Raw genomic sequence first — 142,958 nt, 5'->3', positions numbered from 1 at the left:
AACTGAGAGGGAGGTGTCCCCTGAGGAGGCCGCACACCAGGGAGCAGGCAGAGGCCACTGGGAGACTCCAGGCAACCTGGACTTTGTCCCCAGCCTGGCTCCTGTCCCGCCTGCCCTGCCCCTTGGTTTCTCCTACTCAGGGTCTTGCCCCTCCCTTCCCATAATGCCCAGGAATGCAGGTGGGGTCCCCACCCCCACCTGTCCCTTCTTGTAGACAGCAGAGCCCTGCCTGCAACCCACCCCATTCTCCAGGGCCGCCCCCACTACTGCTGTTTTTTTTGCCTCCAGGGTTATGTCTGCAATCCACTACTGCTGGAAGCCATTTTCTTCCATTGTGTTGCCCTTGTGGTTATTACTGTTGCCATTGCTTGTTGGATAGAACAGAGAGCAGTAGGAGAGGGGAAGACAGAGGGGGAGAAAAAGATAGACACCTGCAGACCTGCTTCACCGCTTATGAAGCGACCCCTGCAGGTGGGGAGCCGGGGGCTCGAACCGGGATCCTTTGCACTATGTGTGCTTAACCTGGTGCGATACCACCCAGCTCTCTGCTACTTTGCTTTTTAAAACTTTAGTGCAGAGGAGATAGCATAATGGTTATGCAGAAAGATCTTCAGGGGGAGTCAAGCAGTAAAGTGGGCTAAGTGCAGGTGGCACAAAGCACAAGGACCGGAGGAAGGATCCCGGTTCGAGCCCCCGGCTCCCCACCTGCAGGGGAGTCACTTCACAGGTGGTGAAGCAGGTCTGCAGGTGTCTGTCTTTCTCTCCCCCTCTCTGTCTTCCCCTCCTCTCTCGATTTCTCTCTGTCCTATCCAACAACGATGACACCAACAATAATAACTACAACAATAAAAAGACAACAATCACAACAAAAGGGAAAATTAATTTTTTTTTAAAGATAATTACAATTTTTTTTTAAAAAAAAAAAAGCTCTTCAGGCCTGTGGCACCAGAAGTTCTAGGTTCAAATACCAGTACCACCAGAAGCCTGAGCAGAGCTCTGGTAAAATAATAATAATAATAATAGAAAGTTTATTGCATATGAGGAAGAGTTTCACATGAGAAAGCGGGACATGCCAGAGCCCCCATTCTAGCACGTGCAGTGCCGGGGATCAAACTCAGAACCTTAGGCTTGCAAGTCTCATGCTCTACCAGATGAGCTCTGCCCTTAGGCACAACCTACTTTTGTTTCTGGGTTTAGCATTTTTATTTATTTATTTAAATATTTATTTCCTTTTTGTTGCCCTTGTTTTTTTTGTTGTAGTTATTGTATTATTGTAGTTGTTGTAGTTGATGTCGCTGTTGGATAGGACAGAGAGAAATGGAGAGAGGAGGGGAAGACGGGGAGAGAAAGACACTTGCAGACCTACTTGACTGTCTGTGACGCGACTCCCCTACAGGTGAGGACTCGGGGGCTCAAACTGGGATCTTACACTGGTCCTTGCGCTTGGTGCTAGTGCACTTAACCCGCTGCGCTACCGCCCAACTCCCAGCATTTTTATTTTAAAATACTGGTTTTCCCCAGCTGCTGCTTCCTGTCTCTGTGTGTGCCCCTCCTCACCCCAAGGAAACCAGGCTCAGTGCCTGGGCCTCTCCTTTCTCCGGTGCCAACCGGGTGTGAGCTGGGGTCACAGTCCAGACTGCAGCCGTGGACTCCAGCCCGCCACCTGGTCCGCACGCTGTTCCCTGATACAGCTTCCTGGTCCAGAAAGTATGGTCTGCTTGGCTGACTTTCTCCCTTGCTCCATCCAGCTCCTCAGCAAGCCCTGCCTGCCTGTCTGCCCATCTGTCTGGAACTTCTCTCTCCCCCCAACCTCCTCAGCCACAGGCCTGTCTTCCTGGTTCAGGCCACAGCGGTATGTCCCTGCCAAGAACTCTGTCCTGCCCTTGGCTTCCACCCAATACGCAGAACGAACCTGTTAGAAAAGTAGGTCAGATTTAATCTGGCCCTTCTCAGAGTCCACAGTGGGTTTCCTCCTCCTCACCCAAAACAGGCTGAGCAACGGTGCCCCCTCTTAGAGCTCTCCCAGTGCTGTCACTCATCTGGAAGGGCACCTGCTTGTACTGAGCCCCAGCACACCACGTGAAAGCACTCCGCTCCAGGGGTTGCTTGGTGCCTTGGTGTCTTCCCCTCTTCCTTTATACCTGAAAAAAAAAAATCAACCTGGGGGAGTCGGGCGGTGGCGCAGTGGGTTAAGTGCACGTGGCGCGAAGCGCAGGGACCAGCGTAAGGATCCCGGTTCGAGCCCCCAGCTCCCCGCCTGCAGGGGAGTCGCTTCACAGGCGGTGAAGCAGGTCTGCAGGTGTCTGTCTTTCTCTCCCCCTCTCTGTCTTCCCCTCCTCTCTCCATTTCTCTCTGTCCTATCCAACAACAAAGCAACGTCAACAATGGCAATAATAACCACAACGAGGCTGCAACAACTAGGGCAACAAAAAGGGGAAAAAATGGCCTCCAGGAGCGGTGGATTCGTGGTGCAGGCACCGAGCCCCCCAATAACCCTGGAGGAAAAAATAAATAAATAAATAAATAAATAAATAAATAATCAGAGGGGAGTCAGGCGGTAACACAGCAGGTTAAGCTACGTAGTGCAAAGCGCAAGGACCCCAGCTCGCCACCTGCAGGAGAGTCACTTCACAGGTGGTGAAGCAGGTCTGCAGGTGTCTGTTTCTCTCCTCTCTGTCTTCCCCTCCTCTCTCCATCTCTCTGTCCTATCCAACAATTATGACATCAATAACACAACAATAATAACTACAACAATAAAACAAGGGCAACGAAAGGAAATAAATATTTTTTAATTATAAAAAAATAATCAAAATCCTGCCATTCCCACCATAGCACCTGTTTGTCTCAGAGCCAGTCTGTGCCTGTCTGGGGAGCAGTTGAATTCCCCCTCTGTTCCCCTTACTCCTGCAACCCCACCTAGGACCCCCCCATGTGCACCTGCCACACTTTCTGTCCAGATGTCAGTGGGGGCTGGAAGCGGCTGCTCGTGACAGCTGATGAGAGCCTCTGGCCGCATTTCCCCCGCCTGGCTTTCAAATTTCCAACATGAGTAGCTCATCCTGTCAAAGCCCCCCGACACCCTACACACACACACACACACACACACACACAGTGGCTGAACTGACACCGGCCATCCTGGGGAGCCTGAGAACCACAGCTCGGATGGTAGCAACCTGGACTGGTATGTTGTGGTCTTCTCATATTTTTTTGTTAATATTTATTTATTTACTTACTTATTTATTTATTTATTTATTTATGAGAAAGACAGGAGGAGAGAGAAAGAACCAGACATCACTCTAGTACATGTGCTTTCAGGGACTGAACTCGGGACCTCATGCTCAAGAGTTTAGTGCTTTATCCACTGCACCACCTCCTGGACCACCCATCTGCTGTTTTTTCAAAAACGGAGATGGGGTGGAAGTAAAGATGGGAGTGGTTGCTGCTGGCAGAACATCAGACATGAGACTCCCAGCCAGATTCTGGTACTGCATGTACTGAGCTGTGGTGCTGTCCCTCCCTCTCTCTCTCTCTCTACCCCCACCTTTCTCTCTCTCCCCCCCACCTCCCTCTCTCTCTCTCTTTTCCCACCTCTCTCTCTTTCTCTCTCATCTTGTGAAATAAATATTTTCCAAAATCCCTCCCACAGCCCAGGAGACAGTGCAGTAACTAAAACATTGTTGGACTTTCTCACACAAAGTTCCAGGTTCAATCTCTGGCATCGCATGTACCCTATTGGTGCTCTGACTCTCTCTCTGATTAATGAATAAATGAATCTTTTAAAAAATATTTTGTATTTTTAAATGTTATTGGATAGAGACAGAGAGAAATCAAGAGGGAAAGTGGAGATCAAGAGAGAAAGAGACACTTCACCATTCATGAAGCATTCCCCCTGCAGGTGAGAGCCAGGGGGCTTGGACCCAGGTCCTTGTGCACTGTAATGTGTGCACTTAACCTCGATTGCTATCACCCAGCTCCCTTTTCCTTCTGAGTAAATAAATCTTTTGGTTTTTTTTTTGCCTCCAGGGTTATTTCTGGGACTCAGTGCCTGAACTATGAATCCACTGCTCCTGGTGGCCGTCTTTTCCCATTGTTGTTGTTGCTGGATACGACAGAGAGAAATGAAGAGAGGAGGGGGAGGTAGAGAGATGGAGAGAAAGACACCAGCAGATCTGCTTCACTGCAGGTGGAAAGCCAGGGGCTCAGACCAGGATCCTTACAACGGTCCTTGCGCTTTGCACCACTTGTGCTTAACCCGCTGCGCTACCGCCCAACTCCCACTCCTGGATTTCTATAGCCAGACCAAATGATTTGGTTCTGCTTGGACTGAAGCAAGACCTGACAATAATCTGAACTCCCCTGCTCGGATTCTAGATTGCTTTCTTTAAAAATTATTTGTTGGAAGGGGCCAGACAATAGTGCAGCAGATTAAGCGCACATGTCACCAAGCGCAAGGACCTGTGTAAGGATCCAGGTTCAAGTCCCAGCTCCCCACCTGCAGGGGAGTCGCTTCACAGGCGGTGAAGCAGGTCTGCAGGTGTCTATCTTTCTCTCCCCCTCTCTGTCTTGCCCTCCTCTCTCCATTTCTCTCTGTCCTACCCAACAACGAACAACATCAACAATGGCAATAATAATAACCACAATGAGGCTACAACAACAAGGGCAACAAAAGGGGAAAAATGGCCTCCAGGAGCAGCGGATTCGCAGTGCAGGAACGGAGCCCCAGCAGTAACCCTGGAGGCAAAGCAAATAAATAAATAAATAATGTGGCTACAAGACAACCTGGAAAGAATGGAGATAGGCAGAGCCAAGAAGAAATAAAATATTTAAGAAACATATTTATTTGTGCCGGGTAGTGACACAGCTGGTTGAGTGCACTTTACCAGGTTTAAACCCCAGTCCCCTCTTGCAAGGGGAAAGTTTCACCAGCAGTGAAGCAGTGCTGCAGGTGTCTCTGCTTCTCTCTCCCTCTTGGTTTCTTGTTACCAAATAAATAAACAGAAGCACCACACCATCATGCATGGAGTTCTTCTGTGAAGCCACGGATGAAGCCCAAGGCCTCGTGCATATACGGAACACACGCTCTACCACTGAGCCATGTCCCTGACCACCAGATCACTTTCTTTTCCTTCTCCTTCTTCTCCTTTTTTAAAAACTTTATTTATTTCGGGAGTCGGGTGGTAGTGCAGTGGATTAAGCACATGTGGCTCGAAGCACAAGGACCGGAGTAAGGATCCCGGTTCGAGCCCCCAGCTCCCCACCTGAAGAGGAGTCACTTCACAGGCAGTGAAGCAGGTCTGCAGGTGTCTATCTTTCTTTTTTTTATAAAGTTTTTTTAATATTTGTTTTCCCTTTTGTTGCCCTTGTTTTTTTATTCTTGCTGTAGTTATTGTTGTTGTTACTGATGTCATTGTTCTTAGATAGGACAGAGAGAAATGGAGAGAGGAGGGGAAGACAGAGAAGGGGAGAGAAAGACAGACACCTGCAGACCTGCTTCACCACCTGTGAAGCAACTCCCCTGCAGGTGGGGAGCCGGGGGCTCAAACCGGGATCCTTATGCCAGTCTTTGAGCTTTGTGCCACGTGCCTTTAACCCGTTGCACTACCGCCCAACTCCCTGGTGTCTATCTTTCTCTCCCCCTCTCTGTCTCCCCTCCTCTCTAGATTTCTCTCTGTCCTATCCAAAGACAGCAACAACAACAACAATAATAACTACAACAATGATAAAATAACAAGGGCAACAAAAGGGGAAAAAATGGTCTCCAGGAGCAGTGGATTCGTGGTGCAGGCACCAAGCCCCAGCAATAACCCTGGAGGCAAAAAAAAAAAAAAAAACACCTTTATTTTTACTGAGAGAAGCACAGGGAGAGAAAGCGAGAGAGGGAAAGAGAGAAACTAGAGCCTTGCTCAAGGTCTGGTTATGGTGGTGCTGGGAACTGAACTTGGGATCTCAGAGCCTCAGGCATGAAAGTCTTTTGCAGAACCAGTATGTTGTCTTTCCAGCTCTAAACATTGCACCAGGTTGAAGGTAGGTTGTGCAAGCCTCCAGTTAACACAAGTTCTGGAATTAGATTTCTTTAAATAAAATTACAACAACAAAGGTCTAGCTAAAATGGGTGATTAACATTTCTTTCTCTTGCTAACCACAACTGCTTGATCAAGTGCAGGAAGGCACCAAAAGGAAGAAAGGCCTAGATAATAGATGGGAAAGGTTTGCTACCATGTAAATATTTACATGAAAAATGCAAACAGTGTAGAAATTGAACACAAAGTGAAAACTTCCTGTCAGCCTCCTTCCCAGAAGTAGAGCGACTGGCTTCCAGCTCTCCAGATCTTTCTATACATGTGTGCGAGAAATGTTTTCACTTCAGGGAGAGGGTGCTGCAGAAAGTATGAGTAAGCTTTAATTCTTTCTTTGGGGAATTTACTATCTTTCTCTCATAACTAAAATTTGGACACTTTCATGCTAGAACTTTACTTTTTTTTTTAACATTTTATTTATTTATTTATTTATTTTTAGTTTAAGGAGAGACATATAGAAAAGCAGAAGTGGAATGGAAACACCAGAGTACTGATCAGCTCTTGTTTGTGATGGTGCTGGGGACTGAACCTGTGATCTTGGAAATTCAGGCATGAAAGTCTTTTTTTAAAAAAATATTTTATTTATTTTATTTTTGAGAGAAATACAGAGAGAGAGAGACACAGAGCGGAACACCAGAGCACCGCTCAGCTCTGGCTTGTGGTGGTGCGGAGGATTGAACCTGGGACTTAGGAGCCTCCAGGCATTAGAGTCTGTTTGCATAACCATTTTGCTGTCTCCCCTGCCCATGAAAGTCTTTTTGTAGAACTATTATGCTGTCTCCCCAGCCCTTTTTTTAGTCATATTTTCTACTTTTTTTTAATTCCCTTTTGTTGCCCTTGTTGTTTTATTGTTATAGTTATTCTTGTTGTCATTGTTGGACAGAGAGAAATGGAGAGAAGAGGGGAAGACAGAGAGGGGGAGAGAAAGACAGACACCTGCAGACCTGCTTCACCGCCTGTGAAGTGATTTCCCTGAAGGTGGGGAGCTGGGGGCTCAAACTGGGATCCTTACACTGGTCCGTGTGCTTTGCACCATGTGCGCTTAACCTACTGTGCTACCGCCTGACTCCCCGTACTTTCTACTTTAACTGCTGCATAGAATTCCATTGTGTGGGTACAAGTGCAGAGGAATATTTTTAAAAGATCTATTCACTTTTTTTATTCATGTGATGCCAGGGTTTGTACCTGTGACTTCATACCCTAGAGTCCCACCCCACCCTGTCCACTGCAGAGGAATATTTATCCCAAGATGTATTTAATGATATTATAAGCACAGCTGCAAAGAGAGAGATGGTATACCGAGGAGTCAGTTTCATCACACTCTCATTATGTAACTACTGTCTGCACTCTATAAGGTTTTCACCTTTTGGTCCTGTAACCTGACACTTTTACCCACTTCCCTCCTGTTGGGTCCCCCACATGACTGGGTCTGGGAGAGTTAGATGACAAAACTCACAGCCCCAGTGTTAGACCACAATGTCACTTTTCAGACTCTCCAGTTGCTTTTTTGTAATTTAAAGATACATTGAAACATCACTTTGTGTTCTTGGTCTTGGGACCTCCTCATGCATGCATGATTTCACCACTCCCTGGCCAACTTTTAATTTATTTATTTTTATTAGTGATTTAATATTGGTTTACCAAATTATAAGATAATGGGCGTACAACTCCATACTGTTTCCACCACCAGAGTTCTGTGTCCCCCATTCCCTCCATCGGAAACTGCAGTGGTTCTCCTAAGGTTACAGATATGGGTTGACAATGATTTATTTTTATTTTATTTTATTAATAATTTATTTCTTTATTGGGGAATTAATGTTTTACATTCAACAGTAAATACAATAGTTTGTACATGCATAACATTCCCCAGATTCCCATTTAACAATACAACCCCCACTAAGTCATTCATCATCTTTCATGGACCTGTAATCTCCCCACCCACCCACCCACCCCAGAGTCTTTTACTTTGGTGCAATACGCCAATACCATTTCAGGTTCTACTTGTATTTTCTTTTCTGATCTTGTTTTTCAACTTCGGCCTGAGAGTGAGATCATCCCATATTCATTCTTCTGTTTCTGACTTATTTCACTCAACATTTTTTCAAGGTCCATCCAAGATCGGCTGAAAACGGTGAAGTCACCATTTTTTACAGCTGAGTAGTATTCCATTGTGTATATATACCACAACTTGCTCAGCCACTCATCTGTTGTTGGACACCTGGGTTGCTTCCAGGTTTTGGCTATTACAAATTGTGCTGCCAAGAACATATGTGTACACAGATCTTTTTGGATGGGTGTGTTGGGTTCCTTAGGATATATCCCCAGGAGAGGAATTGAGGATCATAGGGTAGGTCCATTTCTAGCCTTCTGAGAGTTCTCCAGACTGTTCTCCACAGAGGCTGGACCCATTGACATTCCCACCAGCAGTGCAGGAGGGTTCCTTTGACCCCACACCCTCTCCAGCATTTGCTGCTGTTACCTTTTCTGATGTATGACATTCTCACAGGAGTGAAGTGATATCTAATTGTTGTCTTGATTTGCATTTCTCTGACAATCAGAGACTTAGAGCATTTTTTCATGTGTTTCTCAGCCTTTTGGATCTCTTCTGTGGTGAATATTCTGTCCAAGTCCTCCCCCCATTTTTGGATGGGGTTATTTGTTGTCTTGTTGTTGACTCTGGCAAGCTCTTTATATATGTTGGTTATTAAACTCTTATCTGATGTATGGCATGTAAAGATCGTCTCCCATTCTGTGAGAGGTCTCTTGGTTTGGGTAGTGGTTTCTTTTGCTGTGAAGAAGCTTTTTTTTTTTTTAATATTTATTTTATTTATTTATTCCCTTTTGTTGCCCTTGTTGTTTTATTGTTGTAGTTATTATTGTTGTTGTCGTTGTTGGATAGGACAGAGAGAAATGGAGAGGAGGGGAAGACAGAGAGGAGGAGAGAAAGATAGACACCTGCAGACCTGCTTCACCGCCTGTGAAGCGACTCCCCTGCAGGTGGGGAGCCGGGGTTCAAACCGGGATTCTTATGCAGGTCCTTGTGCTTTGCGCCACCTGCGCTTAACCCGCTGCGCTACAGCCCGACTCCCATGAAGAAGCTTTTTAATTTGATGTAGTCCCATAGGTTTATACTTGCCTTAGTCTTCTTTGTAATTGGATTCGTTTCATTGAAAATGTCTTTTAAAATTTATGCGGAAAAAAGTTCTGACAATATTTTCCTCTAAGTATTTGATAGTTTGTGGTCTAACATCCAAGTCCTTGATCCACTTGGAATTTACTTTTGTATTTGGTGAAATACAGTGATTCAGTTTCATTCTTTTGCATGTTTCGACCCATTGTTACCAACACCATTTGTTGAAGAGACTCTGCTTTCCCCATGTAATAGTCTGGGCCCCTTTGTCAAAGATTAGATGTCCATATGTGTGGGGTCTCATTTCTGGGCTCTCAATTCTATTCCACTGGTCAGTGTGTCTATTCATATTCCAGTACCAAGCAGTTTTGATGACAATGGCCCTATAATACAGTTTGAGATCTAGGAGTGTGATGCCTCCGGTTCTGTTCTTTTTACTCAAGATTGTTTTGGCAATTCTAGGTCTTTTCTGGTTCCAGATAAACATTTGTAGCATTTTTTCTGTTCTCCTAAAAAATGTGCTTGGGATCTTGATGGGGATAGCATTAAATTTGTAGATGGCTCTGGGTAGTATATTCATTTTGATGATGTTAATTCTTCCAACCCATGAACATGGAATATCTTTCCACTTCTTTGTGTCTTTTTCGATTTCTTTGAGTAGTGACTCATAATTTTCAGTATACAAGTCTTTCACTTCTTTAGCTAGGTTTACTCCTAGATATGTTATTGTTTTTGTTGCTATAGTAAAAGGAACTGATTTCTGGACTTCAGTTTCTTCTAACTTAGTGTTTGCATAGAGGAATGCCACTGACTTTTGAATGTTAATTTTATAGCCTGACACCTTACTGTATTGCCTGATGATTTCCAAAACTTCTTCCTTAGGTTTTTCCATGTATACTATCATGTCATCTGCAAATAAGGAGAGTTTGACTTCTTCTCTTCCAATCTCTATGCCTTTAATTCCTTGCTCCTGCCTGATTGCTATGGCAAGAACTTCCAACACTATGTTGAATAGTAATGGTGATAGTGGGCAGTCCTGTCTAGTACCTGATCTGAGGGGAAATGCTTCCAGTTTTTCACCATTGAGTATGATGTTGGCTGTACGTTTGCTATATATAGACTCCACTATTTTCAGGAATTTTCCATCTTTTCCCATTTTTTGTAGTGTTTTGATCATAAAGGGATGTTGTATTTTGTCAAAGGCTTTCTCTGCATCTATTGATATGACCATGTGGTTTTTGGTCTTGCTTTTGTTGATGTGGTGGATCACATTGATTGATTTACATATATTAAACCAACCTTGCATGCCTTGGATAAACCCCACTTGGTCATAATGAACAATCTTTTTGATATACTGCTGTATCTGGTTGGCTAGAATTTTGCTCAATATTTTCGCATCTATGTTCATCAGAGATATTGGTCTGTAGTTTTCTTTTTTGGTTGTGTCCCTGTCTGCTTTTGGTATCAGGGTGATGTTGGCTTCATAGAAGCTGGCAGGGAGTATTCCAGTGTCTTCAATCTTCTGGAAGACTTTTAAAAGTAGAGGTATTAGTTCTTCTTTGAAGGTTTTGTAGAATTCATTTGTAAAACCATCTGGTCCAGGACTTTTATTTTTGGGAAGATTTTTGATAACTGTTTCAATTTCATTAGCTGTGATGGGCCTGTTCATGTTATCCACTTCCTCTTTACTTAGTTTTGGAAGTTGGTAGGTATCTAGGAAATCATCCATTTCTTCCAGGTTCTCTAGCTTGGTGGCATATAGCTGTTCAAAGAAGCCTCGCATGATATGTTGAATTTCTGCAGTGTCTGTTGTGATATCTCCTCTTTCATTTACTATCTGATTTATTTGGGTCTTCTCTCTTTTTTGTTTTGTGAGTCTGGCTAAAGGTTTGTCGATTTTGTTTACTCTTTCAAAGAAGCAACATTTACTTTCATTGATCTTTTGTATGGTTTTCCTATTCTCAATGTTATTTATTTCTGCCCTAACTTTAGTGATTTCTGTCCTTTTGGTTGCTTTAGGATTCCTTTGTTGTTCTTCTTCTAGGTCTTTAAGATGTGCAATCAGGCTGTTTATTTGTGCTTTTTCTTGTTTCCTAATGTGTGCTTGTATAGCTATGAACTTCCCTCTTAGGACTGCTTTAGCTGTGTCCCAAATATTTTGATAGCTTGTGTCTTCATTTTCATTGAACTCTCAAAACATTTTGATTTCTTCCTTGATTTTCTCTTTGACCCAGAAGTTGTTAAGAAGTGTACTGTTGAGCTTCCACATTTTGGCACTGTTACTAATCTTTTGTTGATTGTTAAGTGTTAGTTTAATTCTAAACTTTGGTCTGAGAAGATGCTTAGGATGATTTCAATGCTCTCGAATTGGCTGATGCTGTCTTTGTGGCCTAACATATGGTCTATCCTTGAGAATGACCCATGTGGATTTGAGTAAAATGTGTATTCCAGTTTCTTGGGATGAATGACTCTGAAAATGTCCAATAGTTCTAGTTTATCTATCTCTTCATTTAGCTCCCTTATGTCTTTACTGATTTTCTTCCTGGATGATCTGTCAAGTTGAGATAGTGGGGTGTTGAAGTCCCCTACTATGACTGTGTTACTGTTAATATATTGCTGTAGCTCTTTCAGTAGAAGTTTGATGTATTTAGATGGCTTCTCATTGGGTGCATAGATATTAATAATTGTTAAGTCCTCTTGATTGACTGATCCTCTGAGCATTAAGTAGTGTCCATCCCTATCTTTTTAAATCTTATCTATTTTAAAGTCTATCATGTCAGATATGAGAATAGCTATTCCTGCCCCTTTTTGTGGGCCATTGGCTTGTATGATAGTTTTCCATCCTTTCACTTTAAGTCTGTGTTTGTCTTGTTGCGTTAGGTGAGTTTCCTGTAGACAACATATTGTTGGGTTGTGTTTTCTGATCCATCTTCCTACTCTGTGTCTTTTAATAGGTGAATTCAGGCCATTGACATTTATTGATATCAAAGATTGAAGATCTTTTAATGCCATTCTTGTAGAGTTTTAGAGCGTTTTGATATATGTCCTATTTGTGGTGGTCTGACTGTTTATAGGAGACCTTTCAGAACTTCTTTCAGGGCAGGCTTGGTGATGGTTGCTTCCTTCAACTGTTGCTTGTCTGAGAAGGTTTTGATGCTTCCATCTAGTCTGAATGACAGTCTAGCAGGATATAGTATTCTTGGCTGAAAGCCTTTCTCATTGAGCACTCGATAGATATCTTGCCATTCTCTTCTGGCCTGTAGTGTTTGTATGGAGAAGTCTGCTGCTAATCTTATGGGTTTTCCTTTGTAGGTGACTCTTTGTTTTTCTCTTGCAGCCTTGAGGATCCTTTCTTTATCCTTATTCCTTTCCATTCTAAGTATGACATGTCTTGGTGTCTTTAGGTCTGGGTTAATTCTGTTTGGGACCCTCTGGGATTCTTGAATCTTTATGTCTTTGATGTTGTCTAGACTAGAGAAATTTTCAGCTATTATGGCCTGGAGAATGCTTTCTTCCTCTCCTTCTCTTTCTTCCTCTGGTAAGCCAATAATGCGTATATTGTTTCTTTTGAAGTCATCCCATAGGACTCTGTTGTTCTTTTCAGCATCTCTTAATCTCTTTTTGAGATCTACTACTTCTTTTTTAGTTGTCTCTAATTCATCCTCAGTCTTGCTAATTCTGTCTTCAGCCTCATAGATTCTATTCTCTCTGCCCTCTACTGCTTTTTGGAGTTCATCTATTTTGTTGCCCTGCTGTGATACTGTTTTAGCTTGTTCAGCTAGTTGCATTCTTAGCTCAGCAATTTCAGCTTTCAGCTCTCTAATAACCATGAGATAATTAGAATTTTCTTCCATATTCTCATTTGTTGTTCCTGCATTTCTGATTACAATTTTTTCAAATTCTTTACTCACTCGTGTTATTATTTCCTTAGCTAATGTTTGGATGTTGAACTCGTTGTTTTGTGCTTCACCCTCTGGAGGACTTTTAGCTGGACTCTTGTCCTGGTTCGAGTCTCCAATATTTTTTCTTGTTGTTTTAACCATTTTATATATTATGTTATGAGTTCCCTTTATCAGTACTTTTCAAATTATTGATCACTATTGCCTGGATTGACTTGTGTCTAAGTAAGTTAATTAAAAGGGTTTACAGTGGTGGAAGTTAACAGTTTTTTCAATCCCTGAGTTGGAGCTCAGTGGTTTAAAAGTCTCCTTTTTTTTTTTCTTCCCTGTAGGCTATGGGAGCCTGAGGGCTTTTAAACTATCGATAGGCTTCTTAGCTTAATCACTGACCCCCTGGATGCAGCACGCCAAGCCTGCTGGCAACAATTCACGGAAAGTCTGAACTTCACCCACTCAAGTAGGAAGGCCTGGAAGCTTCTTCACAGTCTGGGTGCCGGTAGCCAACCCTCTCCCGTCTCCCATCTTCCCGTATCTCCAAACTCAGTGGCCAGTCACCTAACTCAAATTGGATGTGCTAAGATCGACCCAGTCTGGAAAAGAGAAATTTCCCATGAGTGGTCATCCCACTTCCGTTTATCTTGTCCATCTCCAAAACTCTCTCCCTTTACACTGTCTGAACTGGAAGACGCTTTGAAGAGGGTTAAACCGGGAACGGCTGCTGGCTATGATAACATCACCCCAGAACTCATTCTTAACTTGGGCCCCACGGCAAAGAAGTGGCTCACTACATTCCTGTCCCACATCTTGGAATCTGAATCTATGCCCAAAATTTGGCGTCGTGCCAAGATAATAGCAGTTTTGAAACCAAAGAAAGACCCAACACTGGCCGCCAGCTATAGACCAATTTCTCTCCTCTCAGTGTGTTACAAACTCCTTGAGAGGCTGCTTCTGTCACGTATTTCTCCTCTTACAGAGATATTCCTATCACCCGCCCAAGCTGGTTTCCGCCCAGGAAGATCTACCTGCGAACAAGCCCTGGCCCTCTCAACTTACATTGAAAATGGATTCCAGAAGAATTTAAAGACGGGTGCTGTCTTTGTTGATCTCACAGCAGCCTATGACACGGTCTGGCACCGTGGTCTCCTAGTCAAGATCTCAAGATGCCTGCCTCCATGGGTGGCCAACACTATATCGTTTCTTCTCCAAAACAGAAGATTCTGGGTGCATCTGGGTGACAAGTCTAGCAGATGGAGACTTGTCTCAAGTGGCCTCCCCCAGGGCTCTGTTCTGGCTCCTACGCTATTTAATATTTATATCAATGACCTCCCAGAAACTTCTTCAAGGAAGTTCATCTACGCCGATGACATCTGCTGTGCAACTCAGGCATCCAAGTTTGACATCCTCGAGGAAACACTCACGAAAGACATGTCTCTGATATCTGATTACTGTAAAAAATGGCGACTAATCCCTAGCACTGCAAAAACGGTATCATCTGTTTTCCATTTACACCATGCCTCAGCCTCAAGTGAGCTTAATGTGCAGCTTGACGATGCGAGAATCCGGCATGAAGCCCAGCCAGTCTATCTTGGTGTTACTCTCGATTGCACCCTGTCATTTCACGATCATCTCATAAAAACTGCAGCAAAGGTGGGTGCGAGGAATAACATCATTACAAGACTGGCCAGCTCCTCATGGAGCCCTTGTTGTTTTTTATCGTTGTTGTAGTTATTGTTGTTGTTGATGTCATTACTGTTAGATAAGACAGAGAGAAATGGAGAGAGGAGGGGAAGACAGAGGGGGAGAGAAAGACACCTGCAGACCTGCTTCACCGCCTGTGACGCGACTTCCCTTCAGGTGGGGAGCCGGGGGCTCGAATCGGGATCCTCACGCCGGTCCTTACGCTTCATGCCACATAGGGCTCTACTTATTGAACCACCTCGCTGGCTACTAGATATCCAGATTTTAAAAAAAAATTTTAATAATTTATTTATTCCCTTTTGTTGCCTTTGTTGTTTTATTGTTGTATTTATTATTGTTGTCATTAGATAGGACAGAGAGAAATGGAGAGAGGAAGGGAAGACAGAGAGGTGGAGAGAAAGACACCTGCAGACCTGCTTCACCGCTTGTGAAGTGACTTCCCTGCAGGTGGTGATCCCGGGGCTTGAACCGGGATCTTTAAGCTAGTCCTTGTGCTTTGCGCCATCTGCACTTAACCCACGGTGCTATCCTCCGACTCCCTCTCCCTCTCCCTCTCATTAATGAATAAGTAAGTCTTTAAAAGAGCAGATTTGGGAATAGGGCAGTGGCTCAGCGAGTTAAGCGCACGTGGCGCAAAGTGCAAGGACCGGCTTAAGGATCCTGGTTCGAGCCCCCGGCTCCCCACCTGCAGGGGAGTCGCTTCACAATTGGTGAAGCAGGTCTGCAGGTGTTTTTCTCTCCCCCTCTGTCTTCCCCTCCCCTCTCCATTTCTCTCTGTCCTATCCAACAACAACTACATCAATAACAACAACAATAGCCACAACAATGTTAAACGACAAAGGCAGCAAAAGGGGAAAAAAAACAGACTTGAATTCTATAGATGTCCCTAAAATATGAGGACTTGGGTTTGAACCCCTGCTCCCCACCTTCTCCTAAAGAACAGTAAAGCAGATCTGCTCTGCAGGTGTCTATCTTTCTCTTTTTCTCTTCCTATCTCCCACTTCGTTCTCAATTTCTCTCTGTCCTATCAAATAAAAAAATAGGAAAAAAAAAAAAAAGGCTTCTGGGAGCAGTGGATTCATAGTGCCTCGTAATTCTTCTTCTTCTAGCGTTTGCCCTTCTTCGGTAGCCAGTCAACAGCATCAGGTTGAGCCTGATGTCAAGTTTCGAGACCTCCTTTGAATCTGGAGAGGTGGCAGTCGTTGACTATGTGGGTCATAGTCTGTCTGGAGCCGCAGGGGCAGTTCGGGTCGTCTCTGGCTCCCCAGCGATGGAACATAGCGGCGCACCGGCCATGGCCTGTTCGATAGCGATTGAGGAGGGCCCGATCATAACGTGTCAGGTCAAAGCCGGGTTGACGCTCACAGGGGTCTGTGATGAGGTGTTCGGGATGCATTGGATCGACCTTCTCGTGGTGCATCCCGTGAGTACCCATTCATTGGTGAAACTGACGATCCTTCCTAGCCGACTGAATCCACATGGATCCCAGTCACTTTCAAAGCCAGCAACAAGCAGCTTCTGCCAGCTTTCAAGCTGTGCCTAGTTGAGCCCAGGGAAAGCCCCAGTGTCAAATATGTGTATTTTCTTTTTTTTTTTTTCTTTTTTATTTAAGAAAGGATTAATTAACAAAACCATAGGGTAGGAGGGGTACAACCCCACACAATTCCCACCGCCCAATTTCCATATCCCACCCCCTCCCCCGATAGCTTTCCCATTCTCTATCCCTCTGGGAGCATGGACCCAGGGTCATTGTGGGTTGCAGAAGGTAGAAGGTCTGGCTTCTGTAATTGCTTCCCCGCTGAACATGGGCGTTGACTGGTCGGTCCATACTCCCAGTCTGCCTCTCTCTTTCCCTAGTAGGGTGGGTCTCTGGGGAAGCTGAGCTCCAGGACACATTGGTGGGGTCTTCAATCCAGGGAAGTCTGGCCGGCATCCTGATGACACCTGGAACCTGGTGACTGAAAAAAGAGTTAACATACAAAGCCAAACAAATTGTTGAGCAATCATGGACCCAAAGCTTGGAAAAGTGGAGAGGAAGTATTAGGGAGGCACTCACTGCAAACTCTAGCAAAGTCTACTTCTGCTTTCTTACTTTGGTGCCATACTCCAAACTCAGTCAATTTCTGCTTTGCGTTTCTAATTCTTTTTTTTTTTTTTTACATGCATAACATTCCCCAGATTCCCATTTAACAATACAACCCCCACTATTTCATTCATCATTTTTCATGGACCTGTATTCTCCCCACCCACCCACCCACCCCAGAGTCTTTTACTTTGGTGTGATACTCCAATTCCATTTCAGGTTCTACTTGTGTTTTCTTTTCTAATCTTGTTTTTCAACTTCGGCCTGAGAGTGAGATCATCCCGTATTCATCCTTCTGTTTCTGACTTATTTCACTCAACATGATTTTTTCAAGGTCCATCCAAGATCGGCTGAAAACGGTGAAGTCACCATTTTTTACAGCTGAGTAGTATTCCATTGTGTATATATACCACAACTTGCTCAGCCACTCATCTGTTGTTGGACACCTGGGTTGCTTCCAGGTTTTGGCTATTACAAATTGTGCTGCCAAGAACATATGTGTACACAGATCTTTTTGGATGGCTGTTTTGGGTTCCTTAGGATATATCCCCAGGAGGGGAATTGCAGGGTCATAGGGTAGGTCCATTTCTAGCCTTCTGAGAGTTCTCCAAACTGTTCTCCACAGAGGTTGGACCAATTGACATTCCCACCAGCAGTGCAGGAGGGTTCCTTTGACCCCACACCCTCTCCAGCATTTGCTGCTGTTACCTTTTCTGATGTGTGACATTCTCACAGGAGTGAAGTGATATCTCATTGTTGTCTTGATTTGCATTTCTCTGACAATCAGAGACTTGGAGCATTTTTTCATGTGTTTCTCGGCCTTTTGGATCTCTTCTGTGGTGAATATTCTGTCCAAGTCCTCCCCCCATTTTTGGATGGGGTTATTTGTTGTCTTGTTGTTGAGTCTGGCAAGCTCTTTATATATGTTGGTTATTAAACTCTTATCTGATGTATGGCATGTAAAGATCTTCTCCCATTCTGTGAGGGGTCTCTTGATTTGGGTAGTGGTTTCTTTTGCTGTGAAGAAGCTTTTTAATTTGATGTAGTCCCATAGGTTTATACTTGCCTTAGTCTTCCTTGTAATTGGATTCGTTTCATTGAAAATGTCTTTAAAATTTATGCAGAAAAAAGTTCTGCCAATATTTTCCTCTAAGTATCTGATAGTTTCTGGTCTAACATCCAAGTCCTTGATCCACTTGGAATTTACTTTTGTATTTGGTGAAATACAGTGATTCAGTTTCATTCTTCTGCATGTTTCCACCCATTGTTTCCAACACCATTTGTTGAAGAGACTCTGCTTTCCCCATATAATAGTCTGGGCCCCTTTGTCAAAGATTAGATGTCCATACGTGTGGGGCCTCATTTCTGGGCTCTCAATTCTATTCCACTGGTCAGTGTGTCTGTTCATGTTCCAGTACCAAGCAGTTTTGATGACAATGGCCCTATAATACAGTTTGAGATCTGGCAGTGTGATGCCTCCGGTTCTGTTCTTTTTTCTCAAGATCGTTTTGGCAATTCTAGGTCTTTTCTGGTTCCAGATAAACATTTGTAGCATTTTTTCTATTCTCCTAAAAAATGTGCTTGGGATCTTGATGGGGATAGCATTAAATTTGTAGATGGCTCTGGGTAATATATTCATTTTGATGATGTTAATTCTTCCAACCCATGAACATGGAATATCTTTCCACTTCTTTGTGTCTTTTTCAATTTCTTTGAGTAGTGACTCATAATTTTCAGTATACAAGTCTTTCACTTCTTTGGTTAGGTTTATTCCTAGATATTTTATAGTTTTTGTTGCTATAGAAAAAGGAACTGATTTCTGGATTTCAATTTCTTCTAACTTAGTGTTTGCATAGAGGAATGCCACTGACTTTTGAATGTTAATTTTATAGCCTGACACATTACTGTATTGCCTGATGATTTCCAAAAGCTTCTTGCTGGATTCCTTAGGTTTTTCCATGTATACTATCATGTCATCTGCAAATAAGGAGAGTTTGACTTCTTCTCTTCCAATCTGTATGCCTTTAATTCCTTGCTCCTGCCTGATTGCTATGGCAAGAACTTCCAACACTATGTTGAATAGTAATGGTGATAGTGGGCAGCCCTGTCTAGTACCTGATCTGAGGGGAAATGCTTCCAGTTTTTCACCATTGAGTATGATGTTGGCTGTACGTTTGCTATATATAGACTCCACTATCTTCAGGAATTTTCCATCTATTCCTATTTTTTGTAGTGTTTTGATCATAAAGGGATGTTGTATTTTGTCAAAGGCTTTCTCTGCATCTATTGATATGACCATGTGGTTTTTGGTCTTGCTTTTGTTGATGTGGTGGATCACATTGATTGACTTACGTATATTAAACCAACCTTGCATGCCTGGGATAAACCCCACTTGGTCATGATGAACAATTTTTTTGATATACTGCTGTATCCGGTTGGCTAGAATTTTGTTCAATATTTTCGCATCTATGTTCATCAGAGATATTGGTCTGTAGTTTTCTTTTTTGGTTGTGTCCCTGTCTGCTTTTGGTATCAGGGTGATGTTGGCTTCATAGAAGCTGGCAGGGAGTATTCCAGTGTCTTCAATCTTCTGGAAGACTTTTAAAAGTAGAGGTATTAGTTCTTCTTTGAAAGTTTTGTAGAATTCATTTGTAAAACCATCTGGTCCAGGACTTTTATTTTTGGGAAGATTTTTGATAACTGTTTCAATTTCATTAGCTGTGATGGGCCTGTTCATGTTATCCACTTCCTCTTTACTTAGTTTTGGAAGTTGGTAGGTATCTAGGAAATCATTCATTTCTTCCAGGTTCTCTAGCTTGGTGGCATATAGTTGTTCATAGAAGCCTCGCATGATATGTTGAATTTCTGCAGTGTCTGTTGTGATTTCTCCTCTTTCATTTACTATCCGATTTATTTGGGTCTTCTCCCTTTTTTGTTTTGTGAGTCTGGCTAAAGGTTTGTCGATTTTGTTTACTCTTTCGAAGAACCAACATTTACTTTCATTGATCTTTTGTATGGTTTTCCTATTCTCAATGTTATTTATTTCTGCCCTAACTTTAGTAATTTCTGTCCTTCTGGTTGCTTTAGGATTCCTTTGTTGTTCTTCTTCTAGGTCTTTGAGATGTGCAATCAGGCTGTTTATTTGTGCCTTTTCTTGTTTCCTAATGTGTGCTTGTATAGCTATGAACTTCCCTCTTAGGACTGCTTTAGCTGTGTCCCAAATATTTTGATAGCTTGTGTCTTCATTTTCATTGAACTCTCGAAACATTTTGATTTCTTCCTTGATTTCCTCTTTGACCCAGAAGTTGTTAAGAAGTGTACTGTTGAGCTTCCACATTTTGGCACTGTTACTAATCTTTTGTTGATTGTTAAATGTTAGTTTAATTCCACTGTGGTCTGAGAAGATGCTTGGGATGATTTCAGTGCTCTTGAATAGGCTGATGCTGTCTTTGAGGCCTAACGTATGGTCTATCCTTGAGAATGATCCATGTGGATTTGAGTAAAATGTGTATTCCAGTTTCTTGGGATGAATGACTCTGAAAATGTCCAATAGTTCTAGTTTATCTATCTCTTCATTTAGCTCCCTTATGTCTTTACTGATTTTCTGCCTGGATGATCTGTCAAGTTGAGATAGTGGGGTGTTGAAGTCCCCTACTATGATTGTGTTACTGTTAATATATTGTTGTAGCTCTTTCAGTAGAAGTTTGATGTATTTAGATGGCTTCTCATTGGGTGCATAGATATTAATAATTGTTAAGTCCTCTTGATTGACTGATCCTCTGAGCATTAAGTAGTGTCCATTCCTATCTTTTTTAATCTTATCTATTTTAAAGTCTATCATGTCAGATATGAGAATAGCTGTTCCTGCCCTTTTTTGTGGGCCATTGGCTTGAATGATGGTTTTCCATCCTTTCACTTTAAGTCTGTGTTTGTCTTGTTGAGTTAGGTGAGTTTCCTGTAGACAACATATTGTTGGGTTGTGTTTTCTGATCCATCTTCCTACTCTGTGTCTTTTAATAGGTGAATTCAGGCCATTGACATTTATTGATATCAAAGATTGAAGATATTTTAACGCCATTCTTGTAGAGTTTTAGAGTGTTTTGATATATGTCCTATTTGTGGTGGTCTGACTGTTTATAGGAGACCTTTCAGAACTTCTTTCAGGGCAGGCTTGGTGATGGTTGCTTCCTTCAACTGTTGCTTGTCTGAGAAGGTTTTGATGCTTCCATCTAGTCTGAATGACAGTCTAGCAGGATATAGTATTCTTGGCTGAAAGCCTTTCTCATTGAGCACTCGATAGATATCTTGCCATTCTCTTCTGGCCTGTAGTGTTTGTATGGAGAAGTCTGCTGCTAATCTTATGGGTTTTCCTTTGTAGGTGACTCTTTGTTTTTCTCTTGCAGCCTTGAGGATCCTTTCTTTATCCTTATTCCTTTCCAATCTAAGTATGACATGTCTTGGTGTCTTTAGGTCTGGGTTAATTCTGTTTGGGACCCTCTGGGCTTCTTGAATCTTTATGTCTTTGATGTTGTCTAGACTAGAGAAATTTTCAGCTATTATGGCCTGGAGAACGCTTTCTTCCTCCCCTTCTCTTTCTTCCTCTGGTAAGCCAATAATGCGTATATTGTTTCTTTTGAAGTCATCCCATAGGACTCTGTTGTTGTTTTCAGCATCTCTTAATCCTTTTTTGAGATCTCTTACTTCTTTTTTAGTTGTCTCTAATTCATCCTCAGTCTTGCTAATTCTGTCTTCAGCCTCATTGATTCTGTTCTCTCTGCCCTCTACTGTTTTCTGGAGTTCATCTATTTTGTTGCCCTGCTGTGATACTGTTTTAGCTTGTTCAGCTAGTTGCCTTCTTAGCTCAGCGATTTCAGCTTTCAGCTCTCTAATAACCATGAGATAATTAGAATTTTCTTCCATATTCTCATTTGTTGTTCCTGCATTTCTGATTACAATTTTTTCAAATTCTTTACTCACTCCTGTTATTATTTCCTTAGCTAATGTTTGGATGTTGAACTCGTTGTTTTGTGCTTCACCCTCTGGAGGACTTTTAGCTGGACTCTTGTCCTGGTTCGAGTCTCCAATATTTTTTCTTGTTGTTTTAACCATTTTAAATAAGTTAACAGTTTTTTCAATCCCTGAGTTGGAGTTCAGTGGTGTAAAAGCCTTTTTTTTTTCCCCTGTAGGCTATGGGAGCCTGAGGGCTTTTAAACTATCAATAGGCTTCTTAGCTTAATCACTGACTCCTGACCAAGAGATAAAGCAGGGTGTGGCAGAGATAATCCAGTGGTTATGCAAAGAGACTTTCACAGCCCCTCAGCTATGCCACCGAGGTATAGGTCTTCTGAGTTTCCTGGTTAGATCTCTGTACCCTGGTGTCCCTCCCTGTTGCTGCTCCAGATTCTGAGGGTAGTAGCAATGGAGACTCAGAGTTGCACTTGGTGAGTCTCTGGGGAGTCCTTTCCTCCCTTCAGCTGTCCCCTTGTTGGTGGAGCAGACTGAAGGTGGTGTCTCCACTGACAAACTGTCGAACTGTTAGCAGTCACTTAATCTCTCCTTAGGCCCCTCTCTCCTCTCTGTCACCAGCCACGCGTGTTTGTACTCACGGGTGATTTACTGGGTTTCTGTGGTCATTCTAGTCCTGTTGTGTTTCGGTCCGGGTGGTCTCCTTTGGTATTCCTAGTTGATCCGGGAGAGGAGAGGAGAGGAGAGAAAGCAATCTGCTGCTCGTAGCTCCGCCTCCGGAAGTCGAATAGTATTTTCTATTATAAGAATAGCTGTGCTTCTCAAAAGTCTTAGAAGGAACCAGACCTACTTCATCATGTCCTTGCTGGGCTCTAGGGCTCAGCTTCCAGATCTTCTCACCACTTGCCAGTGAGCTGATGCCCAGCATCCTCTACGGTGTTCGGCTGGTATTTGTGCACAGGTAGTGGATATCCCTGTCCTCGTGGAATTTACGTTTTGATTGACAGCAAGACAAAAGATGAAGAAAATAGCAGTCTGATAAAAAAAGCAATGAGAGAACTAAGCAAGAAGAAGAGGGAAAAATATTGAAAGGAACTTGGTTTAGGTAGGTGGTGGTGGTGGTGGTGGTGGTGGTAGGGGGCATATTTTAAAGCTGAAGCTTAGGGAAGTGGAAAGAACCAGCTGTGAGAAGAGAGAAGAGGTGTGGGAGGGGAAGTGAGGATGGGTGGCCATGTGACCAGCTGTAGGAACTGAAACAACAGGGTGTTTGGCGAGCACTGAGCAAGAAGCATAGCGAGATGAAGGCCAGCGGTGTGTAGGGAAGAGTCAGCCTGGCCTTGGAGGCCTGGTGAAGGGATTCACAGTGGATTTTATTTATTTATTAATGAGGAAGACAGGAGGAGAGAGGAAGAACCAGACATCACTCTGGCACATATGTTGCCGGGGATCAAACTCAGGACCTCATGATTGAGAGTACAAAGCCTTATCACTGTGCCACCTCCCGGACCACTTACAGTGGATTTTTTTATATATATTTATTTTATTTATTTATTATTCCCTTTTGTTGCCCTTGTTGTTTTATTGTTGTAGTTATTATTGTTGTTGTCATTGTTGGATAGGACAGAGAGAAATGGAGACAGGAGGGGAAGACAGAGAGGAGGAGAGAAAGATAGACACCTGCAGACCTGCTTCACCGCCTGTGAAGCGACTCCCCTGCAGGTGGGGAGCCGGGGTTCGAACCGGGATCCTTATGCCGGTCCTTGTGCTTTGCGCCACCTGCGCTTAACCCGCTGCGCTATAGCCCGACTCCCAGTGGATTTTTTTTTTAACTTTTAAAATATTTATTTTTCCTTTTGTTGCCCTTGTTGTTTAACATTGTTGTGGTTATTATTATTGTTGTTATTGATGTCATTGTTGGATAGAACAGAGAGAAATGGAGAGAGGAGGGGAAGACAGATAGGGGGAGAGAAAGACAGACACCTGTAGACCTGCTTCACCACTTGTGAAGCAAGTCCCTTGCAGGAAAATGATTTGTTTGTTTTTACCACAGCACTGCTTAGCTCTGGCTTATGGTGGCATATAGGATTGAACCTGGGACTTTGGAGCCTCACGCATGAGAGTCTCTTTGCATGACCATTATGCTGTCTACCCCTGCCCTTCACAGTGGATTTTAATGTGATTGTAATGAGGGGGGTCAGAGTCAGCCTTGCGTTGGAGGCCTGGTGAAGGGATTCACAGTGGATTTTATTTATATATTTTTAATATTTACTTGTTTATTCCCTTTTGTTGCCCTTGTTTTATTGTTGTAGTCGTTGGTGGATAAGAAACGGAGAGAGGAGGGGAAGACAGAGAAGGAGAGAGAAAGACAGACACCTGCAGACCTGCTTCAGCAGAATCTTGTCTTTGCAGAGTTCACGGGAGCCAGCCTTGGCGCAAGCCAATGAGCAATTACTCGCACGTAGCCCTGTACCAACTGGACTTTTGTTGATATGAAAATGTGAAGTGTCTTCAAGGTTGATGGTGCTTTCCACTTCTCCACCAACCATTTAACCCCCCTCCCCCAACGTAGGGTTTCATTCTCTCAGGAACTCGCATCTGTGGCCTGTGAAACACCCAGCCAATTAGTGGCTTTGAAGCTCCTTCACCATGAGCAGTACTTGTCTACCAAGTTCCTTGGTGACTGGACTAGGTGGAGTGGAAGAGCCAAGAGCAGGTGTAGAACGTTGGACAGATTTCATCTGCTCAACATCAGGACTGTCGGCTCTATACTTTTGCCTTCCTGCCACAGAACTTGTACGGCCAAGAGAACTAACACTTAATTGTCAGTGATTACACTGATGGGCCTTATGAGGCTTAATTTCAGTTCCTTTATCCAGTACCTTTCTCTGAAGCTCCATCTGAATAAAGAATGCAATCACTGAACACCGACAATGTAACTCAGTTGTTATGCTCAACAGCCTCTTAAATATTCAGATGCTGAAGGTAAAATGAAAAAGGATCTTTATTCTTACTGCAACTTTTAAAAACAATTTTATTTTCCCTTTTGTTGCCCTTGTTGTTCATTGTTGTAGCTATTGTTGTTAACTTGTTAGATAGGACAGTGAGACATGGAGAGAGGAGGACAGAAGGGGGAGAGAAAGACAGACATCTGCAGACCTGCTTCACGGTTTGTGAAGTGACTCCCCTGCAGGGGGGAGAGCTGGGGGCTCCAACCAGGATCCTTTTGCCAGTCCTTGCACTTCGCGCCACATGCGCTTAACCCCCTGCTACCGCCCGACTCCCCAACTTTCTTTTTAAAATGAATTATTTTGCATTGGATTCTAATGTGACTGTAATGAGGGGGTTTAAAGAGAGAGCAGAGCATCACACTGTCACATGGTGCTGGGGACTGAACCCAGGATCTCTGGCATACAAGACATACACTACTGCTGAGACTGTTCAAAATATAGGTAACCTGGAGAAATCCCAGGGCTTTCTGGCTTGTGAAGACATGACAGCAGGAATCTAGCAGACCTCAGCAGACAAGGAATGTGCCCGCACCTTCAACTTGTGCTTTCAGATTTTCTGAAGTGAATAATGCATCAATCCTGACTCCTGGTGACTTAGAAGCAATGACAGTGCCTCAAGGTATCATTTGTTTAGCTAACAGCAGCCATTGCACCTGCTTATATAATCATCTCAGTGAACTTTGCACTTGATTTTTCTTACTAGTGAATTAATACCGGTTTACAAAATTACAAGATAACAGGGGTACAATTCCACACCATTCCCCGCAACAGAGTTCTTTGTCCCCATTTCCTCCATTGGAAACTGCGTAAGTTCTCCCAAGATGGCATATATGGACTGATTATTGTTTCTGTAACTATCTGTCCATCTATCTATATTTATGCTCATTTTTTTTTAATGGTCCTGCTTTCTTTTCTTTTTTTTTTTTAAAACATTTGTTTATTTAATTTATTCCCTTTTTGTTACCCTTGTTTTATTGTTGTAGTTGTTGATGTCGTCATTTTTGTTGGATAGGACAGAGAAATGGAGAGAGAAGGGGAAGACAGGGGGAGAGAAAGACAGACACCTGCAGACCTGCTTCACTGCCTGTGAAGTGACTCCCCTGCAGGTGGGGAGCCGGGGGCTCGAACCCGGATCCTTTTGCAGGTCCCTTGCGCTTTACACCATGTGTGCTTAACCCGCTGCGCTACCACCCGACTCCCTTTTTTTTCCTTTCTAAGTCACACATACAAAGATTACCACTTCCAAATGACTTTCCTTTTTTCTTCTTCTCTTTACGGATCCTGATGGGATTGGGGTTCAGAGTCCTCTAGTCATCTTCCCCTAGCATTTCTCCCTCTCTGGGGGTGTATGAACCAAAAAAAAAGTTATTTTTTCCTGCCTCCAGGATTATCCCTGGGGTTTTATTGAATAGGACAGAGAAACTGAGAGGGGAAGGCAAGACAAGAAGTGAAGACAGACACCTGCAGACCTGCTTCACCACTTACGAAGCGACCCCCCTGCAGGTGGGGAGGGGGGACGCTGTACTGTGTGTGCTCAAGCCGGCGCGCCACGGCCTGATGCCCCCCCAAACTCCTTATGGGGTGCAGAAGGAGGTGTAATTGCTTCTCTGCTGGACATGAGCATTGGCAGGTCGATCCATATCCTTAGGCACTCGATTTTCTTTTTTTATTAATTTTTAAAAAATTATCTTTATACTTATTGGATAGAGACAGCCAGAAATTGAGAGGAGGGGGAGAGAGACACCTGCAGACCTGCTTCACCACTCACAAAGCTTTTCCCCTGCAGGTGGGGACCAGGGGCTTGAACCCGGGTCCTTTTTGCACTGTAATGTGTGCGCTCAGCCAGGTGCGCATGCATTCGGTTTCTGTCTGCTTTGCATACACACAAACCCAGTTGAACTCGTTTGCAAATTTAAAAAATGCAATCTTCCCCCCCCCCAAAAAAAAAGGGGAATTCCATCTGCCCACGACAACATGACTTCTTTAAACTCGGTGGGGTGAAGTCGCATATAAAAGCTGTCGCAGTCCTCCCCGATTCTGGCTGAAATAGGAAGGAAGTCCGACCGCCTTTGGTTGAGTGGCGCTTATCGGGGCTGAGAGTCAATCTTGGAGGCCGGGCTGTGCCGGCGGCTGCAGGGACCGAGAACCGGGCCCACCCCGTCCGCACGCGGGGCGGATCCGAGCGATCGGTCGCAGCCAGGAGCGCCGACTTGGAGGAGAGGCCGGACCTGCCTCCCCGGCGGACAGCTTGGAGGAAGCAAAAAAGCTTTTCCCGGACCCTCCGCGAGGGACCCGCGCTTTCTCCCTCCGCTGCCCGCACGTGCGGGCTCGTCGCCTCCGGAAGCGACGCGGGGGCGACACGAGGCCCACCGCCCGTCCACGTGGCCGCCGCGGGCCAGAGTCTGGGGAGGGAGGGCAACCCGGCCCCGGGTCCGAGGCCCAGCGTGGCGGCCTGACTCCGTCCACCCTCAAGTCAGCCCTGGCGGCAGAATCCCCGTCCACAAAAGCCCCCGCCCAGAAGACCGTGGCAGCAAAGGGGCCGGGGGCGGAAGTCGGCAAACGGGCGGCCCCCTCTCGCGAGAGCGCGGACAGGAAGCGGGGGTGGGAGAGCACGCGGACGCAGCCAATCAGAGCGCGGGAAGCGCGTGATGGACAGAGCCAGCCGCCGCGCGCCCCGCCCCTGCGGAGCCCGGCCGCCGCCCGCCGCTGGTCCCCGCCCGCTCTCTTCCCGGCTGAGGTGGCGGCTGACTCCCCGCTCGCCGCTCCGTCCGCCGCCGCGCCCCCAGGACCCCCCGCGCCGTCTCCTTCTTCGGGCTCCCGTCGTCTGCCGCCATGAATGAGGAGTACGACGTGATCGTGCTGGGCACCGGCCTGACGGTCAGCGGGCGGCGGGGAGAGGCCGGGGGCGGCGGGTCGGGTGTCCGCGCCGCAGGGCCGCGGCCGCGGGGCCCCCAGGAGGCCGGGGAGGGGGCGCTTCCGGGCGGTGCGGTCGGCGGCGAGGCGCTCGGGCTCCGGCACCGCGGCCCCATTGTCCCCGCGGGGGCAGCGAGCAGGACGCTGCAGAGAGCCGGGCGGGGGACAGCGGGAAAGAGAAAAATAAAATAAATACATCCGCACAGATACACCCGCGCGTATCTATATATATGTGCGTGTGCGCGCGTGTATTTTTATTTTTGTTTATTTACTTGTCCGCTTTCCCCGGCGCCCTGCGCAGCTCTGGCTCTCGGCGGTGCGGGGGATCGAACCTGAGACCCGGTGGGGCCTCAGGCAGGAGCGTCTCCTCCGCGCCCCCCCGTAAATGTTTACACGCGTGTAGGCGCGTGTATGGGACGGGTGCGTGTGCGCGCAGACGCAGGACGGACGGACGGACGGACCGACCGACCCACCAGCGGCGTCGTTGGTACTTGGCGGTGCGGGGGTGGGGGGGGCTGTCTCAGACCCGCAACCTGCTGGGGCTCTTTCCCAGCCACGGGAGGTGCCTGCTTGCTTTATCTTATTTTATCTCATTAAACTAGTTGATGGATTTCTTTATTCCCTTTCGCTGCTCTTGTTTTCCTGTTGTAGTCGTGGCTGTCGTCGTCGTTGGCTAGATGAGAGGAAGGGGGAGAGGAAGGAAGACAGAGGGGGAGAGAAAGACAGACATGAGATGGGGAATCCTGGCGATGGGGGAGCCAGGCGGTGGCACGCCCCCGTTAAGCTCAAGGATCTGGGTTCGAGCCCCTAGTCCCCGCCTGCAGGGGGGATGCATCCGGAGCCACGAAGCAGGTCTGCAGGTGCCTTTCTCCCTCCTCTATCTCCCCGTCCTCGTCCCCTCAGTTTCTCTTTCCTGTCAAACAAAATAGAAAGGGGGGGAAAGAAGGGGAGGGGGGGGAGGAAACGGCTGCCGGGAGAGGTGGGTTTGTAGTGCTGGCACCAAGCCCCCGCGACAACCCTGGTGGCAATTAAAAAAGAAAGAAAGAAAGAAGAAAATCCTGCTGTGAACCTGGTGAGCCCTGTGTGCTTGGCCCTCATAGCCTCGAGCCATTCGCTGTCACCAGCCACTTGGGGTCCGTCCAGCTGCGGTGCAGCCTCTCAGGGCCAGAATTCTGCAGCTGACACTTTAAAAGAGCTGTTTGAGATGTCTCTAGACCAGAGATTTTTTGTTTTTAAAAAGAACCCGAAGCTGCTTTTTATTTTATTGTTATTTTTCATTTTTAAAAACTATTTTGTTTTTAGTGAAAGAGGGATACAGAGAGAAAGATAAACACAGAGAGCTCCCAGAGCGCTGCTCAGCTCTGGCTTATGGTGGCGCTGGGGACTGAACCTGGGATTCTGGAGCCTCAGGCCTGAAAGTCTTTTGCAGAACCTTTATGCTGTCTCCCCAGCCCGACCAGAAGTTTTTGTACTTGAGTCCATTGGGCTGTAGTTGTAAGGGTAAAGCAAAGAATTCGCACTTTCCCGTCTTGTTTCCTACTCCTCGAGGGTTACGGTGTGTATCGGAGGTGCTGGGGATCGAACCCGGGATCTCTGGTGCCTCAGACACGGAAGTCTTTTTGCGTGACCTCTATGCTATCTCCACAGCTCATTTATTTTTAATCACTCTCCTAACTGCTTCGTTATTTTGACTAGTCCGGAAATGGACGTGCAGACACCACTGGGAAGTAGTACCAGCTAGATGAGGCAACTTACCTAGACAGTGGTTAGACTTCCCCTCTGGTTGTGCGGCGCAGTTCCTGGGTGCTCAGGGCAGGGGCCTGCCTCCTGCTGCAGTGCTCTGAGACTCCCTTCAGGCCTCCAGATGAGCGGCCGTAGCTCCCGCACTGGGTGGACTTTGCCCGCTGGACTGGACAGCCTGGCCTCCAGCCTGTTGTCAGAGCCAGTTAGTCCCCCGGTTTCCCTCTGGTTATTGCTGATCTTTCAGATCTGTCAGTTGAACATGGACGAACGAGTGCAGACGCTTATCCTGCAAGTCTCTGCATGCACAGACTTCTGACTTCTGTGAACAGCGAAGATAGGCTTTATTTACATTTCTGGGTGTTTTTTTTTTTTTTTTTTATGAGTGGTAGATGCATACTGAATTAGAAACCAGACCGGTTTGTGCCATCATTTTACAGCTGTGACAGCTTACTCCTGTCAGCCTTTCCATGTATTCTTGTAAGATCTTTGAGAACTGCATTGATTTAAAGCAATCAATAGGCATTTGTGAGGGGGTGATCTTAATAGTAAATCACATGTCCTCTTCTGTTAGTGCTGGGAGGATTTAGAGTCAAACGAAGTCCAGTGTCAATAAGAAAAAGAGAAAACCTCAAATTACCAATGTAATCTGCTGATTATTTAGAGTGAGCAGACGGGTTAATTTCTGGTTATATAAATAGCTGGGGCCTGAGAAGGGACGGCCCCCAGAGCGGCCATAAACTCCCAGTTCATCGGCACCAAGTGTTGCTTGATGGCAGAGCTGCCTGTACTTTTTAGTTTGATGAACTCGTTACTTTTAAAAGACAATCTAAGGAAGTGTTGAGGTCTCTCTGTGTTGTCCAGCTTTGTGTCTATTACGTCTGAGGCAAGGCCACACTTAGCTACAAATGATAATAAAGGCACAACGCAAGATAAGCAGCAATAGAGCTTTCTGTCTGGGAGAGTGATGGGTGCTAGCCGCAACTGGGCCTTCTGAGGCGTTGAGGGCTGTTGCGTTAAGAAGCCTCAGCTGTGGCCCCGTGACTGGGGTTTCTTTCCACTGCTCAGCCTCATCGCCCACCCCCACTGGTCGCTTCATTTTCTTTAGCTTAAGCTTGGGGTAGACGGCATCTGACCACCTGATTTACAGTGGTTCTGTTTCTGGGGGGAGGGGGGCAGATAGCGTAATGCTTATGCAAAAAGACCCTTGCGGGGGCCGGTTGGTGTGGTGCACATGGCTCAGTGCACTTATTACAATGTGCAAGGGACCTGGGTTCGAGCCCTCGTCCCCACCTACGAGGGGAAAACTTTGCAAGTGGTGAAGCAGGGCTGCAGGCGTCTCTGCCCCTCTCTTCTTCTAGCACCCCCTTCCCATTCGACTTCTTACTGTCTTTATCAAATAAAGATATATTTTAAAAAATATTTATTCCTTTTTGTTGCCCTTGTTGTTTTATTGTTGTAGTTATTGTTGATGTCACTGTTGTTGGATAGGACAGAGAGAAATGAAGAGAGGGAGAGAGAAAGACAGACACCTGCAGACCTGCTTCACTCTCCTGCAGGTGGGGAGCTGGGGGCTCGAATCGGGATCCTTAAGCCGGTCCTTGCACTTTGTGCCATGTGCGCTTAACCCGCTGCACTACCGCCTGACTCCTGATAATTTAAGAAACAAACAAACCCCAAAATGACTCTTGCCTGAAGCTCTGAGGTGCCAGGTTCAAACCTCCCACCCCCCACCAGCATCATGTAGTCTCCCTGGCCTGCTCAGATCTGCCTGGAAATACTGATGATTTGTAAAGGGTGCGGCAGGCAGTGGAACACACGTTACAGTGAGTGCTCAGAGAGCCGGGCTCAAGCTCCTGTCCCCATTTGGGAGGAAGCTTCAGAAGTGGTGAAGCAGTGCTACAGGTGCCCCTTCCCTCTAAATCTCTGACTCTAAAGTCACACACACACAATTTACTGTATAGAGATAGAAATTGAGAGGAAAAGGGAGAAGGATGGATGGATGGATGGATGGATGGATGGATGGATGGATGGTTGGATAGATATAGCACTATTCCACCGCTTGTGAAGCTTTCCCCCTACAGGTGGGGACCAGGGTCCTTGAACCTGGGTCCTTGTGCATTGTGTCATGTGCACTCAGACAAGTATACCACCTGGTCCCCGTTAAAATTGCTCTACAGTCTAGGGAAATAAACTCAGGTACTCTATAAGGGAATCGTTGGGTTATAGTGCATATCACAAAAAAGTATTGAAGGGGAAATCGGGCGGTAATGCAGCGGGTTAAGCGCAGGTGGCGCAAAGTGCGAGGACCAGAGTAAGGATCCCGGTTTGAGCCCCCGGCTCCCCACCTGCAGGGGAGTCGCTTCACAGGCGGTGAAGCAGGTCTGCAGGTGTCTGTCTTTCTCTCCCCCTCTCTGTCTTCCCTCCTTTCTCCATTTCTCTTTGTCTTATCTAACAACGACAACATCAGTAACTACAACAATAATAACAACAACAACAAAAAGGCAACAAAAGGGAAAATAAATTTTAAAAAAGTATTGAAAGGGAAGTCACCCTATTACAAAGATGCTGCTTAAGCAGTGTTAGTTCACTAAAATGTCTGTATTTTATGCTTACTAACATGCATACTTCCTTTATATGGGGTTTCATTCATCAAATGACTTTCTAAAACTGGCCATTATTTGATTCAGTCTTCTGATTTTTCTTTTTAGGTCAGCCATTTGATTGTAAACACACACACACACACACACACACACATATTAAAAAAGAAATATCAGTAGTTTGTCAAATAATGGTAGCCAGCTCTTCAACTGTTTCCCAGAGTATTTTTATTGTCTGTTTTCTTTAACATACCAGCAATCCTGGTAAGGACTTGGGAGTAAAAACATTATTTCAGTGATATCTAAGAAATTATTCTTTTTTAAAAAATTTATTTATTTAATCCCTTTTGTTGCCCTTGTTGTTTTATTGTTGTAGTTGTTGTTGTTATTGATGTCATCTTTGTAGGATAGGATAGAGAGAAATGGAGAGAGGAGGGAAGACAGAGAGGGAGAAAGAGAGATAGATACCTGCAGACCTGCTTCACCGCCTGTGAAGCGACTCCACTGCAGGTGGGGAGCCGGGCCTCGAACCGGGATCCTTATGCCGGTCCTTGTGCTTTGTACCACATGTGCTTAACCCGCTGGGCTACCGCCCGACTCCCAAGAAATTATTCTTAGCATTGTGTTTATTCCTCCCACCCAGCATTGCTTGACTCTGGCTTGGGGCTGGGATGGGGAACTGAATCTCAGACGCTCAGACATGAGAATCTGTTTGCATAACCATTATGCTATCTCCCCTGCACTCATTTTTTTTTTAAAGAAAGATATTCTTTTTTTCCCCCAATATTTATTTATTCCTTTTTATTGCCCTTGTTTTATTGTTGTTATTGATGTCATTGTTGGATAGGACAGAGAGAACTGGAGAGAGAAGGGGAAGACAGAGGGGGAGAGAAAGACGGACACCTGCAGACCTGCTTCACCGCTCATAAAGTGACCTCCCCTGCAGGTGGGGAGCCAGGGGCTGGAACCAGGATCCTTACACCAGTCCTTGCGTTTCATGCCAAGTGCGCTTAACCCGCTGCGCTACCGCCCGACTCCCTGGACTTGATTTTTAAATGGTCATGTGTGAGAGCGGCCTCTGGAGGTGACCTGCTCCTTGAAAGTCGAGGCCACTGCCCCGCCCCGGCTCTGACAACTGCAGCGTGGTCACGGGGCCAGCATGTGTCTTGGACGGCACAGCTACCCTGTAGGATGTCGCAGTTCAGTCAGCCTTAAGCAGACTGGCGCGGCGCGGTGGAGGGAGACACTGGGTTCAGCGTCTGCGAGATCGGTCCACGTTTTGGCTCGCGTCCATAGCACACAGTTCATCTGCGTCAGCTCCCCCTTCTCTCACCGCCCGATGAAAAGACTTCCTGTTGGCCAGCTTGTTACCTAAACCACCTGTGGCTGTCGTGGTCCCTCATGGGAAGTGACCAGACACCTGTAACCGTTCCCAGGCCTGAGCAGTGGTGGGAGCAGCCAGCTCGGGGAGCCCTGGGCTGCTCCCTCTGTCGATGTGCCATGTCTGTCCACTGAGAAACTTGTCCACTCTTCTGGGGAGGGTGCTGCGGGGCTGTGAGCTGGCGTGTCTGCCCGCCCACAGGGTCTTGCCGCCGGTCTAACGCCCACATATCTGTGCCAAGTAGGACTTTGCAGTGGCTGAGCCTTAAACAGCATGAAATGCCAGGGCTGGCAGATGCCACCGTCAGCACTGGGATTCTGGAGGTGACGGTCCCAGGTAACTGGAGTCTGAGATTGTGCATATTTATTCTGCTCAGGTCGTTGATGGGGGAGTTCAAAACTAAGTCACCTCTGTATTTCATTTTTCTTTATTTCATACTAGAGTTTCCTGTGCGGGAGAGACACAGGGAACGGCCTGAGCCGTTAAGTCCTGGGCTAGAGAAGGTTTTTCTTTTTCCCACCAAGCCTGTTACTAGGGTTCTGCTCCCAGCAGACATTTTTTTCTTTTGTTTTTTATTTGAGATAAAGGATGGGGGGGCCGGTGGTGTCACTTCTGCACCTGGTGAAGCGCACTAACTAGTACAGAGCACTTCAGGATCCCTGTTCGAGGCCCCAGCTCCCTACCCCACCTGTGGATCAGCTGCTTGGCAAGACTAGAGCTTACTAGAAATGCAGAATGTCAGAGCTCTGACAGAAAGAAGCCTGCTGTTTGACACGGTCCCCAGATGATTCCTGTTTAAAGAAGTTGGGGAGGGGAGGGGGTCGCACCGGGTTAAGCACACATTGTATAAAGTGCAAGGATCCTGGTTCGAGCCCCTGGCTTCCCATCTGCAGGAGGGTTGCTTCACAAGAAGTGAAGCAGGGCTGCAGGTCTCTTTCTCTCTCTCTCTCTCCCTCTCCCTCTCCCTCCCTCCCTCCTCCCCCTCCCTCTGTTCCCCTCCTCAATTTCTCTGTTCTATCTGGAAAAAGTGGCCTCCAAGAACAGTGGATTTGTAGTGCAGGCACCGAGCTCCATATCCCTGGAAGGAAGAAGAAAGTGTGTAGCACTGCTCTGGTGGTGCTGGACCGGGTGCTGACGGCAGTGGTGGCATCATCCCCTGGGGAGTGTTGGGAAATGCCACCTGTCAGGTACCCCTTGATCACCTGGCTTTGGAACCCCAGGAGGGGCCGCGCACTTTGATTTAGCAAATTCTCCAAATGACAAGGAAATTAATTGAGGCTTGAGAAGTTGCTTAGAATTTTCAAGTTTGGACCTGGGGGCTGGTGAACCTGATTGAGTGCACGAGTTACAGGGCTCAAGGACCTGGGTTCCAGCCCCACCTGTGGGGAGCAAAGTTTCCAGAGTGATGAAGCGGTGTTGCAGGTGTCTCAGCCTCCAGCTGCCTCTCCCTTCTCCATTTCCTTCTGTCTCTATTCAATAAATAAAGTAATAAAAGGAGTCGGGCGGTAGCGCAGCGGGTTAAGCGCACGTGGCGCAAAGCGCAAGGACCGGCGTAAGGATCCCGGTTCGAGCCCCCGGCTCTCCACCTGCAGGGGAGTCGCTTCACAAGCGGTGAAGCAGGTCTGCAGGTGTCTGTCTGTCTTTCTCTTCCTTCTCTGTCTTACCCTCCTCTCTCCATTTCTCTCTGTCCTATCCAACAACGACGACAACAACAACTACAACAACAATAAAGAAAACAAGGCAACAAAAGGGAAAACAAATAAATAAAAAGATTTTCAACTGGCTGTTCAGAGTTAAAAAAAAAAGTTAAGAAACAAATGTACAAATTCTCATGAGATGCCAAATTGGGACGCATATTAAAAGTCTGTTTGCAGATATTTTCCGTTTTGCAGGTGAGGGGTCTTGGTCACAGCTGCAGTTGTTGTGGTTCAGAGAGTGGTCGCAGGTAGATGGGTGTGGGGTTGGCCAGCAGAACCTCGTTTACAGACTACCCTGCATTTACACGAACTCCATTGTTTGAGGACCCCTGCTCTATGGCAGTGAGTGAACTGACCACACACAAAGTGTGTGTGATGAAAAAACATTTACCGCGGGATCCTGCTTTCAGAGCCAAAGCTCTTCGAAGCCAGGAGCATGTGGCTTGAAGTTCAGCTTATCATCGACTCACAGGAAGTTTTCTTTGAGTCAGAATTGCCTTGTGGATTCTTTCCATCTTGCCACACAGAATATTGAAAGGGTTGCTGTTGAGAGATGCCCGCTTAGTAGAGGTCATTTTTAGTGCTTCATTAAGGAAATTCTTACATGTAGCTGGTGTCTGTTTGCGGTGAATGTAGTGAGTAGTGCGGCGAGAACCACTGCTGTCCCTTGCTCTACCCATCTCTGTTCTTGTGCAAAGGCCAGCACAGTGGGGGAAAGGGAATATTGTCTTAGTTTTCTAAAGCGGTGTTGACCTTGCAGTTCACGGCGGCCCACTTTGAACCCTGGCTACTTTAGGACTGTGTCTTTAAATCACAGCACGTGTTGCACATACGTAGCTGCCAGTTACTAAAAGAATATTCAGCCATAGGTTTTGAAAAGCAAGGTATCTGAAGCGTGGTGGAACATTTTCCTCCTTCTGAAGGTCTTTATACTTTCTCTATAGGAATGTATCCTGTCAGGTATAATGTCTGTGAATGGAAAGAAAGTTCTTCACATGGATAGAAATCCGTATTATGGAGGAGAAAGTGCATCAATAACACCTCTGGAAGATGTAAGTATTAGCGTGCGTTACCCTTGAGCATTTTTCTTTCGTGAATCTTAGAAAAATTGAAAGAATAACTCTAGTGGGTTATTCTAGTGGATCAGAAACTTGCCACCTTACTGAGATTAACGCTTTGCCTGCCTGCCTGCTCCCCTCCCCTCCTATTTATACTTCTTTTTTTTTTAATTTTAAAAAATTATACCTTTATTTATTCCTTTTTGTTGCCCTTGCTTTTTTATTGTTGTTGTAGTTATTGTTGTCATTGATGTCATCGTTGTTAGATAGGACAGAGAGAAATGGAGAGAGGGGGAGAGAAAGACAGACACCTGCAGACCTGCTTCACCGCCTGTGAAGCGACTTCCCTGCAGGTGGGGAGCCGGGGGCTCGAACTGGGATCTTTACACCAGTCCTTGCGCTTTGCGTCACGTGCGCTTAGCCCACTGCGCCAGCGCCTGACTCCCTCTACTTCTATATAGATCCTGCCACTCGCAGGCCGACTTACTCGGAAAATGAGAGACAGCTCAGTACCGCTCCTTGGAGTCATCATCCACGGAGCTCCCTTGGTGCTGCGTACGGTGCTCTCGTGTCATGCACCCTTTTCTCTTTTTCTCTGACTGGACAGAAAGAAATTGAGGAAGCAGGGGGAGTTAGGGAGAGAGCCTAATCACACCTGCTCCACAGCTTCACTACTTGTAATGCTGTGCTCCTGCAGGTGGGGACCAGGGGCTCGAACCTGGGTCCTTGTGAGTGGGAATGTGAGCTTTCAGCCTGATGTGTGTGCCAGCCCCTGACCCCATGGTGCACATTTTGAAACCTAAATTTATTTTTGATTCCTTACATTACTGTCAAAAATCTGTTAGCTTTTTATTTAGAAGAAAATGAGTTTGAATATGTTTACAAATAATAAAGGGTCTGTTGCAGACACAGACTAGTGTGTCACCAAGAAGTCGTTATTATCCTTGCATTTCTTTCTTTTTTTTTTTTTATTATCTTTGTTGGGTAGGGACAGCTAGAAATTGAGAGGGTAGGGGGTGACAGAGAGGGAGAGACAGACACCTGCAGCCCTGCTTCACCACTTGTGAAGCTTTCCCCCTGCAGGTGGGGACCAGGGGCTCGAACCTGGGTTCTTACACTGGAGTGTGTGCTCACCAGGTGCACCGCCACCTGGCCCCCAGCCTTGCATTTCTGATCGTAACAGCCTGCAGGATTTGTGTTAATGCCCACAGGAGCATGTCACGGGTACATTGGGGCTTTGCTAGAGAGTTTGTCTGATTGATAATAAAGTGCCCTTCCTACTCCTTACCTCACATTGTGGTGCTTAAGTGTTGCACTACAATCACTTCATCAGATGTAGTTGCATGACTCTACTTAAAATTAAACTGTGTCATTTTATGGATATTTTTCATTTTGGTTTTAGTTATACAAAAGATTTAAACTACCAGGAACACCACCGACATCAATGGGGAGAGGAAGAGACTGGAATGTTGACTTAATTCCCAAGTTCCTTATGGCTAATGGTAAATAATTCTGACTTAGATGTCTAGCGTTGCATTGAGCGTGTGCAGATTAACCTTGTTGAGTGTCAGTAGCATGTCAGTAGTATCGGCCTTTATGAAAGTCAGTGAGCTGAGGAACGAGGTGGCTTGTTACAGAAGCCGTGGCTTGGGGATGTAGCTCACAGGTAAAGCATATTCGTAGCTCCAGCTGGATTCCATCACTGGTACCAGAGCAAAACAGAAAAGAAGGAAGTCCAGATTACTGAAAACTTTTGTCTATGAATTAACTTTCTTTAAATATAGTGGTAACTCTGAAGAAATCCAAATCAATTTGTAATAGGGTTATAATTCTAAACTTCATATCTTGTTTTAAGATTTTCTCTTAATTTTTTTATTACTTTTATTTATTCAATAGAGATAGCCAGGAATTGAAAGGAAATGGGAGGGAGACAGACTGAGAGACACCTTCAGCTCTGCTTCATCAGTTGTGAAGCTTCCCCCTAGAGATGGGGACCTGGGGCTTGGACCTGGGTCCTGCGCATTGTAACGTGCCCTCAACCAGGTCCACTACCACCTGGCTCTCTGAATTTCATATCTCTTAATAAATATTTTGCAGCTTACCTAGAAATTGTAACAGCAAAAAAAATCTGTAAATGTACTAAGTGATGGCTGTGTATTCTGATTGCCACTTAAAATAAAGCTTTGGAGGGACCGGGAGACGCACAGTGGTAGTGAACCAGACTTGCAGGCCTGAGGACCAGAGGCCCCAGGTTCTGTCCCCACCATCACCATATGCCGGCACTGAGCAGTACTCTGGTCCCCCCTTACCGCCGCCCCCCCCCCCCCCCCCCCCCCCCCGTGTATCTCTTTCTCATTAAAATGAATGAATAAAATATTTTTAAAAAATACAGCTTCGGAGACTTTGAGGGGTAACGGGCAATGTTCAGGGAAAAAAGGCATTAGCATTAGTAGGTATACTTTTATTTCATGAGTTTGTGGAGGTGGTCAGGTTTAAGTAACTCTTGGAATTGTGTGTCTTCTATAGGCCAGTTGGTTAAAATGCTGCTTTATACAGAGGTTACCCGCTATCTGGATTTTAAAGTGATTGAAGGGAGCTTTGTCTATAAGGGAGGAAAAATCTACAAGGTCCCTTCCACAGAGGCAGAAGCCTTGGCATCCAGTAAGTAACCTTATTTCCTTTGGTTTTCTCAGGGTATGAAAACTTTAGGATGTCGAGAGATAGTTGACCTTCCTTTACCGTGTGTGAAGACCGGGCTCCAAGCTCTAGCCCCACAGAGAGTGCCGTGGGCAGTACCAGGGGACACTCCACGCAGGTGCTGTGGTGTGCGGGCTCTCTCTCCTCTTTCTGTGTGGAATCACAAGGAAACGTTGGCCTAGGAATAGTGTCTCCTGCATGCTTGAGGCCCTGGCTCTGCACAAAAAGATTTTAGAAGTGAATTGTCTAGATCAATGCTGTGTCAAGCAGCCGTTCAGTCAACACATCGTTGGCTATCTGCTATGTCCCTGACTCTGTCCTAGGAAGCTGTGGACGATCCAGATGGCCGCACTGGTCTGTGTAGGAGTCCCAGAGTAGCTCAGCATGGCGTGTCTTGTCGTCCGCACGGCCTGGATTTGAGCCCCAGTTACCTTACTCGGTGCCCCAGATTATTTTCTCCACTGATGCACTGACTTGTCAAAGATTCCTTATCGAAGTTTTCCTCTGATGTCTCGTCTCTTAAATAGCAAATGCTCCGAGAAAAGACTTTCTGTTCTTTCTTTCTTTCTTTCTTTCTTTCTTTCTTTCTTTCTTTCTTTCTTTCTTTCTTTCTTTCTTTCTTTCTTTCTTTTTTTTACCAGAGCACTGCTCAGCTCTGGCTTATGGTGGTGCGGGGGATGGAACCTGGGACTTCAGAGCCTCAGGCATGAGAGTCTGTTTGCACAACCATTATGCTGCCTACTGTCCGCCTGACTTTCTGTTCTTTAGACAGAGCAGTTGTAAGACTGAATAGGGGAGTCGGGCGGTAGCGCAATGAATTAAGTGCACATGGCGCAAAGTGCAAGGACTGGCATAAGGATCCCGGTTCCAGCCCCGGCTCCCCACCTGCAGAAGCATCACTGCAGGTGTCTGTCTTTCTCCCCCCTCTCCATTTCCCCTCCTCTCTCCATTTCTCTCTGTCCTATCCAACAAGGACAACAATAATAAGTACAACAATTAAAAAAACAAACAAAAATGAGGGCAACAAAAGGGAAAATAAATAAATAAATATAAAAAAATAAAAACAAAAAAAGACTGAACAGTAGGTCTTTTTTCTTTTTAAATATTTCCTTTTTTGTTGCCCTTGTAGTAATTGTTGTTGATGTCGTCGTTGTTGGATAGAACAGAGAGAAATGGAGAGAGGAGAGGGAGAGAAAGACAGACATCTGCAGACCTGCTTCACCGCCTGTGAAGCGACTCCCCTGCAGGTGGGGAGCTGGGGGCTCCAACTGGGATCCTCACGCCAGTCCTTGCGCTTTGCACCACATGCGCTTAACCTGCTGCGCTACTGCCTGACTCCCAGTAGGTGTGTTTTTGAGATTAAATACTTTAGGAATTTAGAAGAGGGGAAGAAGTTTGGATGAGAGTAGAAAAAAGAGTTGGTAAATTTTCCAGTAACTGTTTTGGTGGTTTCCTTAGCCCCATTTCTGTATTTCTTGTTATCAGGAGGCAGTACTGGGGGTAGTAAAGATACTATATATAGAAAATAAAATTACAGGTGGGGGTAGATAGCATAATGGTTATGCAAAGAGACTCTCATGCCTGAGGCTCCAAAGTTCCAGGTTCAATCCTCCGCACCACCATACGCCAGAGCTGGGCAGTGCTCAGGTATTTTTTTTTCTTTCTCTGCATCTCTCTCAAAAATAAAATATTAAAAAAATTTACTTTACAAATTGTGGTTGGTTTAGGATAGACAATTGAAGAAAGGAATGACTTCTCATTCAGGTGTGGAGCTAGTAACGAAATCATGGATTAGAATTTATTTTAAATGGCCACAAATTAATCTGTTCATTTATTTTTTATTCATGTTGGCCTCAGAGTCCTTGCTTAATTTTTTAAATGGGATTGTTTGGGTTTTTTGTTAAGTTTTATGAGCTCATATGTTTTTTTGGTTATCAGTCCTTTAAAATAATTATTTTTGGCTATACATTGAAAATTGAGATGGGGGATCGGGCGGTGGAGCAGTGGGTTAAGCGCATGTGGCGCTAAGCGCAAGGACTGGCGTGAGGATCCAAGTTGGAGCCCCCGGCTCCCCACCTGCAGGGGAGTCGCTTCACAGGCGGTGAAGCAGGTCTGCAGGTGTCTGTCTTTCTCTCCCCCTCTCTGTCTTCCCCTCCTCTCTCCATTTCTCTCTGTCCTATCCAACAACGAATTGCGTCAACAAGGGCAATAATAATAGCCACAACGAAGCTACAACAAGGGCAACAAAAGGGGGAAAAAAATGGCCTCCAGGAGTGGTGGATTCATGGTGCAGGCACCGAGCCCAGCAATAACCATGGAGGGAAAAAAAAAAGAAAAAAAGAAAATTGAGATGGGATGCAGGAGAGTGTGAGAGAGAGACCTGCATACTGCGTTCCCCTTGCAAGTGGGGATATTAGCCTGTTTAGACAGCCCTATAGCTTATGTGCCTCAGTGTCCTGCTCTTTTGACTTTTTTTTTTTTTTTTTTTTTTTAGGTTTAATGGGACTCTTTGAAAAACGCCGCTTCAGAAAATTTCTAGTGTATGTTGCCAACTTCGATGAAAAAGATCCTAGAACTTTTGAGGGCATTGATCCTCAGAAGACTGCAATGCGGGACGTGTATAAGAAGTTTGACTTGGGACAAGATGTCATAGATTTCACTGGTCACGCCCTTGCACTTTACAGAACAGATGAGTATGTTTTTTTTTAATGTTTTATTTATTTCCCTTTTGTTGCCCTTGTTTTTTATTGTTGTTGTAGTTATTATTGTTATTGATGTCATTGCTAGATAGGACAGAGAGAAATGGAGAGAGGAAGGGAAGACAGATGGGGAGAGAAAGACAGACACCTGCAGACCTGCTTCACTGCCTGTGAAGCGACTCCCCTGCAGGTGGGGAACCGGGGGCTCGAACCGGGGTCCTTCCGCTGGTCCTTGCACTTTGTACCACGTGCGCTTAACCCACTGCGCTACTGCCCGACCCCCAGCTTTCCTATTCTTTAAACCTCTGGGTGTATGGATCCAGGGTAATTATGGGGTGCAGAAGGTTGAAGGTCCGGCTTCTGTAATTGCTTTCCCGCTGAACATGGGCATTGACAGGTCGATCCATACTCGCAGCCTGTCTCTCTCTTTCCCTAGTAAGGTGGGGCTCTGAGGAAGTGGAGCTCCAGGACACATTGGTGGGGTTGTCTGTCTAGGGAAGTCTGGTTGGCATCATGGTAGCATCTGGAACCTGGTGGCTGAAAAGAGAGTTAACATAAAAAGCCAAACAAGTTGTTGACTAATTGTGAACCTAAAGGCTGGAGTGGTGCGGATAAAAAGTTGGGGTGGGGGTCGCCTTTTTGTAGATAGCTAGTAGGCCTGTTTTAGTTATATTCCAAAGGGGCTGTGACTGTACTTTTTTTTTTTTTTTCTCCTGAGCCTGACATCTGATATGCAGGTGGATCCAAGTTACTGTCTGGGGAGATGGTATCATGGCTGGAAAAAGGACCAGAAAGCTGGATCAGGGGAAAAAACTGTTAAGAGTGTAAACCCCATTGATTTGATGTGATCTGGGGCCCATATTCAGCTTAAGAGCCTATGTGACCTCTTCATCCCTGTAGATCTGAGCTCACATTCGTTGGTCATAAGTAGGAACGTTCCAGGCTGCCCCGATTTCAGGATCCATCTTCCTCAGGTGTAGCATAGAGTATGTTGTCCAGCCTCCATTCAGGGGATGGAACATTCTCTACCATTGCTGATCCAAGTTGAGTGCAAGGTCCTATGGGGGCCCATAGAAGGGTCTATTGTGTTATTCCTGATAGAGATGGCTGGTAATATTGGGGAGAGGGATTTATTTGAGGTCTAGGCCCATCATGTCTGTCTGGGAATCTCAGGACTCCCCGACTAGGGCCCTAGCTGATGGCATTTTTTTTTTAGCGAAACGTGAAGGAAATGAGTCAGCCTCTTCAGAAGGATTTTAAAATGAACACAAGAGTGAAAATTGAAGCCCTTCTCTCATTTTCCTTTCCCTTTCTCCAGCTACTTAGACCAGCCATGCTCTGAAACCATTAATAGGATTAAACTCTACAGCGAGTCTTTGGCAAGATATGGCAAAAGCCCATATCTTTATCCTCTCTATGGACTTGGAGAACTGCCACAAGGATTTGCAAGGTAAAAGCCCCTGTTTAATGTATTTGCCAAAGCCCTGCTGGTCCTAAACTTGCTCTACGGCGGAAGCGTCTGCAGTCTGGCGGGGAGTCAGGCCGCGTCCCTGAGCAGTGTGCTTGTTTTCCTTCTGGCTGCTGGGCTCCTGGCCCCACACCTGTGATCTCCCACTGCTCCTGTTGGAGCCTTGTATTCCTGTCTAATTCAGAGGGTGGCAGAGGGAGGGAGGAGACCCCACGGTGCCACCCCGTCATCTGTGGAGCGCCTCCGGCGTCAGGCACGATGCCCCATGTGGCACGGGGCTCAGGGTCAAGTGTGCGCTCTACGGGGTGAGCTGTGTCGTGGCCCTGCTCTTTACTGTTACTGAAATAAGTTACATGCAGTAAAACCACAGACCTACGATGAAAGTAAATTTGCTAAACGTCTAGGTTTGTGCAGCCAGACCCCCACAGTCAAGATGCAGGGCATTGTCCCCTCTCTCCACATTTGCCCGAATCAGCTCGAGCAGTCACCACGCCTATCTGCTGGGGGTCTGTCGCTCTGCATCCGCTGCTGATGCCCGAAGCTCATTGGCCATCCGTGTTTCTCACCCTCCCTCCACATTGGTGTCAGTGGTTCGTCGTAAAAAGCGAGCACAGCACTATATTTAAACTGTGGACGGGAACCCTCCCTGTTCTTGGTTACGCTGTAGTGCGAAAGGATTCCTTGGCCTGCTGTGCTGCACACGGATTGTCTGTCAGTCTGCTGTCCTGCCTGGTGCCAAGAAACATGTCTATATTCTGCTCTGTTACCTGACAGCATCGAAAATGGGGATACATGGAAGTTTCCATCTGTTCTGGAGCAAAATTCCAAGAGCCTTTCATTCTCTGCCCTCTCAATTCTCTGTCTTTATCCAATTAAGAAATGAAATATTTAAAAAAAAGGAATCCTAGGGGCTGGTCTGTGGCATTGGTTAAGTGCACGTGGCGCGAAGCACAAGGACCAGCGTAAGCATCCTGGTTCCAGCCCCCGGCTCCCCACCTGCAGAGGGTCACTTCACAGGCAGTGAAGCAGGTCTGCAGGTGTCTGTCTTTCTCTCCCCTCCTCTGTCTTCCCCATTTCTATTGATTTCTCTCTGTCCTATCCAACTATAGCAGTAGCAACAATAACAACAAGGGCAACAAAAATAGGGAAAAAAAAAAAAAAAAGGCCTCCAGGAGCAGTGGATTTGTGACGGCACTGAGCTCCAGTGATAACCCTGGAGGCAAAAAAAAAATCTAAAGGTGGCTGTCTTCGGCAGTGATGTGAACACGTTTTCATTATATCCAGAATGCCCCTAAATAACCTTTACGTTTATGATGCATTTCTTCTTTCAGTACAGTTGTTCGGAGTTTTACATTCAGGTGGCTCAAAAATGAAGGCCTGGTATACTGTGTCCCTCGATGTGTGAAGATACATCTATACACACAAATTTTACTTACTACTGACAGAGAGAGAGAGAGAGAGAGAGAGACAACCAGACATCACTCTGGTACATGTGCTGCTGGGGACCAAACTCAGGACCTCATGCTTTTGAGAGTCCAGTGTTTCGTTCACTGCACCACCTCCCAGACCACCATCTTTTTTTGTTTTGTTCTTTGTTTTGTTACCAGAGCGCTGCTCAGCTCTGGCTTATGGTGGTGCAGGGGATTGAACCTGGGACTTTGGAACCTCAGGCATAAGAGTCTCTTTGCATAACCATTATGCTGTCTACCCCTGCCTCTCCATCTGCTTTTTATCCCTATGCTTCAATGTTGGATATTCTGATTTGGCTTCACGAAGTTCACTGGCTCCTTTTTATGTGTTTTCTCTTTGTTTTTTTCCTTTTTTTCTGGAGTGAGCGCCTCACATGTATTCAGTGCTCCCATGTTGACTTCACTTGGAGGGAGAGGGAGAGGCACAGCAGCCTCTGAGCTCCCCCTGGTGCCTCATGGCTCCTTCCCGTGGTGTCCTAGGGCAGGAAGGTGTGGCTCTCCCGGGTTTCAGTGGTGTTCTGAACTCCTGTCTCGGGTAGTTTCAGCCTTGACACTTGTTTTTCACGAGACTTGTAGCTGTAGGCTCTGCTTAGCCCATAGCTTTTCAACTGCCACCTTTCCTGGGCTTCTTGAATCTCCTCGTGGCCGAGCTTCTGGGGCTAGGGAGTTAGAGAGGTGCCTCAGGACTGGTGCTCCCCTCTTGCAGGGCTCCCCCATAGTCTCTGTCTCCTGATAGCTCCAAATTCTGTCGTGTGTCACTTTAAAATTTTTGAGACTATAGACTGCACGTTTCTGTGCTGCCGAGACAACAGGGAAGGGGGAGGTCAGAGCAAAGCCCCATCACCGTGAAGCTCTCCTCCAGCAGTTGCCTCAGTCTCTCCTTCCCCGGTACTGCTGTGTGGGTGTTTCGGTCGGTGAGTTGTTTATAGGCAGTGTTCGGCAGTAACCTGTGCTTTTTAAAACTTGGCATTTGTAACTGAGTGAGACGCTTTTTTCCTTTTTTAGATTTAAGATTTGTTTACTTTGTAAGCGAGGATAGATAGGAAGGAGAGGGAGGGCGGGCCCAGAACATCATCCTGGTGTATATGGTGCAGGGGACTAAACTTGGCACCTCATGCCTACAAGTCCAGCACTGTCCCCACTGCGACTCCCTCCCTCTCCAGTTCCACATTTCATGGCTTTGACTGTTAGAATTGATGCTTTAATGACGTCTGATCTGTATTTGAGGGAGGGGATTCAACAGTTGCTAGACGTTTATTCTTCTAGAACGAAGTAGAGCGAATGTATGTTGCACTAATTCAGCAAGATTTGAGAGAACAAGTTAATAACTGAAACAGTTGTCAGAATTATGGTTAACTTTTTCTAGGCTGAGTGCTATCTATGGAGGAACCTACATGCTGAATAAACCAATTGAAGAAATTATTGTGGAAAATGGAAAAGTTATTGGTGTAAAATCTGAGGGCGAGGTAAGTAGCTTGTAGTTTATACAAACACTGTGTGTGCGCGCGCACAATTTGTTACCCAGAATGCACTGCTCAGTGGCTGCTGCAAGATTTCATGCTGACTCAGTTCGGGGCTCTGGACAGTTGCTGTGTTCTGAGTGAAGACCTCTGAGAGGGTGTCTGTCACGTGCGTGACTCTTGCTTACATCTAGTTGCCTCTCTTTTAATTGCCACCAGTGTTATAGCTGGGGCTAGTTAGAGACCCAGTGGCCATATTTTCCCTTTATTACTCCTTCACTCTTTTACAGGACAGATACCGAGAGGGGAGTGGAAAATAAACGCTTGCAGTACTTGCTTCACTGCTTGTGAAGCTTCCCACCCTGCAGGTGGGGAGCAGGGGCTTGAACCTGGGTCCTTGTGCCTGGTTACATGTGCCCCACCGCCCAGCCCCTATTGAGCCTTTTTCTACCACTTTGTAACTTACTGTAATTGGACTTGATGATACTGGTTATTTCATTACTATTAACATATAATGACGGCTAACATTACTTACTGTTGATTTGGGTTCTAGCTAATGGAGCCTGGCCAGGTCGAGTTTTTTCCATTTGAACTGTTAAGTCATGTTTTTTTTTTTTTTTTTTAATCTTCATTGATTTTGAATAGAGACAGAGAGAAATTGTGAGGGGAGGGGGAATAGTGCAGAAGAGAGACAGAAAGAAACCTGCAGACCTGCTTCACCACTTACTTGTGAAGCTTTTCCCCCGGTGGGGACCAGGGACTTGAACCTGGATCCTTGTGCACTGGAATGTGTGTGCTTTAACCAGGTGGGCCACCGCCTGGCCCCCAAGAAGTCATTTCTTGTGGAGTCTGGGTGGCGAGTGCATGCATTGCCATGCTCAAGTCCCCACTCTCCATTCCAGGAGCCGGGGAACGTGAGCAGCGAAGCAGGTCTTATCTTTCCCTCTCCCTCTGTATCTCCCTCCACCCCCGGTTTTCTCTCTGTCCTGTGAAGTAAAATAGAAAAAAATTAAAAAGGAAAAAAATGGCCAGTGATGGAGTTGGGCAGTAACACAGTGGGTTAAGCAGACGTGGCGCCAAGTACAATAACCGGCGTAAGGATCCCAGTTCGAGCCCCTGGCCCTCCACCTGCAGGGGAGTCGCTTCACAGGCGGTGAAGCAGGTCTGCAGGTGTCTCTTTCTCTCCCCGTTTTCCCCTTCTCTCCATTTCTCTGTGTCCTAACAATGACAACATCAATAACAATAAAAAACAAGAACAAAAGGGAAAATAATGTATTAAAAAAACACCAGTGAGTGGTGGATCGATCACTTGAGCCCGTTATATCCCCAGGGCACCTAACAAAAGCGTAAAAGGCAGTCACTTCTCGTCAGTGTGTTCTCAGATCGACACTATTTCATGAACTAGCACCCCACATGCTGAGTAGTGATCTTAACCTGAGTAGTGGGTTAATAGCAGAGATCGCAGTCTCAGCACTGAGGTGAGTCTCAGGTGCTTAAATCTTCCTCACAGATTGCTCGCTGCAAGCAGCTCATCTGCGACCCCAGCTACGTCAAAGACCGGGTGGAGAAGGTGGGCCAGGTGATCAGAGTCATCTGCGTCCTCAGCCATCCCATCAAGAACACCAACGATGCCAACTCCTGCCAGATCATCATTCCACAGAACCAAGTCAATCGGAAGTCAGGTGAGCTTCGAAGATGGGGTAGATGTTTTAGAGAGGGACCCAGATAATCTCTCAGGTGCCTCTGGGTAGAGGGCTTGCTGAGTGTTATCTCTGCTCGGAACTGTGTTGTAACTTCAGTGGCAACAGACAGGCTGCGGGATTATGAGTCCTTCATGCTACCTCAAGAAATGTGGATTTTTCAGGTCGAGGCACCAATGTCTTATAAGCTGTTTCTTGGTCCATGCTTTTCCAAATTCAGGGCTCTGCACAGAGACCCTAGAGCGTTTTTTTTTTTTTTTTTTTCTTTTTTCCCTAAAGCACTGTTTAGCTTAGGCTAAGTAGAGGATTGAACCTGGGACCTTGAAGACCCAGACATGAAAGTCTTTGTAACCATTATGTTATCACCCCTCACCCCCTCCCCCAGCAAATATTTGCCTCCTTTGACTGCCTCTCCATAGAATTTAAAATTGAGAAAAGCCTGTGTATTCCAAGTAATTCTTTTCACATCTCACCCAACATGGGGAAAACCTGTGTGAGGTGCTCAGGCTGACACTGGGCAGTGAGTGGGCATTCCTTCTCTCCAGACATCTACGTCTGCATGATCTCCTCTGCACACAATGTCGCCGCCCAAGGGAAGTACATCGCCATAGTCAGCACAACTGTGGAGACCAAGGAGCCTGAGAGAGAGATCAGACCAGCTCTGGAGCTCTTGGAACCTATCGAACAGAAGTGAGTGGCCGTGGCTTGCACCAGTGAACACACAGACGAAGGCCTTCGGCTTGCTCCATGGTGGGAGGAGTCTGAGGATAAGTTCCTGCTGTGTCTGTTGTTTCTGCCTGTGCCTCCGTTGGGTTTTGAGTTTTGGGCAGAGCTGTGAGTGGCTGTGAGGTCAACCAACCTCATGACTCAATTCTGTCTCCTTTCAGATTTGTTAGCATCAGTGACCTCCTCGTACCAAAGGATCTGGGCAAAGAAAGTCAGGTGAGTTTGGCTCCGAGAAAGGGACGTGGCAGACTTACTGGGGACAGCCCTAACCAGCCGTCTCCGTCCTTCTCTCTCCAGATCTTTATTTCTCGTGCATACGATGCCACAACTCACTTTGAGACAACCTGCGACGACATTAAAGACATCTATAAGAGGATGACAGGATCAGAGTTTGACTTTGAGGAAATGAAGCGCAAGAAAAACGACATCTATGGGGAAGACTAACGGCAGTACGCGCTCCTAGCTAGTTAGGACACGTTTATAATTTGGCAAATGATGCATATTACACAAGAGCAATATTGTAAGGCCTGCTTTTGTAACCAGAACTGAGATCAGAGCACTGTACCAGAAATACTGCTCCCCTTTCTAATATCATGTATTAACTTTTTCCATGGAAAAAAGTGGCTGTTCAGAGTTGGCAGGTTACCACATTCTGTTCAACTTGACCTTAATTTGCTTTTCTTTTTCTAGTGAAAGATCAGTTTAAAAAACATACTGATGCAAGGAACTCGATACAGTGTTTGTATCTTTTAATCGGCGTAACCTTTGCAATTATGTGCTTAGCTGCTCAAGAACCGGCCATGTCATCTCTCCTTGACATCAGGGAGCTTTGAATTGAATATCCACGGTTTGGGAGAGCATCCCTTTACCTTTGTGTTTTGTGTCCTGTCAAGTATGCTGGTAGAGCCCACACGGCACAGCCATACTTTGGTTCACGTGGGCCTAAAATCCTAATCAAACTGGACTGTTGAGTCATTTTGGAGGGTCTGTGTGCGGTGTTTTAACCTAGTAACACTGGGGGAGGAAAATTACAAAGCAGGTAAAATGTAGAAGCTTCTTTTGTATCCCAGGTGTGGCTTCTTCAATGGACCAAGCTGCCATGCAGTATTGATTTGACAGGGCCTCTACTCTAATGATGTCTGTCTCAAAAATGGCTCCAAATGATTTCTGTACTGCAAAATAAAGCCAAACTTGAAACCAGTTCCCTCCAACTAATCTGTTGTTTAATAAGAGCTTGTGAGTATTGTGCTGGCCATGACACAACCGCCCATTTCCTTCAGTAGAGCGGAGACCAAGAAACCACCAAGGGCACGTGACAGCAGTGAAGATGGAAAACAGTCCCTCATCAGGCTTCCTGGAAGTAGACCCCGTTACATTCACGTGTGATTATCAGAATTCCTTTTGAGTGGGAGACACGCCTCGTGTCTGGTTCTGTGTTCAGAGAAAAGCTGTGCCTGCGGTGCACACTGAAGGCTTTGCACGAGGGGGGTGAGGGGGACATGGGGAAGAGGGGCCTGTGGCCTGGCAGGTGTGTGTGTGGACTCGATTGTATCAAGCACAGCTGTGGTCCTCCACAAGCTGCTTATTCCTGGCTAGAACTAAGCTGGCTGGGTTTCTGAGTTAGCGTTGCAGAAAACTACTGGAGTGCTTTTCTCCACGACTGTTTTTAGCGAAGGTGAACCAATTACTTGGGTGTATTGAGGTAGGACAGTGCATAGGCCTCTTGCAAGTGGTAGGATTCTTCCTGATGCTAGTTATTCCTGCTGACACTTCAGACAACGTTGTCACAAAGAGTTAAAATGGTTTTTAGTTGTCTTTATTAGAAAAAAGAAAGTTACAAAAACCATAGTTCAATACTTTTTGCATCTTAAAATGCTATTTACTTTTAAAGAATACTTGTAGAAATTTATTTCTAATATAAATAAATGGGTACTTCTTCCACAGAGTTGATTCTGTAATGTACTATTTACAAAAAGAGTGAGAAAGGAGTCTTGTAAATCTGTACCTTTGGGAAAAAAACCAAAAAGCAACTCCATGTAGTGTCGCTTGAGTAACAGTCAGAACCGCAGACCTTACAGGGGTATCCAACCTTGTACCCAGAGAGCCCACACACCACGTATGCCTTGACATCAGCATGCAGAAAACAAAGCAAGAGGCAAAGATACTTAATTTTGCTACAGCTGATAAAGTCCTTATTTTCAGTTAATAGCTTTAAAGGCATTCTGTTCAAAAAAATAAATTAAAAACACTTTTTAATGTCACAATCAAATCGAATAGACAAGGTGTCTAAATGAAGTCAGATATTTCAGCAAAACATAGAAAATCAAGTTTGCCCGTCTTGAGTACGCTGGAGAAAGGAGGATGGCAGTTGGCTGTTGGTGTCATCTCATTCACGACGAAGTCAGTCTAAGTTGAATCACCTGAAAGACAAAATTGGTGGTGGTGAAACTCCCACAGGGTAGACACAAATATTACAGCCAGTCAGCAACACCGGCTCGCTCAGGAGAAACACCAAGTATTCTTACCAACAGCTACTCCTAAGCGGAGCTGCAACTTTCTGTATATTTTCAACAAAGTTACTGACATCTGTAACAAGGATGCCACTGTTTTCAAAAACTTCTCTGGAGACCATAGGCTTTTCTGTAAAAAAAAAAAAAAAAAATTGGGGAAGATTTATGACTGATTTCAAAATTTATGAATTAAGGAGCATCGCTTTGGGAACTCATGTTTTGGGGTCCAACACTATCCTCTAGTAGCTCTCTTCTCTATGAGAGATGCTGGGCCGCCTCTGCTACAGCTGGTGTGTGGAGGCGAATCTAGTTCCAGGCTGTAGGAATGCTGGGGCCACCTCACCGGAGGCCTAGGTTCAGCCCACAGGTGGAGTGGTGCTTTTGCTCTTACTCTACAGCAACCCATAGGAGGCTAGTGAAAACAAGCCTGCAAGGTGTGTCCATAAAAAGTACAGGAGTCTGGGGAGTCGGGCCGTGGCGCAAAGCACAAAGATGGTTGTAGGGATCCTGGTTCGAGGCCCCGGCTCCCCACTTGCAGGGGAGTCACTTCCCAAGTGGTGAAGCAGGTCTGCAGGTGTCTTTCTCTCCTCCCCCCCTTCCTAGCCAACAACAACGACATCAATAAACACAATGTTAAACAACAAGGGCAACAAAAGGGAAGAAAAAGAACAGGGGGCTGGGCAGTGGTGCACCATCACCATGTGCAAGGGGCCAGGTTCAAGCCCCTGCTCCCACCTGAAGGGAGGACGCTCCACCAGTGGTAAAGCACGTCTGCAGCTGTCTTTCTCCCTCTTGGATAGAGAGAGGATTTGAGAGGAGACAGACACTTGCAGCTCTGCTTCACCACTCGTGAAGCTTTCCCCCTGCAGTTGGAGATCATTGGGGCTTGAACCCAGGTCCTTTTGCATTATATATAGTGTGTGCTTCACCAGGTGCACCACTGCCTAGCCCCTCTTCCTCTCCACTTCTATCTCAATTTCTCTGTTCTGTTAAATGAAAAAACGGGGGAAAAAAAAAACTTTCACACCACACTAAGAGCCACACCATGCTACAGCATTGAGAGTGAATAGCCCTGACTCGCTGCCTCTAATGACTTCCACTGAGCCGACTTCCGACGCGAGTCATGAATTTACCTGTTAGGAAGACAGCAAACCTGGCGTGGATGTGCTGAGTCTGCAGGCTTAACAGACAGTTCAGATATTCGCCTTTTGCTGCTGACCGAGAGTCACACTGGTGGTAATGAAGCAACTCAACAATGTTCACGCTCTGACAGGATTTCAGGATCGTGTTCTTCTTACGTGCGGCTGAATCCACCCTGGACAGAAAATGCGGACATGTGAACTAGGTCTGTACATCTCCACCGTCTGACGGCATGCAATCAGCACTTTCAGTAGTCTTGTTAGTAAGTTAAGACTTACATGGTGATGTCCGGGAGGTGGTGCAGTGATAAAGCTTTGGACTCTCAAGCATGAGGTCCTGAGTTTGATCCCTGGCAGCACATGTGCCAGAGTGATTGATGTCTGGTTCTTTCTTTCTCCTCCTATCTTTCTCATTAATAAATAAATCTTAAAAAAAAAAAAAAAGACTTGCATGTTACCCTGAGTGTCAGGTTTGTACGTCTTGCCTATGACTGCTTTTAGCAATGTCACCTGGCACATCTTTTGATTTCCACGGAATCTCTCACTTAAAAAAAAAAATATATGTATTTATTCCCTTTTGTTGCCCTTGTTTTATTATTGTAGTTATTATTGATGTCGTTGTTGGATAGGACAGAAAGAGGAGGGTGAGAGACAGACACCTGCAGACTTGCTTCACTGCCTGTGAAGCGACTCCCCTGCAGGTGGGGATCTGGAGGCTCAAACCGGGATCCTTATGCCGGTCCTTGCACTTTGCGCCATGTGCACTTAACCCGCTGCGCTACCACCTGGCTCCCTGACTTAAAAAAAAAAAAAATTATTGTCTTTATTTGATGGAGACAGCCAGAAATTGAGAGGAAGGGGGAGACAGAGACAACCGCAGTCCTGCTTCACCACTTGTGAAGCTTTCCCCTCTGCAGGTGGGGACCAGGGGCTGAACACGGGTCTTTGCAGGTTGTAGCAGGTACGCCACCACTCAGCCCCGGAAGCTGACTTCTATTGGTCTAGAGAACTCAAAAACACATGCCTCCATCTATGGACTGTGCCTACAGGCAGCTTCCTTCACTGCCAACCCTACTCTAGGCACATAGTCCCAAGCAGTCACCTGACCCGATGGTGGTGCAGCCCTGTCTGCTAACCTGAGGCACAACAAGCTGTTTCTGCCCCCAGGCCATGAGCTGGGAAGGCCTCACATCACGTAACACTGGACGTAGAAGCGTAAGGTCCAAGTTTGATCCCTGGCTCCACATGTGCCAGAAAAAGGCTCTGGTTCTCGCATGTCAATAAAATCAATTGAAAGAAAGTCCTACCTTCCACATTCCTTGAGTTTTTTATGTTCTCTATAATGAAGCAGCCACTTCCACCGTCCATTCCCATTCAGTTTTTCCAGAGTTTTAACCACTTCCTTCAGTTGCACTACAGAATAAAGAACAAGGTGTGTTTTAGTGTATCTGATCACAGACTTTTTCACTGTGAAAAAGAGCTCATGTCTAACATCAAAAAGCCACGTGTGTAGCTGGTAGTATTTCCGAGGTGCAGCAGCCTATGAGGAGAACTGGAGGGAGAGCAAAGACGTAGGCAGTTGCAGCTCTGCATCTCCCTGTGTGGATGGAACAAAGTAGCAGGTCATTCACAACAAAGTCTAGGTTTCTAGGTTTCTAGATACAAAACCTACAAATGCGTAGGGCTGTGTTGTGCTCTGACACCCAGGTCAGCTCAGGGCCGGCCCGCTCACCCTCCGAGGAGGTTAAGGGGAAACTTAGCACCCACATTAGAATTTCCAGTATGTCCGCTAGATGGTACAGAGATGACCGCCACGGAAGGAGAATTCTAGTCCAAAGAAGTAGTTTGTAGCTAAAATGACTCAGCACGTGGATAAGCCAATAGGAGAGAGTTTTTCAAGATTATTAGTATGCATTTAGAGGAAGAAACTTGGGACAGGGTCAGTGCTAATGGCAGTCAGTGGAGTTGAACTTGGTACTAAGAGTGGGGATTACATCAAACTACCCGCAAGTGCTCAGCACAGCATATGGCAAAAAATAAAGCCCTCTTTTAACTGTGGTTCATAGTCTGAGATGATTTTCATAAAAAATTGGGTGAAGAAAAATTGAGGGTGGCAGTAGACAGCATAATGGTTATGCAAAGAGACTCATGCCTGAGGGTCCAAGGTCCCAGGTTCAATCCCCAGCACCACCATAAACCAGAGCTGAGCAATACCCTGGTAAAAAAAAAAAAAAAAAAAAAAAAAAAAAAAAAAAAAGATTTAACTCGATTTCAATAAGAAGAAATGATAAAAGACCAACCTAATGATAAAGTCTCTAATATTTTGTCATCTGACACCACAAATCCTCCTGTCTGGAATAGTTCTTGGTAGCTGTATTCCAGAATGTCTTCTGGGCTATCGACCCCTGCAAAGATGACGTTGGCGCAGTGCTTCAGCCTCAGCAAAGAAGGGATCTGTGCAACGGGACAGAATGACCCCAGTGAACAGAGGGTTAGCAGTTGACTCATTTTTTTCTTATTTTTTAATATTTATTTTTTATTCCCTTTTGTTGCCCTTTATTGTTGTAGTTATTGTTGTTGTTCTTGATGTTGTCATTGTTGGATAGGACAGAGAGAAATGGAGAGAGGAGAGGGGAAGACAGAGAGGGGGAAAGACAGACACCTGCAGATCTGCTTCACCGTCTGAGAAGCAACTCCCCTGCAGGTGGGGAGCTGGGGGCTTGAACCAGGATTCTTCCACTGGTCCATTAATACTTTGCGCCACGTGCGCGTAAGCCGCTGCGCTATTATTGCCCGACTCCCAACTCCTGACTCTCATTTTTCAAATTTTTATAAAAAGGAAACAATGACAAAACCATAGGATAAGAGGGGTACAACTCTACACAATTCCCATCACCAGAACTCCATATCTCATCCCCTCCCGATAGCTTTCCTATTCTTTATCCCTCTAGGAGTATGGACCCAGGGTCATTATGGGATGCAGAAGATGGAAGGTCTGGCTTCTGTAGACTCTCATTTTTTTTTTTAAATATTTTATTTGTTTATTAATGAGAAAGATAGGAAGAGAGAGAGAAAGAACCAGACATCATTCTGGTACATGTACTGCCAGGGATTGAACTCAGGGCCTCATGCTTGAGAGTTCAATGCTTTATCTACTGCGCCACCTCCTGGACCACTAGACTCTCATTTTTATCCAAGGGTTTCAAGTCTCAGCAAACACCTTAGACTTTAGTGACTTAATTCTGTCAGGTTCCTGGTTCAACCCCCCACACTACCATAAGCCAGAGGTGAGCAGTGTTCTGGTTAGTAATAATTGCGAAAGGAATTGGGCGGTAGCGCAGTGGGTTAAGCGCACGTGGTGCAAAGCACAAGGACCAGCAGAAGGATCCCAGTTCGAGTCCCCAGCTCCCCACCTGCAGGAGAGTCGCTTCATAAGCGGTGAAGCAGGTCTGCAGGTGTCTGTCTTTCTCTCCCCGTCTTGCCCTCCTCTCTCCATTTCTCTCTGTCCTATCCAACAACAACAACAAAACAAGGGCAACAAAAGGGAATAATAATAATAAAAAAAGAAATAATTGTGAGTCGGGGGTTAGCGCAGCGGGCTATGCACAGGTGGCTCAAAGCGCAAGGTCCAGCCGAAGAATCCCGATTCGAGCCCCCGGCTCCCCACCTGCAGGGGAGTTGCTTCACTGCTTGTGAAGCAGGTCTGTAGGTGTCTGTCACTCCCCCTCTGCTTTCCCCTCCTCTCTCCGTTTCTCTCTGTCCTATGCAATAACAACAACTACAACAATGAAACAAGGGCAACAAAAAGGAGTAAATATTAAAAAAAAAAAAAAAAGAAAGAATAGTAACTTATTATTTAATTAGAAGGGAGTAAGAGTTAAAACTCCGGAGACGGGTGGTGGCACACTTGGTAGAGCACACACAGTACTGTGCACAAGGACTGGGTTCAAGTCCCCACCAGTGATGAAGTAGTCCTGCAGGCATCTCTCCTTCCCCCATCTCCCCTCCTTTCCTTCCAATTCTCTATCCAAAATAAACACAAATGGAAACGATTGCCGCATGTGCCCCACCCCCCGACTCAACACCGGAAGGGGACCGAGGACTAGTGACAACGTGAGCTGCCTCCCTGGGCGACATATTCTGTACGTAAGATATTCTGTATCTTGAGACACCCAGCCCTGCTCCATGTGTCAGCCCTGCATCAGCCATGGGGTGATACCTGTTCTCCTGGTGCTCGACGGCGGAGCCACCTCCTGGGCCCACAGGACCTTTAAGAGCAGGCACTGGCCACTCTTTTCCCAAAATTCTCATTCTGGGTGTTCTGAGACTCAGCTTGACTAGACACAGTCCAATGGCCACTACTGCTTCATCTCCTTTCCTCCCCCAGAACAGTCTCTCCCCCCTTCTGTCAAGATGCTTCTATCAGCGAAGCCTCCCTCTGGCACGTGTGGTGCTCCAGCCACTGCTGGCCAACCTGGCCGCTGCCCGAGTGACTCCCTCGGTCAAGTTCTTCTTTTTTAAAATATTTATTAATTTCCCCTTTTTGATGCCCTTGTTTTTTTATTGTTGTACTTGTTATTGTTATTGATGTCAGTTTTTAAAAAATTTATTTCTTTATCGGGGAATTAATGTTTTACATTCAACAGTAAATACAATAGTTTGTACATGCATAACATTCCCCAGTTTCCCATTTAACAATACAACCCCCACTATGTCATTTATCATCCTTCATGGACCTGTATTCTCCCCACCCACCCACCCCTGAGTCTTTTACTTTGGTGCAATATGCCAACTAGATTTCAGGTTCTACTTGTGGATGTCTTCATTGTTGGATAGGACAGAGAGAAATGGAGAGAGGAGGGGAAGACAGAGAGGGGGAGAGAAAGACAGACACCTGCAGACCTGCTTCACCACTTGTGAAGGGACTCCCCTGCAGGTGGGGAGCTGGGGATTTGAACCGGGATCCCTATGCCGGTCCCTGCGCCTTGCGCCCCCTGCGCTTAACCGCTGCGCTACAGCCTGACTCCTCTCGGTCAAGTTCTAACTTTCACTGAGTAATGGTCAAGGTTAACTGTGATGATTCTATCAACCGGGTGACCTTGGCTGCCTAGACACATGTCTCTGTAATAATGGCATTTCCAAACCTACCTGGTGCACACGTGACGATATGTCCTCATTTCTAATGATGACTATGAGCGTCTCATTCTCTCTGGGAAAACCTTGACAGAGATGCTGAGGTTCAATTTCTGTGTGGCCACTTTTCCTCAGAATGTTCTGAAAGGTTTACAGACACAACATTAATGGGTATCTGCGCAGAATCACTTCTATAGTTTGCCAAAACATCAAAAAGCACACTGTATTTACTTTTTTTTCTTTTACCAGAGTACTGCTCAGCTCTGGCTTATGGTGGCACTGGGAAACTGAAGCTGGGACTCTGGAGTCTCAGGCAGGAGTCTCTTAGCATCGCCATCATGCTACTGACCCGGCCCTACACTGTGTTTATCCAATAACATCCTAACAAGGCTGTATTAGTGACAGTTTTTATTGCACAGTTTTTATTCATTTGCCTCCAGGGTTACTGCTGGGTACACCACGAATCCACTGCTCCTGGAGGCCATTTTTCCCATTTTGTTGCCCATGTTGTTGTCACTACTGTTACTGCTGCCACTGATATTGTTGGATAGGACAGAGAGAAATGGGGAGAGGAGGGGAAGACAGAGAGGGGGAGAGAAAGACAGACACCTGCAGACCTGCTTCACCGCTTGTGAAGCGACTCCCCTGCAGGTGGGGAGCTGAGGGCCGCCGGTCCTTGGGTTTTGCACCATGTGTGCTTAACCCGCTGTGCTACCGCTGACCTCCATATTTATTTTTATTAAAAAATTATATTCCTCCATGAGGATAATTTCTGAAACCATCCGTTCCACCCCGGTTCCATGGCTGCCAGTTCTTAGCAACATCGCCCCGCCAGATATTCGTCGGGATGCGGCATCATCTAAGTTCATTTCCCACGTCTACGCTCGACCGGACCTGCCAATATACACGGATATCTTCGCCCACCCTGTCCAACGCTTGACGTCTCGCCACCCAATCTGGTCCCCTACGCCTACACTGAACTTCTCTGTTCCAGACTCTTGGAAACAGAGTTGGCAGTCAGCTGAGGTAAAGAACAAACACCTCATCACAGACCCCTGCAAGCGTCAACCCGGCTTTGACCTAGCACGTTATGATTGGGCCCTCCTCAATCGCTATCGAACAGGCCATGGCCGGTGCGCTGCTATGTTCCATCGCTGGGGAGCCAGAGACGACCCGAACTGCCCCTGCGGCTACAGACAGACTATGACCCACATAGTCAACGACTGCCACCTCTCCAGATTGAAAGGAGGTCTCGAAACTTTACATCAGGCTCAACCTGACGCTGTTGACTGGCTACGGAAGAAGGGCAAACGCTAGAAGAAGAAATTTTTATTAAGTTATATTTACTTACTGGATAGAGACAGCCGGAAATCGAGAGGGAAGGGGGTGGCAGAGAGACAGAGACTCCTGCAGCCCGGCTTCACCACTCGTGAAGCTTTCCCCCTGCAGGTGGGGACCAGGGGCTTGAACCCAAATCCTTGCGCACTGTAATGTGTGCGCCTAACCAGGTGCGCCACCGCCCGGCCCGTTTTTCTTATTGCTAAATAAGCTTTCCCGTATAAAACGGACTCACATATTATACCAGCTGAATAAACTGAAATTTACTACAAATACATTTTGTCTTAAAGGCTCATTCTTTTTTAAAAATATATATTTTTAAAGATTTTATTTATTTATTAATGAGAAAGATAGGAGGAGAGAGAAAGAACCATGGCACATGTGCTGCCTGGGATCGAACCCAGGACCTCATACTTGAGAGTCCAAAGCCTTAATAATGCGCCACCTTCCAGACCACAAGGCTCATTCCTTTTATGCACCAGAATAATTTACCTCTGTGGCTAGACACTCCAAGGACACCACCTCCTGACCATACATTTCTGGAATTTCGAGCACAGCACCTGCCAGGCCAACATCTCTGGCGGGGCCCGGCTTTAGAGCCCACAGCCCCAGCCCCTTGGATGCCGTGTGTGAATCCGTGCAGGGGTGTGAGGCCTGGACAGGAGGTCCGGCCCTAGTCAAGAGACAAGCTCTCTCTCTCTTTTAATCTTTCTTTATCTGATAGAGACAGGCAGAAATTGAGAGGAAAGGGGAGACAGAGGAGACAGAGAGACACCTGCAGCACTGCTTCACCCCTTGTGAAGCTTTCCCCCTGCAGTGGGGGACCGGAGGCTTGAACCCGGGTCCTTGCGCACTATAACATGTGCACTCTACCAGGTGTGCCACCACTCGGCCCCCAGAAACAGGCTCTTACACCTTCGCCCTGTGGCGGTGACATGATGACGAATGGATGACATGGACCTGGAGCTTACCACTGCGATCTTCATGCCCCAGTGATGACCGCTACCTACCATGTCCTCTGGAGCAATAAAATGTACACCAAGCAAACTCCCTTGGGTCTCAAAAACCCACTCAATTTTCATTCTTTGAACTCCACATCCAACACCCATGACAACGTATGTTCCAGAGAAGTCCTACGAAGAGCCCGCTGAATACCACTATCTTCAGTCCGCTCCCTTCTCTTACTCTTACTCCACAGCCTTTATCCGTTTTAAGACAGGTTTCAATGAACACATTCGTTGACCTGTTCAATGATTTCACCAAATCCTGTGGAGTTCTGGGCTTCTGTAAAGACTGACTCCAGCTCTGCTCAGTCATCACAGCACCCCAAGGCTTCTTACCCATCCAGGAGGGAGTGACAGCCCATCACCGACGGTGCCTCAGGGGCCTGTGGGATGCTACTCTTACCTCTGCATCAAGTGGTTTCTGTGGTGAAAGTGGCAACATGCCAAAGCGGAACCAAACTATCAAAACCCTTTCCCCTGATCATGCAGAAAGACGGGCGCAAAGAGAAAGGAAGCTCTTTTTTGCTACTGTGTCAAAATAAGGACATGGCCACAAAAGCTGACAGCGTATATACTGAGCCAAACAAAATGAACTAAATCAAGATAAAAAAGAAAATTTCCAACTAGTACTTTAGTTCTCCAACTGCACTGCCAACATTGTGGATGTTGGAACAAAGACAGTATGGGGTCATAACCATTTCATGGAGAACACTCGAGAAAAAGAATCCTTGACTAAAAAAAAAAAAAAAAGGAATCGGGCAGTAGTGCAGCGGGTTAAGCGCACATGGCGCAAAATTCAAGGATGGGGTAAGGATCCCAGTTTGAGCCCCCGGCTCCCTACCCACAGGGAAGTCGCTTCATGGGCGGTGAAGCAGGTCTGCAGGTGTCTCTCTTTCTCTCCCCCGTCTTCCCCTCCTCTCTCCATTTTTCTCTGTCCTATGCAACAATGATGACATCAATAACAACAATAACAACTATAACAATAAAATAACAAGGGCAGGGGTAGATAACATAATGGTTATGCAAACAGACTCCCATGCCTGAGGCTCCAAAGTCCCAGGTTCAATCCCCTGCTCCACCATAAACCAGAGCTAAGCAGTGCTCTGGTAAAAAATTAAAAAAAAAAAAAAAAACTTAAAAAAAATAATAAATAAAAATAACAAGGGCAACAAAAGGGAAAATACATTTTTAAAAAAGTCATACAAAATACCCGATTTCACAAAGCTGAAAAACATTTTCAGTAATATAAAACCATATTCAGTGAGACAGTATGGAAGTCTTTGGCCATCTTAGAGATGAGGAATTGTTTGAGCAGCAATGAATAACTTCATGGTCAAGTTTCATTATTTTTTTCAGTCCACTGCTACAGTTTAGGCAAACATCTTAGAAATATGTTTCAGGTGTGGTCCGGGAGGTGGCACAATGGATAAAGCATCGGACTCCCAAGCGTGAGGTCCTGAGTTCAATCCCTGGCAGCCCATGTGCCAGAGTGATGTCTGGTTCTTTCTCTCTTCCTATCTTTCTCTTAAAAAATCTTAAAAATATGGGAGTCGGGCTGTAGCGCAGCAGGTTAAGCGCAGGTGGCGCAAAGCACAAGGACCGGCATAAGGATCCCGGTACGAACCCCGGCTCCCCACCTGCAGGGGAGTCGCTTCACAGGCGGTGAAGCAGGTCTGCAGGTGTCTATCTTTCTCTCCTCCTCTCTGTCTTCCCCTCCTCTCTCCATTTCTGTCCTATCCAACAACGACAACAACAATAATAACTACAACAATAAAACAACAAGAGCAACAAAAGGGAATAAATAAAATAAATTAAAAAAATATTTAAAAATTTTAAAAAATACATTAAAAAAAATCTTTAAAATAATCTTAATCTTAAAAAAAAATCTTAAAAATCTTAAAAAAAAAAAAAAGAAAAAAAGAAAAAGAAATATGTTTCAGTGCCTCCCGGTGACCTGAGGTAAAGTTTAAGTCTTCTGCAGACTTCTGTGAGGGCTTTAATTCTGTACGATCAGTTCTTGACGGTAAACGTTTAGCTCAGGGCTGGGGAGATAGCTATCATTTGTCTCCAAAACCAAGGATGATAAACATACCTGTTCCAGAGTAAAGTGCAGGTAGATGCAATCAACAAACTACGGAAAGGTGGGCTGGCACCTTACCTTTGTCCTCACAAAGAACGACTTGTCTCCCGTCTCAACGAGGTAGAACAGGAAGGTACTCTTACAAGCCTCTTTCATAACATGTTTTAGTTTGACATGCAAACTGGTACACAAGTCAGTAATCATGTCTTCATAGGAGGCTGCCTTCCTCGGGAAGGAGGAGCACAGCTCCTGAGGTGTGGGTCCTCTGGAAACACTTGCTCCTTTCCCTGGGAACACAGCCGGGCTGCTGTTCATCACCACCTTGTCAAACTCGGCGTACTCACTGAGAATGAGTGAAATGTCATTCCGTGAGTCCTTCGAAGTACTGTTATATCTGAGTTTGTTGAGGTGCAACGGGACAGTCGGACTTCTATCCAAATTCATAAAATGATTCTGACAGTGGTCGTCTTTCTCCATCCAGAAGGAAGGGCTGCCCAAACTGGTCGGCCTGCGGTCTCTCCTGGGCAGGTTCTGCTGCCTGGCATCTGAGTGCGTGACTGTTATCAGAAGGGGACTTCTACTCCTGGCCGCGGGATGCAGGAGCTGCGACTCGGGCCTTTCTGTCAGAGGGAAAGCAGCGGCACTGATGTGGAGAGGTGACTCTCTGGCGAAGAGTTTGGTTGAAGAGGCCGAGCGTGGCGGGTCTCTGCCCTTTGCTGTCTGCTTCATGCTGTGTGCGAAGCGCAGGTACTCCATGTCCAGGGTGTTCTGGGTGAGGTCGTCTGACACGTGCCAGGAGTCTATCCATGAGCTGAGCAAGCTGCAGTGCGCTGTGCGGTCGGGCTGCCTCCCCAGGCTGTGCAGCGTCCGGGTGGTGTCCTGGAGCTGTTTGGTGATGGTGAAATTAGCGTATGTCCTGGGGATGCCTCGCAGGTCTCGGATCTGGATGTAACTGGGCCTGTACTTCTCTTCTTGCTTCAACCCGAGGTACCAGTTTCGGGAAGGGATGCTGGTCTCCAGCCCTGGGGTCTGAGGAGGGTAGTCCCAATCTTCGTTGTCATTAGTATGTAGGTGCAGGAAGGAGTCGCAATCCTCCTTTAGAGGACCCTCCTTCTTGGTGCACCTGTGTTGCAAAGTGCAGGGATCTTCCACGTCGGATTTGGGACTTCCACAATCACAAGAACCTTTATCGGAGTCTTCGGAAATCGGTTCGTGATGGATGTCGAAATTTGCACTGACGGCCACGCCTTCAGTCAGGGTTCCCAATTCCTCCTCCAGTGTGAGTCCTCCCTCAGGGTTTTTATTTCCCTCCAGCTCTTGAAAGACTCCACAGATAGGAGGGTCACAAGCTTCAGGAGCAAAGGAAGCAGAAGGCTCCTCACTGATACTTGGAGCAGGGCCTGCCGTATTCTGGTAGGAGCCAGTGTACACGGGAAAGAAGCCGCCCTTCAAAGCTTCTGCTGCGCATGCCGGAATATCTTGGACCACATGCCTAGGATCTGGTTCATCTTCCGGAGGCATGAAGCTTGACTGAGAGCCGATACTTCTTAGACCTCTATTCTGTTCACGGACTTCGGCTTCAGTTTCACAGTTCTTAAGTAAACTGGCCATTCTGACTACTGAGATTTCTCGCGTTTGGAACTCTCTCCCCCCACAGTGGCCGTGTGGGGGACCATCCGAGGGAGGGCAAGCCTGTCTGGGACTCCCCGAGGACGTGTGTGCTAGTGCACAAGCGACCTCACCACGTGAGCAGGAGCTCAAAGTGCTAACTTGCAGGTAACTGTCTTCATGTGTTTTCGAATCCCCACTGCTGAGTGCTTTCTCAGCGTCCCTCGGGCTAGTCTGTTGTTTGAATGACACATTCAATCGATCTGCGGGAACAAATTCGGCAGTCAAGGTCTCGCTTTCCTTCATCTTTCTAGGACTAACTGGAAGCTCACTGGTCTCCGAGACAAGACTCTTCACGTCCAGGTGGTTCTTCTCTACACTCAGCAACTGCGGTGGGTTTCTTGATGTCACTGTTTTTTCTACAGAAGGCCCAAGGTCCTCTCTGTAACTGTCAGCTAAGGCAGGCTGGTTTGAATCTTTATTATGACAGGGCACCTTTTCTGAGAAAATTTCTGGGACAATTTCTGTGGTTACTTTACCACTGGGGACTAAATCTTTTCCTCCTGGATGATCACTTAATCCCGGAGGCGATCCCGCACACAGCTGCGCTGGTACTTCCTGCGTTAATGTATCTTGTCCTCCTAGAGGGGCAGGACCAATAGAAGCATTTCCTTCTTCTGTTAGGGTCAAACCTTCCGACTCAGGCTGGGGCAATGTGTCACTTTTCTCACACTGTGTATCAGAAAGTTTTAAAGTTGCTGGACACACAGTCTGAGGCGGTCGTGCTTCTGCAGCGGGTAGCAGAGGGTCAGGGCTAGAGACTGGTGACACCTCTTCAATGAAAGAACCAAAGGGAAGCCCCGAGGAGATGTTAACCTCCTCTGTAATCTCCTCCAGGGTCCAGGTCTCCTCAGGAAACAGAGTGACTGGTGCCAGGTTTCTGTTGCTTTGCTCATTTTCTAATGGTTTCCCCACTGTGCACGGTGCACAGCTCACTTCTCTGTTGTCTCTGAAAGCTGTCTTTCCTGACTCGGTGATTTCTTTAGCTACACTCTGAAGTTCTCTATTTGCTAGTGGGGCCTCCTGCCGTTGCTCTATTTTCCCAGAAGGACGTTCTTCTCGGCTCTTAGACGGTGTTATTGTGAGAATCAGGTCAATGTCAGGATCTTCTGGTCCTCTTGGGTTGGCCTCCTCTCTACTCACAGACAGGCCGGTTTGTTTGGACAGTGTTGAACGAAATGACTCGCGATTCGTATTTTCACCGTCCATACCACTCTTATTCTTTAGGTGCAACGCGTCATTTGAAATATTAGTTGGTGATGGAAGGCAACTGAGTGAGTGGTTTTTCTGCAAAGTAGCAGAAACCACTTCTTCAACTTGTGATAGCTCTCTGACTTCTTCTGATGGTAAACTATGGACACACTGGCTCTGCAGAAGCAACTCCTGAGAGATCATCATCTCTTGTGCAGGTACCGAGTGCTTAGCACTTTTCATTAATGGTAATGCCTCAGCTACCAGTGAGGTATCAGATGTTAATGTTGAGTCTGGCGTGGGAATCTCTGCCTGGAGTGAACACATCTCTCCAGCAAGCGCTTTACTTGCTGAGGAGGCACAAAGGTAGTTAGTGCTTTGTTCTGACCCAAGGACAGATGAAATGTTCCTAAGAACAGGTGCCTGTGTCTTTTCAAGTGAGGGGACAGAATGCCCAAGAGTTGCACTGTGCAGTACCTGTTCAGTCAGCTCCAAGGTCAAGCTGAGAGGCTTATCGATTCTGCTCCCCACTTCAGCCTGTATTGGCACATAGGTGAGAGTTGCAGGCTCCAGATTAATCAGGACGTATCCTGTACTGTCTGCCTTGTCGAAATCTTTGTCGATGGGGCTGCTGTTCCGGAGGAGGTCCTCTAAAGCACCTGTGTGTGTCTGCTCTACTGCATGAAAAATGTCAACTTTGTTTTCCAGGGCGCTGTACACGGTCTTTGGGTAAGTCACTGACTGACCGCCGGTCCCACTGTAAGTCTTAGTGGCCGCGGTCTGCCTAACAGTGTCGCTGTATGAAGTCACTCTTGCACTATCGAGTGGCGTGAAGGATTGATCTTCACCTGGGATACAAGGCTGTGTACTTGCGATGCCGGAGAGCAGAAGACTAGCCGTCTCTGGCGTATCTGCTGACTCTGTGGCTACCTGCCCAATGATCTGAAATGACAGAAGTCAAAGCAGGGGCCAAACAGGTTAGTTCTGAAAAAGTTTACGTATGTGGACAACAGACCCCAAACAGGGAGATCTCTGTCTGTCCTTTTTAACCTCCTATCTCTAAGGACACCCATCCTTTACACAGAGTATCTACTTTCCCCAAAATGCCAAGGGCTGGATCTGACTGTGGTTTTACTACAAAGACACCAACATTTATTATATTTTATTTACTACTGGACAGAGAAAGAAAGAAATTAAGAGGGGAGGAGGAGGTAGAGATAAGACACCTGCGGGGCCGGGTGGTGGCGCACCTGGTTGAGTGCACATGCTACAGTGCACAAAGACCCGGGTTTGAGCACCCAGTCTCCACCTGCAGAGGGAAAGCTTTCCACTTGGTGAAGCAGGGCTGCAGGATCTCTGTCTCTCTCCCTCTACTGCCCTCTTCCCTTTCAATTTCTGCCTATCTCTACCCAATAAATAAAAATAAAAAAAAAATTGAAAAAACACCTGGAGCTCTACTTCACCGCACATGAAGCTTTCCCCCTGCAGGTGGGGACCGGGGGCTCAAACCCAGACCCCGGTGCGCTCAACCAGGTGCGCCACCGCCCAGCCCCTTTTTTCTTTATTGGATTAGTGGTTTAAATTTTACAAAACTCAAAATTACTATACTACAAAATAATGTTACGTGCGTAACATTTCCCAGTTTTCCACATAACAACTCAACCCCACTAGGTCTTCCTCTGCCTGTTCTAGGGCCTGAGACCCGGCCCCCCACCCCAACTCCCCTACAATCTTTTATTCTGGTGCGATACCCAACATGTCTTCAATACTAGCATCAGTATTTGCTATCTTGAACTTCACTTACCTCACTGTTACAGGAATAGATGAAATTCTGGTTTCCTGGGGTATCGCGGTGGTTCTCTCTTGCAAACATTTCTTCCTGTTCATTCTGTATCCAGAGGCCCAAGCCTCTTGCTGCTGGCGGATTAATGAGAGATATCACAGTGTTGGGGTCAGAGAAGGACACCTCAGCAGTGTGACCTGTGGGTGTGACATTAGTCTCCAACAGAGGGTCTGCAGAGCACCTTTCCACACTGAGAGGCTCCTCAATCTCACTGAATTCAAGAGATTCTAAAGTGCTATGGATAGACACGTATTTTGCTGGGTTGCTGTGTTCTACCACTCTTCTGGATGAATGAATGACTTTGTTCTGATTGCTGTAAAACAGAGCTACCCACATATGAAGTAAAAGCTTCACTTCATCCACACTGTCAGGCAAATCAGTGTTCCAGGGCCTGAGGTTTTAGAAAAAGAACACACAGAAATCACTGAAAATGCTCATCTTAATGGATTACCTTCTCATAAGTGCCTTCATTATTCATCTTGGCTTTTGTGTTCATTTGATTAAAAATTATACAAATATGAGATAAGATGCTGATTTAACAAAATGTTAAAATTAAAAAATTAAATAAAAAAATTAAAATGACACTGATCCACTCATTCGAGACAGAAAACCGAAAACCAGAGCTTAAGTGGTAGAACTGTGATACAACACAGAACTCAACCAAGTCTAGCATCCCAAGCCATGCGCGCTCTCTACATAATACACCTACTGAGTCATAAGGGCTTCAGCAACCATTCACAGGTCACACCTTGCTTTTGCGAATTTCTTTTCTACTTGTTTTTTTGTCTTTAATAGCTGGGAAAGTCCGAGGATTAAAATCTTTGTGAGCAAATTCAGTAGAATCTTATCATTTTCAGATTACAGGCCGGGTTTTTTTTTTTTTTTTTTTTAGTCACTCTGCTTTGCTTCTTCGTTATGGAAGATTTATAAAGCAAATCCACAAAAGGGCCAGGTAGTGTCGCACCTGGCTGAGCAGACATTACAGTATGTGTGGGCCTGGGTTCAATCCCCAGGTTCCCACCTATGGAAGGGTGGGACACATGACGGACTTCACAAGCAGTAAAGTAGTGCTGCAGGTGTCTCTCCCCCTCAACTCCCCTTTGTCTCTATCCAAGACAATATTAAACAAACAAACAAAAAATCCCACATAAAGGGGCTGGGCGGTAGAGCAGCAGGTTTAGTGCACATGGCACAAAGGCTGGCGTAAGGATCCTGGTTCGAACCCCCAGCTCAGCTCCCCAGCTGCGGGGGTGTGTGTGTGTGTGTGTCGCTTCGCAAGAGGTGAAGCAGGTCTGCAGGTGTCTATCTTTCTCTCCTCCTGTCTTCCCCTCTCTCAATATTTCTCTGTCCTATCCAACAACAGCAGCTGTAACACCAAATAACTACAACAAGGGCAACAAAATGGTAAAAATGGCTTCCAGAAGCAGTGGATTTGTAGTGCAGGCACCGAGCCGCCGTGATAACTTTGGAGGCACCAAAAAAAAAAAAAAAAACACAAACAAACCCACACATAAAACAAAATATTCATAGCAATCTAATTAGCGAGATGTATTCAGTCTATAAAGCATTACTTCGACAGCCTTCTACTTTATGTTATGACCCGTCTTAAATACCGTAACTCAAAGACCATAAAGGCTTCTGATGGGCTATCTCGAGGCAGAAAGCTGTTTACAAGGCTGAGGCAATCTTGCAGTTGTCCATTTGATCAGTGACTGACAAAAGCAACACTGGTCCAGCAATCTGTCTGTAAACAGGACAGCTTGCCAAAGTTACCAGGATTCACGTGTCTGTGTGTGCTGGTTTGACACAGGACACCTTTTCTCCTTCCTCAGTGCTGGTACAAGTATCCCTCTCGCTACATTCACGTCAACAGAAAGATGACCCCCATTTCATCAAGTGTCACACTAATACTTACCCATGTAATGCTCGTATTACTGTTTTCTCCAGTGGGTTGTTGGTATATTTGCTATCTAAGCTGAATAAATACTCTGTTTCACATTTGAGAGTGACCTTCAAAGAGCCATCACAGCTAAACACTGTATGAGAACAAGAAAAATCATGCAGGCTGGGAGACACTAATCTATTCTTGTGCTTTAGTGAGGAGTCCTCAGGAAGTTTCTGCAGAGGAGCGGTGCTTTGCTGATGCCGAAAGGGCATGACTTTTCCTACTGGGGTTCCTGCTTCGGGGCCTTTGGTGCTGTTCTTTGCGAAGGCAGGACTCGGTGCCCCTCTCTGCTGCAGGTGCTTCTTCGAATGTTCTGCAAGGAGCAGAGCATAGGAATGTTCTGCAGCCACAAAGGAGCCTGGTCGCGCTTCAGAAGTTCCTACTGTCTCCTCGGGAAGTGATGGCTGGGCATCATTAGCAGGAAACACACCTGTCTCCTCTAGGCTGATGCCTGAGTCTACTAGCAAATTACTCTTACCAGAGGAAAGTTTAGGTGACAGCCCACCTTTTAGACTTTTAACTCCTTTGTGGTATTCATGATCCGATGTACCTCGCGAAGAGAGTTCTTTAGGCAGGGAGACATCACTCTGGGGTAATTCAGACGGGTTCCTGGGATCAGACGATGACGTGGAAGAGGTAGCAGAGCTTAACGCGAGATCAGCTAGCATATTCAGGGAGTCACAGTTGACGATGGAGTCCTCAGGTGGATCTTTCTGAGTCACTGTGGTATTGCCTGGTTGAGCTGTATTGATAGTAACATCTGCTTGACCATCTGATGTCACCTCTGATTGGAGCTGTGAAGCAGTCTCTCTTTTGGCTTAAGGATGAAAGAAAAAGAAGACACACAGCATTTGATTTTCTTAGAACTGATACACTGCTGGATTACTACGGCTGAGCAATCAGTGGCTGAAACGGCACATTCAAGAATTGTCTTGATATGCACAGACTGTTAAAATTTTACTGCCAGACTGTGGTCTCTCAACTCTGAAATCTCTTATGTAGTTATCAGAGGAAGGAGTCTTTTTTTCTTTTCTTTCCTTTTTCCTTTTCTTTCTTTTCTTTTTTTTTTTTTTAGAGGGTGAAATACTTAGAGGGAACGAGAGAGGGGAGGAGAAACAGCAGTGCACTGTTCCACCACTCATCAAGGTCCCCTTTTGCATAGCACTCCCATGTGGTGGCTGTGAGCTCGGCCTGGGTTTTACACATCACGATGTGTGAGCCAGTTCCTTGGCTATAGGAGAAGTCTTAAGAAATGTGCATAACACACAAAGCAGAAAAAAAGGCACATGGAAAAAAAAAATCTCCCTTCAAAAATGGATACACTGAGCTACACAAAAGACATATTGTTCAGCTAAGAAAAGTAAACAAAAAAGAAGTGAGTCCTGCCTGGCGCTGAATTCTGGCACACGCAGCTGAGTGCACTTGTGCCTGTGCACAAAGACCTGGGTTCAAGCCCCTATTCCCCACCTGCAGGAAGAAAGCCTCACGAGCAGTTAAGCAGAGCAGGTTTCTCTCTCTTCCTAGCTCCCCCCACCCCATTAAAAAAAAAAAAAAAAAAAAAGCCCGGCCCTTGGACAGTTTATTATGATACAGTGAAAACATAAGAATGTCTAAATATGAAGTAAATGTCAAAATTCTTTCTTAGAAATCATTTTCCTTAAGTATTTTGCTAGAGATATCAGCAAAGTTCAACCATATTGGTACTTAATTAAAATGGACTAATAGGAATAAAAAAATTAAAGTCATGAGTATTCAAAATTGCCATATCATCGCCTTATAAAACTTTCTACAACAGCCCTTTTCTTTCTTCACTACTAGTTCTTTCTGCCTTTAGTCAGAAATGAACATTCTCCAGTGGTGTGCTCAGCATTCAGGACACTAATTCCACTTGCAACAATCTAGGCAACAAGTCCCTGGTAGCAGATGGTGAGCACAGAGGTCAACTGTGTTCCTCTTCATGATGAATGCAGCAGGTCTGAAAGCAAGGGCCGGCCACCTGAAAGGCCAGTGACTAGTGCGCACATGCAGAGAGAGAAGTGACCTACGAAGCAGTCGAGTAGAATGATGCTGTGTGTGCGGCTGAGAGGGCTAATTCATTAGCCAACCCCTGTCCAGTTTCTAAAGTATCAAAACCCAAGAGACTTGAGGTAAGAAAATGGACTAAAAGCAGAGCATTTTCTTGTTAGCTGATGGGTCTATTAGAAATAGAAAATTCATTTATAACTTGTAGTGTTTTCGGAGACTTATTCTATTTTAATAACGATGGCTTCCACATCTTCTTTTACACAGAATATCACTTATGAATTCTATATAAAATAGTATATTGAGTCAAGAAAAAGACTTGGGTTTAATCCATGCAATCTAAGAGAAAAACATACCCACTGACTTGTTAGAGGTTCTGAGTAATTTATTCTGATAATCTGCTTCAAATTAAGAAATACAGATGAAGAGTAGACAGAATCAATTGCAGTAAATGCAGAGCAGTCATCAGATTAAAATGACACTGAGGACTGTTAAAAGGACCAAATAAAACAGTTTCTACCTGTGCACTGAGTCACTAAAGAAAGGCCACTTATACGTAAATGCTTCACACGAACTAAAGAGTGGAACTGCTGTGTGAAGGCATGAGTCTTCCCGCCTTCTCAGTTTATAGCAGGAAGCAGTTCATCTTACTAGTGTCACAACTAGCAGGGCAGGGCAGGAATTGCGGGCAGAGCCCAGCTGTTCCTGATCTGCCTCAACACAGTCAGCTTGCGGTCTCAGTGGGGTCTGCCTGGTGGTGCTCACAGGGCAGGAGTGGCGCTTCTTACCAGGTTGTGGTTGCTTTCTCCCTCTGGGAGTCTGATTGTCTTTCACTGGCTTCTGTGGCGGCTTCTTCACAGGCGGTTTAGCCTTTGGGACACTTCTGCTTGGAGTTTTCTCTTGTTTCTTCGTCTTTTTAGCATTAGCTGTCACTGGAGCATCTTTAGTAAAAGGAGCTTCTTGGCTCTTCCTATCCAGTTTAGTTGTCTGGACAAACTGTGCAGTCAGCACTTCGGCACCTTATGTAGAAAAGACAGTTTTTACGTGATCAGGGGTCAGATATTTATCACCATCGTTTCCCCTTTTTGTTTTTTCTGGGGTGATCAGGAATAGGCTATGAAATATGAAATGTGGGGTTGTTTCTTTAAAAGGCTCTTGAACACACCAAGAGCTAAAAGTTCACAGACATAAAAATAGAAATACTGACTCACAGCAAGTTCATGTCAGGTCAAGAAAGAAAGAAAGAAAGAAAGAGAAGAGCCCTCGGGAAGCCTTCCTGTGACCAGTTCACAGCACTGGGACAGCAGTGACTCAATTTACACAGAAGCAAAGCACAGCTTCCACAAGGTGATATGGCTTCAACTATGACAATCACGCTAGAAAGAAAAGACTGCACCCTCAGCTCTACCCATATAATTTCATTTTATTATTCCTAAATATCTAGCTCACAATACCACCTCGAAAGTAATCATCTTCTCACAGAAGAGGGATTATACTGACATCTTCACTAGACTTAATTTTCAATAAATCTGCTGTAATTGGTCATCTCTCAAAGTCTCGGCTTTGCTTCTCATGTGGGAGGAGTGAAATGGCTAGAGGTAAAGGTTTGAGGGGAAGAGAAATAACTAGGATTTATCTATCTGTGTCCCAAAGTAAGCTTTTCAAGGTTGTAAAACGTTAATGTTCCTTATGAAAACTCTTATCCACTGAACTTAAAAGAAATTCTTAGTTGTTGCCACCACAAAAATTACCCAAAGATATATAAAAGATTCAGATTTATGAATACTGGGAAAAGTCTTTAAAAATTATATTACAAAGAAAAGCCTGTGGTCTGGGAGGTGGTGCAATGGTAAAGATTTGGACTCTCAAGAATGAGGTCCTGAGTTCGATCCCCGGCAGCATGTGCCAGGAGTGATGTCTGGTTCTCTCTCTCTTTCTCATAAATAATATCTTAAAAAAAAATTTTTTTAATTTAAAAAAAGCCAATATTTAAAAGAGTTATTTACTGATTTATGAGAACGAGTCAGAATGTCACTCTGGTACATGCAAAGTGAAGCGTTGAACTCAGGACCTCATATTTGGTCAGTCTTGAACCTTTAGACACTGCACCAAGACCACCTCAATTTCTAACTGAGGAAAGAAACAGCTCAAAGATTGTGGTGACTTAGTGAAATGCAAAGACAGTGATTTCAATCCTCTTTTTAGGGATTAGTGAAGAGTGGTTTAAAAAAAAGTCTAGGGAGTTGGGCGGTAGCGCAGCGGGTTAAGCGCACGTGGCACAAATCACGAGGACCTGTTCGAGCCCCTGGCTCCCCACCTGCAGGGGAGTCGCTTCACAGGCAGTGAAGCAGGTCTGCAGGTGTCTGTCTTTCTCTCCCCGTCTTCCCCTCCTTTCTTCATTTCTCTGTCACACCCAACAACGACATTAATAATAACTACAACAATAAAACAAGGATGACAAAAGGGAATATTAAAAAAAAAAAGTCTTAAGATCTCTCAGCGTTCTGTAGTTCCTAGAGACCAACAATCTCCCCTCACAGTGAGTGAATACAGATGATAAAGCAATATATTGCTTTTTATTTTATTTTTCTAACTAGAGCATTATTCAGCTTTGTCTCATGGTGGTGCTGAGGACTGAACCTGGGACCTTTGTTACCTCAGGCATGAAAGCCTTTTTGCATCACATTATGCTATCCCCCGGCCCTGCATAGTCCACTTTTCTTTTTTTTGCCTTCAAGCTTATTGCAGGGGCTCAGTGCCTGCACAACAAATCCACTGCCCCTGGAGGCCACCCCCCCCCCTTTGTTGCCCTCGTTATTATGTCCTGGTTGTTGGATAGGACAGAGAGAAATGGAGAGAGGAGGGGAAGACAGTGAGGGGGAGACAAAAACACCTGCAGACCTGCTTCACCGCTTGTGAAGTGCCTCCACCCCCCACCGCTGGGATCCCTACATTGGTCTTTGCACTTGGCACCATGTGCACTTAACCCGCTGCTCTACTGTCTGGCCCCCTATAGTGCACTTTTTAAAAAGACCTCTCTCGAAAATAAATAAAACTTAATAATCATAATAAAAAGACCTCTCTCTCATCCCACTACAATTAATGCTACAATTTCTTTCGGATTAAGTGAGGAAAAAAAAAAGAAGATAACTAAGACCTGGGGGAGTTTCACCATCTGCAGAAGCAGGAAGGGCTGGTCTCTGCTATGCAGTCTGGGGGCAAAAGGAGACAGGAGGCGCGAGGCGAAGCCCTGCCCCCCCGGAATGTTGTCAGCATCCAGCTTCTCTTGCACTGCAGTATATGCAGTTAACCAGGTGGGCCACTGCCTGCCCATCAGCATCAAGCTTCTCAAATCGTAGGTGGCAACCCACTATTCGCTGTAAAATAAAGCTGACAGGTTGCCAACGAGAATTCTTTCTTAAGTGAAAACAGAGGGGCTGGATGGTGGCTCACCTGGTACCATGCCCAAGGACCTGGGTTCAAGCCCCCAGCCCCCACCTGCAAGGGAGAGGCTTCACATGTCTTCCTCTCCCTATACCCCCCCCCCCCCTTAACTTCTCTGTCCTATCAAGTACAAAGAAAAAGGAAGAAACAGCCACCAGATGTGGTAGATTTGGCAGGTAGGCAGGCAGGCAGGCACCAAGCCACACCAATAACCCCGGTGGATATGAAAGAAAAAGCCAGGGACAGAAAATATCAGATCTGATCGCACACAGCTACAGTTAAAGTATGTTTCAAAACGTGTGTATACTAATCAGCATGCACACACTTAGTGGATGAGCAGCAGTGACATTTTCTATGCTGAATCACTGCAGGCAGCTTACACGTACACACTACACCAGCTAAGTCACAGAGCACTCAGCACGGCTGTCCTGAACTTCACCTATAATGAGTGTCCAGTCAGGCTCACTGCTCAACAGTGCTACACTTTGCAAGAGCCTCTTAAACACAAGCTGGAAACACCTGCTAAAACCTCAGTCACCCAGAATTCTGGGGATTCACATATCCTGAAGTTTCCCCTTTAGATACAGATATTTCAAAATTCAGAATACTGATAGGACTGGCAAATACTTTCAAGAGAGCCAGAGTATACGTTTTTAGCTTTGAAGGCCCGGGAACAAACTATTCAGCTCTGTCAGCACTGTGTAAAAGTTGCCAGGTTAAGAGGCCTTTGGTCACATTTGGCGGGCGCCTTCTTTAGAATCATTAGAACACAGAATCCCCTGCTAAGCAGAATGCACTACGTACATATAATGAAATGACTCAGTCAGCTGCTACACTGCTGCTAACGTGTGTCTGGTCACACACCAACTGCTCTCGATAGATTCTCACTCAGCTCTCAAGAAGTATCAACACTGCCAAGGACTGCTTCAGTTAAGCCGCAGGCCAGCGGATCACCTATTTCAACGTGCTGGTGGTGATCCACTTTTAAAACACACAAAAGTGTAGGTTAGATTTGGAGGTCCTGGGCATAGCTCCCATTCTCTGTATCTTCAGGCCAAGTGCCAATCACTGTTTTGTAATTGTTGATGGGTGTGCCTGGTTTTAGAAGCTCCTCTTCTCAATCCAATATACCCAAGGATGTCTCTAACACTGGACAGTCATCTTTCTTAAGGTCTGAAAATGGAGTGGTCTTTGAGTGGTCTCACAACTTCTGTGGCTTTTAAAGGTATCTTAACTGTTTTTCCTCTTTCCTGATTTTTTAAAAAAATTTTATTTATTCCCTTTTGTTGCCCCCCCCCTTTTTTTATTGCTGCACTTGTTGTTGCCATTGATGTCGTCGTTGTTGGATAGGACAGAGAGAAATGGAGAGAGGAGGGGAAGACAGAGACGGGGAGAAAAAGCAACCCCCTCTGCAGGTGGGAAGCCGGGGGCTCAAACTGGGATCCTAGTGCCGGTCCTTGCACTTTGCACCACGAGCGCTTAACCCGCTGCGCTACCGCCCGACTCCCTCCTCTTTACTGATTCTCATCTGTGCCAGTGTTCCTCATACGTGAACCTGTCAGCACCACACTGAGAGAAAGCTGGCCTTTCCAACCAATGAGCTGCAGTCCTCAGTGACCCACACTGTAGTGGTGCTACAGTACAGGCGTGATTACAAACTTCACCACCCACACCAACGGTGCTTACCTCTTTTTCTTTTCTGAGGAAACTGTCCTTTGATTAATTTCAGAGTTGTTGCAGAGCCCGCAGCTTTGTCTGGTGCAGGAGGAGTTCTTTTGGGGCAGGGGCGGCACAAGTTCACCTTTTCACTCTGCACCCCGTGCGGCATGCTCGCCTTTCTTTTTGGCTGAACTCTGAGATTTGACGCTGTGCTTAGCGGAGCTGTGCCTTCCTGTCTTGTGTCCTCAGAGTCCTCTGGTTCAGTTTCTTTTCTTACATCAGCCTCCACATCCAAAAACTCAGAATCTGGAGTCATAACTAAAGAAAAACCAGCATCACAAATTCCGTCTGAAACACAAGGAGACTGAGGACGCTCCGCCAGTAAATCCAACGCGGCAGAGACTTCTAGAACGTAGCCACTGGGATTTGAAAAGTAAGACTGCAGCTGAGCGAACGACTGCAAAGGGCACTTCTCAGCCGGGGGCATCAAGTCCAAGTCACTAGACGGCTGGCCAGAGAAAGCGGCCTCTCTAACTCCATCCTGAGGAGAGGCCGTGGATGAGGTACTTCTGTCCATTCTGTGCAATTCCTGGAAACTCCGCTTTACTAGTGTGTTAGGACATACTCCTTCAGCTACGGCTTTCTTGGCTTCCAGCAGGACGCAGTTGAGGACAGGTAAAATCGGCATCACCTTCAGTGAAATGTCATTTTCGACCTTCAACACATTCAGTCCTAAAACATAGTTAAGCAGATGAAAAAAACCTCAAGATTTTTATTTTCACAAACATGCAAAAATGCCTTCGGTTATAAAATTATGGGACAGTTAAGCATGTCAGCGTGTCAAACAGTAAGCTCAATGGCGACACTACGGTCATACTGACTGAAAGATGACCAGAGCCCAGTGACGGCCGGGTTCACCAGGAGCAACGACACTGACTTTTAGAACTGGCACAGTTGCTACCCCCCTTAATCCTCATTTTCTGCTTCTGAAATGTATGTCGTTTATTATTTGTTTATTTATTTATTAATGAGAGGGATAGAAGAGAAAGAACCAGACTTCACTCTGGTACATGTGCTGCCGGGGATTGAACTCATGCCTGAGAGACCAATATTTATCCACTGCGCCACCTCCCAGACCACAAAATATAGTCGTTTTATCTATGCTTCAAATTGTTATGATGAAAACTAACTGAACTGAAGAGAGTAAAGCCTCCAGCCCTCAAATCCCATTCACTGCTAGTGTTTCACCAGCTTCTCCATCCTAAAATAGCTAAGTGAGGCATATGCCAAAACTCCTCACCTGGACAGTGCGACTGCTTTGCCACATGCATGGCCCACGCTGAAGCCCGGCCTCCACAGCACTGGAGGCGGCTCTGGTGTTCTGGTACCTCTCACTCTCTCTCTGTCTCAGTCCCTCTTCTTCTATTTGAAAAAGTTGGCTGGGGGGCTGGGTAGTGGTATGCCTAGCATGTGCAACTGCCCGGGTTCAACCCTTGGTCCCCAGCAATGAGGGTAGGGTTATGAGCAGCGGAGCAGTGTTGCAGGTATCTCTCCTTCTCTTTCACCCTCTATTTAAAAAAAAAAAAAAAGTGGAGGCGGGTGGTGGCGTACTGGGTGAAGCACATGTAGTATAAAGTTCAAAGACCCAGCAAGGATCTGTCTGGATTTAAGCCCCTGGCTCCCCACATGCAGGATGTGTGTTTCATGAGTAACGAAGTAGGGGTTCAATGCCTACACTACAAATTCACTGCTCCTGGAGGCCACTTTTTTTGCCCTTGATGTTATTGTTGCCATTGCTGCCGTTATTGAATAGGACTGAGAGAAACTGAGAGGGGAAGGGAAGAAAAAGTGGGAGAGAAAGATAAGACACCTGCAGACCTGCTACACCACCTACGAAGCAACTCCCCTGCAGGTGGGGAGCCCGGGGCTTGAACCAGGATTCTTATGCCGGTCCTTGTGCTTTGTGCCATGTGAGCTTAACCCGCTGCACTACTGCAGAGTCCATCTCCCTTTTTTAAAAATATTTATTTATGTATGGGGAGAATACAGGTCCATGAAGGATGATAAATGACATAGTGGGGGTTGTATCGTTAAATGGGAAACTGGGGAATGTTATGCATGTACAAACTATTGTATTTGCCACACCTGTCTGGCCAGATAGGCAGGCCACGACCGCGGTGTGACAAAACAGTGCGGGTGACCTGGTTAGGGAACCGGACAGGGGCCTTACAAGCTCCTGTACGGAAGACCGTACCCAAGATAGGTGGTGGACAGAAGCCTGGATATTTGTGTGGACGGATCCCTGGGTCTCCCGGTTGGCGGAAAGGCCTTGGAGGGCTAGGTGGACTTGGTTTCGCTTCTGAAAGCTTACTGTTGTTGTTTATCATGCTTTATGCAGGCCACCCAGGGAATGTCCAGGAGACTCCGGAGACGCTTACAGTGCAACCCCCCAAGTCTAGTCTGGACATTCCAGATGGGACCCCACTGGATGAAAAGCCCCTTACAACAGTAAATCCCAGCACTTCAAGCCCCAATGACTTGGCTGTCCAGGTTGAGCAAGGACTGAGCACTATTCTCAGAAATATTACATTCAATCATACAGACAATGGTCCTTTAGCTTTCCCAGGAAACATGTTACATAGCAACCCTGAAATGCACCTGCATATTGTCTTAGGTAGATTACAGGAAAGTGAGCTTGGCATAAGGATCAGAGCAAGGCGCCGTGTTCCCACTAGTGCCCCCCCTATTCTGGGTATTAAGGTCCAGTGCTTAGAAAGAGAAAGAATAGCCTTTTGGATAAATGAGAGCAGTGAAAACATTTAGTTCTTACTGATAAATTGACTTTTGTCTGAAACCAAAGGGATGTGGTTAATAACCCATGAAAGAACAGTATGGCTGTGCTTTCGTTTTGCTGGTAGTTGTATGCCTTCAGTTCCTCCTGTCTGTGTTACTTATAAAAAATGTACCCTGCGTACTTTGTGGTCAACTGACTTGGCCAGCTTTTGATTTATGCTTCTTTGTTATGCTATTATAAAAAAAATCTCTATATCAGTAAAAGATTGCAGCAGCATTGAAACTCATGTGTCTCAGTGTTGTCTGTCGCGCCGAATCCACCTCCCACCTATAAGTCTCATTCTCCCTGGATCGGCCTGCTGAGCCCCCAGTTGGGTGGTCGGCGGCACCTGGCGCCCGAACAGGGACTTGAAGACAGGTGAGTATATTGTCAGGAGGGGATCGGTTCCTGCCGGAGGGTGCTGCAGACCCGCCAGAAGTATTTGGTTAAGGGCAGGTAATCATTAACAGTATGGGATTGTCAGGATCAAAGGGAAAACGTATGTTCCTCTCAGTATTGCGGCACATGCTGTTAGAGCGTGGGCTCCGAGTGTCAGAAGACACTGCCGCAGAATTTTATGAATATATGATGAAGGCGGCCCCCTGGTTTCCACAGGAGGGAACATTGACTCTCCCAGATTGGAAAAGACTTGGGAAAGACTTAAAAAGGTATGCCACTGTGCATGAGGATACTCCTGTGCCCAAACAGATGTTTCCTATATGGTTACAAATCAGGGACGCATTGACAGAAAAGTCAGACTTGGAACTCCTTGCAGAGGAAGTAATGTCCCTCGAAGAGGGTCAGCCACTAATTGACTCAGAAGGTGAAAACAGGTACGGGACGGTTCTGGGAAAGGAAGAAAAGGGCAAGCACCCCACCGCGCCACTTTACACTGAGGTGTTTGATGATTGGGATGATCTAGCTGAGGAAGAACAGGAATATAATGACCAGCATTATCCTGATGAGAGGGATCATGAGGTGGTGGCGATGGTCCCATTACCCAGAAAAAGTAAACAGCCACCCGTACCTAAACCACGAAGGAAGCTACTTCCTCCTGTCGGGTTTCAGGCTGCTGTTCAGGAGGCTCACAGGACAGGTGATCTTACTTTCAGTTTCCCTGTTGTTGCCCTTGATTTTAATGAGGACGGAGGGGAAGCTGAATGGGAACCATTGGCATTGAAAACCATAAAGGAGTTGCAAGCGGCCGTCAAAGCCTCAGGGCCGTCCGTGCCGTTTACATTGCAACTGGTAGATTTGGTGGCTAGCCAATGGCTAACCCCGAGTGACTGGCATCAAACAGCCAGATCGGTGCTTAGCCCAGGAGATTATGTTTTGTGGCGCACTGATTATGAGGAAAGATGTAAAGACTCAGTAAAAAAGAGCATATCAGGCAGGAGAGGTAAATCTCCCACAATGGACATGATGTTGGGTACAGGAGACTTCATAAAACAGCAGGCACAAGTAAAAATACCAAAACAGGTATTGAAGGAAATCACTACAAATGCTGTTTTGGCATGGAGAGCCATTCCACCTGCGGGAACAACAGGTACTGCCTTAGCAGGTATCCAGCAGTCACTTGAGGAACCTTATCAGAGTTTTATTGCTAGGTTAGAAGAAGCCATAAATAGGATGATGCCCCAAAGTGAAGGGACAGCCATATTATTAAAGCAATTGGCTTGGGAAAATGCCAATCAGCTGTGTCGGGACCTAATTCGTCCCATACGTAGGACAGGGTCCCTACAGGATTACATACGAGCCTGTGCTGATGCCTCACCTGCGGTGGTACAGGGAATGGCATATGCAGCTGCAATGCATCGTACCCCCATTACCAAATTTATCAAGACTACTTATGGGGGTGGGCGGTCAGACAAAGACCTGAACTGCTTTGGTTGCGGTAAGCCTGGTCATAAAAGAGCAGCATGTCCCAATAAAGGCCAGAACAGAGAGTCGGCCAGTAAGGGTGTGGCACCAGGAATATGTCCCCAATGTAATAAAGGGAGACATTGGAAAAATGAATGCAGGTCAAAGTTCCACAAAGATGGGACCACTTTAAAGGAAACAGAGACAAAAAACTAATTGAGGGGCTGCCTCTCAGCCCCACGCCAAGAGAGGATCCAAAAGGGACAGAATGTCCAGACACAGGGACACAGATTGAGCCCCCCTCTAAAACTATTCATGACCTTCCTCGAGCCACCCCGGGTAGTGCAGGGCTTGATCTCGCAGCACAGAAAGACTATGTGTTGTCACCCCTGGATGGAATAGTGGTAATAGAGACTTGGGTTAAGGGCTCCTTACCACCAGGGCTGTTTGGGTTGATTTTAGGCAGAAGCTCTGGAAAGGACAAAGGTGTAGAAGTCATACCAAGAGTGATAGACGCAGATACCCGGGATGATATAAAAATTTTGTGTAGAGCCCTGAGAGAGGCTGTAATCATCAAAAAAGGACAAAAGATTGCACAGATCATATTGCTCCCCTATGTAAATTTGCCCAATCCAATTTTGATGCAGTCCAGAGAGGGGCAGTTTGGCTCCTCTGACGTTGTGGCATGGACTCAGGAAATTACTGCAGCAAGGCCGTTTCTTGAAATACACATTCAGGGAAAACCTATAAAAGGGTTGTTAGATACAAGAACAGATAAAACCTGTATAGCAGGAAAAGACTGGCCTCAGGCATGGCCAGTCATCAGAACAGATTCAACCTTAATGGGTCTAGAGATGGCAGCTAATGTGGCCAAAAGCTCTGGGATCATTCCCTAGAGACATGGAAAAAAGACAAGACATATACAGCCCTATGTAATTCCCTCATTGCCTTTTTCTTTGTGGGGGCGAGACATTATGCAGGACTTAAATCTCGCCCTGACCACTGACAATGTAGAGGACCAATATTTTTCATAGGGGCCATTGATAATTTATATGCAGATAGCATTCCATGGAAGTCATCTGAACCCGTATGGCAAAATCAATGGCCCCTCATCATGGAAAAAATAGAAGCCATACAACAAATTGTGAAAGAACAAGTGGATAAGAGACATTTGAAAGAAAACAATAGTCCTTGAAATACACCGGTTTTTGTAATTAAAAAAAAATCAGGCAAATGGAGATTGCTGCAAGACTTAAGAACAGTTAATGCCACTATGGAAGACATGGGAGCCCTGCAGCCGGGGCTTCCTTCTCCTGTGGCTATTCCTAGAAATTATCATATTATAGTTATAGACTTACAAGATTGTTTCTTTACTATCAAATTAAATCCCATAGATTGTAAAAGGTTTACATTCTCTGTTCCCTCAGTTAATCATAAAGAGCCTTGTAAAAGATATAAATGGCAGGTGTTGCCTCAAGACATAAAAAACAGTCCTACGTTGTGCCAGAAATTTATAGATATGGCTGTGTCCCCCCTTAGGCATGGATATCCAGAGACATATATCATACATTTTATGGACGATATTTTGATTGGGCATGAAGACATTAATCAGGCTAGACAAATATTAAGAAAAATGACTGTGTCTCTAAAAAAGTTTGGGCTAAGTCTAGCCCCAGACAAGATACAAGAAAATAGACCAATTCAATATTTGGGACACAAGATACATAAAAGATATTTAACGTCTCAACATGCCCACATTCGTAGAGACAAATTAAATACTTTAAATGACTTCCAGAAATTGCTGAGAAACATTAATTGGGTTAGACCATATTTAAAAATCACAACCGGAGAATTAAGCCCCCTATTTGATATATTACATGGGGATTCACATCCTAAGTCAAAAAGACAGCTGACCCCTGAGGCCACAGCTGCACTACAATTGGTGGAGGAAAGGCTAGAACAGGCTAGACTGCATCAAGTGAATTATGCCATACCTTGGGCATTGCTCATAATGAAAACTGCTTATACACCCACAAGATGCCTGTGGCAAGATGCTCTGCTAAAATGGGTCCATCTGCCCCACTCTCCATCAAAAGGTCTCATCTCATATCCGAGCCTGGTAGACTTACAGGACTGTGGAAAGGGCCAGACCCTCTTATAACTTCAGGGCGAGGGTATGCTTGTGTCTTTCCACAGGATGGAGAATCTCCCATCTGGATCCCAGATCGACTCATCAGGCACGTCGCGACGCCCCAACCAAAACCAAAAGAAGATGAAGCAGCTACAGAAAAAACTGCTGAAGTGCACACTGACGCCGCAGCCGATGGCGAGATCGCTCCCAACCATGAGCCAGATACAGCGGTTGATCCAAGTGGCCACGCGGGCAGTGCATGAGGAGGAGAAACCCCCTTTTATGGCTAATATTTTCCTTGCTTACAAAAAGGAGTTTGATGTTATGCTGTTAGTAAAAAGACCTGCTTATGTTATGATGCCTGTAGACCTTAAACAGGAAACATGGTTTGAAGATACAGGACTCATGGTTGTACAAAGACTAAATGAATTATTGCGGCCAAAAAGATTTGTGGCAGCACTTATCCTAAGAATTTCAGCCTTAATAGCTATCCTTACCTCTTTCGCCGTTTCGACAACAGCTTTAGTAAAAAACATCCAGACAGCCCATTTTGTGAATGACATGCATAAGAACATTTCCTTAATACTTGCTGAACAGCATATTATAGATAAAAAGTTAAAAGCAAAACTCAACGCTCTTGAAGAAGTGGTTATAGCCCTGGGACAAGATGTAGCTAACATAAAAGCTAGAATGGCAACAAAGTGTCACGTCTCCTTTAAGTACATTTGTGTCACCCCAGCTAAATATAATGATACAGAAAATTGAAATAAGACAAAAACACATTTACTAAAAATCTAAAAAGATAATGATTTAACTCATGATTTTCAAGAGGTGCAAGATTATATCACTGCTACCAGCACTGCTCATTTAAATGATTTTGGATTCAAATCCCTAGCTCAACAGCTCTATGAGAATGTCTCTGCTCTCATTCCTTTCACTTGGTGGCATTATGCAATAGTGGCAGCTGTTGCCCTAATAATAATCATAGTGGTTTTCATGGTGTTTCCTTGTCTTTTCAGAGCTCTCCTATTGGCCATCAAAACCACCCAGAGGGACCTAGAAAAATTCCGTCTTAAAAACAAAAAACCGAGAACTGCCACACCTGTCTGGCCAGATAGGCAGGCCACGACCGCGGTGTGACAAAACAGTGCGGGTGACCTGGTTAGAGAACTGGACAGGGGCCTTACAAGCTCCTGTACAGAAGACCGTACCCAAGATAGGTGGTGGACAGAAGCCTGGATATTTGTGTGGACAGATCCCTGGGTCTCCCGGTTGGCGAAAAGGCCTTGGAGGGCTAGGTGGACTTGGTTTCGCTTCTGAAAGCTTACTGTTGTTGTTTATCATGCTTTATGCAGGCCACCCAGGGAATGTCCAGGAGACTCCAGAGACTCTTACAGTGCAACCCCCCAAGTCTAGTCTGGACATTCCAGATGAGACCCCACTAGATGAAAAGCCCCTTACAACAATAAATCCCAGCACTTCAAGCCCCAATGACTTGGCTGTCCAGGTTGAGCAAAGACTGAGCACTATTCTCAAAAATATTACATTCAATCATACAGACAATGGTCCTTTAGCTTTCCCAGGAAACATGTTACATAGCAACCCTAAAATACACCTACATATTGTCTTAGGTAGATTACAAGAAAGTGAGCTTGGCATAAAGATCAGAGCAAGGCGCCGTGTTCCCACTAGTGCCCCCCCTATTCTGGGTATTAAGGTCCAGTGCTTAAAAAGAGAAAAAATAGCCTTTTAGATAAATGAGAGCAGTGAAAACATTTAGTTCTTACTGATAAATTGACTTTTGTCTGAAACCAAAGAGATGTGGTTAATAACCCATGAAAGAACAGTATGGCTGTGCTTTCGTTTTGCTGGTAGTTGTATGCCTTCAGTTCCTCCTGTCTGTGTTACTTATAAAAAATGTACCCTGCGTACTTTGTGGTCAACTGACTTGGCCAGCTTTTGATTTATGCTTCTTTGTTATGCTATTATAAAAAAAATCTCTATATCAGTAAAAGATTACAGCAGCATTGAAACTCATGTGTCTCAGTGTTGTCTGTCGCGCCGAATCCACCTCCCACCTATAAGTCTCATTCTCCCTGGATCGGCCTGCTGAGCCCCCAGTTGGGTGGTCGGCGGCATGTATTTACTGTTGAATGCAAAACATTAATTCCCCAATAAAGAAATAAATTTAAAAAAATTTATTTATTCCCTTTTGTTGCCCTTGTTTTATTGTTGTAATTATTGTTATTGTTGTTATTGCTGTCGTCGTCATTGTTGGACAGGACAGATAGAAATGGAGAGAGGAGGGAGTCGGGCTGTAGCGCAGCGGGTTAGGCGCAGGTAGCGCAAAGCACAAGGACCGGCATAAGGATCCCGGTTCGAACCCCGGCTCCCCACCTGCAGGGGAGTCGCTTCCCAGGCGGTGAAGTAGGTCTGCAGGTGTCTGTCTTTCTCTCCCCCTCTCTGTCTTCCCCTCCTCTCTCCATTTCTCTCTGTCCTATCCAACAACGACAACAACAATAACAACAACAATAAAACAAGGGCAACAAAAGGGAATAAATAAATAAAATAAATATAAAAAAAATTTAAAAAAAAAAAGAAGAGAGAGGAGGGGAAGACAGAGAGGGGGAGAGAAAGACAGACACCTGCAGACCTGCTTCACCGCCTGTGAAGCGACTCCTCTGCAGGTGGAGAGCCGGGGGCTCGAACAGGGACTCCTTACACTGGTCCTTGCACTTTGTGCCACGTGCGCTTAACCCGCTGCGCTACCGCCCAACTCCCTCTCTCTACCTCTCCCTCCGCTCTCAATTTCTCTCTGTCCTATCCAATAAAAAAGGAAAAAAAGGGCCGCCAGAAGCAGTGGATTCATAGTGCTGGCACCAAGCCCCAGAAATAACCCTAGAAGCAAAAAAACAAACAAACAAAAAAAAACACCATCAGGAGTCAATCAGGCATCATGTGCCAGTGACAAATGAAAACAAGCACAGAGGAGGAGAAAAGAAAACACTACTATATGGATTTCTCTTCCCCTCCTTCCTTCTCTTGGTGCACGCTGACTGAAGCACTAATTTTTCACAGCATCCTGGGAGGTGGCACCGTGGGTAAGGTGTTGGATTCTCAAGCATGAGGTCCTGAGTGGTCCCTTGCATGGCATGTTCTCTTGTTCTCCCTTTCAAATAGATTAAATTGAGGGTGGGGGGTAGATAGCATAGAGACTCTCATGCCTGAGGCTCTAAAGTCCCCGGTTCAATCCCCCGCACCACCATAAGCCAGAACTGAGCAGTGCTCTGGGAGGAGGGGGGTAAAATTGAAAAAAAAAAAAAAATACATATATATATATAACAGAGCAGAAAATTGTGAGGGAGGGGAAAAGAGAAAAAGGTCAGGTTACTGGTACTGGGTGTAAAACCCTAGGAGATTGAAGTCATCAGGTATAAATGAAGTCAACACTTATACTGAAACTACTAATGACAGGGCAGGCTGTTTTTCTGACTCAGAACTTGCTTTGCTAGTTGTCCTCTAAAATTTAAACATCAAAAGCATGCTGTTTATACATCCCACACTTATAACCATGTGGCCTATACATTGTGTGAATCTATTTTTGCTCCCTGAAAGCAAGTCTCAGTCTTTGAGGGTCAACATCACTCGATCACAAGGTCCAGGTGGAAGGGCTGCACATGTGGAATCGTGTCATTTCCCTGGCAGTCTCTGAGAAGCTATGCCAATGCCCTCCAGTAACAAATAGCTTCCCTTCTGGCTTTCCCACTCAGCTCCAGCCTATGGCGGGATCAAGGAATCTGGAGTCCGTTGCGTGCAAGTTCTATGTATTACAGCTGCACGATTTTCCTGGCACAAACCATTTTCAAAAGGTTAAATCTGAGAGGTTTTTAGATGAAATTGTCAACAGACAGGTATTCACACCTGGAAGTGAAGCTCAAGGAGGTGAAGGACCAACTACGGAGATTAAAGGATGAAAGTGATAGAAGGAAGCAGTTCACAGGGCCACATACTACTGGGAGGTGAGGTAAGATGAAGACTGAGATCCAGACAACGCAGAAAGCAAAGCAGAGCTGGCCAGCCCGACACCAGACCACCTCAACAACACATGCCCTTACCTGGCAACAGCGGTGAATGGAACAGGTGCAACCCCCAGAGATCCGTGTGTCGGTCTCCGAAGTCTACGTAGATGAGAACAGGGGAAAAGTTAGGCAGCTGAAATGCTTTATCAAAGGAAACACAATGAAAAATGTTTTTAAAAAGTTTGTTCTAACCTGTTTCTGATATTAAGGCTGATGATGTAAGTAAAATGAAGAATCCCCGGTCTTCTAAGCTCTTAATGATCGCCTTAAATATACATTAGAAAATTAAATTCATCTCCTTAAAAAATGGGCAAATGTAGACAGATAGTTATAAAAATAATAGCCAACCCGTATCTATAACCTTGGGAGAACTGCTGTAGCTTCCAATGGAGGGGATGGGGACACAGAACACTGGTGGTGGGAATGGTGTGGAATTATACCCCATTATCTTATAATTTTATAAATCACTATTAAATTACTAATAAAAATAAACAAATAAATAAGATATTCATCTCGTCCTTCTATCACACTCTTGTTCAGTTAGCTATGAGGTCAGGAAAAGTTAAAAGACTCTTGGAATGTTAATGTTCATAGGAGTCACATATTGTCACAATAGAAAAAACAGCAAAGTTTTTTTCCTTTTTTCAATTTTCTTTATTTATTGGAGACAGCCAGCAATCAAGAGGGAATGGGGAGCGAGAGAGACACCTGCAGCCCTGCTTCACCACTCGAAAAGCTCTCCCCCTGCAGGTGGGGACTGGGGGCTCGAACCTAAGCCTTTGTCCACTATAATGTGTGCACTAAACATGGGCACCACTGCTGGCCCTAAAGTTTTCTTAATAAGAAATTTTTAGATATTTTTGTATTTATTATTGGACAGAGACAGAAACTGAGGGATGGGGGAAATAGGGAAGAAGAGAAACAGAGAGAAACCTGCAGCCCTGCTTCACCACTCGTGAAGTTTTTTTCTCCCTGCAGGTGGGGACTGGGGGCTTGAACCTGGATTCTTGCACTTAACCAAGTGCACCACTGTCTGGCCCCAGGACCAGCCAAGTTTTTAGTCCATTTATCAATTAGGACCTCAAAGGTTTTTTAAGATTGTAATCAAGAACATAACATATCAATCAGAAAAGACGTTTCATTTGTTCACTAAGATGCCTGCCCTCTCCTCCTGATGCCTGAATAGCCAGTCTGCTACCATTCAGTCACCTGTCAAGGTGAATCAGACTTATGACTAATACCTTTTCTTAAAACAAAATAAAAATAAATAAATATATTTATGTTTAAAAGTTTCTTTTCGATAGAGACAGAGCGGAATTGAGAGACCTGCAGCTGGGTCCTTGTGTGTTGTGATGTGCGCCCTCAACTAGGTGCATTACCACTTAGCCCTTATCTTTACTTTTTTTTTTAATTTACTATTATCTTTATTTATTGGATAGAGACAGACAGAAATCAAGAGGGAGGGGGTGACAGGGAAAGAGACAGAGAGACTCCTGCAGCCCTGCTTTACCACTTGTAAAGCTTTCCCCCTGCAGGTGGGGGCCGGGGGCTTGAACCTGGGTCCTTCTGCATTATAATACACGTGCTCAACCAGGTGCGCCACCACCCGGCCCCCATCTTTACTTTTTGTCACCTCCTCCATGATCCACATGACTAACACCTTTTTTTGAAGTAGATTTACTTCTTAACACGAAAGCAGCAGGGCACCACTGCGGGCATGGACATGTCGTGCCGGGCATGGAACATGGGGCTCTATGCTGTTAGACACAGTGTCCTGGGAACTGTGGCCCCTCCTGGTCTGCCTCAGGTTATTATAATAAACTCGTGTTTGCACAAAAGATATCACAGAATCCTGGCACTAGATTGATTGGAAGACACCACGTAATAAAACAATACATAGCACCTCGAAGAGGAAAAAAAAAAGGAAAAATTTAGGTAGCATGATAACAGAGAGGGGGAGAGAAAGATAGACACCTGCAGACCTGCTTCACCGCCTGTGAAGTGACGCCCCTGCAGGTGGGGAGCCAGGGGCTTGAACCAGGATCCTTACACTGGTCCTTGCGCTTTGCGCCACCTGCACTTAACCCACTGTGCCACTGCCCAACTCCCACACAACTTCTGAAAAAAAGCTTTGACTTTTCTTCCTTCTAATTTCCAAATATAAAATGGACTACACTACTTCAAAAAATTGTGCCAGGGACTGGGCAGGAGTGTACAGAGTAGAATGTACATGTAACTGCACAAGGTTCAAACCCCAGTACCCACTTTTTGGGGGAAAGCTTCACAAGCCGCAGGTATCTCTTTTCTTCTCCCTTTTTGATTTCTGTTTTTATCCAATATACAAATATTTAAAAATAAATTTCAACAAATACTAGATGGTAAAAACCCTGTAACAAAAGCTGAAATAGCCAATTAAGCCTAGTAATATACAGGGATTAATTTCTAAATGAACAATTCTTACCAGCTGTTTGTTTTTCATGAACTTTGTCAGCTTATCTATTTTTTTCCCTTGTTTGTTTGACAGCTCCACCTCATAAATACTGAAGCAAATGTCTTGGCAAAAGACTGTAGAGAAAGTTAGAAAAGCAAAATATTGATTTTAAAATGTTGTAATGATTTTTATTCACATTATATGCAGAAAAGATCAAAGACCAAGGAATAATTTTAAAGCAAATATCATTTGATATTCTTTATTTTTTTTTAAATTTATTCCTTTTGTTACCTGTTATTTTATTGTTATAGTTATTAATGTTGTTGTCATTGTTGGACAGGACAGAGAAATTGAGAGGAGGGGAAGACAGAGAGGGGGAGAGAAAGATAGACACCTGCAGACCTGCTTCACCGCCTGTGAAGTGACTCCCCTGCAGGTGGGGAGCCGGGGGCTGGAACCGGGATCCTTACGCCGGTCTTTGAGCTTTGCGCCACCTACGCTTAAACCCGCTGTGCTACAGCCCGACTCCCATCATTCGATATTCTTGGCTGTAAAATTCTTAACAAAAACTCACTGCATAAAAATTTTGAAAACTGTATTTCATTTATACTGACACTACTGTGGGATTAAGTAGACAGATATTATATACAGACATGTAATCTAAAAGATCAAGAAATGTTCTTTTCTTGCTTTCTTTCCAGTTCATAGGCAAACAACCAACAAAAAAAGATCCTAGTTCTTCCTGAGAGTAAGCCTATGTGTGCCTATGTGCTGACTTCCCTCAATGCTTGCCATCTTAAATGAAACTGCCATTTACAGGCTCCATTTGGTTTTCAAGGAATTGAATCACACGGGAACTCTACAACTTATACTACGGAAGACCCTTTTAAAAAGAATCAATTCAGGGACTTAGGAGACAGCATAATGGTTTTGCAAAAGACTTTTCATGCCTGAGGCTCCAAGGTCCCAGCAGGTTTAATCCCCAGTACCACCAAAGGACCAGCCACAGCTGACAGTACTCTGGTGTCTCTCTCTCTCCATATCTCTGTATTTCTGTATCTCTCATAAATAAATAAAAGTAAAAAAAAAATCATCAATTCAGAAGGGCTGGCAAAATAGCTCACTTGCATAGTGTACAGCTCTGCCCTGTGTGTAACCTAGTTCAAGCCTGGCCCACTACACTGAGGGGAGTTTCAGGGATGGGGTGTCTCTCTATCTCTGTTTCTACCTAAAAAATAAAGTAAAATTCAAAATCTTAAGAAAATAATCACTTCAGGCAAAACATGGGGGCCGGGGAGAATGAGAGAGTGTGTGTGTGTGTGTGTGTGTGTGTGTGTGTGTGTGTCAGTGTGGAAAATAACAAAGCAAAGTCCAGACAAGCAACACACCATCGCATCTGAACAGACCTCTTTGCTTCAAGTCATTTTGTTTTCTAAATGCAGCTTCTGGCAATCTTTTTTTCAGTGAAGACACTTTCATCAAATATTTAAAATCTAGTTCATGTGATCTGAAAAACAAAAAAAAAACAATGTCATGTGATAAACACTGAAACTATCACAGCTTCACAGTTTTCATTTTTAAATGTAAAAACAAACATACCCACCAAAAGTGCTTGAACTGACAGGCTGCAGGTCAAACAACGTGCATACTTATACATGACCCATAGATCATTTGTTTGCAAAAAAAAAAACCCTCACATTTTCTAAATAGCAAAATTTTTAATAAAATAATCAACCTTTATCTGGGTACGCTTTACTCTTCCTCCTGATTAGATTGTCAGGAACACTAAAGACGCTCTATTGTACATCTGTGAACCTCATCAGGAAACATGTTTGTCTGATTCCTGGAGGCGTTGCCCTTTGTTTACAATCTGCCCATTTCTTCCACTAAAGCCTATTACAGGGCCGGGTGGTGGCGCACCTGGTTGAGCTCACATGTTACAATGTGCAATGATCAGGGTTCGAGCCCGTGGTCCCCACCTACAGAGGGAAAGCTTTGCCAGTGGTCAAGCAGGGTTGTAGGTCTCTCTCTCTCTCTTCCTCTCTAACTCCCCTTCCCCTCTCAATTTCTGGCTATCTCTATCCAATAAATAAAGGTAATTAAAAAATTAAAAATAAATAAAAGATAAAGTCTGTTACTTTTCCCTTTGTGATTCGCAAGTGTGGGGATTTCTGTAAATATCACCAAAGATTTACCTGCAATGTTTAGCATCCACTGATATTAGCAAATTGCCAAATGGTGAATTTATATTCTATCATTCTTTTACTCCATAGTGAAGAATTTTCCGGAGGTTCAGGTAACAGTGGCTAAAACTCTGGACTAACAAGCATGAGGTCTCTAGTTCAACACCCAGTATGTAGTGACATCTGGTGCATATTTTTCTCTCTCCCTCTCAAAAGTAATATATTGGAAGGAATTTTCCCTTCTCAGTTAGTTATTCATGAAATTCTTGCTTTATCACATGGGCTAAAATAACTCTCCCTCCTCTTGAGAAAGGGAAAGCACTGGACTCTCAAGCATGAGGTTCCAACTTGGATCACCGGCTTTGTGTTCGATTCCTATCATCTCCTGTACCTGAATGATAATGTGGTTCTCCTCTCTCCCGTTAATAAACAGTTGTTTAAGTCAATAGGAAGAAAATTAATTCTGATCATGTGCATATTAGATATCCCGTGTTATAGCTCTGTACTCTGCATGTAACTGCCAATAGAAATACAAGTACAAACGCTCACACTGGCGCCAACCAGCAAGGCATCAAAAAGATAATTGAAAAAGGGGGGTCAGGTGGTAGCGCAGTGGGTCAAGCGCACATGGCACAAAGCACAAGGACCGACGTAAGGATCCTGGTTTGAGCCTCCAGCTCATCACCAGCAGGAGAGTCGCTTCACAGGCGGTGAAACAGGTCTGCAGGTGTCTTTCCCTCCCCCTGTCTTCCCCTCCTCTCTCCATTTCTCTCTGTCCTATCCAACAACGAACGACATCATCAACAACAATAACTACAACAAGGCTACAACAAGAGCAACAAAAGTGGGGGAAAAAATGGCCTCCAGGAGCAGTGGATTCACGCTGCAGGCACCGAGCCCCAGCGATAACCCTGGAGGCAAAAAAAAAAAAATAGTTGAAAAAGAATTCATAATGCAATCACGCAAATTCAATACTTACAGTTTTTCTGGAATGACTGCACCAGAAAAGGGCCAAAGTGTCACATCACACAGAAGACAGCCTTGAATGGTCAGCTTCCCTTTCCACTGAGTGGTAAGAACTTTAAGAAATGAGGATCAAGAAATAAGTTTATTTTAAAAAAGTTTGTGAACAAAATCTTTATTTAAAAAATATTAAAAGGAATCAAATAACCTCTTACCATTTTCACTGAGCTCAAGTCTAGAAAAAGAAAAAAACTTTTTAGAAGAACATACAAATTCAGCAATACGGGGTGGGGTGGGGAGATTATACTGTTATGTGGAAAACTGTTAAATGTCACATATGTACGAACTATTGTATTTGGGCGGGGGTTGATATCATAATGGTTATGCAAAGAGACTCTCCTGTCTGAGGCGCCCAAGTCCCAGCTTGAATCCCCAGCTCCACCATAAACCAGAGCTGAGCACTGCTCTGGTAAAAAAAAAAAAACAAAAAAAAAAAACACGACTATACTTTACTGTCAACTATGAACCATTAATCTCCCCCAATACAAAAGCAAAACTAAAACCAAAACAAGCTCAGTAATCCACACCAAGCACGTGCGGAATCACTCACATGCTTTGAGGAGCAGGCGTTGCCATTTTTTTAGGTTCTCGGTACTGAAAAGCTACAATTACATATGGACAGATCTGTCTGGGTCTTTGAGTGACAGTGCTGCCTGCAAGTTCATAGAGGTAATACTGAAAGAAAAGAAACCAAGTTTTACCAAAGTAGCATTCCATATTACCATGTTCAGCTCAAGCCCATGCCACCCCGATTTAGCAAAACAGATTCGGAAACAGATCTTAAGAATGGAGTTACTCCCAGGTGACTGTACCTGACTCAGTTCAAAGGTGCGAAAATGACTCGTCTTTTGAGAAACCTTGTTAGCATCTGTAGCCACGTGGCAGTCATAGCCAGAAGACGGGCTAGTATAGTTAGTTGTGTAATTCTCAGACACAAACTTGACTTTTCCCTAGAAGGAAAATATTAAAAATCATCAGATGTCTTCAAACAGCAATAATCTTATTCTAGGATTCATTTTAAAGCAGCCTAATAACAGACGTAGTAAGAACTATGGTTCTTAGCAATGTATTTTAAGACCACCTGGTAATACTGGCCATCTCTCTGAAGACAGTGTCCACACCTCTTCTCTCAACACCCCATTGGATTGCAGCTTCCCTACTGCAGGCCCTCACATGCAGTGGCCCAGAGCTCACCTGGGTGCTCACACAAGGCAAGGTATGCAATCCACTGGGTGAACCCCAGTCCCCCCCAAAATAGTACTTTTTCCCTGAATATGGGTATCTGTTAGTTTTTTTTAGAAATTATTTTTTAATATTTATTTATTCCCTTTTGTTGCCCTTGTTTTATTGTTGTAGTTACTGTTGTTATTGATGTCGTTGTTCTTAGAAAGGACAGATAGAAATAGAGAGAGGAGGGGAAGACAGAGGAGGAAAGACAGACATCTGCAGACCTCCTTCACCACCTGTGAGGTGACTAACCTGCAGGTGGGGAGCCGGGGGCTCAAACTAGGATCTTTAAGCCGGTCCTTGCGCTTTGTGCCACTTGCGCTTAACCCAATGCGCTACCACCCAACTCCCAGATATCTGTTTTTGACAAGAACTGTGTTTAATTAAGGATCATCAAAGGCCATTATCAAAGACTGATAACCTTCACTTTTTTTTTTTTGCTTTGTTTTTATATTGTAGTCTGGGAGGTGGCATAGTAGATTAAGAATTGGACTCTCAAGCATGAGGTCCCAAGTTCAATCCCCAGCAGTACAAGTACCAAGAGTGATGAATTAGTTCTTTCTCTCTTTCATGAATAAACAAAATCCTTAAAAATTAATTATTCTTATATTTGATATGACAAAGACTACACTTTCAGGGATCGTTTCTATAGTTCTTTATATCTGATACAACAAGGAAAATTTGAAGGGGACGGGGAGATAGAGAAGGGGAGGGAAGGATGAATAGGGAGTGGGTCAGGGAGAGGGAGAGGGAGAGACCTACAACACTGTTTCACATCCCTGGGCCCCCTGCAGGTAGGGACCATGGATGTGAGTTCACCCAGGTCTTTACACATAGTAGCGTGTACCTCAACCAGGTGGGCCATGGCCTGACCCCAAACTGTCACTTAAAAAAAAAAAAAAAAAAAAAAAAAAAAAAAATATATATATATATATATATATATATATATATATATATATATATATATATATGGGAGTCGGGCTGTAGCACAGCGGGTTAAGCGCAGGTGGCGCAAAGCACAAGGACCCGAATAAGGATCCCGGTTCGAACCCCGGCTCCCCACCTGCTGGGAAGTCGCTTCACAGGTGGTGAAGCAGGTCTGCAGGTGTCTATCTTTCTCTCCTCCTCTCTGTCTTCCCCTCCTCTCTCCATTTCTCTCTGTCCTATCCAACAACGACAACAACAATAATAACTACAACAATAAAACAACAAGGGCAACAAAAGGGAGTAAATAAATAAAATAAATATTAAAAGAAAAAAATATATATATATTTATTTAGCCTTCAGGGTTATCGCTGGGGCTCGGTGCCTGCACTACGCATCCACTGCTCCTGGAGACCATTTTTCCTATTTTGTTGCCCTTGTTGTGGTTGTCAATGTTGTTACTGAATAGGACAGAAAGAAATTGAGACAGGCAGGGAAGACAGAGAGGAGGAAAGGCAAACACCTACTTCACCGCTTTCGAAGCAACCCCCTGCTGGTGGGGAGCCATGGGCTCGAACCCGGATCCGTATGTCGGCCCTTGTACTTTGTGCCATGTCTGCCCAGCCCCCCAAACCTTCACTTTCTACAAGAAAAATTAGACCTATAAATCATCACCTCCTCAATAAAGTGATAGTGAAGTTTAAAAAATAAAAGGGAAAAAAAAAAATCACACAGAAGCACAATTGAGGTTTACCTTAATTAGTTTAAAAACAACAATATAGCCAGACTTCCCATGATACCATGGTCTTGCATGTAGGTAGTCTGAGTATTTAGAAATGTATACACCTACAGAAGCAGAAAATAAAAGATTAATTTACACTTCAAAAAGATGGATCACACATACAGAATTCACATGTAGGATCACTATCAGTTCAATAAGACATTAAAAAAAAAAAACACTTCCAGAAAATCTGAACTCACAGTTCATTTGTTATGCTTGAACGTCTGATTCTAAATGCTTTAATATTCATTATTAATGCAAGTAGTCTTTAAATAGGTGTTTTGTGAAATCCACTAAATTCCACTTCATTTTACAAACAGATTCTGTTTTAGTACTTGCCTCTTGCCGGGTCGCCCAATGTGGTAACAGCACTGCTGCCAACACAGAGTCCGCGCTGACACGCCAACTTTGCCTAAAACAGAAGATGCCACCTTGCCTGTCACATCAGCACGTAATGATGTCATCTGTAAGCTTTAACGTAAAAATTCTGTTGTGGTCTGGGAGGTGGCACATTGGAGAGGGCACTGGACTCTCCAATGTGAAGTCCTGAGTTCAATCCCCAGCAGCAGATGTACCAGAGTGATGTCTGGTTCTTTTTCTTTCTCTCTCCTATCATTTCTCGTGAATAAATAAAATCTTTTTTAAACAAAGAGAGATTTTGTTCACTTTATGTACAAACTCAGGGCACAAAGCAAGTTTAAGTCAGGTAATTGTGTTCTTGTTATAGGTTCAAAAGTTTTCACGAAAACTTGCTGTTTCACAAGAAAAACATCACGAAAGCATACAAGCTTGGAGATAAATTGTACACTAACATTAATTATTCGTTCAGCAAATCTGTCATTATTTTTTTTGGCATTTTTAATTTAGGTTTGTTAAGTTTAACGTTAATTCCATGTTGTGTTTCAGTTAAGAACAATACAGATTGATTCTCTCTTTGTGGCTCCAGATATCCAGTAGTACAAATTAGTTTCAAGTTACACATACTGAACAAAAGGGGTTGAGTGAGCAAAGGGGCGAGTGGGGAAGAAGGGGGAAGAAGAAACAAAAGAATTGAACACGCATGCAGGCTTTTCCATACTACCTGCAATGCCAATCTGCTTCAGAGGGAGAGTAAAAAGTAGGCAAAAGGGAGTCAGAAGGTAGCACAGTGGTTTAAGTGCATGTGGCGCAAAGCGCAAGGACCGGCGTAAGGATCCCAGTTCGAGCCCCCGGCTCCCCATATGCAGGGGAGTCGCTTCACAGGCATTGAAGCAGGTCTGTAGGTTCTTTCTGTCCCCCTCTCTGTCTTCCCCTCCTCTCTCCATTTTTCTCTGTCCTATCCAACAACGACGACAGCAACAACAACAACAACAACAGTAATAACTGCAACAATAAAACAACAAGGGCAACAAAAGGGAATAAATAAGTATTAAAAAAAAATAGGCAAGAATGAGCAGCCATAGACTGCTCGACTGTGCCCAGCGCCATGCTTCTCAGCAAAGTTTCAGTAGAGTTTGCAACACTTTTTACTTCTCATTCTTTAAAAATCACGAACCTGTGGTCTGGGAGATGGCACAGTAGTAAAGCTTTGGACTCTCAAGCATGAGGTCCCGAGTTCGTTCCCTGGCAGCACATGTGCCAGAGTGATGTCTGGTTTTTTCTCTCTCCTCCTATCTTTCTCATAAATAAATAAAATCTTTAAAATATATATATATATTTTTTTTTTTTTTTTAAGTCACGAACCTTTTGGTATCTTTCATCTGACTCTCCATACCAAGTGTTCCCATTCAAACATGACCCACCATTATGGTTTAATAAAGACACTTCTGGCCCCTAGAGGTAGTGGCACTACAAAAACAAAACAAACAAACAAACAAACAAAAACTATCATGAACCTCGTGGAAATATGACCCTGGAAAGACAGACACCTGCAGACCTGCTTCCCCTGCAGGTGGGGAGCCAGGGGCTTGAAATAGGATCCTTATACTTGTCCTTGTGCTCTGCGCCACGTGCGCTTAACCCGCTGTGCTACCGCCCGACTCCCCCTTGCCTACGTTGCACTCTCCCGCTGAAGCAGAAAATGATATGAATGGTTTTCAGATGATTATAGGCCTCTACTACTGGAAGAGCTTTGCGTAGACACCACGCATATCTTCGGAGGCAGACCGTGTAGGCTTCGTTTGTTTGAGACATACCCTTCTCCTCCTTTTACAACTTAGGAACAAGTAACAGCGTGCCTGTTCTACCTTCAAAGACAGGCATGAAACAGTTCCAAGTAACAGAAAATTCTGAAGGGGGGGGGGGTCTGGGAGCCAACTCATCTGGAAAAGCACAAACCTTACCGTATGAGGACCTGGGCTCCAGCCCCCAGCCCCCGCATGTGAGCACCTGCAGAGGGGAAGGAAGCTTCGCCAAGTGGTGGAACAGGGACGAGATGCTTGCCTGGCTGCCTGCTTGTTTTAATTGCCACCACAGGTCATCACTGAGGCTCGCTGGCGGCACTACAAGTCCGCCACTCCTGGTGGGCTTCGACCTTTCACCGCTCATGAAGCGGCCTCCCAACCTTAGGTGGGGAGCAGGGACTCGAATGGTAATGTGTGCATTTAACCTGCTGTGCCACTGCCCAGCCCTCTGATGTCTGTATCTGTCTCGCCATCTCTTAACCTCTATCTGGATTAAAAAAAAAAAGAGAGAGAGTCCCCTAGGAGAGGTGGAACTGTGCAAGTATGAAACCATAACAAAGACCTAGTGGCGTGGTCTGGGAGGTGGTGCATTGGACTCTCAAGCATGAGGTCCTGAGTTCAATCCCCAGCAACACATGTACCAGAGTGATGTCTGGTTCTTTCTCTCTCTCCTTCTTTCTCATGAGTAAATAAAATTTTTAAAAAAGACCTAGTGGCAAAAACAACCAAACACAGAGAGACAGAGAGAGGAGGAGGACAGCACACTGGCAAAAAAAAAAAAAAAAAAAAAAAAGTAGACTTAAAAGCCTACAGGGGAGTCGGGCAGTAGCGCAGTGGGTTAAGCATATGTGGATCCCGGTTCAAGCTTCTGGCTCCCCACCTCCAAGGGAGTCACTTCCCAAGTAGTGAAGCAGGTCTGCAGGTCTTTCTCTCCTCTCTCCATTTCTCTCTGTCCTATCCAACAATGACGACGTCAGTAACAACAATAACTTCAATAATAAAAAAAAAAAAAGGGCAACAAAAGGAAATAAATAATAAAAGCCTACAGAACTGACAAGCCAACGCACACCAACAGTATTGTTAGATTTGCACAGTTATCATAAACTTTACTGTCTATAGCCTAATTCCCATACCTTACCTGCTTTTCAGTTTGAAACAGAAGAAACCCGTAAGTTTCTTCAAGCTCTTCCTGAGTATAGTTATTTGCCTTTTTTTCCTGATGAAAATGTTTATACTGTATAAAGAGAAAAACACATCAGATGACTAGCAGGGAAAATAGCTCAGCATGTTAGAGCACAGGACTTGCATGGCTGAGGCCCAATCACTGGTGCCACAAGAAGCCAGAGTTGTGCAGTGTGCTCTGCTATCTCTCCTTTCAGTAAATAAAATTTAAAAGTAAATGCTTTATATGTAAGATTTTTGTCTTACAGGTTAATTTTAAGAATGTATATCTTAAGTGCCTACTAAAACTAATAAAATGTACTGCCTTTCTATTCCCGATAATGCTACTTTCAAGTGACTATCTCCACCAGTCTTATTTGAAAAGTGATAGTTTATCTACCAAAAGTGAGGGGTCTATTTCTTTTTAAAGTAAAATAAAGCTAATACACAGATACAGTGTGTACCAAGCACCTCACCTCATTTAAGAAAATGTCATTTTTCACCAAAGTCACTTGATTGTACTGAAAACCAAGCCCAGATGCAGAGTCCAAGTAAGCAGTATGGAGAACTGAAATTGCCCTCTGGAAGAGAGAGTCTGTACTCAAGGGTACTGTCTCAAAAACTGTAAAACATAAACACAAACAATGCAGCTGTTTAAGAAATAGGAAGGGGTTAAAATCGCAACCTAGATATCACACTACTTTGTTTCTTTCCTGTATAGCTGAGACATTTGGAACAAGTTTTGGCTACCACATCTATGTATCTTAACTTTAAAGAAGTTCTCACATGAATAAGATAAATAGTAAGCGCTAACGGTGAATACTATCATTAACCACTTTCATTAAAATACTTTCATTCAACAGAAATATGTACTAGATTCCAGGTTTGGGCTCAAAGCTGTTTTTGTTCATTGCGGTTAGTAAAAGCAGATGCAGGAGTTGGCAGGTAAGATAGCAATTGCTTAGGCCAGTCTCTCTCACCTTTGATGTTCTCAGGACTATGCCACACTTTGATAAAAGTGTCCTCCCTGTCTTTCCATCAACCCCCCGGAAGAGGGCAAAAGTCAGTACATACTGTTGTTTGCTTTTCACAAAAGCAAAACTTTAATACTTTATTTTGCAAGTAACTTTTTCAAACTATTCCCATGTGCTTCCCAGAAATCAATGTTTCCTAGGTAAGAATTGCCAACAATCCAATACAGCTCTTCACTGAGGCTTTGTGTCTTAGTAAATGTTCATTTTAGCAGGGACTAAGCTAAATGAATCCTCTTAACATTTAAGAGAGCTGATTTGTTTATTCCCTCCTATTGGTATTGACTCTTTAATGAAAAGACAGAAATTGTTCATAAATAATGAAGAGAACAAATGATGTACACAGCACTAAAAGCTTTGGTCATATGTCAATAATGTAAGTAAGTACTTTTATATAGATTTTTTTTTTCTTTTTCCCTCCAGGGTTATTGCTGGGCTCAGTGCCTGCACCATGAATCCACCGCTCCTGGAGGCCATTTTTCCCGCTTTTTGTTGCCCTAGTTGTTGCAGCCTCATTGCGGTTATTATTGCCATTGTTGACGTTGCTTTGTTGTTGGATAGGACAGAGAGAAATGGAGAGAGGAGGGGAAGACAGAGAGAGAGGGGGGGAGAGAAAGATAGACACCTGCAGACCTGCTTCACCGCCTGTGAAGCGACTCCCCTGCAGGTGGGGAACTGGGGCTCGAACCGAACTGGGATCCTTACGCCGGTCCTTGCGCTTTGCGCCACGTGCGCTTAACCCACTGCGCCACCGCCCAACCCCCTTTTATACAGATTTCTACTTGTAACAGAACTCTGCCAATTGCACTGGTGTTAAAAAAAAAAAAAAAAAAAAAACCTCAGGAAGAACAGCATTTCAGAACCAGGGAGACAATGAAGCAACAACACCTGACTTGCATTCCTGAGGCCCCATGAGCTCCAGGTTCAATTCTCAGCAACAACATATGCCTGAGCTATGCAGTACTCTGGTTTCTCTCTCATGAAAATAAAGACATCAGGAGTTGGGTGGTAGTGTAGTGGGTTAAGTGCACGTGGCACAAAGCACAAGGACCAGAATAAGGATCCCGGCTCCCCACCTGCAGGGGAGTCGCTTCACAGGCGGTGAAACAGGTCTGCAGGTGTCTGTCTTTCTCTCCCTCTCTCTGTCTTCCCCTCCTCTCTCCATTTCTCTGTCCTATCCAACAATGACGATGTCAATAACAGCGATAATAATAACCACAACAATGATAAAAAAGCCAGGGCAACAAAAGGGAATAATGTTAAAAAAAAAAAGACATCTTAAAAAGTCATTTCAATTAAAATGAATTTATGATCGTTAAGATAAAAAACTACGCAATAATAGAAAATGAAAATAAGCATTTCACTAAATTAATTTGAACTGTCCTAATGTTTCATTATCCAAGTTAATTTTTTTTTTTGACTCCAGGGTTATCGCTGGGGTTCTGTGCCAGCACTACGAATCCATTGTTCCTGAAGGCCACTTTTCCCATTTTGTTGTGGCTGTTATTGCTTTTATAGCTGTTGTTGGATAGGACAGAGAGAAAAGGAGAGAGGAGGGGAAGACAGAGAGGGGGAGAGAAAGACAGACACCTGCAGACCTGCTTCACCGCCTGTGAAGCGACTCCCCTGCAGGTGGGGAGCTGGGGGCTCGAACCGGGATCCTTACGCCGGTTCTTGCGCTTGTGCTGTGTGTGCTTCCAAGGTAAATAAAAAAAAAAAAAATTGGGAGCCAGGCGGCAGCGCAGCAGGTTAAGCGCACGTGGCGCAAAGCACAAGGACCAGCATAAGGATCCCGGTTCGAGCCCCCGGCTCCCCACCTGCAGGGGCGTCGCTTCACAGGCGGTGAAGCAGGTCTGCAGGTGTCTATTTTTCTCTCCCTCTCTCTGTCTTCCCCTCCTCTCTCCATTTCTCTCTGTCCTATCCAACACAACGGCATCAGTAACAACAATAACTGCAACAACAATGACAAACAACAGGGGCAACAAAAAGGGAAAAAAAAAATTTATGTGGTCTGGGAGGTGGCACAGTGGATAAAGCATCGGACTCTCAAGCACGAGGTCCTGAGTTCAATCCCCAGCAGCACATGTACCAGAGTGATGTATGGTTCTTTCTCATTAATACATAAAATATATAAAAATATTTTATTATTTATTATTGAATAGAGACAAAGAACAGAAAGAAGGGAGAGGTAAGAGGGAGAGAGACAGAGAGACACCTGCAGCCTTGCTTCACCACTTGTGAAGTTTTCCCCCTGCAGGTGGGGATCATGGGCTTGAACCTGGGTCCTTGTGCACTGTAACGTGCACTTAACCAGGTGTGCCACCACCTGGCTCCCTCAAGTTAAATTTTAAGTGCTTTTAATAAGTACCATTCTTCAATATTAAAACTGGAAGACTACACTGGGCTATGCACAAAGAATTCCATGCAGGAAGCACCAAAGGTCTCAGGTTCAATCCCTAGCGCAACCATAAGCCAACAGTGAGCAGTGCTCTGGATAAAACAAAGTCAGGGCCAGCTGGTGACACACCTGGTTAAGCACACACATTACAGTGCTCAAGGATATAGGTTCAAGCCCCTGATGCCCATCTTCAGGAGGAAAGATTCATGAGTGATGACACACTGCTGCAAGTGTCTCTCTCCCTCTCCATATTTGTCTCTATCCAATAATAAACAAATTTTAAAAATATTTTTTAAAACGTCAGCAAGATAGCACACCTGGGAGGCGCTAAAGTACGAGACCCAGGCTTAAGCCCCGGTGCACCAAAGGAGAACTGCAGCACTGGGGGAGCTCTGGCATCTCCCCAGCCAGCACCCCCACCTGAACCAGTCAGCCCAGAGGAAAAACACGATGATGACAAAGAATAAATAAATAAATAAATAAGTAAGTAAATAAGTAAATAAATAAAAGGAGGACTGGGTGTGGGCCAAGAAGTAAAGAAAAGCAGACTGAGGGAGTCGGGCTGTAGCGCAGTGGGCTAAGCGCAGGTGGCGCAAAGCACAAGGACCGGCATAAGGACCCCGGTTCGAACCCCGGCTCCCCACCTGCAGGGGAGTCGCTTCACAGGCGGCGAGGCAGGTCTGTAGGTGTCTGTCTTTCTCTCCTCCTCTCTGTCTTCCCCTCCTCTCTCCGTTTCTCTCTGTCCTATCCAACAATGACGAGGACAACAATAATAACTACAACAATAAAACAACAAGGGCAACAAAAGGGAATAAATAAATAAAATAAATATTTAAAAAAAGCAGACTGAAGCTTTTAGTATTCTGAAGTTAGTATATCTTATCTGTATTGTTCTACTTTGACTTTTTTAAAAAAATATTTATTCCCTTTTGTTGCTCCTGTTGTTTTATTGTTGTAGTTGTTACTGATGTCATTGTTGTTGGATAGGACAGAGAGAAATGGAGAGAGATAGGGGAAGACAGAGGGGGAGAGAAAGACACCTGCACACCTGCTTCACCGCTTGTGAAGCGACTCCCCTGCAGGTGGGGAGCCAGGGGCTTGAACCGGGATCCATAGGCCGGTCCCTGCGCCTTGCATCACGTGCGCTTAACCTGCTGTGCTACCGCCCGACTCCCCTACTTTCACTTTTTAAAACTATTTATTATTGGATAGACAGAGAAATCAAGGGGGGAGGGAGAGACAGAGATACCTGCAGCCCTGTTTCACCACTCATAAAGCTTTTCCCCTGAAGGTGAGGACGGGGGCTTGAACCCGGGTCCTTGTGCTCTATAGTGTGCACTTAACCAAGTGCGCTACCACCAGGCCCCATCTTTCATTTTTTCTTAGTCTTATATTTTCTTTTTGGTCTCTGTCTATCAGTGCTTCAAAAATAACAGTAGTTATCCTAAAGCAATCTAAAGAGCAAAATGTCAGAGACAACGACCAAAAGCATCACAGATTGGCACGGCAAATAGCATCCAGGCAGGGTGACTCTGCACACTGAGTGGACGTTCCTTCCCACAGCACCCAGCTGAGGGGCACACTTCTTGCTCTCTCTTTAATTGGAGGCAGCCAGAAATCAAAAGGGAATGGGGTGACAGAGAGGGAGACACCTGCAGCACTGTGTCACCATTTGTGAAGCTGCCCCCTACATGTGGGGGGGGCACGCTTCTCTGTGTGTAGACTCAGTCGTAAGTTAGACACAAGCTGGATCCTGTTCAAAACATCTGCATTAATCCCCTTCCTCTGTCAAAATCTATCACAGATTTTGAGTGTGGTTCTAGATACGTTTTTCTCTTTTGAAAAAGAGATCAGAAAATTATAAACCCAGAGGAGGACCTAGTGGGGGTTGTACTGTTAGGTAGAAAACTGGGAAGTGTTATGCATGTACAAGCTATTGGTTTGGTTTGGTTTTTCCTGCTTCCAGGGTTATCGATGGGGCTCAGTGCCTGTACTACCAATCCACCGCTCCTGGAGGCCATTTTCTCCATTGTGTTGCCATCAAAGTGTTGCATTTTACTGTCGAGTGGAAACCATTAATCCCCCAATAAAAACATTAAACACAATTATAACCCATTTTCTGATGCTATGCCATAGGACTTGCTTTTCATTCCACAAGCACCTGGTTTGAAAGCAGTGATGAAATGAACCAGTACAAATACTAAGAGCAGAAACCAAGCACACCTACCTCTTCTCCCCAGGAATTTCATGATCATATCTCCCGTTTGAGCACTAAGGCAAACACTCAAACACAGAGGCATTCAGAACCCAACAATATCTGCCATCTAAGACTCTTAGAAATATCCCCGTAGGCAGGTTGCATCTACATCTGTTAACACTATACGCTGTCTCTGGTCTAACTAGACCTTTCACAAGTGCTGAATACTCTGTTCCTTACCATCACCTATGGTGTATTCCTTTTAACTTCAAGGTCATGAAAAGACGGCCAGTTTAAGATCAATACAGTGCAGAGCACAACCTGGCAGGGCTGGACATAAATCTTAAATGTATTCACTACGGGCCGGCAGGCAGGCCAGCACCTGCTTTGCCATGTGCGTGGTCCAGCTAGAGCTCAGCTCCCATCACCCTGGTGGAAGCTGCAGTGCTGTGGTGATTCTCCACATTTCTATCTGGAAAAAGCTGCTGGAAAAACAACTGCTTGGAAAAAAAGCTGCTTGGAAAAAAAAAAAAAAGCTGCTTGGAAAAACAAACAACAAAAGGTGCATGCTGAATGATCATCCCAGGGGCTGGGATAATAACAGAAAATGAAACAAGTTTCAAAGAAATGTAAATCTAGGAAGCTAACACATTTCTAGACATTAACCTTTTTTTAAAGTCCCTTCTTTTTATTTATTTATTCCCTTTTGTTGCCCTTGTTGTTTTTTTGTTGTAGTTGTTGTTACTGATGTTGTTGTTGTTGGACAGGATAGAGAGAAATGGAGAGAGATGGGGAAGACAGAGGGGGAGAGAATGATAGATACCTGCACACCTGCTTCACCGCCTGTGAAGTGACTCCCCTGCAGGTGGGGAGCTGGGGTTAGAACCGGGGTCCTTATACCAATCCTTGCACTTTGGGCCACGTACGCTTAACCCACTGCGCTACCACCCAACTCCCTAGACATTAACCTTTTATGACACAATTTAAAACTTTAAACTGGGAGTCGGGCTGTAGCGCAGCAGGTTAAGCGCAGGTGGCGCAAAGCACAAGGACCGGTATAAGGATCCCGGTTCAAATCCCGGCTCCCCACCTGTAGGGGAGTCGCTTCACAGGTGGTGAAGCAGGTCTGCAGGTGTCTATCTTTCTCTCCCCCTCTCTGTCTTCCCCTCCTCTCTCCGTTTCTCTCTGTCCTATCCAACAACGATGACAACAACAATAATAACTACAACAATAAAACAACAAGGGCAACAAAAGGGAATAAATAAATAAAATAAAATATTAAAAAAAAAAAAAAAAACTTTAAACTTTAATTACCTATCAATTTTGAACTAATAACTATAATATGTAGCTACTGCATATCAATACTTTAAAAGTATCTTACATGATCTAAAATTTAAAAATTCAACTTTATAGTTTCACTATGAATCGATTAATAATAAGGTATAATATTTAGTTTAATACCCACTCTGTTCTGATATGAGCCCTGTCTCGGTCGTCTCTAAAGGATAATGTGGCTGGGAGGGTGGTCTTAATTCATGTTCACCAAGTATACCCCCAGAATTCTTGGCATAGTCCTGTTCTCTGTTAATGTCAAAAATGCTAAAATAAAAAAGAAAAAAGTTATAGTGAATAGCTTTCTTCTGGAACATGTACTTTGTAAGCAAACGTTTATCCAGCATCTAACCTGCACTAGGTATGACTCTCTACTGTTGACCTTTGTTGGCAAGGTCTCCAGAGCTACAGACTAATTGCTCTATGAACTGTTATATGCTTACTGTGAAACAGTCTCTCCTCCAGAATTATTAGGTCCTCAAGAAAATTGTGTTCACAGTGATAAAGTATGCTTACAGGAACCACTCTTACCACACTGGATAAAGTCTTTCAAATTTAAGAACAGAAATTAGAGAACCACATCTATGTTCTACTGCTTGAAAATAGCAAAATTAAAAAAAAAAAATCAAACAAAACACAGTTAAATCTCTTCCCACCTTCAAACATCTGATCCACGTGTCTATTAAGCAAAACCACTAGTGATAACCAGTATGATGTGACTACAGGCTTTAGGTGAGAGGCATACGGCCTTAACAGATGTTAGGGCTGGAGAAACCGCCCAGCAGGTAGGGCGTGAACATCCGTGCCTGAGGTTCCTGGAGTGACCCCGGCGCACACGTACCAGGATAGTACTCTCTGGTTTGTCTCCTTTGTGTCTCCTATGAAATGGTCTCTCATGTGTAATAAAGAAAAAGAAAAAAAAAAGCACATAACTTAAAGTCTACGACTACGGGGCGGCGGAGGTGTGCCGAGTTGAGCACACACATTACCATGTGCAAGGACCCGGGCTCACCCCCCCCCCCCCCCCGCAACACACACACTCACAGAGGGGAAGTTTCAGGAGCTGTGAAGCAGGTCTGCAGGTATCTTTTTTTCTCAATCTTTACCTCTCCCTCCCCTCTCAATTTCTCTCTACCCTAATCAGAAAGAAAAAAAATAGGAAGAAATGGCTGCCAGGAACAGTGGATTTGTAGTGCTGGTACCCAGCACCAGCCAACAACCCTGATGGCAACAATAAATTAAACATATAAAATCTAAGGCTAGAAAAGAAACTAAAGTGTGGGGAGCCGGGTGGTGGTGCACATGTATTACAATGTACAAGGACCCGGGTTCGAGCCCCTGGTCTCCACCTGCAGGTGGGTCGCTTCATAAGTGGCGAAACAGGGCTGCAGGTGTCTCTCTCCCTCTCTATCACCCCCTCCCTCTTTGTTTCTGGCTGTCTCTATCCAATGAATAAAAGACAGTAATAAAAAAGAAACTAAAGTGTGAGTGTGTAGGAGATCTAGAGCACGACACAGTTAATACATGGTGGTGTGATCCATTTCATTAAGATGTCAAAGGCTCTGATACGTGGCATCTGGGTGCACAAATACGGGAGACGGAGGGGTGGGTGATGTGTTTTCCAGCAGAGGGAGGCACAGATACACTAAGTGACTCCAAGTAGTTCATGATTTAAGGAGCTCAATACGCTTTCTATCTATAGAGAGCTGAGACAGAATCGTGTGGATGTACTTAAGATTCTTCAGAAGCAGCAGCAGTTCTGGGGGCCAGGTAGTCACACATAGTACCTGGTTAAGCGTACACAATACTAAGCACAAGGATCCAATCTCGAGCCCCCAGCTCCCCACCTTCGGGGGAGGGGGGGAACATTTCACAAATGGCAATGCAGGTGTCTATCTTTCTTTATCCTTCTCTATTTCCTACCCACTCAATTTTCCTCTGTCCTATCCAAAAAAGGAAAAAAATACCCACCAGGGGCAGTGAAGTCACTAATAGTGTTGGCACCGAGCTCCAGTGACTGGAGGCAAAAAAAAAAAAAAAAAGGTAGCACTTTTAATGATGGGACACACTGCTGTTTCTGACTGCAACACTTTCTCTAGTTCTGCCCATGGCTTAGCTCTCCCTCTCTTCTCCTTTTGGGGAATTTAGAAATTATCCCTTCTTAGAAACCTCTCTGGTCTCCATAGCAGAACAGGTGCTTTGTTTAAAGCAACTATCTCTTCAGTTGACTTTGCTTTTTTGCTTTTTTTGCCTCCAGGGTTATTGCTGGGGCTTGGTGCCTGCACCATGAATCCACTGCTCCTGGAGGCCTCCCCCCCCCCCCTTTTGTTACCCTTGTTGTTGTTGTTGATGTCGGTTATTGGACAGGACAGAGAGAAATGGAGAGAGGAGGGGAAGACAGAGAGGGGGAAAGAAAGACAGACACCTGCAGACCTGCTTCACCGCCTGTGAAGCGACTCCCCTGCAGGTGGGGAGCCGGGGGCTTGAACCGGGATCCTTGCGCCGGTCCGCGTCACGTGTGCTTAACCCGCTGCCCAACCCCCTTCAGTTGGCTTTTCTTTTCTCTTCCTCACTAAAACATAAGATCTCCTTAGTGGCAGATACTGTTTCTGTGTTCACACCACAGCCGATTTACCAATTTATCTTTGGGTGGGCTAATTTGGTAAATTTTATACGTAATTTTTTCTTGTACTACAGTTAAATAAGCAGAATTAAATAGGCAGAAGTATAATCTGGGGGAGGTAAAGATCTCCTATACTTCTCAGATGAAGAACAAAATAGAGAAATAAATGCAAGTAGCATCTTTCCAGCTCAAACTTAGACTCACAAACAAGGTGCCCCAATAAAAAAAAAAAACACCTGAAAATAGGGTGAGAAATGCTAATAAAAGTTTTGCCATGTATGAAAACTTGAATGTTCTCACCAAGACTGAGTGCGCACAGAAGAACAAACGGAGTGCTCTCAGCGAAACCCACTTGGAGTCAACGATCCCACTTGTCAAGACCTAAAAATCTCAGTGGTCTACCCCAGCACCCTCTTACTGGTCTGCCAAGTGGCAACAGGGTCCCACTTGGAATCCCTGGGGGTTAGACACAGGCCTCAGGGACCTGTCGGCACCTCACAAGGCCCCCAGCCTCAAGCTCCTTCCCCAAGGCCCCTGGAGGTAGGAGCCACCACCGTCTGTCTCATCCGTCTGTCCCATCACATCTTTCGGGATCCAGCTCCCGGGCTGGCTGTTTGTTGCCCAGGTCAGGTGAGCGGTGTTCGCGGCTCCTCCTCACCTCATGATGTGCGGGAGGGTGCTGTCCCCCTGCCTAGCGGGCCCTCAGGAGGCCCCCTCCCAGCAGCGAAGGCCAGTGAGGAGGCCCCAGCACTGTGGGCTGGGGGCGCGGGGGCGGCGCCTTTTGAAAGTCAACTGGGCGCGCGCAGCGGTGAGCGCGCACCTGGCTTGGGGTGGGGGCGCTCGGGGTTCGGAGGGCTCCTGACACCCGCCGACTTCAGTTTTACTGTTAGTTCACAGGGGTCGCTCCAAGCTTCCACCTCCCCGGGGCTCGTCCCCGCAGGCGGTGGGAATGCAGCTTCCCGGGCAGAAGTGAGTACAGGGGAGTCACGGGGGTCGGGGTGGGCCCCCACCGACCAGGCAGCCCTACCAAACCCCCACAGGAAACAGAGGCGAAGGGCAGCGGGAAGAGAAAGTATTCGGTTGGCTCTAACTTTACTGTTTCGTTGTTGCCTGGGTTTCTCCATGCCGGGCTTTTCAGATAGAGACACGCCCAGAGGGAGAGAGGGAAGCCAGACCACCACCGCACCGAAACTTCCCCCAGTGGGTGGCGATCACACTCTCCCTGGGTGCCATCAGGGCAAAGCAGGAACCCTCTGGTAGCTACCTTGCCGGCTTGCCCTTTAAGTTGACTATTTTTAATTAAAGATTAAGCTGGGAAGGAAGAAAGATAGTATAACTCCGCAGGCACTAAAGACCCCGGGTTTAACCCCTAGGATGACCATAAAGATTAAAAATCGTCACCAAAATAAATAGTGATGCGGTAGCACAGCAAGTTAAGCGCACATGGCACAAAGCGCAAGGAGCGGCAAGGAGCGGCGTAAGGATCCCAGTTCGAGCCCCTGGCTCCCCACCTGCAGGGGAGTCGCTTCCCAGGCGGTGAAGCAGGTCTGCAAGTGTCTGTCTTTCTCTCCCCCTCTGTCTTCCCCTCCTCTCTCCATTTCTCTCTGTCCTATCTAACAACGATGACATCAATGACAACAATAACTACAACAACAATAAAAAAGCAAGGGCAACAAAAGGGGAAAATAAAGTTTAAAAATAAATAAATAAATATGTTGTGGCCCGGAAGGTGGTGCAGTGGACCAAGTGTTGGATTCTCAAGCACAAGGTCCTGATTTCAATCCCCGGCAGCACATGTACCAGAGTGATGTCTGGTTCCTTCTCTCTGCCTATCTTTCTCATTAATAAATAAATTAATTAAATCTTTAAAAATAAATAACGATGAGAGAGGAGGAAAGCGATGGAGAAGCAGAGCATCACTCTAGCACATTCAAAGCCCGGGACCAACCTCTGGAGCTGATACCTAAGGGACACACACACACACACACACACACACACGGCACCACCTCCACCACACCTGGACCCTTTGACCATGTAACGTAATGCGCCCACCACACTTTCAGGGCCCTACCTGTACCTGCTGGAGGAAACCTGATTTTTCAGACTCATTACTGCTACTGTTAAAGCAGGACACTTACATGTATAAAGTATCCACAAACTAACTACGAACCATTTAAAACTGCTTTGGTATTCAGTACCTCTAACAGAGAATGGGCTTTTGGAAGAACTTTCTTTTTTTGTGGGACATATATCTACTGTGTAATAGGAGCTACACCAAGAACTACAACTTTCTCCTGTAACTGTGGCTTAGTCTCAAAACTCAACCCATTTGTAAAAATAAAAATCTGTATGACAAATGTTATCATCTTTTATCAAAACCTGTACTGCTATACTGTATAAACAGCCGAGTCTTTGGAGATACTACTTTGCACATACAGGTCTGTTTTCCCTGCCCCCCAGTTGTTGCTGGGGCTCCATGCCTGTGTGATACCTAGTGGCCTTCTCTCTCCTCTTTGCACTCTTATAGGGAGAGACGCCCGCACTAAAGCCCTACTTTGGGGATACACACTTTCCTTTTTGTATTTTTCTTTTCTCATAAAACCTTTTCTGCAATTGCCAGAGAAGGGAGAGGGAGAGGGAGAGCGACAGGGAGGGAGGGAGGAAGGGCCAGACCTGCAACACTGTCCCACTGTGAAACTTCCTCTCTGCAGGTGGAGACCAGAGGGCTTGGACAAGATTATCTACTTTTTATTAGAGTCATTTAATGTGGCACCATTGCTAGACAGCTGTCTGATGTAACTGACTTGTTTTATCCCATCAAACTTAGTTTACTCTTTGTGCTCCAGCCCTCGACTATCAGCCTGCAATGTGATGGCTACACTAAACTGTTTTATCACTGGGGTTATCACTGGGGCCCGGTGCCTGCACTACAAATCCACTGCTCCTGGAGGCCATCTCTCCCATTTTGTTGCCCTTGTTGTAGTCGTTACTGTTATTGTTGTGATAGCTGTTGTTGTTGTTGGATAGGACAGAGAAATCAAGAGAGATGGGGAAGACAGAGAGGAGGAGAGAAAGATAGCCACCTGCAGACCTGCTTCACCACTTGCAAAGTGACTCCCATGCAGGTGGGGAGCTGGGGGCTTGAACCAGGCCGGGATCACGCTGGCCCTTGCACTTTGCACCATGTGCGCTTAACCCGCTGCGCTACCTACCACCCAGCCCCCTGCACTAAACTATTTTAAGGCTATTGTTATGCAGTTTGTCCCACTTACAAGAAGATCTCAATAGCAAACTCTTATTGGAAAATTACATTTTAAGACCCAACCTGGAGTTTTCTGATTGCTGCATATGTTGAGAGAATGGCGTAAGCCCATGCCATAATGAGGACCACCCTGGGACATCTGCTGCCCACAGTGCCCAGGCAGGGCACAGGCCTTACGGCACATAGGGAGAACAGCTCCTGTAAGCAGTCAGAGCGGGTCCCAGGAGGTGGGGGCTAGATGAGATCCTCTTCTCCTAATGAGGGAGCAGGTGCACATCTAGGATTCTAAACAAGGTTCAATTTCACCAGGCCAAAAAGGGTAGTGACACAGACTACCATCAGGGGGTTTGGTTCTCCAATTAGTGCGATTAAGAACTTATTAAGGAAAACAGATAGCATGCCCCAGATACACTTCTTATGAGAGAACTGGTAGCTAGGAAACAAGGTAAGTCAAACTCTAAAATAAATGGCGTATTGCACCAAAGTAAAAGACGGGGGTGGGGGTGGGGGGGACGGCGGGGAGTACAAGTCCTAGAAAAGGATGACAGTGGACCTAGTGGGGGTTGTATTGTTATATGGAAAACTGAGAAGTGTTATGCATGTACAAACTATTGTATTTACTGTCGACTGTAAAACATTAATCCCCCAATAAAGGGGAAAAAAATTCTAAAATAAAAGGACAGTGCCTAGGATGTGGTACAGTGGCTGGAGAGCTAGACTTAAAAGCATAAGGTCCTGAGTTCAATCCCTGACTTCACAAGTACCAACGTGATCCTCCAGTTCTGGTTCTAGCTCTCCTTAGCCCCTCCTTGTTAAAGTAAGTAAGAGGCAACTGGTAATAAAAGCAGTAGAGAACTTTCAACAACAAATAAAGAAAATAAAATGTTAAACAACAGTTATAACCACAAATATAAAGGAAAGGTTTCTAAAATTATAAATGATCACATGTAATTTATATCAACAAAACTGAAAATCATAAAAAAAAAACCCAATTACCAGCAATAAATAAATAAAGCAAACATCATGATTGGTGGGACAGTTTGCAAACAGGAGCTGCCGAGTTTGCTCCCAGACACCACACATGCCAGTGTTGCCCTGGCCTCTATCATGAAATAAATGCAAAGAAGGAAGGATAGATGGAAGGGAAAAAGTGGAAAGAAAAGGAGGTTGTTTGGGAGATGGTGTAGTAGACTAAGTGTTGGACCCGCTAGCACAAGGTCTTAGCTTGATCCCCAGAAATGAATATACGTGATTGAAGCTCTGGTCCTCTCTTTCTCTAATAAACTATTTAAAAAAAAATTTTTTTTTTTTTTGGTAAAAAAGGAAACATGAATAAACCAATGGCTTGAAATCTAAAATAGTTCTAATTCTACCCCTTCTTTCAAAAGACCAGCTCCAATGTATCATTAAGTTTCACTTTGCATACATCATATCATAAAAACAAAAAACCCCCAAGTTGGAGGCCAGGTGGTGGTGCACTCAGATGAGCACACATATTACTCACTATGCCTGAGGACCCTGGATTCGAGCCCCTGCTTCCAACCTGCAGAGGGGATGCTTCACAAGTGGTAAAGCAGATCTGCAGGTGCTTTTCTCTCCTTACAACCTCTCAATTTCTTTTCTTTTTTTGCCGCCAGGGTTATTACTGGGGCTCGCTGCCTGCACTACGAATCCACTGATCCTGTAGACTATTTTTTTTCCCCTTTTGTTGCCCTTGTTTTATCGTTGTTGTGGTTACTATTGTTATTGTTATTGCTGTCATTGTTGGATAGGACAGAGAAATCAAGAGAGGAAGGGAAGATGGGGAGGGGGAGAGAAAGACACCTGCAGACCTGCTTCACTACCTGTGAGGCGACTCCCCTGAAGGTGGGGAGCTGGGGGCTCGAACCAATATCCTTACACTTAACCCGCTGTGCTACTTGCCCAGCCCCCAACCTCTCAATTTCTATGTCCTATCAAATTAAAAAAAAAATCTTTAAAATTAAAAACTCTGCTAATAGCCAGGGAACTAACACACTGGCTAGAGCGATGGAAATTCAACATACAGAACACCTGCTCACCTACTAAATCATAATCTATAGTATTCCATGTGCCGCCAGTTTTTTTTTTTAACAGCAAAAGACTAGAAACAACCACATAATCATCTACCACAGACTAGTCCAATAAAGTGGCACAGACATATGGGACACGATGCTTCCCTATGCTGTAAAAAAGCCACTTCCAAGGATGTATTGCTAAGTGGAGTGAAAAAATGTAGCACAGTAGACACTAGAATTAGAAGAAATATAAAGCTACACATGAATGAGAGATACACAGAGGAAAGGTGTTTTCTCCATGTATATCTACTTATTTCTTGTTTAAAACGTGAGCCTGGGAGTCAGGCGGTAGCGCCGTGAGTTAAGTGCAGGTGGCACAAATCACAAGGGCCGGCTTAAGGATCCCGGTTCGAGCCCCTGGCTCCCCACCTGCAGGGGAGTCGCTTCACAAGTGGTGAAGCAGGTCTGCAGGTGTCTGTCTTTCTCTCCCCCCTCTCCATTTCTCTCTGTCCTATCTAATGATGACATCAATAACAATAAAATGCAACAATAAAAGAAGGGCGACAAAAGGAAATTTTTTTTTTTAAAAAGTGAGACTAAACACACAGAAGCAGCACTCAGTTGGCCAAAAACATGAAAACACCCAAGATTCTTAACTGGAGAAAAGCAGTATAATGTAATTCCACAAGTTGGACAAAGGCGACATGTGGCAGGGATGGGGAGCAGAGGGAGCTCTCCTTCATTACTGACAGAACGAGGAAAGCTAAACAGTGTTTAATGAAAGAGAACACAGATGCGCTCCCGAGATTCGGAGAGCCACTATTAAAAAGCCCAAGCAAAAGCACTGAATACATGTAGTGACACGGACATGAGTCAGCTTGATGACAGCACTGGCTTCAGCAGCCCTGTGCTTGAAACAGTCAATGTATGTCCCTAGAGAATAAAATGCATATAAACTTATGGCAAGTCATTAAATTTATGGAAATCAATAATTAGTGCAGTGTTCCCCAAGCGGTGGTGGCACTAGTGTATGTGACTTAAAATGGACTGTGATGCCCCTCACCAGTGAGAAGTCTACATGACCAATAGCTGTCTGTGCCAGTGTGTGAGAAGTTCACTTTCTTCTTCTAGCGTTTGCCAGAAGTTCACTGATAGGGCTTCACATGCCAGCCAGAGGTCATATTTTCAGCAGCTGTTAGATTTAGATTAGTGCCAAGGAAAAACATAATTATCTTGAAAGGTTCTCGAAACACGTCTCCCACTTTTTAACTACAGCTGAGTGTGGCTGAATTTCAGTGCAACCCCAAACATAGCACAACAGCTTGAATATAGCAGCTAACAGGAGGGACTGAATAACCCTTGCACATTTTTGCAAAAATGTAAACAAAGTCACTCATCACAAACTGCTTTTGCTTTGGAAAAACAGTTTTCGTTAAAATGTTATATACGTTAAGATATAAGACTCATTATTTGAGAGGGATCATGGATATGCTGGTATTGTAAATATATGCACTCACTGACAAAGCAAGGTCAATAATGGGTAAATAGCAATATGCTATAAAGGATCCGTGTTCAAGTGACAGAACAATTGAGGATAATTAACACAGATGCTGTGACCACCTTGATGAGGGTGGCAGTGCTTGGCATCTGGGGAAGGGCACAAGCAAAAGGCATCTTTTGTGCCTGTAATGTTCTATTCAGCGAAGTACAAAAATACACGTTTTCTTAAACACATATAAATGGTATATTGCACAACAAAAACGTTAATAGAAGAAACAGAGAGACATACCTATTCTTCTAGAAGGAAAAACTCAAAAGAATGTCTCTTCTCAAATTAATCTATAAATTCAATGCAATCACATACAATATCCCAACAAGATTTTTCTATAGAACTTGAAAAGATGATTCTAAAGGTCATCTGGAAGAAAAATGCAGAAGAGCCCAAAGCTTTTTTTCAGAAGAAAGCAGCAAAGTACATCACAAAGCTACAATAGTCAAAACAGTATGGCAGTAGCTGAACGGATCAGAGTCTAGAACTAAAAATTTTCTTTAAATGAGCAAAGGGTATATTTGACTGAAATAATAATAATAATATAAAAAAAAAACTTAACCTTCACCAAGAAGGTCTTTTAAAATGGGAATATGTCATTTCCAATCATTAGAAAACCAGATACTAACATGTGTACTGTTATCACCCCATGCTGGCTGGCTGGCAGGGGGATAAAAACATGTGGCAGGTGACTATGGGGCACAGGCCAGGAGGCAGCAGCATCCCCCAGCCTCCCCCTGCCCTCCCCCTCGGGACTGCAGAGGATCCAGTTTCTCTAGTGTAGTCAAGTCTGCACCACAGCTTCTCAACACAGACGGGGCTCACTTCTGAGAGCCTGGGGAGGGCCAGCTTGGTTATAAACCCTCTTCCTCTGGTGCTTGTTTGGGGAGCGCAGTGGGGCCCAGACAGCGAATACACTGCACGGCTGCTCCGTGGGCCCAGTGGCTTCTGCCTGTGGGGAGCACCGTGGGCCCAATCGCTTCTGCCTTTGGGGTACAACATGGGCCTAATAGCTTCTGCCTTTTGGGGAGCACTATGGGCCCAATCGCTTGTCTTTTGGGGGGAGCACTATGGGCCCAATCGCTTGTCTCCTGGGGAGCACTATGGACCCAATCGCTTCTGTCTCCTGGGGAGCACCATAAGGCCCAATCATTTCTGCCTTTGGGGGAGCACCTGGACCCAATCACTTCTACTTTTGGGGTGGAACACCTGGACCTAATCGCTTCTCCCTTTGGGGAGCACCATAAGGCCCAATCATTTCTGCCTTTGGGGGGCACCATGGGCCCAATCGCTTGTCCTTTAGGGGAGCACCATGGGCCCAATCGCTTCTGCCTTTGGGGAGCACCGTGGAGCCCAGACCAGAAGTGCTATTCGGGGAGCACAGCGGGGCCCGGGCCCCCAATCTGCCGCAAGCCTCCGCCCCTATCTCGGGGCGGTCACACACCTGCCCTCCCTCGGGGGTGCACGCAGTCGGGCGAGAGACAGGTGGGTGTAAACCCGGGGGGAGGGGGGTGTCCAACAGACAGGCGGCATCGACGCAAACGAGGACCCGCAGCGCGCGCAGGGTGCAGCGACACGGCACCCGCTGTCACCCGGCCCCGGGGGGAGGCCGGTAGGATGAGGGCTCCCTCGACGCCGGCCCGTGGAGGACCCCCACCCCGCCGCGCCCCCCCCCCCGGGGTTACCTGTCCTGACCGCGGCCGCCGCCCCCGGGACGCTGGTAGCCGGGTGTCCGAACCTGCCCATGCTTCCGGCCGGCGGCTCCGGCCACTTTCGGCCCCTCGGGCCTCCCCCGGGACTCGGCTCCTCGCTCCCCGCTCTCCGCCGGGCACTAGCTGCTCAGCGGCCCGGCCCGCCCAGCCCCCCCTGTCCGCCCGGACGTCGCAGCGTCCAGGCTCGGAGCCCGCAGGCCTCGCGGCTCCCGTCGGCCTCTCGTCGCCGACCCTCGCGCCCACGGACATAGACGAGCGCGCCTCCCTAGACGCCCGCCTATTCGGGGGACGCGTCCACTTTCTCTGAGACAGGCGAGGGAAACCGGAAGTAAAACCCCGGGGTCACCGGAAACAGAGCGGCGTTCAAATTTAAAAAAAAATTAAAAAAAAAAGAGAAAGCGAAAACTCAAGAGCCAATCACCGAAGAGAAACCAATGTGCATGCGCAGTGACGGGCGGTGGCCACGCGTCGCTTGGAGCTCCTCTCTGCGCAAGCGCGTGTTGGCTTGGCGGGGAGGGGTGCAAGTCTCGCGATGCTGGCCTGCCTCCGGATGCGGAAAACCGACAAAGGGCAAAAGCTGAAGGCGCGGCCATGACACAACTGGGAACCTGGAAGGGCTTCTCTCCTTCTTTTAGGGGCGTTGCTTTTCTTTTGGCGTCACCCGCTGCACGTGCGGTGGGTTTGCCCAAGTAGGACGTGACCTAAGTCGAGACCTTGTATATAATTTAGCAAATGTTAAGTGCAAGTGTTATTTTTGTCGATTTGCTGATTTTCTAGGAAAATGCCTGTAAGAGTTTATGGTCTATGCAAAGGAGCCAAGGTGGCCGCAGATAGCATGAATTCTAACCCCACAGAGATGTTAAGCCGGACGAGGCAACCTGGCACATGTGACGTCTGATGGTGTTAAGCCGTGAAATAGCAGAGAATCTTGAAACTGCCATTTTCAGGACCCCAGGAAAAACAGGCAAGAAGACAGATAAATAGACAGACACAGACAGACAGTCAGCCCAAATCTGCGACCTAGGGAAGAACCACGGCAGTTTCCAATGGAGGGAATGTGGACACAGAACGCTGGTGGTGGGTACGGTGTGGAATTGTTACCCCCCCACCCCCGTTATCTTGTCATAGTGTAAACCAGTATTAAATCATGAACGAAAAAATTAATTTAAAAAAGGAAACTGCCATCTTTCTCGGATGTGTGTGAGCCAAAAGTCAGGACACAGCTGGCCTGGCTGTGCGAAGAGGCACTGCCCCAAAAACTGACTCCGAAGAAGCAGAGATATTGTGACCCAAGACACAACCTTCATTAGCCATCGAAGGCAGACAGAACAACTGACTGGTGATGCCGATGCCCGACCCCTACACACACACACACACACACACACACACACACACACACACACACACACACACACACACACGGGTTAATGGGGTAGAGAGAAAAATAAAATGACCTTGTTTGTCTTCCTTGATTCAGAGCTAACACTGAGTCATGAAAAATATTGATTCAGTTACTATGTTGTAGAATTCCTTCGTGATTCGTTATAACCTTATGTGTATAAAATCTCTACAGCCAGGACCTGCCCTTTGGGCTAATTAGCTCAAAACAGATCCCCCAAGGGGTCCCCAAGTTTCAATCTCTCCTGATCTTGAGTCTTAAGTTTCATTCTTTACTCTTTTTTTTTAATCTTTATTTCCTTTTTGTTGCCCTTGTTTTTATTGTTGCTGTAGTTAATGTTGTCGTTATTGATGTTGTCCTTGTTGGATAGGACAGGGAAATGGAGAGAGGACAGAGCAGGAGAGAAAGACAGACACCTGCAGACCTGCTTCACCGCCTGTGAAGCGACTCCCCTGCAGGTGGGTTGGAACCCAGATCCTTAATGGGTCCTTGCACTTTGCGCCACCTGCGCTTAACCTGCTGTGCTACCGCCCGAGACTTCCTCATTCTTTATTCTTTAATGAATTCTTAAAATTCTAAATTTGTTTTTCTGGTTAAGTATGCAAGTCAAGGGGCCAGGTGGTGGCACAGCCAGTTGAGTATACATGTTACCATGCACAAGGACCTGGGTTCAAGTCCTTGGTCCCCAGCTGCAAGGGGAAACTTCATGAACGGTGGAACAGTGCTACAGGTGCCTATTTCTGCCTCTCTGCCTCCCACTTCTCTTTTGGTTTCTCTCTATCCAGTAAAATAAAAATGAATAAAATAATTACACGAATTAAGAGATTTAGTGATTCAATACCTTTCACTGTTTAAACAAATGGGGAATTGGATACCAGAATCAGGGTCTTAACTGAAGGCTTCCCAAATGCACCCAAGACTCTAGAGTTGTTTCTTTGTGAAATTAGATCATACAATTGAGAGAAAACAAAATGCCCTGGGTATCTCATATCATCCCCTCCTCACACACATCACCACCACATTTGATTACATCTTGCCAGTCTCCATCTTTTGTTAGCCATCTTACAGGGTGAAGATCTTAACAGAGTGCATATGGGAGAACATTCAGTAACTTATAAAAATATTTGGTCATTTGAAATCAATAAGCAGAGTGGAAGCCTTTTTTTCTGCCAAGGGCTATTTGGATATTTATAATATCATTTGTGGTCATACAAAACTATCAACTTAATGTTGCTATGTGGCCTGGGAGGTGGCACAATATGAGAAGTTAGGAACTTTGAAGCATGCAGTCAGTCCCCAACAGAGCACGTACCAGAGTGATATCTGGTTCTCATTCTCTCTCCTAGCTCTCTGATTAATAAGTAAAGTCTTTAAAAAAATTTTTTTAAAGCTCCCAGATTTATTGACTTTTTAAAAATATTTATTTATTCCCTTTTGTTGTCCTTGTTGTTTTATTGTTGTAGTTCTTGTTGTTGTTACTGATGTCGTTGTTGGGATAGGACAGAGAGAAATGGAGAGAGGAGGGGAAGACGGGGAGAGAAAGATAGACACCTGCAGACCTGCTTCACCACCTGTGAAGTGACTCCCCTACAGGTGGGGAGCCAGGGGCTTGAACTGGGATCCTTCCATCAGTCCTTGTGCTTTGTGCCACATGCACTTAACCCGCTGCACCACCGCCTGACTCCCTTATTGACTTTTAAGTCTCACCTGTGGTTACCTTGGCAGGGTCAGACCTAGTGATTTCTTGGGTCGTAAGGGACTTCTCCCATCCCTGCCCTAGAGTTTTGTGCTGTTGTACTAAAGCATGGAGAGCCATAAAATATTTAAGTCATTTCCAGTTAAGATAGAATACTAGAAACAGTAAGTACTAAACATAGTCTCATCTAGTTTTGACTTCCTGTTGCAGAGGAAATTAAAGATAAATTGGGGGGGTGGCAGTTTAGAGGGTTAATTTAAGCACACATGGTGGGAAGCTTAAGGACTGGCATAAGGATCCCAGTTTGAGCCCCACCTGTGGGGGGAGGGTTGTTTCACAAGTGGTGAAGCAGGTCTGCAAGTGTCTTATCTTTCTCTCCCCCACTGTCCTTCCCTCCTCACTGAATTTCTCTCTGTCCTATCCAACAATGGCAGCAACAACAACAATGATAAACAACAAGGACAACAAAAGGGAATAACCAGCCTCCAGGAGCAGTGGATCTGTACTATAGGCACCGAGCCCCAGAAAGAAATCTGGAGGTAAATAAATAAACAAATTTGAGTGTGTTGGTATTTCCCATGCCATGAAACATCAGTAACAACAACAATAACTGCAACAACAGTAAAAAAAAAAAAAAAAAAAAAAAAAAAAACAAGGGCAACAAAAGGGAAAATTAGATAGATAGATAGATAACGCTGGACCCACTGAACTAGCTCACTTGGATAGTGTGTTCCTTTGCTATGTGTAAGATTTAGGTTTGAGCTTGGTCCTCACAGCACGAAAGGAAGTAACCAAAGCTGTGGTCTCTCCCTCCCTTGCTTTGCCTTTCTGCTTCTCAGTCGGAAAATAAATACCTAAGACTTCCGGGAGGTGTGCCTGTGGAGTAACAGCGGATAGCACAGATTCTCCCCCTAATCAACGAAGACTGACAACTATCGCACTTAACAAACATCATCAAACTACAGCTGAGATCTCGCAGAAGCATTGTAGCCTCAGTGCCACCACGTCAAGTCATGCTGCTACTGCCTTGTCACTTGTCTCCAGAGACACCAAGCCTGAGATGTCAGCCTCCTGAGCCCTTTAAGCAGGTGAGACCTTTCCTGACACACAGACTCCTTAGCTTCATTTCTGAGGGCACGTTTTCTAACGAAGTTACAGACCCTGGATGTGGACTAGGGTTTAGGGTGCTGGGTATATGTGCACATGTATCCATAAGAGGGGCAGGAGGGGCAGTTATATAGCTCAAAGTAAAAGTAAGTCTGGCATCCACTAGAAGAGCCTAAAAAAGGGAGTGGGGGGGCGGGGGTGGCGAGTGGCGCAAAGGGTTAAGCGCACGTGGCAAAAAGCGCAAAGACTGGCGGAAGGATCCCCAGTTCGAGCACTGGGCTGCCCACCTGCAGGGGGTCACTTCACAGCCGGTGAAGCCGGTCTGCAGGTGTCTTATCTTTGTCTCCTCTCTGTCTTCCCTTCCTTTCTCCATTTCACTCTGTCCTATCTAACGACGACGACATCAATAGTAATAATAATTACAACAATAAAACAACATGGGCAACAAAAAGGAATAAATAAATATAAAAAAAAAAAGAATAGCCTAAAGAAGGCACCATAAATTTTCTTATTGAATATTTATTACTTGGGCCTAGACACCCTCCTCTCCTACCCCCTATTTTATTTGCCTCAAGCACTCTTATCTGTTCAACTAACTACACAAAAGAAAGTTAGATTTAATGGGTGGGGCGGTAGCGCAGCAGGTTAAGCGCAGGTGGCTCAAAGCGATCCCGGTTCACCCGGGGCTCCCCACCTGCGGGGGAGTCGCTTCACAGGCCGTGAAGCAGGTCTGCAGGTGTCTTGTCTTTCTCTCCCCTCTTTGTCTTTCCCTCCTCTCTCCATTTCTCTCTGTTCTATCCGGCAACGACGACAACAATAACTACTACAACCATAAAACAACAAGGGCAACAAAAAGAAATAAATTAATAAATATTACATAAAAAAAGGAAGTTAGATTTACTCTTCCATCTTTTACTCTTTGGATTTACTCTTCAGACAGGGCATCAGCATTATTATTATCCCTTGGCAATCTTTAGAAGAAACACTGTATACAATTGGCCAACAGATACATCAAGTTAAGGACAATCAATATCTCCATGACAACCCTTATAGAATCATCAAACAAATAAATGAAGAAAAAAAAAAAAACTTCAAGGTTAACTTTAGACTTTAAAATCCCAGGTCTATTTCCTCTGTAACTTGAGGCAGACCCCATAAACCTAATACCAGCTTAGATACAACAACTGACACTCAACAAATGGGAGAAAGTGTAAACTCAACAAGTAACAGTTGGTTTCAGTGTAACAGTCTCTAAGAAGTAACAGTTTCTAATCTCTACATTCAAATCTCCACAATTTCCTCTCTAATTTGAGGCCAGACCCCATAAAGCTAATACCAGTTTAGATACAACAACTGACACTCAACAAATGGGAGAAAGTGTAAACTCAACAAGTAACAGTTGGTTTCAGTGTAACAGTCTCTAAGAAGTAACAGTTTCTAATCTCTACATTCAAATCTCCACAATTTCCTCTCTAATTTGAGGCCAGACCCCATAAAGCTAATACCAGTTTAGATACAACAACTGACACTCAACAAATGGGAGAAAGTGTAAACTCAACAAGTAACAGTTGGTTTCAGTGTAACAGTCTCTAAGAAGTAACAGTTTCTAATCTCTACATTCTAATCTCCACAATTTCCTCTCTAATTTGAGGCCAGACCCCATAAACCTAATACCAGTTTAGATACAACAACTGACACTCAACAAATGGGAGAAAGTGTAAACTCATCTGACAAAAGCTGGAAAAGGTCTAAGAGTCTGGCTCACTTACTGGCGGCCATTTTGACCCATATGAGGCCATCACCTAGCGCCCTAGTCAGGGAATCCTTGGATTCCGCCTTAGATACCATGAACCTAGGACTTCTATCAGATACTTCTCTATAGCATCATTGGTCACATCCATCAGGAATATCATCATAAACCTGCTTGCGGGGCTCTCCAGGAACTTACCCTCACTATAAAGTAGCAATGGTAGCGACTGCCCCACTCTTTGAAGGGAGGCTGGGTCATCCTACCCTGCCACTCAGGGAAGACTAGAATGTTCCCACTTGGGACCATGGACTGTGAACTCAGAGGTTATATAAGCACTTACGTTCAACATGAAGAGATGTGGTCAGATTGCTATGGTAAATAGTTCGTTTTATTTATATGATTTTTTCCTTCAAGTTTGGGAGCTACTCTTTGCCCTAATCTGTCTTTCTAGTTCTATTCTCAACTCTGACACTGTCTTCCTAGACTATATTTCTAGTCCACCCATGCTAGTTGTCAAACTCAAGCAAAAATGACTAATGTTATGGGTTCTAAGGTATACCTAAAACAGACTTCCTAACCTCTTTCCACCCTAAGGTCCCTGCTCCCATCTGTTCTATTTCTACTTTTGGGTTCCTGTTTATCACACTTTTTTTTCTTGTTTTATTTTAAATATTTATTTATTTTCCCTTTTGTTACCCCTGTGGATAGAAGTCCCATATGGCTGGTTTGAAAATGATGTGTTTTTTTTTTTTTTTTGCCTTGGAAATTTCCCTAATTGCTTCCTGTTTTCAATCTATTCTTAAACTAGAGGCTTGTTTTACTTCCTCACTTGCATGTTAGACATTAGACTTAGCTAAGAGGGCTACTGGTCCACTACCTAGCTCATCACAAAACATTTCCACAGCAAAATCAACAGGTGACACAGGCTAAGCCAACAGCCACCTCCACAAATGTGGTATCAATATTGCTTTGCCTCGTACAAGACGTACAGGACCCAGGTCTGAGCGGTGCTGCCACCACACTGTGAGGAGCGGTGCTACGGTGAAGGTCTTGTGTTGTCTTTGATTTGAAGGTGCTGGTCTATTTTCTTTTTCTTTCTATTTTTTTATTTGACAGGAAGATTTTGAGAGAGGAGGGGAGGTAGAAAGGGAGAGAGACAGATACTAGCAGACCTTCTTCACCACTCGTGACTCCCTGCAGGTGGGGAGCAGGGCTTTGAACCTGGGTCCTTGCACATGGTGATGTGTGTACTTAACCAGGTGCACCACTGGCCTGTGCCCCCCCCCTTCTGTTTTTCTATCTCTGTATTTCTACTTGACAAAGTTGGCCTGGAGTGGTGAAGCCCCACTGACAGAAACAAAAGTTATAGTGCTGGAAAAAAGAAAAAAAAATCAAGTGAATGAAGAATAATTTGTAGTGCTGGCATCAAGTCCCAGTGATAATCCTGACAGCAAATAAATAAAACAAATAAACAAAGCTACCACAAAAACACAGAACACCTCAGTGACAAACTAAAAACAAGCTGTGACCATTTCTTATATGAAACAAAAGGAAACAGCAGTGACTTGGCAGGGAGTGTGAAGGTCGTGCTCCTTTTTCCTGTTCCTTTTGTAGAGTCGGGCATCGTTCACAGATGATATCACCTTTTTGAGCCAGATTTTTCATTCAGCAAGAGAGACAAGTGATAGAGGGAGAATAAGAGCCGAGTCAGGTGATAGAAGAAGATGGCAGGGGCCAGGTGGTGGCGCACCTGGTTGAGCGCACATGATACAGTGCACAAGGACCCAGGTTCGAGCCCCCAGTCCCCACCTGCAGGGGGAATGCTTTGCAAGTAGTGAAGCAGTGTTGCAGGTGTCTCTCTGTCTCTCCCTCTTTATCACCCACTTCCCTCTCAATTTCTGGCTGTCTCTATCCAGTAAATAAAATAAAGATAATAAAAGAAGGTGACAGGAACAAGAGAGCTGAGCTGGGGTGGGGGGCTCGGCTCACTTACCCGCCAGGCGGCCGGAAGAAAGACATTGTAAGTGGAGCCTGAGGTTCAGGACAGTCCTGACCTCAGAGCAGTAGCCCAGCTGAGAAAGCTGTCATGCGTGCAAGTTGGATCTGAGCCCACTCTGTCGGTCAGAGCGCTCGGTGAGAGAAGTGGCCACTAGCTGACTTGTGAACAGCTATGGGTGTGACATAGTATGAGGTCACAGAGACCAGGTGGTGACAGGAGCTCTGCCTCACCATTGTGAGGCTGACCCTAGCAACCAGCCAGGCTGGAGATGGGGGATGTCAGAGATGGCAGAGCAGGCCTGGTAGAAAAACAATGGCAACTGGCAATATTTTCCTTAACACGCACAGCCCAAGAAAGGCCGGAGTAGAGAGAGGCAGGCTGAGGGTGCAAAGAGAAGAGGTTGACTCAGTGAGTGCCATTCCCCATGACCCACCAGCTCTTGGCTCTGCAGGACTAGAGGCCCTGGCCCCTGAGGGAGGTCACTCAGGCCAGGACGCTCAGTGTGCACCCTTTAGAGCACATGGAAGCTCCTACAAGACACACTGGCCTCTAAGTGCCCAGAGAGAAGCAGATAAGGGCAGGGACTGTGCTCTCGATGGTAGCTATTGACTAGGACCAGCGGCAGAAGAGGGGCTGGCTCTGTACTCAGGTAATCCATTTGGGTGGTCCCAGCAACACCACCATGTCCCGTTATAGTTGAGATGGGCACGTAAACTGTTCCAGAATCAAGGTTTGAGTCACAAAGGCCTGTTGAGATGGCAGCTGAGAGGGTTTTTTTTTTTTTTGTATTTTCTTTTCTTTCTTCTTAAAGATTTTATTTATTCATGAAGATAGAAGAAGAAGAAGAAGAAGAAGAAGAAGAAGAAGAAGAAGAAGAAGAAGGGAACCAGACATTACTCTGGTACATGTGCTGTGCTGCCAGGGATAGAACTCAGGACCTCATGCTTGAGAATCTGATGCTTTATCCACTATGCCACCTCCTGGACCACTTTTTTTGTATTTTCTTTATTGGATAGAGACAGCTAGAAATTGAGAGGGGAGAGGGAGACAGAGAGGGAGAGACAGAGAGACACCTGAAGACCTGCTTCACCACTTGCAAAGCATCCCCCCCCCCCGCAGGTGGGGATTGGGGGCTCGAACCCAGGTCCTCACACACTGTAAAATGTGCACTAACCAGGTGCACCAGACCTGAAAGAGTTAAAATAGTTTCAGGGGCTACGAACACAGCATAATGGTGATACAAATTGACTTTCATGCCTGAGGCTCTGAGTTCCCAAGTTCAATCCCTCATACCACCAGAAGCTGGAACAACAGCACACTGGTTAAAAAGAAAAAGAAAGGAAAAAGGGCAGGGAGATAGTTCACCAAGCAGAGCACACACTTCATTGGGTTCAAGCCCTTTGGCTGATACATAGGTGCACCCACGTGGGGGAAGTTTCACAAGTGGTAGAGCAGCGCTGTGATGCCTCTTCTCTCTTTCTCTCTCTCTCCCTGTCTCTGTCGGGCAACCCCCCTGCTCTGCTCCGGCACTGTGGTCTATTTACATAATCATTGTTTTGTTTGAGACCCCGCCCTGCCTGCAGGGTATTAATTAATCCCACCGTGAAAACCTTCGCAACAGTTGCTATGAAAGCTTTCTACCTACACACTCTTTCCTTTTCTCCACCCCCTTTCCTAGCCATTTTCTTTTCCGACTTGTCACTTCCGCTTCAAAAGATATAAAGGCGTTGTCTCTGATCAATAAAGACGCATTGCATTCCCGCTCTGCCACGAGTTCCTGGTCTCTCCCCATCACTGCTGAGTAAGCAGCAGCCCAGTTTGGCTCCGGTCAAGTTCTCTCCAGCCCAGTGAGCACGTGCTCAGGAAGAAACACCCTCATGCTAGCCCAGCATATCTCTTACTCCCTCTCTGCCTCTCACCCTCTATCTAAAAAAAAAAGGCAAAACAAAGCACTCTCTGGATCAATGGGATAGTGTGTGTGTAGAGTCCCAGTGATAACCCTGAAAAACAAGCAAACAAATAAAAAATAAATAAAAACAAAATAGTCCTTTTTAAAAATTATTTTATTTTTCCCTTTTGTTGCCCTTGTTTATTGTTGTTGTTATTGCTGTCATCATTGTTGGATAGGACAGAGAAAAATGGAGAGAGGAGGGGAAGACAAAGACACCTGCAGACCTGCTTCACCGCCTGGGAAGCGACTCCCCTGTAGGTAGGGAGCAGGGCTCGAACCGGGATCCTTACGCTGTCCTTGTGCTTTGTGCCATGTGCACTTAACCCGCTGCTCTACCGCCAGACTCCCAACAAAATAGTTCTATTCACAAAAGCACATGCCGAAGTATTGAAAGAATGAGAAAAGCTTTTTAAAGGGCTAGTAGTGAAACAGAAACATTGAAGGAGCAGAGTGGCCTGAAGGGAGGGGTTTCAGGTAAAGCCCAGCTTGCTGTTTGTTTGATCAAACTTTATGGAAAGGTCATCACTATTTATTTATCGACTGTGCCTGGGGAACTCTGTGCTACAGATTAGAACTGAACAGGACAGCAGTTGGCTTATGAAGTTCCAAATCCTACTCTTTGTTCACTGAAGAACACAACAGGCTTGATTTTGATGAGTTTATTAAAGAATCAGGACACAAAGGAGTAGACGGAAAATGTAAATTCTATAGCCTCACAAAGCTAAAACAAACAAACAAATAAAAAACCCAAGCAGGTGATTACAAGCTAAAGCACATTGAGGCATACCATCACGGAGTTGCTAGAAACTAATGAATAAGGAGGAGGAGAAAATGTTAAATGCAACCAAAGGGAAAGGGACGTTTAAGTAAAGGAACAGCGGAGAGAGAAAACAGGTAACAGGTGAATTTTTATCAGAAATAATTCAAACCATGAAACAGCGGGAATGATCCCCCTTAAAGAAGTGAAGTTAGAGGTGTTGGGCGTAGGTACTGCAGCGGGTTAAGCGCACATGGCGCCAAGCAAAAGGACCAGCTTAAGGACCCAGTTCGAGCCTCCGGCTCCTCACCTGCAGGGGAGTCGCTTCACAGGTGGTGAAGCCGGTCTACAGGTGTCTTATCTTTCTCTCCCCCTCTGTCTTCCCCTCCTCTCTCCATTTCTCTCTGTCCTATCCAACAGTGACAACATCAATAACAACAACAGTAATAACTATAACAATAAAACAAAGGCAACAAAAGAGAATAAAAAAAGTGTAGTTAGGAGACTGCTAACCCCGAATGCTATCCTCAAAAATGAAAACAAAAACACTTTCAGATAAAGACTGAGAGGACCGGCTGTGTTATAACGTGAACACAGCTTTAGGCTGAAAATCAAGACTTCCAGATGAAATATTGGCTCACCAAGCACCACAGGATGCTTTAGATGCCAAAGTTACAGTAAAAGAAAAAGGACCCTTTGACACCCTCCCCCCAATAATTTATTATGTTTTTTTTTCTTCAATTTCTTTGTAAAACAAATGTGTGGGACATGAATTTCCAGAACAATAAAGACCTCCAAAATTCCTGAAAAGCACTGGCAGGAATTGTCACTCTCCTCCCCACCCCCTCCGAACCAAGCAGTTAAACTCAAAGCTCGCAACAATCCAGGGAGATTTATTTAAGAGAAATAGTTGGGACATAGTAGCACTTTAAAATCTCGCCGTTCTCACTCGTCTGCCTCACGCTGGTGGTCTTGCAGGCTTGGAGCGCCCCCTAGAGCCTTCCCGGAAAATGACCGCTGTTTCCTCTGCATAACCATTATACTATCTACCCTGTCTGTTTTCTGCCTTTTGTTAGATGTCCCTCTCCCTCTCCCTCTCCCTCTCCCTCTCCCTCTCCCTCTCCCTCTCCCTCTCCCTCTCCCTCTCCCTCTCCCTCTCCCTCTCCCTCTCCCTCTCCCTCTCCCTCTCCCTCCTCCTCCTCTTCCCCTCCCCCCATGCCCCCCTTTCTGAATTTCCTAGTAAAGATTATCTTGTGGTCCGGGAGGTGGCACAATGGATAGAGCATTGGACTCTCAATCAAGAAGTCCCGAATTCAATCCCCGGCCGCACATGTACCAGAATGATGTCTGGTTCTTTCTCTCTCTTCTCCTATCTTTCTCATAAATAAATAAATAAATAAATAAATAAATCTCTTTGCTTCCTTCTAAACTCTGCCTGTTGTGAATTCTATCACGCACCTGCCAATGCACCTTACCCAGGGTTTGCAAACAGGCAGTTCTGCAGAACATTTATATTTACTTATTTATTTATTTATTTACCAGAACACTGTTCAGTTCTGGCTTATGGTGGTGCGTGGGATTGAACCTGGGACGTTGGAGTCTTAGGCATGAGAGTCTGTTTGCATAACAATTATGCTATCTACCCTCCGCTCATTTATTTTTATTTTTAGCCAGAGCACTACTCATTGTGGTTGGGGGACTGAATCAGGGCCTTCGGTGCCTCAGGCTTGAAAGTCTTTTTGCATAACCATTATGCCATCTACCCAGGCCACACTTTTAAAAATTAAAATATTTACTTGTGAAAGAGAGGTAGAGAGAGTGGTCCGGGAGGTGTCTCAGTGAGAAAGCTTTGGACTCTCAAGCATGAGGTCCTGAGTTCGATTCCCCGTGTGCATGTGCCAGAGTGATGCCTGGTTCTTTCTTTCTCCTCCTATCTTTCTCATAAATAAATAAATAAATAAATAAAGTCTTTAATATATATATATATATATATATATATATATATATATAAAGAAAAAGAAACAGAAAAGAAAGAGAGATAGAGCGAAAGCGAGAGAGTCACCAAAGCACCGCTCAGCTCTGGTTTACGGTGGTGCTGGGGATTGAACCTGGGACCTCAGAGCCTCAGGCACGGACGTCTTTTGCAGAACCATTATTGTCTCTCCAGCCCCATTAATTTTTTCTTTTAAACTTTACTTACTTTACTTGCTAGAACGGAGAAAAATTGAGAGGGAGGGGGAGATATAGAGGGAGAAAGGGAGGGGTCGGGCAGTGACACAAGGGTTAGGCACACATAATACGAAGTGCAAGGATTCTGGTTTGAGCCCCGGCCTCCCCATCAGTAGAGGGGTCGCTTCACAGACGATGAAGCAGGTCTGCAGGTGTCTATCTTTCTCTCTCTATCTTCTCCCCTCTCAATTTCTCTCTGTCCTATCCAATAAAAGAAAACAAACAAACAAAAAGCTTCCAGGAGCAGTGGATTCGAAGTGCAGGCACGGAGCCCTAGTGTTAACCCTGGGGGGAGGAGAGAGAGAGACGGAGAGAGAGAGAGACCTGCAGCCTTGCTCCACCGCCTGTAAAGCTTCCCCCCTGCTGGTGGGGACCGGCTCGAACCCGGGTCCTTGTGCTCGGTAACAGCTGCACTTCGCCAAACTGCAGGACGCGTTTGCACGCGGACCGGTTGTGCAGCAGGACACACCGTTTGCCCCCTCGCACCCCTCACCACCAGGGCGGGGGCGGCCAGGCCTCCAGCCCGCGGCTGGAACTACAACTCCCGGCGCCGCCCACCCGGCTCCGCCCCCTCCAGGCCCCGCCCACCCGCCCGCCGGCTCCCCCGCCGGTCCCGGGCCGAGCCAGTGCGGGGCTCGGAGCCGCGCGGACCCGCGGCATGGATCGCCGCATGGACGCCTGCTTCCTGGGCGACGTGGGTAGGTGGGGGCCGGGGCAGGCACCCGGGGCCCGAGGGGAGGGTGGACAGGGCGGCCCGGAGCTCGCGGGGCCTGGCCGGGGGTCCCCGCGCCTGCACGGAGGAGGTGGGGGTCCCGGGCCGCCGGGGAGCCTCCAGCCTCAGCGCTCCAGGATGCGCCCCCGGGGGATCCAGCCTCAGAGTTGGCTGTCGCGGCCTGTCGCGGTGTCCTTAGCATCCTACAGGCCGCCAGAGAAGGGACCCGCGCCAGGAGGACAGGCCTGTGACATATGTCACTGCACCAAAACATGGATGGCATCTCAGTGGTGGGGTGCCAGCAGGTGGAACGACAACGCTCTTCTTGACCATTTTGGCAGCCCCAGAACCCCAGTAGGTGGTGTGTGTGTGGGGGGGTGGGGTGGGGGGGGACAAAGGGACCTGCTTGGGGAAGCTAACTTTCCTGTCTAGTAGGTGATCAGATACAAGCAGTGCCCCCACCGCTTTGAAAGCTGGGAGAAGTAGGGGTTTAAAAAAAGCAGGTAAAACCCTGAAGTGTTTTTTACCCCGGCTAGAACAGGATGCAGATCCAAAGGAAAAAGCTCCCGGTGGTGGTGTTTTGCTTAGGAGGCAGCAGCGAGGTGAGGATGTTTTTACATGACTTTGCAAAAGCACTCTCTCCACTGGATCAAAGACAGGTAATAAACACCTGCTTTAGCGCGGCGCGTCCTCTCCCTCTTCCTTCCCTTGCACAAGACTTTGACCTCTTGCAGGGCTGGCTCATTTACAGAAGCAGCCAGCAGCTAGCCTGGAGCCCCCCCTTTTTTTTCTGGTAGAGACAGATAGGCAGATAATGAAAGAGACCACAGTACCGCAACTTGCTTCAATGTGGTGGGTGTCGGGCTTGAACCTGGTTCACTCAGGCGGCAAAGCAGGGCACTGTCCAAATGAGGGATTTCACCCAGTATGCATTTGAATGGCTGTGTTTTTGTTGAGGGCTCAGTTGCTTTGCTTCTGAGCACACTTTCTGCACTGTGTCTTAAAGAACATACCAGGAGGGATATGTTTTTCTTTCTATGCAGATGGACGTACCTCTTCTGGGATGATGGCAGCTTTGGTCTTATCGCTGTTTTTACTTCATAAATTTCTCCAAGAAGAAAAGAAAGCCTTGCTGATAGTCTTCTTCCTCCTCCTCCTCCTTTTAAAGTTTTATTTCATGTGATAGTGATAAAGAAATATAGAGAGGGGAAGGAGATAGAAAGAGGAAGAGATAGATATACACCTGCACTATGGCTTCTCCATGGCTTGCCCCCTGCAGGAGGGGACTGGGGGTTTGAACATGGGTCCTTGTACATGGTAACAGGTGCACTTAATCAGGTGCACAGTCACCCAGCCCCAATATCCTTTTCTTTAACAATAATTACTTATTAAAGAGAGAGACAAAGAAAGGGAGGGGAAAAAAAAACAAAAACAGAGCATCACTCTGGCACATGTGATGCTGGGACTCAAACTCAGGGCCCCATGCTCAAGTCCTCTGTTCTCCTCCTGGTCCACCACCGTGCTGACATCTTACTCCCAGCACTGATGCGTCGAGTCCAAGGCAACACAGAAAGGCAGAGGGCCCGTCCCAGCAACTGTAATTAATTTTGTCTTTGGATTGCTATGTGGCATACTCCAGCCCAGACAGACAGGTTTTCCAGCCAGGAATGGAACATCTTCTAGAAGTAAAGGGGAGTCTGATGGCATGGCTGTGTCTACAGAGTGGAGAGCATTTGGGGACAGTCACACCCTACCGTGAAGCCAGTGTCTGTAACTTAGCCAACAAACTCAGGAGTCACTGACCCAAGGGCATCACTGCCAAGTGGATCAATGATCCGAGTGTTTGCAAAGTGGGTAAAAATGGGTTGATCCCCAGTTCGGCTCTAAAACTGTGGTGCTTCTTATTTGGAAGTGGTGGTCAGCAGAAGAGAAGTCCTGCTTAGCCCAGGACTCTGGTGGAGTGTTCAGAGAGGAGATGGAGAAAAAGAGAGGGAGAGAGAGGGAGAGAGGGAGGGGAGAGGGAGGGAGAGACGGAGAGAGAGAGACAGAGAGACGGAGGGAGAGAGAGAGAGGATAGGGCAGCTCCTGGGGCTGGCTGGGAACATGCTCAGTGGAGTGCTGGCCATCAACCATGGTCATGGACAGGCCCTGGCACTGCCCAGCTAGAGGAGAAATGTCTCTTGCAGCCAGGACTGAGCAAAGCTGAGGTTCTGGCCAGGTGTTTTTTTTTTTTTTTTTTTTTGTGGTTTGGATTGTTTGTGTTCACAGCTTTGCCATCACACAGGCTGGGCTCTTGAGGGTTTCGGGTTCACTTGGCGTGTGTTAGACCCTCTTGTTTTTCCTGCAGTGAGAGTTGGGTTTGCCCCCTGGGGGTGCACATGCCACAGCCCTGGGGGAGGTAGAGGCAGGCTCAGGCTTCTCTTGCCTGCAGAATCTGATCTTTATTCATTTCATGATTTTTTTTCCCCTCCAGGGTTATTGCTGGGCTCCCTGCCTGCACCATGAATCCACCGCTCCTGGAGGCCATCCCCCCCTTTTTTTTTGCCCTTGTTGTTGTAGCCTCGTTGTGGTTATTATTATTGCCATTGTTGATGTTGTTTGTTGTTGGATAGGACAGAGAGAAATGGAGAGAGGAGGGGAAGACAGAGAGGGGGAGAGAAAGATAGACACACCTGCAGACCTGCTTTACCATCTGTGAAGCGACTCCCCTGCAGGTGGGGAGCCGGGGGCTTGAACCGGGATTCTTACGCCAGTCCCTGCACTTTACGCCACATGCGCTTAACCCACTGCGCCACCGCCCGACCCCCATGATTATTTTTTTTAAACATTTATTCCCTTTTGTTGCCCTTGTTGTTTTATTGTTGTAGTTATTGTTGTTGTTGTTATTAATGTCCTTGTTGTTGGATAGGACAGAGAGAAATGAAGAGAGGAGGGGAAGACAGAGAGGGGGAGAGAAAGACAGACACCTGCAGACCTGCTTCACCACCTGTGAAGCGACTCCCCTGCAGGTGGGGAGCCAGGGGTTTGAACCGGGATCCTTACGCCGGTCCTTGCGCTTTAACCCGGTGCACTACCACCTGACTCCCTTCATGATGATTTTTATATTGATTGATTGATTGAGACAAACAGAAATGGAAAGAGGAGGCGGAGATAGAGAAGGGGAGAGAGAGACATCTGCAGACCTGCTTCATTGCTCCTGAAGCTCCCCCCCTGCAGTTGGGGACCTGGGGTCTTGAACCTGGGTCATTGCTCATGGTCATGTATACACTCAACCAGGTGTGTGGAGAGCTGGGGATGGAGAGAGGTGGCCCCTTGCCATACATACCCCTGGGGAGGTAAGGGAAGAAGGGGAAGCAGGTATGGGGCGGTGTGAAGGGACCAATTGGGTGGCAGGGCTGGCACTTGGCAGGAGCTGTCCTCCCAGAGGGAGTCTGCCAGAGCCGAGGCAGGTGAGCGGTGTCTCAGGGGTGGGGAGTCTCCTCCCAGCTGGGGTGCAGGCAGGTGATCTCTGCTCACTGCAGGGGCCGCACAGTGCACCCCCCCCCCCATTTCACAGGGATCTGTGAGCCTCACGGTGGTCTTCCTGTGGCCTGGGGTGGGATGGGAGGGATGGGACTGGGACCCCATCCTCTTTGTACAGGGGAGTGTCCCCTCTCGCCTTATCTCAGCCTTAGTGGGGTCACTCTCAGTCCCTGCTGCTGCTCCCCTGTGGTCACTAGTTGTAGGTGACAACTTCTGCTGCCCCCAGGCCCATCTGATTGAATTTTTTTTTTTTTTTTTAGAGACAGAGAAGTGAGAGGTAGAGACAGGGAGGGAGAGGGATGGAGACTACAGCACTGATGCTTCCTGCAGTGTGGTAGGGGTGGGACTTGAACCTGGGTCATGCATATGGCAAAGCAGCTTGGTACTTCTAAAATGTATTAAATTAAATTAATTATACCAGAGCACTGCTCAGATCAGGTTTATTTTAGCACGTGGGGATTAAACCTGGGACTTTGAAGACTCAGGCATGAGAGTCTCTTTGCATATAACCATTATGCTATCTCCCCTGACCTGCTTAGTACTATTTAAACAATCATTTCTATATTTGTAAACTGCACTAGAGAAAACACAGCCTGGACCTCCCACCTTGGCCCTTTGGAGGTGCACAGCATGTGTTAACTAGACACAGCAGATAAAGCAGAACTTGTCATCTTGCAACACAGAAACTCAGTGCTCACTGAACACTGCCTCCCTGCTGCCCCTCCCATGTCCCCAAACCCAGAGTAACCATGCTTCTGTTTTCTGTCTCTTGGAATTTGGCACCTCTAGGTAGATAACCTCCAAATAGAGGTTCACACAGTGCTTGTCCTGTTACAACTGCCTTCTCATGTTTCTAAGTCCAGACTTCTAACACTATGCCACCTTCCAGGCTTACAACTGTCTTCTCTCAGCACAGTGTCCCCAAGGCTCCGTGTTGGAATGTCCTTCCTTTTTAAAGTCTGAGTAGTCTTCCCCTGGATGAAAAGGACCACTTTTTTTTTTTTTTGGTATCTACTCGTCTTCCTTGGACACTTGTGTTCTTCTACCTCTTGGCTTTGTGAATGATGCTCTAGTGAACACAGGAGTGCAAATGCTGTTAATGATCAGTTCTGTGTCCTTGAGCAGGGGTGGGGTTCCTGGATCATCTGCTGATTGATTGATTTTCGTTTTTTGAGGAACTGGAATAGTGTTGAAAGATGGTATTCATCCCCACTGGTAGTACACACAACTCCCTGTCTCCACAGCCTCGTCACATCCAGTTTCCAGTTTCTCCTCTTCCTTCTTCCTTTTTTTTTTTTTTTTTTACCTCCTGCCTGCACTATGAATCCACTGCTCCTGAAGGCTATTTCCCCCCCCTTTTTTGTTTAATTTTTAATATTTTTTATTCCTTTTTGTTGCCCTTGTTTTTTTATTGTTGTAGTTATTACTGTTATTGATGTCATTGTTGTTGGATAGGACAGAGAGAAATGGAGAGAGGAGGGGAAGACAGAGATGGGGAGAGAGATAGACACCTGCAGACCTGCTTCACGACCTGTGAAGCGACTCCTCTGCAGGTGGGGAGCTGGGGGCTCGAACCGGGATCCTTATACTGGTCCTTGCTCTTTTCGCCATGTGCGCTTAACCCGCTGCGCTACCGCCGGACTCCCTTCTTCTTCATTTTAAAAAGTTCATTTATTATCTAATAAGGGCGGGAGGAGAAAGAGAACCAGGGCATCATTCTGGCACATGCAGTATCAGGCATCAAACTCAAGACCTGCCTGTGTGCCCAGTGCATTTATCCTCTGCAATACCTCTCAGTCCACAGTTTGTAGTCGTTTCTGATAATAGCGATTGGAGTGGATGTGAGGTTTAGGGCTCTCTGTGGTTTTGCTGTAAGCTTCTCGGATGATCAGTGCTCCTGAACTTTTTATGTAGTTGCTGGCCATTTGTGTGTCTCTTTGGATAAATAAACTATGTCTTTCATCATGGCCTAAGTCAGGGTGTTTGTTTTATGTTGCTGGGTTTTGTATACATTCTGGATGCTAGTTCCTTCTTAGAATGTCTGCAAGTCCCCACACCTATGGACATCTAATCTTTGACAAAGGGGCTCAGACTATTAAATGGGGAAAGCAGAGTCTCTTCAACAAATGGTGTTGGAATAAATGGTTTGAAACATGCAGAAGAATGAAACTGAACCACTGTATTTCACCAAATACAAAAGTAAATTCCAAGTGGATCAAGGACTTGGATGTTAGACCACAAACTATCAGATATTTAGAAGAAAATATTGGCAGAACTCTTTTCCACATAAATTTTAAAGACATCTTCAATGAAACGAATCCAATTACAAAGAAGACTAAGGCAAGTATAAACCTATGGCACTACATCAAATTAACAAGCTTCTTCACAACAAAAGAAACCACTACCCAAACCAAGAGACCCCTCACAGAATGGGAGAACATCTTTACATGCTATACATCAGACAAGAGTTTAATAACCAACATATATAAAGAGCTTGCCAAACTCAACAACAAGACAACAAATAACCCCATCCAAAAAGGGGGGAGGACATGGACAAAATATTCACCACAGAAGAGATCCAAAAGGCCGAGAAACACATGAAAAAATGCTCCAAGTCTCTGACTGTCAGAGAAACGCAAATCAAGACAACAATGAGATACCACTTCACTCCTGTGAGAATGTCATACATCAGAAAAGGTAACAGCAGCAAATGCTGGAGAGGGTGTGGGGTCAAAGGAACCCTCCTACACTGCTGGTGGGAATGTAAATGGGTCCAACCTCTGTGGAAAACAGTCTGGAGAACTCTCAGAAGGCTAGAAATGGACCTACCCTATGATCCTGCAGTTCCTCTCCTGGGGATATATCCTAAGGAACCCAAGACATACATCCAAAAAGATCTGTGTACACATATGTTCTTGGCAGCACAATTTGTAATAGCCAAAACCTGGAAGCAACCCAGGTGTCCAACAACAGATGAGTGGCTGAGCAAGCTGTCGTATATATACACAATGGAATACTACTCAGCTGTAAAAAATGGTGACTTCACCGTTTTCAGCCGATCTTGGATGGACCTTGAAAAAATGTTGAGTGAAATAAGTCAGAAACAGAAGGATGAATATGGGATGATCTCATTCTCAGGCTGAAGTTGAAAAACAAGATCAGAAAAGAAAACACAAGTAGGACCTGAAATGGAATTGGCGTATTGCACCAAAGTAAAAGACTCTGGGGTGGGTGGGTGGGAAGAATACAGGTCCATGAAGGATTCAGAGGACCTAGTGGGGGTTGTATTGTTATATGGGAAACTGGGGAATGTTATGCATGTACAAACTATTTACTGTTGAATGTAATACATTAATTCCCCAATTAAAAAAAAAAAAAGAATGTCTGCAAGTACTTTCTTCCAAGGGATGGTCATAGAGACCTCCTGCAGACTCCTCCTCCACCTCATATCTGGCGTTGAAGATGTCCGGTGGGAAGTTGACCAGGCTGGGCCTGGACCCCTTCATGGGGCGCACGCATTTTGCTTTTTGTCAGATAGGGAGGTGGCAGTCCACAGTCACTCCCGCCCCCCACCCCCATGTAGCCGATTTTCAGCGCTTTCTGCTTCCTTTCCAGGCTTCTGGGTGGAGCGGACGCCGGTGCACGAGGCGGCCCAGCGGGGCGAGAGCCTGCAGCTGCAGCGGCTGATCGAGAGCGGTGCCTGCGTCAACCAGGTCACGGTGGACTCCATCACGCCGCTGCACGCCGCCAGCCTGCAGGGCCAGGCCCAGTGCGTTCAGCTGCTGCTGGCGGCAGGGGCGCAGGTGCGCAGCTCATCTGCGGAGCGGGAATGCGCAGGGGTTGAGCCTGGGCGGGAGCAGGGAGTAGGTGGGAACAGGGAGTGGGCGGGGTCAGGGTCTGGGCTGAAGCAGGGAGTGGGCGTGGCCAAGCTCTATGCAGGGGCAGGTAGTGGGCGTGGCCTAGAGTTGGGCGGAACCAGTGCCTGGGCTGAAGCCCGGAGTGGGCGGGGTCAGGGCCTGGGCTGAAGCCGGGGGTGGGCGAGGCCTAGAGTTGGGCGGGACCCCTAGTGCCTGGGCTGAAGCAGGGAATGGGCGTGACCAAACTCGGCTGCAGCAGGGAGTGGGCGGGGCCTGGAGCTGGGCGGGACCAGTGCCTGGGCTGAAGCAGGGAGTGGGCGGGGCCAGGGTCTGGGCTGGAGCAGGGAGTGGGCGGGGCCAGTGAATGGGCAGGAGTAGAAAATGAATGGGAGCAGGAGCTGGGCAGGAGCGGGGTGGAACCAGCTCAAGGATCCAGGTGACCGGTGACTGGCAGGTGCAGGGACAGAGAGAAGAGCCAGCAGCGGAGGCAGAGGGGAGGAAGGAGAGAGCCAGGCAGAGGTTGGAGGGCAGCGGAGGAGGGCTGGCATCTCCCAGCTGCCCTCAAGGCCAGTAGCTGCCCACCGCTTCGCCACGCGGGCATCGTGGCGGGCGCCCTGACACCACCTGCTTCCAGGTGGACGCGCGCAACATCGATGGCAGCACGCCTCTGTGTGACGCCTGCGCCTCGGGCAGCATCGAGTGTGTGAGGCTCCTGCTCTCCCACGGGGCCAAGGTCAACCCGCCCCTGTACACCGCCTCCCCCCTGCACGAGGCCTGCATGAGCGGTGAGTGGGGAAGATGGCGAGAGGGGGGGGGCTTCTGGTTCTGCCCTGGACCCTGAAGATGCTGAACCTTAAACCTGCAGGGCTTCTCACACTAAGTGCAAAACACTGCTTCTAGAATAGGACTGGTGTTTTTTTTGTTTTTTGTTTTGGGGGGTGGTGGTCGTGACAGCGAGCATAGTCTATGTACAGCCTGTGCTCTTACACTGAGCTGCTACCAGAGTCTTGCTCTTACTTCCAAATACCCATTTTCCCAAGGTCGTTTAGTCATGTATTAATGAGGGAGGGAAGAGATAAGAGAATCAGGATTGAACTTGGGAGCCAAGTTCACACTTGCAAGTCAGGTGCTCTGCCTCATGCATCATTTCCTTACCCCCTGGCTTCCTTTCTCTTTTTCTTTCTCTTTCTTTCCTCCTTCATCTCTCCTTGTTCTCTCTGTCTTTAAAATTTTATTTTATTTAATGAGTGAGATACAGAGAGAAAGATAGAGAGGTAGAAAGACTAGAGCACTGCTGAGTTCTGGCTGATGGTTATGCTAGGGAATTGAACCTGGGACCTTGGAGCCTCAGGCATGAAAGTCTTTTTTTGCTCAGCCACTATGCTGTCTCCCCAGTCCCTCCTCTTTTCTTTCTTTCTTTCTTTCTTTCTTTCTTTCTTTCTTTCACCTGAGAATAAATCTAGGGTCTGTCTACACATACACGACACTACTGTGTGGCCTCCCAAACCCACCTCTTTCTTTTCATCCTTCCTTCCTTTCTCCCCAGTACCTGAGAATAAATCCAGTGTTCACACATATACAACACTGCTGAGTGGCCTCCCAAGATGTTTCTTTTCCCATCCATCCATCCATCCATCCATTCCTTCTTTTCAAATTTTTAAAATTAATTAATTAATTAATTAATTCCCTTTTGTTGCCCTTGTTTTATTGTTGTTATTGATGTTGTCATTGTTGGATAGGGCAGAGAGAAATGGAGAGAGGAGGGGAAGACAGAGGGGAGAGAAAGACAGATACCTGCAGACCTGCTTCACCACCTGTGAAGTGACTCCCCTGCAGGTGGGGAACCGGGGGCTCCAACTGGGATCTTTACGCCGGTCCTTTTGCTTTGCGCCGCCTGCGCTTAACCCGCTGCGCTACTGCCCGACTCCCCTTTTCAAATTTTTTATTATCTTTATTGGTTGGATAGAGACAGCCAGAAACCAGAAGGGCAGGGAGGAGATAGGTAAAGTGACAGAGAGACACCTACAGCCCTGCTTCATCACTTGTGAAGCTTTCCCCACTACAGGTGGGAACCAAGGGCTTGAACCTCGGTTCTTGTGCACTATAAAGTAAGCACTTAACCAGGTGTGCCACCGCCTGGCCCCATCCGTCTTTTCAAGAGAGGACTCACACACAACACACACACACACACACACACACACACACACACACACACACACAGCCTCCCCCTACCCACCCACTCTCTCCATCCATGATGCTCCAGTGTGGCGCCAGGGCTTGAACCCCCAGCCTCCCGTGTGTTTTAACCCACGTGACACTATCTTCTAGAGCTCCCCCTGGCTCCTGCTTTATATACACACACCCCTCCATTTTCCAGACCCGCCCCTTTCATCACCCTGTTTCCAGCCCTGCAGAGGGAGGTGTCCCTTCCCGGATATCAGGGCTGTCTTTTCTGTCTGTGAGATGACACCAGGAACTTGTTATTATCATTATTATTTTAATATTTATTTATTTATTCCTTCTTATTGCCCTTGTTTTATTGTTGTAGTCATTATTGTAGTTGTGATTGATGTCGTTGTTGGACAGGACAGAGAGAAATGGAGAGAGGAGGGGAAGTTACAGAGACGGGGAGAGAAAAACAGACACCTGCAGATCTGCTTCACCGCCTGGGAAGCGACTCCCCTGCAGGTGGGGAGCCGGGGGCTCGAACCGGGATCCTTACACCGGTCCTTGCGCTTTGCGCCACGTGCGCTTAACCAGGGACTTGTTTTGAAGAGGCCTGCTGGGAAGGAGGCTCCAGGAGAGCCACACAGAGGGGCCCTGCCCACCTGCTGTCCGCTGTCTCCGCGGAAGGACGCTGCCCGTCCTGCAGGCGTGGGGCTGCCCTGGCTCCCATGGGTGTCACCAGTGGGTCCTTGTCTCTGTTTCTCCTTAGGAAGCTCTGAGTGCGTGAGGCTGCTCATCGACGTCGGGGCCAACCTGGAAGCACACGACTGCCACTTTGGGACGCCTCTGCATGTGGCCTGCGCCCGGGAGCACCTGGACTGCGTCAAGGTGCTGCTCAAGGCAGGTGCGTCCTTCCGGCTGCCCTGCCCAGCTGCTCAGCGCACGTGCGCTGCTGTTGAGCCAGCTGCTGCCCCTGCAGGTGTGCTGAGCGCACCTGCGCCTGCGCGGTGGGAGGCTGAGCCCCTGGCTGGCTGTCTCTGTGGTCAGGTGGGCCCTGGGCTCTCAGTGTCTCTCTCTTTCTCAAACTGGAAAATTAAGACCTACTTTCAGGATGGTTGGGAGGAAGGGTGACAGCATTTCTTAATTTTTTTATGTTATAATTTTAATTGTTTTAATAAATTAAAAACTTATTAATGAAGGTCCAGGCAGGCTGCACTTGCTAAAGTGCACATGTTCACATGAACATGGACCCAGGTTTAAGCTGCCACCGCTTCCTACCTGCGGGGGGAAGCCTCACAAGTGGTGAAACAGGGCTGCAGGTGGCTGCCTCTCTCTCCCTCTCTGTCTACCCCCTCCTTATCAATTTCTGTTTGTCCTATCAAAGAGAATGGGGAAAAATAATAAAGAAATGGCCATGGGGAGTGGTGGATGTGTCTTGAAGGTACCAAACCTTAGTGATAACCCTGGTGGCAATAAAGTAAATAACTCTTATTAAGGAGAGAGAGAAGAGAGAGAAAATGAGGAAGAGGAAGAGGAGGAGGAGGAGGAGGAAAGAGAAGAACAAGAGCAACACTCTGGTACATTCGATGCCAGGGACTGAACTCAGAACCTTATACTTCAGAGTCCAATGTTTTATCCACTGCACCACCTCCTGGGCTGCTGAACATGCATTTTAATAGATGTCGATGATGTTGTGTAGTTCTTCAGTTCCTGCTTTTTACAACACCTCTGTAATTTCTTTTTCTTCTTCTTTTTTTTTTTTTTGAATTATTGGATATATATAGAGAGAAATTGAGCGGGGAGGAGGTTATAGAGAGGGAGAGAGACAGAGAGACACTTGCATACCTGCTTCAGCACTCCTGAAGTTTCCCCCTGCAGGTGGGGACCAGGGGCTTGAACCTGTGTCCTTGTGCACTGTAATGCATACTTAACCTGGTGTGCCACCACTTGGCCTCTTTCTTTCTTCCTTCCTTCCCTTTTTTTTTTTTTCTATGATGTCAGGGCATGAACCCATAGCACTGTGGATGTGTGATACAGCTGAGATGCCTCCCTAACATCCAATTTTCCATTCTATCTTTAAAAAATATTTATTTATCCCCTTTTGTTGCCCTTTTTTTATTGTTGCAGTTATTATTGTTGTTGTTCTTGATGTTGTTGTTGTTGAATAGGACAGAGAGAAGTGGAGAGAGGAGGGGAAGACAGAGAGGGGGAGAGAAAGATAGACACTGGCAGACCTGCATCACCGCTTGTGAAGCGACTCCCCTGCAGGTGGGGAGTTGGGGGCTTGAACCGGGATCCTTACTCCGGTCCTTGTGCTTGGCGCCACCTGTGCTTAACCCGCTGCACTACCGCCCAACTCCCTAATTTTCCATTTTTTATGCTTTAAAGAAGATTTACTTATTCATGACAGGGAGAGGAAGAGAGTGTCAGTCTGGCACAGGTGATGCCAGGGATTGAATTCAGGGTCTGATGCTTTCAAACCAACCTCCTGGGCTTTTTGAGGGACAGTTTGACAGCTGAAGAAAGAGGACAGATCCTGTAGCACTGTTCTGTCATCCATGGACCTTCCAGGTGCTCCTATGTAGTACTGGGGCTTGAACCCAGGGCACTGTAAGTCATATGCGGTATGGGATAAACTATTTTCTTAAATTTTATAAAACTGTTATTATTATTTTAAAATATTTATTTAATCCGTTTTGTTGCCCTTGTTTTATTGTTGTTATTAATGTCGTCGTTGTTGGATAAAACAGAGAGAAATGGAACAAGAAGTGGAAGACAGAGGGAGGAGAGAAAGATAGACACCTGCAGACCTGCTTTACTGCCTGTGAAGCGACTCCCCTGCAGGTGGGGAGCCGGAGGCTCGAACCAGGATCCTTCTGCCAGTCCTTGCACTTTGCACCACGTGCACTTAACCCGCTGTGCTACCGCCTGACTTCCTAAAATTATTCTTATTCATTGGATAGAGACAGAAATTGAGAGGGAAGGGAGGTAGAGAGGGAAAGAGACAGAGAGTTGACACCTGCAGCACTGCTTCACCACTCATGAAGCTTTCTCCCTGCAAGTGGGGAGTTGGGGCCTGAACTTGAGTCCTTGTGGATTATAACATGTGCACATAACAGGGTGTGCCACCAACCAGCTCCTGGATGAGCTATTTTCTTTCTTCTTCTTTTTTAAAAAAAATTTCTTTATTGGGGGATTAATGTTTTATAGTCAACAGTAAACACAATAGTTTGCACATGCATAACATTTCTCAGTTTTCCACATAGCAATACAACCCCCACTAGGTCCTCTGTCATCCTTTTCCAGGACCTTTAGCCCCCCCCCCCCACACACACACACAAGCCAGAGTCTTTTACTTTGGTGCAATATGCCAATTGCAGTTCAGGTTCTACTTGTGTTTTCTCTTCTGATCTTGTTTTTCAACTTCTGCCTGA

At 45.8% G+C, this 142,958-nt stretch overlaps 3 protein-coding genes across 8 annotated transcripts in view; 2 read left to right on the top strand and 1 right to left on the bottom strand.

The window, feature by feature from the left end:
* Window positions 1-27,599: 27,599 nt before the first annotated feature.
* GDI2 (GDP dissociation inhibitor 2) lies at window positions 27,600-49,668 on the top strand. Its single transcript, XM_060192400.1, has 11 exons — window positions 27,600-27,737; window positions 36,136-36,243; window positions 37,652-37,751; window positions 38,776-38,910; window positions 41,441-41,639; window positions 42,964-43,095; window positions 45,949-46,048; window positions 47,553-47,724; window positions 48,288-48,432; window positions 48,630-48,684; window positions 48,766-49,668. Exons 1-11 carry the CDS (start codon window positions 27,693-27,695, stop codon window positions 48,910-48,912), a joined length of 1,338 nt encoding a protein of 445 aa, XP_060048383.1. The 5' UTR covers window positions 27,600-27,692; the 3' UTR covers window positions 48,913-49,668.
* Window positions 49,669-50,268: 600 nt separating this feature from the next.
* TASOR2 (transcription activation suppressor family member 2) lies at window positions 50,269-124,410 on the bottom strand. 6 transcript variants are annotated; one of them, XM_060192393.1, is made up of 25 exons: window positions 124,325-124,409; window positions 105,331-105,464; window positions 98,716-98,861; window positions 98,217-98,312; window positions 95,256-95,328; window positions 94,890-94,981; window positions 92,797-92,934; window positions 92,535-92,659; window positions 92,140-92,159; window positions 91,941-92,040; window positions 90,185-90,285; window positions 88,809-88,912; window positions 86,540-86,612; window positions 86,384-86,446; window positions 75,472-76,176; window positions 71,130-71,360; window positions 68,290-69,136; window positions 66,336-66,765; window positions 61,751-65,473; window positions 57,266-57,391; window positions 54,418-54,571; window positions 53,425-53,530; window positions 52,112-52,293; window positions 50,994-51,108; window positions 50,269-50,888 (listed from the first exon to the last, which is right to left on the bottom strand). In XM_060192393.1, the coding sequence occupies exons 1-25, from the start codon at window positions 124,348-124,350 to the stop codon at window positions 50,885-50,887; spliced, it is 7,914 nt and encodes a 2,637-aa protein (XP_060048376.1). In that variant the 5' UTR covers window positions 124,351-124,409; the 3' UTR covers window positions 50,269-50,884. The 6 variants fall into 6 exon arrangements, with proteins under 6 accessions (XP_060048376.1, XP_060048381.1, XP_060048379.1 ...); XM_060192398.1 differs by having other exon boundaries at window positions 66,336-66,448; window positions 68,825-69,136; window positions 124,325-124,408; XM_060192396.1 differs by lacking the exon at window positions 57,266-57,391 and having other exon boundaries at window positions 124,325-124,410.
* Window positions 124,411-129,851: 5,441 nt separating this feature from the next.
* The window catches only part of ASB13 (ankyrin repeat and SOCS box containing 13), a 17,507-nt gene continuing 4,400 nt past the window's right edge, over window positions 129,852-142,958 (top strand). The window contains exons 1-4 of the mRNA XM_007526576.3: window positions 129,852-129,965; window positions 137,117-137,304; window positions 137,993-138,143; window positions 140,294-140,428. Of these exons, the coding sequence (XP_007526638.1) occupies window positions 129,926-129,965; window positions 137,117-137,304; window positions 137,993-138,143; window positions 140,294-140,428 (514 nt within the window). The 5' untranslated portion in view covers window positions 129,852-129,925. The remainder of the gene's footprint in view (window positions 129,966-137,116; window positions 137,305-137,992; window positions 138,144-140,293; window positions 140,429-142,958) is intronic.

The sequence above is a fragment of the Erinaceus europaeus genome, chromosome 6, assembly GCF_950295315.1.
Source record: "Erinaceus europaeus chromosome 6, mEriEur2.1, whole genome shotgun sequence".
NCBI lineage: Eukaryota > Metazoa > Chordata > Mammalia > Eulipotyphla > Erinaceidae > Erinaceus > Erinaceus europaeus.
This window is presented reverse-complemented; position numbering and strand designations above follow the sequence as displayed.

Bases quoted from the DNA above. Each gene is read 5' to 3' on its own strand.
- GDI2 (XM_060192400.1), top strand. From the start codon at position 27,693: ATGAATGAGGAGTACGACGTGATCGTGCTGGGCACCGGCCTGACG. The intron at 38,911-41,440 runs GTAAGTAACCTT...TTTTTTTTTTAG, and splicing joins GGCAGAAGCCTTGGCATCCA to GTTTAATGGGACTCTTTGAA. The intron at 48,685-48,765 runs GTGAGTTTGGCT...TTCTCTCTCCAG, and splicing joins ATCTGGGCAAAGAAAGTCAG to ATCTTTATTTCTCGTGCATA.
- TASOR2 (XM_060192393.1), bottom strand. From the start codon at position 124,350: ATGTCTTTCTTCCGGCCGCCTGGCGG. The intron at 86,447-86,539 runs GTTAGAACAAAC...TCATCTACGTAG, and splicing joins AGCCTTAATATCAGAAACAG to ACTTCGGAGACCGACACACG. The intron at 51,109-52,111 runs GTAAATTCATGA...TTTTTTTTACAG, and splicing joins GTTTGCTGTCTTCCTAACAG to AAAAGCCTATGGTCTCCAGA.